The sequence below is a fragment of the Meles meles genome, chromosome 21 (genome assembly GCF_922984935.1).
Source record: "Meles meles chromosome 21, mMelMel3.1 paternal haplotype, whole genome shotgun sequence".
Taxonomy (NCBI): Eukaryota; Metazoa; Chordata; class Mammalia; order Carnivora; family Mustelidae; genus Meles; species Meles meles.
The window spans coordinates 23,442,174-23,584,532 of record NC_060086.1 but is presented as its reverse complement, the minus strand read 5'-3'; the positions used below and the strand labels follow the sequence as shown (position 1 = coordinate 23,584,532).

The window sequence follows — 142,359 nt, the reverse complement described above, 5'->3', positions numbered from 1 at the left end:
GTACAAAGTGGTAGAGTCCAGGTAGCCAGGACCCAAGAGCTCAAACACACAAACCCTCTCCACCAGACCAGGCCCCTGCGAGCTACCAAGGCTGCATAATTAATGTGCTGGCCCAGCAGGGGTCACCCAAGCATGAGATCACTGAGCTGATGGTAAATGGCATCATGGCACCCGCAGGGCCTGGAAGGGGCCAAAAGGTTGACCATCCTCTACACGGAGCATCTCCTGCTTTGTGCTCTTTACACCAGAAGAACTTCCCTATGATAATATTAACCACAATGTTGAGTAACAATAAAAATACCACTTCTCGAGTGTTCCCCATGTGCCATCTTCTCTGTGAAGTTACGTATGTAAACATATTTTTTACATTTAATCCTTAAAACAGTCCATTTTACAGATGAGGAAACTGAGGCATAGAGAGGTTAGGTAACATGCCTAAGGAAGCACAGAAGCACGGGGCAGAGTTAGGGTGATAGTCTAAGGCTATTGGCCTCAAAGCCTGTTCTCGGAAAACCCAGGCTACCCTGCCTGTACACGCTCCCACCTTAGATGCCACCTTCCTCGATGAAGCTGGAATGGCCTGTGTCCTTCGGTATAGGATCCACCAGGAGAGTCCAGCAGGCGTCTCTCAAGGGGCCCCGCTGGATTCATTCATTCCTTGTGCCTCACAAACCCAAGGGCTGAGGACCCTACAGTCAGTGGTGTTCAGAGACTGAAGGTTGCTGGCAAAACTTATGAAAGACGGGCACATACGACAGAAAGAACTCTCAATAAGTATGTCCACTTACAATGATTATTTGAGAGACCAAGAAGACCAGAGTGCCTCTGCTGCCATGAACAGCACATTCGTTCCTTGTCTGGAGCCAAATGACAATCATGTGCCCATGAAACAGACGTTTGTGGAACCTCTGCACAGCGGTGAGCAAGAGCAGGTATAGCAAAAAGGTGGTTGGGTGAGCACGGCATCATCTAAACTATGCCAAGCTTCTCCAGGTTGTAGGGGACAGAAGTCCATTTGCATTTATTCAAGTAGGAAGGAGAGTTTCTTATTTAAAGAAATGGGGGGGCCACCAGAGTGGCTCTGTGGGGTCAGCCCTGTCTTCGGCTCAGGTCATGGTCTCAGAGTCTTGGGATCGAGCCCCGTATCGGGCTCTTCGCTTGGCAAGAAGCCTGCTTCCCCGTCTCTCTCTGCCTGCCTCTCTGCCAATCTGTGATCTCTCTCTCTGTGTCAAATAATAAATGAAATCTTAAAAAAAAAAAGAAAGAAAGAAATATGGGGCTATCTCCTAATATTCCTGAGGAAGAATTAAACTGTGGTCTCGAGAGGGACAGAAGTTAAGAACAAGAAAAACAGAAGCCATGAGATTCTCTTGCTCTCAAATACTATATACATATATACATGCATATAAAAATACATCTACTATACAGTCTGTAAATGCCATTGTTAGATACAGAAATGTCATACATATTTTTATGTATCTATGTCTCCTAATTCCTCTGTCTCCTGCCAGTCTGTCAAATCACCTTTCCTCTATACATGGGCTTCACCCTTTTCTTTTCTAAGGCAGAATTCTTGCTTCACAGAAACTGATTCTGACTGAATTTAACAGAAAAAGAATTTATTGAAAGGCTATTAGGAGGCCAAAGAACAAGACAGAACATGAAAAAAACAACAGGCAGAAAGAGAAGCTAGACAGCCAGACACCACCGATATCCCACTGCCCACCAAGCCCGGTGAGGACGCCGCTGCTGCTGCTCCTGCGAACCCACCGTCTTCGCCAAACAGCTCCCAGGGAACAAAACTGCCCTTGATGGACACACACATAGATACACCCACAAAACTATCATCACTCTTTACACATTTCAAAATAATTTCTCAATCCCTTCCTCTCTCTCTGCCTGCCTCTCTTGTAATTTCTGTCAAATAAATAAAATCTTTAAAAAAAAAAAAAGGGTGCCTGGGTGGCTCAGTGGGTTAGGTCGCTGCCTTCAGCTCGGGTCATGATCTCAGGGTTCTGGGATCGAGTCCCGCGTCGGGCTCTCTGCTCAGCGGAGAGCCTGCTTCCCTTCCTCTCTCTCTCTGCCTGCCTCTCTTGTGATTTCTCTCTGTCAAATAAATAAATAAAATCTTTAAAAAATAATAATAATTTCTGAGTACCATGAAATGTCAAGCCACAGTTCAAATTGATCTGATTTTCTCATAAATACTTTGACTCTCTCTGTTTGTTAAATCCAGAGTGAGAGTAAGAACCATACCTTGGGGCGCCTGGGTGGCTCAGTTGGTTAAGACACTGCCTTCGGCTCAGGTCATGATCCTAGAGTCCCAGGATCGAGTCCCACATTGGGCTCCCAGCTCCATGAGGAGTCTGCTTCTCCCTCTGACCTCCTCCCCTCTCATGCTTTCTCTCTCTCTCTCTCTTTAGGGAAAAAAACAAAACAAAACAAAACAAAACAAAAAAGACCATACCTTGCCATTCATTAACAGGTCTCACAAACCTCTTTTAATTACAGTCCTCACTTTCTCCCTTCTCTTTCTTTAGCCTTGCAATTTATTTTCTAAGACATCAGGTCCTGTAATTGTGCCTGGGTGGCTCAGTTTGGCTAAGCATCTGACTCTTGGTATCAGCTCAGGTCATGATCTCAGGGTTCTGGGATCCAGCCTCTCGTTGGGCTCCCTACTCAGCGGGGAGCCTGCTTCTCCCTCTCCCTCTACTGTTCCCCCTGCTTATGCTCTCTGGCTCGTTCTCTGTTAAATACATAAAATTTGAAAACAAAAGAAAAAATAGTCCATAACTTTTTTAAAATTTTAAAAATTTATTTTATGTTTTTAAGATTTAATTAATTTATTTGACAGACAGAGAGAGATCACAAGTAGGCAGAAAGGCAGGCAGAGAGAAAGGAGGAAGCAGGCTCCCTGCTCGGCTCCATCCCAGGACACTGGGATCATGACCTGAGCCGAAGGCAGAGGCTTTAACCCACTGAGACACCCAGGCACCCCGATCCATAACTTTCTGACAAGAGCTAAGGCTGTAACACATTACACCAAACATGCAGATCACGATATCCCAGAACCCGAAGGACAGAGCCCTGCTAAGTGTCATCCAACGTTAATTTATGGGTTCTCCCAATCTCGCTGAATGTTTTTTCAGATAATGGAAAGCCCAATGCCAAAAATGCTCTCCAAAAATGCATCTAGATGGTAAACATGCTTGGTCCTTGTACCCTGGGGCCTATCCCAGAGAGCTCTGACTCCGTGAGTCTAGAATAGGACTTAAGCATCTGTCTTTTCTTTAAAAAATCCCCACAGGGGCACCTGGGTGGGTCAGTGGGTTAAATAAAGCCTCTGCCTTCGCCTGAGGTCATGATCCCAGGATCCTGGGATGGAGCTCTGCATTGAGCTCTGCATTGGGCTCTCTGCTCAGCAGGGAGCCTGCCTCCCCCTCTCTCTGCCTGCCTCTGCCTGCTTGTGATCTGTGTTAAATGAACAAAATCTTAAAAAAAAAAAAAAAAAAAAAAAAAAAAAGTCCTTCATGCTTTGCTGGTTTGCACTGGGTTGGGTACAACTATTTAGTCTCTGCAATTCCAAACCCAAACTTCGCCTACAATGTTTAGGCTGCAGACACAGGGAGGCATTGGAAACTGAGACAGAGAAGAACAGAGAAATTATAAAAACTATCCCAGAGAAAACCGGCTGCAGCGTGAGGCGGGATCACAGGGTGCGCAGTGGCGGCGGCTGCAAGGGAGGCTGGGGCCCTGCCTGAGGCGCAGGCAGGGAAGGTGCGGCCACAGAGGGGGACGGTAGCTTGCAGGGCCTTGCAGACCCCCACGGGCCTCCTGGGCCTCACCCCCGGGCGCTGCCAGCGACACTGATCCTGGAGAAGAAGAGCGGTCCGGGCTGCAGGTGGACTGCATGGTGTGTGGGGACACGTCCAGCGGCAAGCACGACGGCGTCTTCACCTGCGAGGGCTGCAAGAGCTGCTTCAAGCAGAGCTTCCACAGCAGCCGAAGCGACACCGGCGGGTCCAGCCGGGACTGCCAGATCGCCCAGCATCACCTGTGCCAATACTGCCGCCTGAAAAGTGCTTCCCGGTGGGCATGAGGAAGGACGTGGTGCAGCGCGGCCGCCTCCTCCGGCTGCGCCCCCGGGCTCCGAGCTGGTGGCCGCGGGGAGAGACCAGTTCCTGGGGCAGCCGGTGTTGGTGCTGATCGCGCAGCTGCTGCGAGCCGAGCCCTATCCCGCCGCGTCCAGGCGCGGGGCTGGGCACTGACGTGTGCGAGCAGGCAGCGCTGCTGCCCCTCCGCTGAGCGAGCTCTTCATGCTGATCGTGGCGCAGGCAGCTCTGCCCCTGCACAGGGCTCAGCTCCGGGCCGCCGCCCGCCTGCACGCCGCGCCCTTCACGGACCAGGCGCGCGCCTTCCAGGAGCAGGTGGACAAGCTGGGCCGCCTGCAGGTCGACTCGGCTTCCTCAAGGCCATCCCGCTCTTCATGCCTGACGCCTGTGGCCTCTCCGACCCAGCGCACGCGGAACGCCTGCAGGAGAAGGCGCAGGTGGCCCTCACGGAGCATGTGCGGGCCCAGTCCCCGTCCCAGCCCCAGCACCTCGGGCATCCGCTGCTGCGGCTCCCGGCCCTGTGCGCCCTCCAAGACTCCCTCAAATCCCAGCTGTTCTTCATGTGCCTGGTGGGCAAGACGCCCTCCGAGACGCTGATCCGAGACATGCTGCTGTCAGCAAGTACCTTCAATTGGCCCTACGGCTCTGGCCAGTGACATCGCTTGCTGGACACACCACAGCTGGGTCAGCACACCTCAAGGGACACGGATGCTTCGGCCTCCCACGGGGCTCCCAAACGGAGGACCTTGGCTTCTCTCCGCAGACTCCTATTTTTTTTAAGACTGTGAAACATTTGTCTCCTCTGGGTTTTTTTTTTTTTTAAATAATCACGATACCAAAGAGAGTGTCAGGCTCCAGCCTTGGCCTCCCCAGAACTCCTGGCCAGAATAGAGGGCCAGGGACTGAGGGGCCCATTCCTGGGACAGCCTGGCACTCAGCACCCCAAGCATGAACTTTTGGGGCCGGTGGGGTTGGCTTCCCTCAGGGGATGGCCTGGTGTCTGGACTAGAGGGGCCAGCGTAGTAATGCGCCAGGCAGATTGTCTGGATCCGGAACCCACGTTGGACACTATATGATGAATGAATCAAGGCCAACAGTAGAGATGTTTCCTACCTGGAAAAAAAAAAACAAAACAGAACAAAAAACCTATCCCATAGAGAGTCAAGAAAAGCCAAGCTCTAGTTATACTACTTCTCTGTCCTTATTCTGTGTCTCAGTTACTCTACAGTCAATTGACTTTAAGTAAGCAAGTTTGCACAAACGGAAACCAACAAATACTAAATCAATTTATCAGGAAAGTTTAAGGACACCTAATTGGGACATGGTACTGAAAAGCATTTTATTTCCCTCTCATCATTTCAATGGCACTGCAGATTCTCTGGGCAAATAACTGTCCATTTGAGAAAAATTATTTCTAGTTCAACAGTGTGACACACGTGGTCAGCAGCACCTGAAAGCTGTTCACAAATGTCACCGCGGACTGCCTCCGAGTCTTCAAAACTTATCCATGTGTTTATTTATTTCTGGAACCAACCACCACTGACCCCTACTACCTGTCAGACATGGCGCTAAGTGTTTTATTCATGTTAAATATCACTTCATCTTCATGATCATCTATGAAGTGGGATTATCATCATCCCCATTTCTCCCATCAGGAAAACGAGACGTACAGTGCTTTAGCAACACGGCTCATAAGAGGCAGAGCTAGGATCTGCTTGGGTCTGGACCCCATGTTTTCAGTCACTATGATTAGTTTCCAAGACCCTACAAAAAGTCCAAGTCTTCATCCCAAACCTTGGTTTTCCCCGTCCTACAGTCCCCACGTGGCTCCAGCTTCAAGGACGTTCTCTCAATTCCTTGAACAGTCCACATCCTTCCCGGCTCTAACTGAACACCTTCCCACATCCGCCTTCATTTCTTAGCCTCTTGGTCTCAGCTTAAAGATTACTCAGGAAATTACAAACTCTGATGCACCCTGTACTTCTCAGCACTCAATGCAAAACAGTAATGACGAATTTCACAGTTCATCATTTCCTTCCTGTCTTTTCCAGCCAGGTGGTGAGTCCCTCAGACATCCTAGCAGTCCTATTTATCATGCATTCCAATCACTGATACCCATAACCCAACCCAAAAGGAAGGCCATTCCCCCTACACACAGACACACAGACACACACACACACACACACAGAGACACCGACCCCTGACTGGCCTGATCTCAGCTGCATGGTGGGGATCCTGACAACCCATAGTGGAATGTAACCTAGGCAAGAAGGAGAACGGAACTTCTCCCCCGTCAACAATACACTTACTGGCTTCAAGTCGGTCTTGTAGCAGGACTTGAGCCCCAATAAGGTTGAAACCTCATCTGCCTGGTTCGGCCGCGTTTCCACTCTCGCTGTCTCCAGGCCGCACACATAATTAGCAGCTTCATAAATGAATCCCCGTTCTGGGCTCTTCACAGCTGTGAAACGAGGGGCGCACAAGCTGACGGCTACCTTTTGGCAAACCAGTGTATTCCTGAGACACAGGCCCGCCTCCCAGTGAGGCCCCAGCCCCCGGGGACACAGGGCCCTGACACCATGCCCTACAGGTACCTCCGTGTAGAGAAGCATCTTCCCAAGGGCCGCTCACTCCTTCGTCCTCTGTGTCGACCCTGAGGAGGAAGTACAGGAGGAGAAAAGGGGCGTCGTCATCCAGTGGCCATGGGTCTGGAGGTTCTGAGGTGCTGCGCCCACGGGGCAAGGTTGCGGGATCCTCAGACGCCAGGCAAGAAGCAAGCCTCACAGATGGCTGCAAATTGGGAGTTGCTTCTGCCCAGGCTCAGCTGAGGCGTCTGTGACCCACCCATGTCAGCTGTCCTGACAACCTTCCCGCTCACTGGCACCTGTGCCCACATGCTGATTGGACAATTTCCCCGCTCCCTCGGCCTTCGGAAAGCATCCCTGGATGGCTCTTTGGACCCCGCCCGCACAACCCTGGGCACACACTCTCCCATTCCCACCTGGTATGGCCTCGGTCACACCACCATCCTCCTTCTCCGCTGCTGCTGTTTTCTGAGTTTGGCCTCTCTGAGTTCATCACAAGCTTTAGATGGCTGTAGTTGGTACAAGACCGAGCTATCTGGAATGGAATTGCTTTAGCACGCTTTTCAAAACTCAGATGGGCATATTTGTGGGGACTCTTTCTGGGTTCTTTGCTCTGTTGTGTTCTATGTGTCTGTCCTTCTGCAAATACCACACAGGCTTCCTTATTGTAACTACTACTAAGTTCAGAAACTCCAGAGACTGTGATCCCAAATTAGTATTATTTTCAAAATTGTTTTTGAAACTACTCTAATTCCTTTGTCCTTCCACATACATTTTAGAGTATTTTTGTCTATCTCTACAAAAATGAACAAAGCTGACAGGATTGTGATAGGAATGGCATTAAATCTATCAATCTGGGGAGAATTGACCTCATGACGATGCTTAGTCTTCCAAATCACGAACATGGTGTATCTCTCCATTTATTCATATCTTTGATTTCTCTATCAGTGCTAAATAGTTTCAGCATGTGATGCCTGGACAGACGCTCTTAGATTTATCCTGAAGTAGTTTCTTTGTAGAAGTAATTGTGAATGTGTGTTTGATTGTGGAGCCTACATATTCATCGCTAGCATAGAGCAATACAACTTACCTTTACGCGTTTATCCTGTATACTGTTTCACAGTGAAATTCCATTATTAGTTCTAAGAAGAATTACTTTGTCATACCCTCTTGTGGCATAAGGCCTGAAATTCAGATTCCGCATTAAGGGCTGTCTTGACACCTGGAAGATCAAGGAGGGACTCAAATGGCATCATGCATGTTCTCCTCTCCCTCTTCCCTCACAGGGGAGGTCTCGTAACCAAACACCCTTCTCATCACAGGCACTAGACATCGTGCCTATTGGTTTTTGGGGAGCAGCGTTCAGTTCCCTAGAAGCCCAATCAATTCTTCAAGCAACTGAAGAACTCTTCACACTCTCCCATGGGAACCAGGACTTCCCACACCCTCTTGTTTCAAGTAAGTCTTGCCTCCCAAGGCCCTGCTGGTTCTCTCTGTTCTCAAGTGCAATCTCTGAGCAGTCCTGCACGGTGTGTGGTATCCTCCTCCCCTGAAGTGTGAGTATATGTGACTAGTAAACTGTTGTCAATCACATGTGCCGGGTGTCAGGGGATCCCCACAAGTCTGGAGCAGGAATCTCTCTTCTCTCATCAGAAGGGGATGAAAACAAGTGGTATCACAAACAGGGTGTACTCACATTAAATGAGGACACGGGTCAGCTTGACCTGCTCCTTCGCTAACTAACTGGCTTCAGAGCTGAGAGTCACGATCTGGGAGGGAACTGGCCATCGCTGGCCAGCTTGTGTGTTGGCTCGTGTTCTGTTATCTCACACGGAGGTCGCCATCCATTTCCAACCTAATGTCCCAACCTTGCCAACAAGGTGAGAATGAATGAGAACTGACTGTATCTAGGAGGGAGGTGTCACCTATGTGACCTGCATGTGGCCTGTATTGGTCTCCAAGGCTCCCCCCTGAGGTTGGCAACCGAAGGACATGCTGCCTGGTGTGCTTGAGTTCCAGGGACTGGGTGTTGGGCCAGTGCTTGATGCTGATGAACAGATCCTATGGGGGAAAGCACACCCCAAGCACAGTCCTGGGGGTGACCCTCTGTGTTGTGGGTGGAAAGAAGGGAGGCCCTAACACCAGGGAAATGTAAGAATGGCTCCCTGGCTGTCTCCTGAGTCACTGTGGTTCAGGCATTGGGAGTGGCCTTGCCCGGCTCCCGAGCTGCCACTCCTCTCCCGGTTACCATGTGTCTTCCTGAGCCCTCAGGGTTTTGAGGTGCTCATCCATGGCAGCCCAGGGTCCATGAGCTGATGAAGAACAGAAAAGTGGAGGGGGGCGTTTGGTGTTCCATTTCTCTCCCAGAGCCAAACCCCTCCCCAGCACACTTGCCTTTCTCGTAGTGTTGTTGGTCCCCAGCTCGTCGATAGACTCCTCTTGTGATCCAGGGGCTTGAGGCTCTGACTCTGGCCATGGGCAGAATGATTTTGCTGGCTGTGGACTCCAACACTGGGGAGATGGACTGGCATTCCCACAGGAAGAGGACAGCCACCTGTGGGCTGACCTACCCAGTCTCCTTCCCCATAAACACCCAGAACGTGTGCACCCGTGTGATTAGATGGGGACAGAAACAAAAACTCGTGACTTGACGGGGCTAGAAATGAAAACTTATCCTGAGGGAATCTGTAGAGGGGGAAAAGGCGGCAGGGCAAACAGTCCACACTGAGAGAAGGTAGGGCTGTAGCAGAAGATGGTTTTGCTTCATCAGCAAATAGGCTGTGGGTCCCGTGCACTTCCACTGACCACTCCACTGCCTGAACCTGTTTGGCACAAGATCCTGATCCTCAGGGTTATGGGAGAAACATAAAGGGGAACCCCTTGGCACAGTGAGGGGATCAATGCCCACCTTGACTTACGCCAGGAGACTTGAAATCATACAACCACCGCCACGACAGAAGCTCCAAGTCTGATGATGCTGATTTGAGACTCTCTGGAAGAAAAAACCGAGAAAGAGGAGCAGAGCAAAAAGACACTCCCCCACCCCACATGCATATCCAGGAAGACACAAACCCAAGCAAAGGAGGAGTGGAAGAGAGAAAACTGAATACAGGAGGCAAAACCTGTCCCCCACCCCACCGACTAATTCAACATAGGTTGAAATTTGACCCAATTGTAAATCCAGCATTTACAAGGGCACCTGGGTGGCTCACATGGTTAGTCTTCTGACTTCAGCTCGGGTCTTGATCCCGGGATCCTGGAATAGAGCCCCATGTCAAGCTCCCTGCTGGGCAAGGAGTCAGTCTGCTTCTCCCTCTACCTCTCCCTGCTGCTCCCCCTGGGTCCTGCTCTGTCACACTTGCTTGCTCTCTCTCTCTCTCTCTCAAATGAATACATAAAATCTCTAAAAAATAAAAAGGAAATCCAAAATTTACTAGAACAATTTGATTGGCAACATTAAAAGGAGGCCGATTGCCTTCTGTGCCTCTACAACATAGGTTCTGAATGAACTCTAATGTTGCTAACATGCACCGGTTGGCTAACCTTCACGGACTTATCAAGTTCTGTTTAAAGCAAGTATAATAACCATAGATTCTACCTTCTGTATTTAATGCTTTGACATCTCAGGCCTTGCTGACTTTGGAGGGACTGTCCCTGGCAGGCTGACTTAATTCCTAGAGATAGTCAACAGCTTGCCTACTGGCAAAGCTTTCACATGTAAAGCAACCAATGCAGAGGCTTTACCCCCAACCACCTCTTGTAAGAAACTCTTACTCTGGGCCACTATCCCCTGCCCTGATCACCCCAGGGCCAGGGCCAGACTACTCCAGACAGACACCACTGTGTCCCGGAACCCGCTGAGATGACACAAACTAGGCAGTCTTAAACGTGCTTACCCGGACTCACCTGTCCCTTCCCATGGAAACCACAATAAAGGGTCTTGCCCATATTGTCTGTCCCTTCACTTCCTCTTTCTCCTGACCGACTCTGGTGCTTCCCTGGGAGGCCCTCCACGGCTCCCAGGACCTCTTTTATCGGGATCAGTCTACAAACGCTTCTTGTGTTGTGAGAGTTACTTGTATATCTGCTTGTCTTACCATACCTGATTAAATAAACCCCTGTACCCTTAAAACACTTGAGACATCTGGGGGGTTCAGTGGGTTGAGCTTTGGCTCAGGTCAGGATCTCAGGGTCATAAGATCGGGTCCCATGTCCGTCTATGTGCTCAAGGTGGAGTCTGCTTGGGATTTTCTCTCCCTCTGCCCTTCCTTTCCCACCACCATCCCCTAACCCCGCTCCTTGCTAGCTCTCTCTCTTCTCCCTCTTGCTCTCTCCTTAAAATAAACAAAATCATTACAAAAAAACATGAGGGAGCCCAACAAATTTAAAGATGGTGAATATTTTGCTATTATACATTTGACCAATATGTTCTGTTCAGTGCCTATTTCAACATCATCTCAGTCACACCTGTCCTGACCTTGAAGGAGACACGATTTCCCTCGTTATGCACAGGGCACCCAAACCACTCTGCTATCGCAGGCAAACTGTGGGCAGGATCTTACTGCACCAAGCTTTCTCCAGGAACTTCCTGGATGAGACATCACATTCAGGACACCCTACTGTGAGGATATTTGTTTGGCAAACTTGTTAAGGACCTACAAATGCGGGGCTTCCTGGGTGGCTCTGTTGGTTATGTGTCTGCCTTGGGCTCAGGTCCTGATCTCAGGGTGCTGGCAAGAAGCCCTGCATCAGGCTCCCTGATCGGCGGGAAGTCTGCTTCTCCCTCTCCCTCTGCCCCTACCAGCCCCTCGTACTCTCTCTCTCTGTTTCTCTCTCTCTCTCGTGTTCTATCAAGTCACTAACTAAAATCCTTAAAAAGAAAAAAGGACATAAAAGTCCAACATCTGTCAGTACTTTTGGGGTTCTAGAGGCAACATATTCCTTGTTTATAAATTTTACGGAAGCCCATTTCAGCTTTTACTTCTCAATGAGCCCACGCTGCTGGAGGGGGAGGTCTCCCCTCAACAAAAGGCTCTAGGATCTGTGCTAGTAAAAATTACCTGTTGGGGGTGACTGGGTGGCTCAGTTGATGAAACGTCTGCCTTTGTCTCAGGTCCTGATCTGGGGATCCTGAGATAGAGCCTGGCAGGGGATTCCCTGCTCGGTGGGGAGCCTGCTTCTCCCGCTCTCCCTTTCACCCCCTCTTCCAGCTAGAGCTCTCTCTTAACTACATAAATAAAAGCTTTCGAAAAAAACCACCTGTTCGTGCCCAGGTCAAAAGGCTGTAGCAGCTTCCTATCCTGCTTCCTGGAGTCCCTGGACCACCCATGCCATCTGTCAATTGTCCACGGGCTCCCAAAGCAAGAAACGGCCCTCCTTGGCCTTGGTGAGAGACCATGAAAGCAGCAATTGCTGGCCATGCACTGCGCTCTCCTGGAAACAGAGTCTCTCACACTCTGAGCCTTCCTATCCAGCTGTCTATTATTCTCTGGGTCATGGCACCCCCACCAGCTCCATAGAGTCACCAAGGCCTACTTGCTACAGGCTGAAGCCAACGTCTGCAAATCCTACCTGCAGGCGGAGGTAGCGGCTTCTGTCCACAGTCACTGCCAGACTCCATGGTGCTGGAGGACGTCAGCTCTTCCTTCTATCCCTTGGCCACCCAGGGATTCCCTTGGGATCAACTGCATGAACATCAATGGAAGTTATTACATTTGGGGCTTGATGACCACATCTCCCTCCTGCTCACGTGACGACTTCACGTCCTAGAGAAGCACCCGTCCTAAGCCTTAAGAGTCTCTGGTTGAAAGTGATGTCCATATATCAGAGTCCACTTTGATGGAAAGCCCGAGATGAAGATTCAATAGCAAGTGTTGTCTTGGCATCCGGGAACTTTGGAGGGCCTCAAATGGCCTCACTCCATGTTCCCTTCCCACTCTGCTCCCACAGATCAGATCCCCTGACCAACAAGCCCTCCTTAGCACAGGGAACAGGAACAGTTTCTTCCCAAGTAAGCTCCAGTTCCCTGACAGCCTGTGCAATGATCCAGCAAGCCAATCAGTGCCTCCTGCAGGAAGTAGGGCTCACCTTCGCTTTCCTGGTACTACATAGTCTGCACCCACAGTCTTTGTCCATTACGTTCCAAGATGCAACATCCCCCGTGGCCCTGCATGCTGTGTGTGTCCCTCCTTTCCTATAACCATATGATAGGCCCTGAATTAATTACAGTGGAGCTCAGCTGTGCAGCCTCTGGACATCCCAAAACTGTAGGGTGGGAATCCCTCCCTTTACCAACAGGTGAAGAAGAGAAAGAAATCTTTCTCACTTGTACCTTTGTCAAGGCACAATGATGAGGTTCATGGGCTTGAAGTGATTGGGATAGTAATGTATTGGGGGCTTGCAAGAATTCACCTGGAGCTAAAGGGCGGTCTTTATGTGAATGATGAAGAGGAAGGAAGACCCCAAAGGCAAGGGCTTGGATGGTCTCTAAAGGTCCAACTCCAGGCAGGGGGGGAACCCTCCAGCAATTACAGCAGGGAAGGAACATCACATTGTCATCTCAGTTCACCCTGACAGAAGTGTGCAGAATGGATTCAAGGGAGGCCAAGCGTGGAACAAACAAGATCGGTAGGGAGTCTACTGCACCAGTCTGAGACAGGAGAGGGTGAATCTCAGCACTGACAACAGGAAGGCAGGGAAGGAATTACCGTATTTGGCAGGCTGAAGAGACAGCAGAATGGAAAACTAATGGAATGAGGTGCTTAAAGAGATCTGAATGGATCCTTTCCAAGGTAAAATGGAGCAATTCGCCTTGAAGGGCAAATGAAGATTCGAAGGGGCTTTTGAGGAAATGAGCAAGGGAGCTGACCATGGACGTTCCAGCTAAAAACCACTTAAAGGCTGATCAAGAGGAGCTACTTATATAATTTAGGGTAGAACCATAAGCTGCTGGGTTTTCATTTAAAGAATAAGATGGAATTCATTCTCATTTCAAATGGTCTCTAAGGCAGAGTGATTTGGGGGGGAAAAAAAAAAGCATGTCAGAGAATAGTATACTCCTACACAGGCCAACATACATAAGGCCCGAGAGAAATCAGGTTACGCATAGCGTGCTTTTGCAGACAACAGAAAAGGAAATGATTTTTAAAAACTAGAAAATAAAAAATAAACGAAGAGAAATGAGACTTACCTGGGAAAGGCGAACGTCCCTTTTTTTTTTTTTTTTTTACCTTATATTCATCTTGTGCTTTCGTGCTATTCACCTCGTTTCCCATATAAGGAGTGTGTGCTCGTGTATCTGATAAATTTGGGGAACACTAAAACAAGTTGATGTGTTCTCTACATAAGGTATACATAGACACCTGGCCCTTGTGAAAACCTTAAGCATTACAAACATTGTTGGAAGAATCCTTGGACCACAGCCTCCAGGCCCATCAGTGTCGACTCTGCTACAAAAGTCAGCACTGTTGGGCATCTGGGTGGCTCAGTCTATTAACTGTCTGCCTTTGGCTCGTGTCCTGGTCCCGGGGTCCTAGGATCAGGTCACAGGTCAGGATCCCTGCTCCGTGGGGAGCCTGCTTTTCTCTCTCCCTCTGATGCTCCCCTTGTGTGTGTGCCCTCAATTTCTATCAAAAAATTTAATAAAATCTTAAAAAAAAAAAAAGGAGTCACCAGGGTTTTCACTTTGGCAAATACTTCTACAGTCATTAAGAGACCCCTTTTTTGTTAAGTCATAAAAGAATATGTTTCCTAAGCTGAAAGCAAAACCGTGAACATTGGACATTTTGAAAAAGGACATTAGGGGATAAGGTAGACACACAGAGTGACTTGGGATCTTCAAAGCGTGGGCTCGTCTCTGGCTTGACAATCGTCTATTTCGTTGAGAGGTCTTCGGCCGCCTTTCCAACCTTCTTGGCCGGTGACAGGATATGTGGTGTGTACGTGGGTAAAGCATCAGGGACAGCACTCAGAAGAAGGTGCTCCGATCCACCCATTTCCGGTCCCGGTGGGTTAATAAAGGACACAGCTGTGGTGCAGGGCTTGACATCTTTCTTTGGGGGTGTGGATCCCAAGGTAGCGTTCAGTCGTGGTGGGCCTTGTTTCTTAGGCAGTTTTCCCCCTCCTCCTGAATCTGGGGGCTTCACTTCATGACCAGATGGTTTTGGTGGTGGAAAAGCTGAATGAGATTCCGCTTCTAGAAACTGCACAAACAGTTCTGAAAAGGAATGTTTGGCCACAGCTTGGTGATTTGGTTTCGCAGGTGTGTTGGGGGCGCTTTGGGATCCAGGCCCCCCAGTCACCCCGCTGGGCACACCCGCGGGCTCCTGGCTGCGCAGCTGCCGCAGCTGGTCTTCTCGGATCCCCAGCGTGCTTGCCATCAACCTCAACGCTTCCTGCCGTTCCGCATCAGCTGCCTGGAACGATCCCACGAAGAGTCTCCTTAGGAGGGTTTTGTCCACCATTCCTTCGGACTGACTTACTAAGGTCATCAGTTTCTTCTGTGTGTCCTCCAGTATTTCCTGCTGGACCTCATTCTGTTTCTTGAACTCTTGGAGTTGGTCTTCCTTCACCTCCAAGTCGGCATTTGTTTGATGCAATCGTCCCTGTAACGACTTCAGTTTTCCTTCGAGGGCGTCTGCCTTTTCCATCCATTCGGCCAGTTCCAGCTTCAGGTTCGCTAGTCTTCGCTCATAGCGCCTTCCCTCTTCCTGGGAGGCAGCAAGCCGCAGCTCAGCTTCCTCCTTCTGCTGGGTGACCACGTGCAATTGCTCCTGCAGAGACTCTGCCTGCAGACTGGCTCTGTGGCTGGCCTCTTCCATGGCAGCGGAAGACAAAAGGAGTTTTCCCTGCAAGACCGTCACTTCCTCTCTTAGCTGAGCCACTTGGTCTTCTGAGGCCAAGGCTTCCCGGAGACGAGAATCTTCAGCTTCTGCAGCGAGGTGCCGCGCTCTCTCCAGCTCCTGGCTTAGGAGCAATTCTCGCTCACGTAACTGGTGAACCTCCTTCTGGAGGGCACAGGTTTCCGTTTCTTTCTGTGTCAGGGCCAACACCACCTCATCTCTCTCCCGTTGACACACAGCTGCCTTTTCCTGCATCCTCTGGAGGTCTGCTTCTTTGGCAGCAAGTCGGTGGGTCATTTTCTGATAGTCCCTTTTCAGATCGCTATTCTCCCTCATCTTCTCATTTAGGATGGCCAAGACCCGTTGGCTTTTCAAAGCACACTCTTGCAATTGCCACTGAAGTTGTTTCACGTGCCTGTTCTGGCTGTGAGACACCGCAGAGAAGCTCCTGGAAAGACTCTGAATCTTCACATCCTTTTGCCGGATGATCCGAGTGAGTTTCCCGATCTCCTCTTTGGAGAGCCGATCCACCTGCTCGGTCAGTCGGATGTTCTGTTCAGTGAGAAGCTTCATCTCCAGTTCCTGTTCTTTGATTCCTTGGACTAGTCTTTGAATTTCGGCTTTAGATGGATCACGCTCTTCACTTCCGTTTTCTCTGGGGAGAGGCTGGCTCGCTCGCACTTCCTCATCCTCACAGGGTTCTCTTGGAATTTGTGGGCTTTTGTCGGGCAACTGGGCTTTCAGCTCTTCCAGCGTGACTTGCAGAATCCGAATCGTCTCGTCTTTCGCTGCAAGGAGCTGAGCGTGTTCAGTGTTCATCTCCTCCTGCCGGTGTTGGAGACGGTTCACTTTCTCCTTCTGCTCCTGTAAGGACTGAAGCAGTGCTCTCTTCCCCTGCTGCTGGTTGTGAATGATCTTCTGTTGTTCTTTTATTTCCTCCTTGAGATCATCTTTTAACTCGTTGAGCTGGAAGACCTCACACTCTAGTTGTACAATCTCCTCTAGGATTTTAGGGTCAACCAGAGGGACAGCGCGACTCTGCTGTGTTAGGCGCTCCAGGTCTTCGTCCACATGAGGACGTTGGTCTGTCATGGATGGGAGACGCATGTCTTTGTCCTCCACGGATGGGGGTAAAATATCATGGCTTCTTAAGGTTTCGGTCGACCCACCGAATTCCTTCTGAAGCTCTGGCCTTTCTGTAAGTTCTTTGATGTACTCGTCTTGTTCTCTGATGCATTCTGTCAATTGCTTCTGCTCCTCCAAAGCAAAGGACAGCAGTTCCTTCGTTTCCTGATGGTCGGCGTCCATCTCCTCGATCCTCTTCCGGAGGTGTAGTATCTCCAGGTCTTTCTCTCGACCGAGTTGAATGAAATGTGAATTATCTACTGGGGACCAGTCTTTGAGACTTCGCTCAGACTTCTCTTGTAACAGCTTCTTTTCGGCCCGACACAATTTTGCCACCAACCGTCCTTTCTCGATTTTTAAAGCCCTCACGGCAATGTTGTTCTTCAGAGAATCTTCGTTGTTGCGCAGAACGGATTCCTCCAGCTGATGTCTTGCATCTTGGAGCTCGAGAACCAACTTTTGCTTTTCTGCTCGGAGATCGGAAGCAAGGTTGTTCAAACTGTCGTTCAGCCGCTGCGTTTGTGTAAGTTGTTCCTTCAACCTTCTCAGCTCCATTTCCCGTTCCTGAAGAAGGTCCTCGTTCACGTTCCCGGCAGCGTCTCGGTTCTGCAGGTCTTCCAGCTGTCGTTGATAGTCCATCAGTTGTTGGCGGTGCCGGTCAGTGAGGTCTACTAGCTTCTGCTGGTGGACGTTTTGCAACACCGCCACTTCCAGCTGATGTTCGTCCATCTCCCGCATCAGCCGTTGCTCTAGGTCTCTGATGTGGCTCTTCAGTTTCCACACCGTTTCTGGGTCGATGGTATTGGGTCCCTGGGTGGAACACAGGCACAACTTCTTCCAATGAGTGACTTCAGCCTCCAGTGTTTCGATCTCACGGAGGAGACTATTGATCTGTGTCTGGGCTGAGATGACATCAGCCAAATCCATGGAGTCCGCAGGGAAAGTCCCTTTCCCCAGCACATGTCTGTTAATATCAGAGATGTCCCTGGTCAAAGAGGTCTGGCTGCTGTCCAAGGCCCCTAGGGAATGGCCTAGGCCAGAGCCCAGGCCACCAGCCCAGGAGAACATCTGACGGTCCTACAACTGCCCTGGTCCGCCGTGAGAAAGCGTCCAGTCCAGTCGGACTACCCCGCCAAGTGTCACAGAACCCCTGCCTGCGCGAGGCTAAGAATCAAAAGCCAACTGGCGTTTCCAGGCAGCGCCTGCGTGCCCCTCCCTTACCCCCACCTCGAGCCGCGCTCCCGCGCTCCCGCGCTCCCGCGCTCCCGCGCTCCCGCGCTCCCGCGCTCCCGCGCTCCCGCGCTCCCGCGCTCCCGCGCTCCCGCGCTCCCGCGCTCCCGCGCTCCTGCATGCCACTGCTGCTCGGGTAGTTCCAAACAGCCAAGGCCCACTGGCCACTGGTCTGGGTCCCAGCTACTCATTCCTGCAACTTCCCACGCTAGTTCTGGGCCCTTGCCCTCCTTCCCCTGCTTTGCTGCCTCCTGCAGGGGCCCCTACCATTCTCCTGCCTGAATGCCCCCAGGTGCCTGCGGCCAGAAAATGCACCTGGCCCTGGACTTCCCCCTAAGTGGGATCACAGTACACAAAGTCCGGTGGCATGAGCTTTCCGGGCAACAGTATCTTTTTCACTGAGGTGAAAAATACAGTCAGAGGCATCCATCTAGCTAGGGGAGAGGATGGCTGGTGCATTTCACAGATGTCTACACCAGCGCAGAGAACGGACGTCACGGAGACTTTGGATATTTCCAGCCTCCAGAGACTCCAGAGTATCCTGCCCCTCCTTGCCCCGTCAGCCCTGCAGGGACAGTTCGGCCAGTGCCTTGGTTTGGCGGTTCACTGTCCTCAGCCTGCGGCCGTGGCTGTCATCTCCGGAGGCTGTACGCCTAGACCAGGCAGGCGGTTGCACAGGACGGTGGAGGTGCCTGGTCTGCAGGTCCTCCGATCTGCAGTGTGGCCCAGGTGTGGGGCAGGAGAGGCCCGAGTCCACCCGGCGGGGTCCCGGCCTGACGCTAGTCTGCCGGGTATGGTTAGGAATCGCTTCCGCAGCTTCCGCAGCTGCCCCGCCGAGAGCCCTGCTATCGGCCACCGTCATCATGGTGAAGCTGCAGCTGGCCAACCAGACCCTGGCAGGGGAATGCGCCCATTCCCGTTGCTGTGATTGTGTGGGGTGCGGTCCGGGGTCGGAACAGGAGGGCTGGCTGCTCTCTTGGTGGTGTGCTCCCGTCCCCTGCCACCACCACGCACCAGGCACAGGGGGTCCTGGTCCCGAGCTGTGCCACGCCACAGACTGGAGCCCAGCTCCGGGGCCCCTCCAGAATCCCAGAGGAGCCGCTTGGTGGGTCGGCCCTGGGAGACACCACCCCGCATCACCCAGGGGACTCTACCTGAGCCTTCCCTCCCCTCCCCCAGGGTTTGTCCTGGGCGAAAACTCCAGTCAGGGATGTGCCTGAGGCCTGCTGGACGCTGTGCTCTGGGGGCAGTGTTCTCCCCCATTCGCAGACCTCTGCAGACCCTAAGCCTCCAAGTGCCTGATGGCAGGAAAGAATTAAGGGACCAGCAGAGTCCACAGGATCTGCCTCCGGAGTTCCTGGTGTCCATGGAGGGACTGTAGAGGTGCTGCTGCCTCCGAGCCCAGGCCTCTGGGAGGACAGACTGTGGAATCGCTTTGGGCCGACTTTTAGTTTGTTTTTTTCTTTCTCTTTGTTTTCTTTTTTTTTTAAAAGAGCCTCTTAAAAAGCCTTTCTCCCTTTGGATTTGGAAGCAGATCCTTCTCCAGCTTTCTCTGGTTTCTGTTTTTTTTTTTTTTTTTTAATTTTTTAAATGATTTTATTTATTTGAGAGATCACAAGTAGGCAGAGGCAGGCAGAGGGCGGGGTGGGGGGGGGAAGCAGGCTCCCTGCTGAGCAGAAGGCCCAATGTGGGGCTGGATCCCAGGACCCTGGGGTCATGACTTGAGCTGAAGGCAGAGGCTTAACCCACTGAAGGACCCAGGCACCCTTCTCTGGTTTCTCTTTAATGCCTGACAGTGAGGTCAGAAAGCATCCCTGCAGAGCCTGGCCCAGGAGAAGAGCAAATGAGGAGTCTGCTCTCTCCTTGGGGTCAGTGATCTTTCTCTGGACTCATGGGAGAAATCAGCACTTTCACATTCTCTTCTTCCTCTTCTTCTTTTCTTCTTTTACTTAAAGCTGCTGGAGCCAAAGGAAGTAAAATCTATTTAATGATTTAATGGTGGAATTAAATATCTTAGAACTACAATGTCCCTTGGGGCACCTGGGTGGCTCAGTCGGTTAAGCAACTGCCTTTGGCTCAGGTCAGGATCTCAGAGTCCTGGGTTTAAGCCCCGCATCGGGCTCCCTGCTTGGCTGAGAGCCTGCTTTTCCCTCTCCCTCTGGTCCTCCCACTCAAGCTCTCCCACTCCAATGAATAAATAAATAAATAAATAAATAAATAAATAAAATCTTTAAAAATTAAAATAAAATGCCCCATGATTGTATATAGGAAACACAATTGTTTTACATCAAAACATCAGATCTTAATGTTCCTCTTTGACATACGCTTTTTCGTGGCCATGTAGATACTACTTAGGACTCAGTTAAACCCCAAAATGTGAGATCATGATGAAATAATATTTTGCAGTCAGAATATGGGGCAGATAAATGTCCAAGCAAAATGAAACAAAATAAAATAAAGCCATATGTCTTACCATGTTCCCTTCATCTCTACCCTGTGTGGGTAACAGACTCTATGCTCAGAAATTGCCTTCATAGACCGTCTGCAGGAGAGGAAGGCACGAGCAAACATTGCTCCAAAAATGGACTTATTCAGCTCCAAGGCGGGGAGCATGGGTAAAGGAGATGGGAAATAAAAGAGCGGGAAAGGAATATAAAATCTGTGTTCTAAAAGTCTTGTTTCTTAAAGTAGAACCATCCTAAGAACAAAATTTGAGTAGCATTTAGAAACGTACTGCAATGTGATACAGGAGTTCTAGGTCTATTGATTCTCCTAATAAATAATTTGAGCTTGTAGTTTATAGGTTATCTTGCATTTTACGTTTCTAGAAAATCATTTCTATTGTATGTTGTAGAATATCGTCCACAATAAACTTCAAAGTTTTTGAAACAAAAACTTGAAAGATGCTCACCACACCCTATTTGGGAAGCACTCTCCTAGTGGGCCGCAGTGTGGAGATACCAGACCAAGCAGAGAGAGAAGGAAGGCAGGCGGCTGACACGCTGCCCGGGGGCACCCAGCTCGCGGGGGCTCCAAGCTGGGTCCCTGCCTCTGGTTAGGAAAGCTGCCTCAGGAGCCCGGGGCGGAGGCTTCAGGCCTCTTAGGCAGGCCTGGCTTCATCTTCCTAAAACCTGGAGTCACCCTCAGCTCAAAGTAAGGTGCATGTCCTTACTGTCAGGGACCACCACGTTAAACTTTCTTTGCATTTCTTACAGAATCTACCCACAGGCACCATCTTTAGGGCCAGGATTCCCTGCATGCCCGAGCACTTGGGGTCATTTGGCTAAGTGCTCAATCTGATTGGGAATGAGTCACCCTCCCCTCTCAAATCCTTTCACTGCCTTGATAGAAAGGGCTTGCAGAGCCTAATAGTGTTACTATCACTTCAGTAAGGCCAAAAAGGTGATTTCTTACTTGGACAGTTCACAGGAAAAGATATTGGAAATAGCTCTTAAACCTATAAAAATGATCCTTAACCTATGCCCCGAAATAAGAGGAATAAAATTTTAAAAATTTACAATAAGATACCATTTTTCACATAGCAGATGAACCACAATGTAAAGGCTCCTGTGTTGGTGAGGATGTTGGGAAGTGAGCACTTTCATACGCCACTGGAGAGAGTGAGCACTCTCTTTTGAAGTAGGAATCCCTAAAAGCTCAGGCCTCTGGGCTGATGAGGGGATGTTGGGAGGGAGGGGGTCACTTGCCTCTGTTAATTCTGAGGGCCTTCCTCTCCTTAGACAGTCTTACAAAATGCTGGATGGAAGGGTCAAGCCAGTAGCCAAGACTTACTGCAGACTTGGAAGGAAGGAAAGGAGGCAGACGAGGCAAGGTCAGTAGGTTCTGGCCCAGTTCTCAGGAACCAGGTCAAGGAGGACAATCGGCTACCTCCAACTGTCAACAGAGGCACGTTTCATGCTCCATGACAAATGTCAGGAGACTCAGCCATCCATCTTGGTGCTCACATACACGGCCCCTCATCACCACCCCCCATCCCCTGGTGGCCATTTCTTTTCTCTCTCTGCTCATGTGCCTAACTCCCTTCCCAGGACCCTACAGAGCACAGCACCTCACCTCATACCTTACCTAGAAGACCTGCCACCATGTATTCCCTCAGCAAACTCACTGGCAAGAGCCCGTCAGACAACTCTGCTCGACCACAAGTTCTGTGTCCATAGGAAAGGAGATCCAGGATTATTTCCTAAAACTCACGAATGACTACCTAAGCCTTTCCCCCAGCTCTGTATTAGGTACCAGTCCTTCCACATCCCTCAGGCAGGTCATAGTGGGAAAACCAGGAACCAATCAACACAACAGCTACAACCTAGAAAATGGTGCACTCACCTGAACTCTGGTCTACACAACCTGGAAAATGCTATGGTAGCCTAAACTCTAACCGGTCTATATTACAAGGAACCAAAGGTTTAGTGTTCTAAACCAGGAGCTCGAGCCCAGCTTACCGGTGGAGGACTTCTGCCAACTCTAAGGAACCAGCCTTAGGAAAACAAGAAGTAGTGGAAGGAGCCTGGATCCCTAAGGCCATGTGAAGCCATTTTGGCCCTTGCCCTTCAATGGATATCTTGGGAATTAATAAACATCTTTACCATTTAAACCAAATGGAGGTATGTGGCCAGGTCTTGGTTTCGGCTCAGGTCACGATCTCAGGGTTCTGGCCTCCAGCCTGGCATCCCCGGACTTCACCTTCAGCGGGGAGTCTACTTCAGGATTCTCTCTCCCTCCGCCCTTCCCCCCACTACTCTGTCTCGCTCAAATAAATCTTTTAAGAAATGTAATAAATTAATCAAATGGAGTTGGTCTTCTGTTACTTACACCATGAAACATCCTAAGTGCTGTTCTGAGCACACTACCTCATTTCCATTTGCCTGATCAGTGAACTCAAAGAGGTAGGGAGCACGCAACTGTGTGTGTCTATGTGTCTGGGCGTGTGTGTGTTTTCACCCAGCTAGGTTCTAAGTTCTCAGATATCCATCTCAGATAGACATCATATGTTCTCTTCATATCCACTGACAAGGCTTACTGCTGCCCTGACTACAGTCTACGCTAATCCTGTACATGTCCCCATCAGTCTCCCACAGACGGCCATGTGCCCACCTCAGCAGGCACCCCTAAGGAAGCAAATACCTTTGGCCACTCAAGGCAGCAACTCAGCACAGAAACACACTAAGTATGCACTAAAGGACACAATTACTTACAAGCCCAGACTGTTAAGGAAACCTGACCAGAGGGGTTTTACAAGGGTGTCTAAAATAGTGCTTTTCAGACAATGAATTATGACCCACCCATGTCATAAAATCAATGTACTAGTCTGCAAATCCCTGGCTTAGAAAATGGCAGACGACAAGAGTTAAACAGAAAATATCGGCATGCATTACATACTGTAAGAGTTAAAGACTGTTTTGTGAAGCTGTTGTTGAAGTGTGTGTTTGGGTATAAACACACCATGAAGTTTGGCGTGAAACTGCCATGAAGAGTCTGTTCTCCAAACAAACAAAACTAAATAGACTCCTCAACACAGAATGGTGACTGCCAGAGGGAAGGGGGGGGAGCGAATCTGGTGATGGGGATTAAGAGGTACATACTTCCACTTATATAAATAACTCACAAAAAGGAAAAATTCCTTAGGAATATCATCAGTAATATCATAATAATGTACTGTGACAGACAGTGAATACATGTATTGTGGTGCGTGCTGAATAATGTACAGACTTGTCGAATCAGTAATGTTGCAGACTTCAAAGTGACATAACATTGTATAGATCAAACAATAATTCAATAATTTAAAGAGAGAAAATTCTGTTCTCACTGCTGGGGATTTGATGGGCACTACCTTCAAAGGCATCGTCTAGTGCCCTCTAGTGGTAAGAGCCATATCTGCAGTTGAGAAGAACCACAGACCAGTGAGAATAGTAAGCAATGTAGATGTTAGGAAGGAAGGGGCCTTCCAAATGACCTGGTCAACCCTGACACCCAGGGCAAGAACCCTTCAAACAGCACCAAGCCACCGCCTGAGCATGCCCTACAAAGAGAGCACTGCTCCACCGCTGAGCAGCTCTACCTGCTGAAAAGCTGACCAAGCTGCCTTCCTCTAGGAGCTCCTCCCTGGACTTCCTACTGCCCTATCCTGGATGACATGGAGCAGCTTCTGTATTTGCCCTCCGCTAACACTATTGATCCAGGCAAATACTTCCTGAGTGTCTGCAAAGTACCAGGCATTGGGGATACAGTGGGGAACCCGGGAAGAGACAGAGACAAAGGAAGAGCTTATGCCAGATGAAGGACAACAGCATGGGGGACGAAGGACCTGCGTCAGACGAGGTCAAAGGGAAGGCCTCTCTGAAAAGGGGAGGACTGCGTGGAGTCCTACAGGATTGGAGAAAGTTGTGCAGAAGGCACTCGGGATGGGATGAGCAGCTGATAGAAATGCTCTGGGCAGGAAGTGCCTTGGAATGTTCCAGTAGCAGAAGGTAGGCAGGGGGGCTGGAGAACAGAGAAACAAGAGAAACCTCAGAATTCTGGGGTCTGTAAGTGTACATGTGTGCATGTGTGTTTTAACTTCTCTCTGTTTTAAAATGGTTCCACACTATCCACATGCCATATTTCATTCAAAGACACCATCAAATATAAGACTGAAAAAAGAAGAAACACTTTCAGTTGGTCAGTGTTTTTCCTATTGCTTAGAATTTTAATTTGATTTTAATTTTGTGCTGATGAAAACGCCCTTTGGACATATTTGAACAGAATGAAAGGGAAAGGATGAGTGACAGAAGTTGGTTAAGTCTTTTATATTTAGGCTTATGATCCTTCCCAAATTGACATGTGTATGTAAAGAATGAGGTAGGGGTCAAGGTCTGTTTTGTTTCCACTTCAATATCCAATTCACCCAGAATTATTCACACAAAGACTCCCCTGGGTCACCTGGGCTTGTTCACTCTGTTGGGCATGGTCTTCGGCTCAGGTCTGATCCCTGGGGTCCTGACATCCGGCCCCACATCGGGCATCCTGCTCAGTCGTGAGTCTGCTTCTCCCTCTCTCCTTCCTCCCTGCTTATGATCTCTCACTCTCTCTCTGATAAATAAAATAAGTAAATAAATCTTTAAAACAATAAAATTCAATGACTTCCTTTTCCCCATTGAACTGACTTGACACTATGGGCAAAAATCAATCGACAGTACCTGTTGTGATTGGTCTATTTTTGGACTCTCTCTTCGGTTTCATTGATCTATCTTTACGGCAAAGACTTTGATTACCGTGGTTTTACTATAAGTCTTAAAATTGAGCAGGAATAATCAGTGTGGGTTCTTCAACTGTGTTCTTTTGAAGATTTGTCTGGTTATTCTAGGACATTCGCATTTCCATATACATTTTGGGATCGACTTGTTCATTTTCTTTTAAAAAGAGGAAAAAGATGGCTAGGAGTTTGACTGGGATTACATTATTTGCATGAATCAATCATGGGATACAGAAATCTCAATGATGTCATATCTTCTGATGTGTAAACAAAGCCTATCTCCCATTGATTTCATTCTTCTTGAATTCCTCTCAATAATGTTTTGTTCTCTGTGTATAGGTGTTTCATGCCTATCCTGAGACTTATTCCCAGCCAGTGTTTTTTTTTTTTTGTCGCTTTTTTTTCCCCCCAGTAAGCTCCATGAACAGCATGGAGCCCAGCATGCAGCCCAGCGTGGAGCCCAAAGCAGGGCCTGAACTCACAACCCTGAGTTCAAGACCTGAGCTGAGATCAAGTCAGATGATTCCTCCACTGAGTCACCCTGTCACCTGAACCAGTTTATATCTCAGATGCTACTATAAAATATATTTTTTATTTTCCTATCCATGTATGTTTATCATGCATCAGTCTGAGAATTCCTATCCAGAATACACAATAAACTCCAACAAATCAAAACCAAAAACAACATTAACGACAACAATGGGCAAAAGACGTGAACAGATGGTCCCCAAAAGATGTAGGAATGCCCACTACACACACGAAATGGTGCCTAACTCAGATCATTCCTCACCAGGGAAATGCAATGTGAAACCATAATGAGCTGCTATTTCACCCTCACTGACAACACGGAATGTTAACGAGGATGCTGAGCAACTGGAGTGTCACTATATTGCTGGGGACAAGTGTAAACTGATCAACCACTTTGGAAACTAGGCTAGCACTTTGATATATCCCCACCCTGAGACTAAGCAATCCCACTAACAATTTCAAGAGAAATTGAAGACTTCTGTAAGAATATTTATTGTAGCCTATTCACAATGACCAAACACTCGGATACAACGAAATGTCTAATCATCAGATGAACAGATGAACCAATCGTGGTACATGCACACTACATACAAAGGAGGAAACTACTTTACACTGACGAAGACTCTTTCCTTGACCAAACTCTAGTCAGACCGTTCTGAGCCCTCTTCTCAAACCTGGCTTATCATATACAAACTCAAACAGACATTAACATAGTTTCTAACAGCTCCAGGTCCCACCCTGCGACACCAGTCCCCCTTAGTGCCTGCCTGAGCAAACTCAAGGCATCTATTGTTTGTTCAATCAACACTGAAAAGTCAGGCCCTTGTCTCCCAGTGAGCAAATACAGGTGGTTTCATATGGATCAATACCTATTCTACTTTTTGTTATCTGTTCCTCCTCTGACTTTACTCATCCCTGGCCTTCCTTCTTCATTCTCTCTTTAAAATGCCCTCTGGACAAACCGAGGTGGAGTTTCATTCATGTGGGACTCTTCCTGGTTGCAAGTTATTACCGATTAAAATCCCTCCTCTCCACTTTAACCAGCATCAGGCTTTCTTTATCTTTGATAAGTGCACACAGCATGAATAAATCTCAAAGAGCGCTGAGTGAAAGAAGACAAAGGAATTACATAGGGCAAGATTCCATTCACACCTTGTTCAAGACTTTTCTGATCCTGAAATCAGAAAATGACCAGAGGCGCTAAGGAGACTAACTGCAAAGAGATACGAGGGTAACTTCTGGAGCTTCAGATACACTTTATGTCTTGTGTTTGGGGCTGGGACACAGATACACAGTTGACCCTTCAACAACACAGTGGTGAGGGGTACCCATTCCCGTGCAGTCAAAAATCTGCATGTACACTTCATCTCCCCCAAAATTTCACTACTTGCCTACTGTTGACCAGAAGCACTGCTGGTAATAGAAACAGTTGATTAAAGGCATTTTGTAGGGTCTATGTATTATACGTTTTATCCTTTCACTAAGTATGCTAAAGAAAATGTTCAGAAAATCATGAAAATATATTTGCATTACTGTGCTATATATTTTTTCTTTTTACTGTGCTATATTTATAAAAAGATCCGCATATAAGTGGACTCATGGAATTCAAACCCATGTTGTTCAAGAGCCAACGGTGTACATTTCTTAATGCTCATCCAACTGACCACTGAAGACTGAGCATTTGGTTTTATACATTATCTCCTCTCCCCTGCTCTCCCACCTCCAGTCTCTTTCTTCCCCTCCCCTTCTGTCTCTTAGGAATACCTGGGGAAATCCTTGTTTTCTTTTTCTTTCTTTCTTTTTTTTTTAAGAAGGCTCTGTGCCCAGCATGGAACACCACATGGGGCTTGAACTCACAACCCTGAGACTGAGACCTAAGCTGAGATAAAGACTCACACACTCAACCCCAGTAAGCTGCCCAGGCATGGCTACCTGGGGAAATTCTAAAGGAAAAAAAACACCACAAAAATAAAAAGCAATGAGAGACGTGGCTGAACCTCCAAGTTCCCCTTTCAACATCCACCTGCCTGTACTTCCGTAGTAAAAGGACCCCAATTTTGTTCAAGGTCTCAATCTGCCCTGTGAGAAATTCTCCCCTCCCACATGTTCCTGCAGCTAGGCGTAGGGTCACATGCCTGGTTTTGGCCAGTAACACGTATCTTGAAGTCTACACAGTACGGCCTCTTGAAAAACTATTGTTCTCACAGACTTAGACATGTGCCTTTTGTCACTGTCTCTTTCTTCTATTCTTCCTGGAGTCCAGCTGCTCAAATGAACTAAGAAAGTGAGGTTATTCCCTGGCACAAACCTATTCTTATGCTGAAAAGCAAGCTTTGGGATCTCTCAATCAATTCACAACTAAGTTACATCGCAAGTCAAAACATGTAGGCATCCAAATGAAAAAAGCAAGTCCAACTGGAAGTGAGGAAGGACAGACACATGGCTGTGTTAAAGCATATGTAAGAGTTTGGTATCTAAGTGATGTTTCAAATCCATGGGGGATATAGACCAGCACTAGATAGTGTAGGGACAAAAACGGCAACTTGATCTCATACAAAATAATAAGCATAGGGATGCCTGGATGGCTCAGTGGGTTAAGCCGCTGCCTTTGGCTCGGGTCCTGATCCCAGGGTCCTGGGATGGAGTCCCTCGTGGGCTCCTTGCTCGGCGGGGAGCCTGCTTCTCTCTCTGCCTGCTTGTGTGCTCTCTCTCCTTCTCTCTGACAAAGAAAGAAATAACACATTTTTTAAAAAATTAAAAAATAATAATCAGGATAGATAAAATGGTCTAAGCAATAGAAGCCAAAACCATAAAAGTGCTCAAAGAAAATGTAATACTGGCTGAAAAAGGTCCTTTAAAGCATCATCTAAAAGCCACAAGCCATGAAGTCAGACTGCCAAATTTGGCACCATAAAGATTCAGAATGAAATGTATCATGAAATGTTTGGTAAGCGAAACTCAAAGATGAGCAAGAGTTTGGGACAAAATACCGCACCAGGAACAGAGACAAAGGAGCACCATCCTACATATACAAAGTTCTTAAAAGTCAGCATAAAGGGGCACCTGGTAACTCGGCCCTTGGCTCGGGTCATGATCCAAGGGTCCTGGGATACAGCCTTGTTTCAGGCTCCCTGCTCTGGCAGGAACTTGTTTCTCCCTCTCCCTCTGCCTGTCACTCTGCCTACTAGTCCTTTCTCTCTCTCTCTCTCTCTGTCACTCCCCTTGCTTGTGTCCCATGCGCTCTCTGTCAAATAAATAAATATCTTAACAAAAAAGAACCTCAAAAATTAAAAAAACAAGTCAATTATAAAAACATACATAACCAAAGAGACAACCCAGTGGGGAAATGCTAAGGAGACAGGGTTCAGTGTTGGGGCGCCTGGGTGGCTGAAGGGTTAAAGCCTCTGCCTTCAGCTCAGGTCATGATCTCAGGATCCTGGCATCAAGCTCCACATTGGGCTCTCTGCTCAACAGGGAGCCTGCTTCCCACTCTTTCTCAGCCTGCCTCTCTGTCTACTTGTGGTCTCTGTCTGTCAAATAAATAAATAAATAAATAAACAAACAAATAAATACAAAAACTATTGTGACCAACTAAAAATACTTAGTCCTACTACTGATTATAAAAATACGGGGCGCCTGGGTGACTCAGGCGTTAAGCCTCTGCCTTCGGCTCAGGTCATGATCCCAGGGTCCTGGGATCGAGCCCCTAGTCGGGCTCATGGGCTGGGAACTCCAAGCTCAGCATAGAGATGAGAGCCTCGAGGGAGCATCTAAAGGACAGAGAAATCCAAGGAGGTCCTCGGGAAGAGCACACAGATGGCAGAGCAGAAATAACAAATGGAACACACTGGAAAGAAGAGATCGGGGTTGAAAGGAGCCGCACTGCTCACGTGCCAGGTGGTGCAGCACCAGGGTGAAATCCAGGGCACCACGCTGGGAGCGGTGGCAAAAGAGATCACGCAAAACTCGGCATTTGAGAAAATGAGTTTGAGAAAATGAGTGCCCTGTGTGGAAGCTGGGTCCTCCAAGCGCACAGTGAGGCCACCCAGGCCGATGGCAAGAATCGAGATACAGAAGAAGGCTGTGGCCTGGAACCTAAGTCTTCAACAAATTAGGTGAATAACCATGGGGAAGGGAGAAAACAGTAATGAGAAGGAGGCCAGCGTGCTCTACCTGGGGACCAAGGATCATAAAGAAATGGCACAGGGGCAAAGAGGGAGGACACCCATCTTGAACCCCCCGATCCTGAATAATGCGGGGTATGAGAACACAGACAGCACCTCAGGGGGTTTCAGGAACCCCCTTGGATGTCCCCCCAAGAAGGGCCAGGGTCAAACAAAGAGAGGGAGGAAATGGCTAATGGACTACTAATTTCCCAGGATACAGGGAAGGGTTGGGGGTGGGGGCGCCCCAGGAAAAAAAAGGGGAACTGCTTTAAGGGAACAGCAGGATGGGAAGATAACGAGAGAGGGATCGGGAGTCAGGAGAGTTGGTGATCACGGTAAGTGCTCGAAAGATTCCTATGGAATCAAATAGAATTATTAGGATATAATAACATATAAGCCCGACAGGTCCAACAGGAGAGTTCTAACTGCAGGATGGTAGGAGTGAGAGCACCAGTCCACGATGAAGGTCATGACACTGATGACGGTGACATGGTGCTGACACTCACGGCCAGTCTTGAACACCTGCTGTGTGCCCAGCTCGGGGGGGGGAACACTCCATATCTGGTCCTCCCCATGGTCTTCTCAGGCAAAAATCGTTGCATGGCTATCCCCACGAGGACTCTGCACTGAAGGCGGGAACATCACAACAGAGGCATCCTAGGACTCTTGGGAGGCTAACTGGCTTTCTTAACCTGGCGGTAACCTGGGGAGGTAGGAACCAGCCTGATGCACGGTAGGACATAGTAAGTGCAACCAAGTAATATTCAGATGAGGGAAATCAAGGGGTTCATGGGGAGCCTTTTTCGTTGAGCGTCCGACTCTTCATTTCGGTTCAGGTCATGACCTGAGGGTCGTGACATCCATCGTCACATCGGTCTCACAGCCACTGTGGATTCCTGCTTGAGATTCTTTCCCCTCCCCTCCCCTCCTCCTCTCCCCACAAGCCCTGCCCACCCCTGCCACAGGGTCCAGCACGCCTTCTCTAAAATAAATGAATAAATAATATCTACAAAGAAAAAAAAGAATGGAGGGAAACGAAAGTAGTAATAATAATTTGTGGAAGGCTTCACCCTGTGCTAGATCCTGTGCTCACTGCCTTGGATCTATTTCTCATTGAATCCTTCCATCCCAAAGGCCGGTACCATTCTTATCCCCATTCCAAAGACAGGACTGGGGCAGAAAGGGATTGGACCATGATTCATGCAAGGAATCCCTATGTTACCAATAACATGACTTTCCGACAAGGTTTAAGGATTTAACACACCACGGTGAAGATGCAGATCACAAAATCACGGAACTTGAAGGACAGAGCCCTGAAAATGGTTTCAAACATGAACTTGTGGATGCTCCCAACCTTCTTGCATGTAGGTCCAATGAAGGAAAGCCCCGTGCCAAAAAAGCTGTCATGAAACGCATCCACATGGCAAACAACCTGGTCTTTACAGCCCGGGACCTATCCCAGAAGATTCTGACTCAGTCAGTCTAGAGGAGGATCTAAGAATCCTCCTCATTTTTTCTTTAAAAAGCCCACAGCTCTGCTGATGTGCCCGTTGGCCTGAGTACGACTGCCTTAGAGTCTCTGCAATTCCAAACCCAATCTTGCCCTACAATGTGTAGCTGTCTGCAGACACAGGGGGGCACTGGAAACTGAGGCAGAGAGGAACAGAGAAATTATAAAAACCTTCCCACAGAGAGTCACGAATAGGCAAGCTCTGCTTACACTACTTCTCTCTCCTTTTGCTGTATCTGAGTTACTCCACAGTTGATTTCCTTTTTTTTAAAGTAAGCAAGTTTGCACAAAGTGTTACCAACAGATACTAAATAAATCCATATTAACAACTTTTCAGGAAACATAATTGTAATATGCTACTGAAAAGTATTTTCTTTCTCTCTGAATGTTAAATACGATTTCGTCTTTACAATCAGCTATGAAGCAGGATGATTATCATCTGCATTTTTCCCACCAGGAAACTGGGATAAAGAGTGCTTCGGTAACACAGCTCTTAAGTGGCGAAGCTAAGATCAGCTTGGCACTGGTTTAAATCACTCTGCTAAGTCTCCAAGTACCTACAAAAGCGCAAGTCTTCACCCCAAACCTTGGTTTTCCCCACAATACAGTCCCCACATGGCTCCAGCCTCAAGGACATTCAATTCTTTGAACAGTTCACACTCCTGCCCTGTTCTAATGGAACACCCTCCCACATCTACCATTTGTCTTAGACTGCCGGTCTCAGCTGAATCATGATTTGCAAATTACCAACTCAAACACACCCTGTATTTCTCAGCACTCAAGGAAAAACTGTAATTATGTGTTTCACGGGTAATTATTTGTTTCTGTCTTGTCCAAGGGGGTGAGTACCTCAGACACCCGTCAGACCTATTGATCGTGTGTCCCCAATCACCACCCACTACCCACCCAAAAGGAAGGGCCCACCACAAAGGGCCCCACTACAATCCTGAGAATGTAGACTCCAGGGGCCTCCACCCAAGAGCTCTGGAAAGTACTGGCTCTGTGCACGAATACTACGCGGTCCTGGGCCCGCATCCCTCTGAACCACCCCCTTCCCGCCTTCATTGGCCTGACCTCAGGTTCACAATGGGGATCCAGACAAGCCCCAGGGGAATGTAATCTACTCAAGAGGGAGAACCCGAACATTTCCCCCGTCAACACGACACTTACTCCCTTCACGCCGGTCTTCCAGCAAGGTCTCAGGCCCAAGAAGACTGACACCCCGTCTGCCTGGTTCGGGCCGCGTCCCCAATCCCGCTAGCCCCAGGTGCGGCGCACAGCAGGGGTGAGATAATTAGCCGCTCCTTATACGAAGCCCCGCTCCGGGCTCTTCAGGGCTGCGAAAGCAGGGGCGCACGAGGTGACGGCTACCTTTTGGCGAACGAGCGTGTTCCTGAGATACGGGCCCGCCTGCCACCGAGGCCCCAGCCCCCAGAGGACGCCGGCCCCTGAGCCCTCACCCCGCAGGTACCTCTGAGCAAAGAAGCATCTTCACAAGCGCCGCGCACTCCCTCGTCGTCTGTATCGAGGAGAAAGGCAGGAAGCGAAAGAGAGCGTCCTCAGGCCACTGTCCTTGGACGCGGGGGTTCCGGGATGCTGTGCCCCGCGGAGAGACGCAAGCGGGTCCACAAATACCGAGGGGAACCGCCAGCCTCGGAGACGCAGGGCAGAAGGGTTGGCTCCGCCGACTCAGGGACGCCGCTGCCGTCAGCTTCGCTAAGAACCTTCCCGCTCATTGGCGCGTCTGCCCAGTCGCTGACTGGACAATTTCCCCTCCCGCCTGAGCGAGCGTCCGTGTTGTGTGGCTGGGAACGAAAGAATTATCCAAAGACTCGAAAGCCCGACTGAAGAGGCCCAAAAAAAAACCCGGGCCAGTAGCGTCTGGATTGACGCGCCAATGAGCAGGAAGGTTTCTCGGGGAGTCTGACGTCAGTGACGTCATTGAGCCGCGCCGGCTGAGAGCGGGGGAAGCCAGCCCGTTTCTCCCGTCTTTTCGGCGTTTGGCCGGTTCCCTCCGCGTCAGTGGACCTCCGCTTCCATGTCCCCGGTGGACACAGCGTCCCGGAACCTCCACGCCCATGGCCACTAGCTTGAGGACGTCCGCTTTCACCTCATCTTCTTCGGCCTCGACAGACACAGACGACGAGGGAGTGCGCGGCACTTGTGAAGATGCTTCTATGTGCAAGAGGTACCTGCGGGGCGCGGGGTCAGGGGCCGGTGTCCCCGCGGGTTGGGGCCTTGGTGGGAGGCGGGCCTGTGCCTCAGGAACACGCTCGTTCGCCAAAAGGTTGCCGTCACCTCGTGCGCCCCTCGTTTCCACCTGTGAAGAGCCCGGAGCGGGGCTTCATTTCTGGAGCGGCTAATTATCTCACCTGTGCTGTGAGCCGCGCCTGGGTATAGTGGGACTGGGGGTGCGGCCGGAACCAGGCAGACGGGGTGTCGGCCTTCTTGGGGCTAAGGTCTTGGTGGAAGACCGGCGTGAAGGGATTAAGTGTCGTGTTGACGGGGGAGAAGTTTGGGTTCTCTCTCTTGAGTAGATTACATCCCACTGGGGGTTGTCAGGATCCCCATTGTGCAGCTTAGATCAGGCCAATCAAGGCCAGGGGGTCGGAGGGATGCGGGCCGAGGACCGGGTAATACTGGTGCACAGAGCCCGTACTTTCCAGAGCTCTTGGGTGGAAGTCCCGGGAGTCTACACTCTCAGGGGTGAAGTGGGGGCAGCGTTGTGAGCACAGATGTGTGCCACATATTGGCAAGCACGAGGCTGGAGGGTAGCTCGCTCAGCAGAAATTGTTGAGAGTGTACTTTGTGGTGGGCCCTTTTGGGTGGGTGGTGAGTATTCAGTGATTGGGAACACATGGTAATTAGGACTGAGGTGTCTGAGGAACTCACCACCTGTTTGGACAAGACAGGAAGCAAGTAATTACCTGTGAAATACGTTGTTACCTTTTTGCTTTGAGTGTTGAGAAGAACAACCCTGCGTTAGAGTTTGTAATTCAGGGAATGATGTTTAACCTGAGAACAGAGGGCTAAGAACAAAACACAGATGGGCGGGGCGGGGGGGGGGCTGGTTTCAGTTAGAGCAGGGAAGGAGTGTGCACTGTTAAAGGAATTGAGGGAATGTAGGGTGGGGAAAACCAAGGTTTGGTGTTAAGACTTGCAGGTTTTGTAGGTCCTTGGAGACTAAGGATAGTGATTTAAAACAGGGAATCCAGAGCCAAGCTGATCCTAGCACTGCCACTCAGGAGCTGTGTTACTAAAGCAGTTTTCATCTCAGTTTCCCGATGGGAGAAATGGGGATGATGATAATCCCACTTCCTAGATGATTGTAAAGATGAAATGACATTGAACATTAATAAAACACTTGGAGCCATGTCTGTCGTATAGTAGGTGTTAGTGGTGTTTGATTCAATAAATAAATAAATACATACATCAGGACTGAAGACTTTAGGCTATCTGTGGTGTATTTTTGAACTGAAGTGGCTTCGACCCAACTTCTTCTCCACTTTGTAGGTGCTGTTGACCACATGTGTTGCGCTGTTGAATCAGAAATCATTTTTTTCTTATTGACTATTATTTGCTAAGGGAATCTGATGTGCCATTGAAATGATCAGAGAGAAAGAAAATACTTTTCAGTAGCATATTACAATTATGTTTCCTGAAAAGTTGTTAATATGGATTTATTTAGTATCTGTTGGTAACACTTTGTGCAAACTTGCTTACTTTAAAAAAAAGGAAATCAACTGTGGAGTAACTCAGATACAGCAAAAGGAGAGAGAAGTAGTGTAAGCAGAGCTTGCCTATTCGTGACTCTCTGTGGGAAGGTTTTTATAATTTCTCTGTTCCTCTCTGCCTCAGTTTCCAGTGCCCCCCTGTGTCTGCAGACAGCTACACATTGTAGGGCAAGATTGGGTTTGGAATTGCAGAGACTCTAAGGCAGTCGTACCCAGGCCAACGGGCACATCAGCAGAGCCTGTGGGGCTTTTTAAAGAAAAAAGAGGAGGATTCTTAGATCCTCCTCTAGACTGACTGAGTCAGAATCTTCTGGGATAGGTCCCGGGCTGTAAAGACCAGGTTGTTTGCCACATGAATGCGTTTCATGACAGCTTTTTTGGCACGGGGCTTTCCTTCATTGGACCTACATGCAAGAAGGTTGGGAGCATCCACAAGTTCATGTTTGAAACCATTTTCAAGGCTCTGTCCTTCAAGTTCCGTGATTTTGTGATCTGCATCTTCACCGTGGTGTGTTAAATCCTTAAACCTTGTCGGAAAGTCATGTTATTGGTAACATAGGGATTCCTTGCATGAATCATGGACAGATCCCTTTTTTTTTTTTAAGATTTTATTTATATATTTGACCGACAGAGATCACAAGTAGGCAGAGAGGCAGGCAGAGAGAGAGGAGGAAGCAGGCTCCCCGCTGAGCAGAGAGCCCAGTGCGGGACTCGATTCCAGGACCCTGGGACCATGACCTGAGCCGAAGGCAGGGGCTTTAACCCACTGAGCCACCCAGGCGCCCTGACAGATCCCTTTCTCCTCCAGTCCTCTCTTTGGAATGGGGATAAGAATGGTAACCGGCCTTTGGGATGGAAGGATTCAATGAGAAATAGATCCAAGGCAGTGACCACAGGATCTAGCACAGAGTGAAGCCTTCCACAAGTTATTATTACAACTTTTGATTTCCCTCCATTTTTTTCTGATTGTATCCTTTCTTTAAGAGATTGACGTCATGCATGTGACGGGGGAGGGTCAGAGGGAGAGGGAGGGGGAAGGACTCTCAGGGAAAATCCACACTGAGTGTGGAGCCCAACATGGAGCTTGATTTCGTGATCCTCAGATCATGACCTGAGCCAAAATGAACAGTCAGATGCTCAAGCAACTGGGCCATCTGGGTGCCCCTTGACTTCCCTCCATCTGAATATCATTGGGATGAAGTTACTGACTCTGTCCTCGCTTTGGATCACACTGGTTCCTGCCTAAGTAGAATATGGTGAAATATCCCTAAAATAATGTTAAGAAAGCCAGTTAGCCTCCCAGGAGACCTTGGGTGCTGCAGGTTTGGTGTATTTCCTCCTTCAGGACAGAGCCCTCCTGGGACGAACAGCGTTGTGAGCTATCTGAGGTGGCCGCTGGGAAGATTAATGTGAGGGGCTCCCCCCAGTGCCTGGCACACAGCAGGTGTTCAAGACTGATAGTGTCAGCACCATGTCACCTTCATCATGAACTCTCATGATGCTCTCATTCCTCCCATCCTACAGGTAGAACACTTGTCATTGGACATATTGGGCTTATATGTTATTATATTCTAATAATTCCATTCCATTTTCCTCATCTCCCCTCTCCTTATCTTCCCCATCCTGCTATTCCCCTAAGGCTATTCCCTCTTTTTTTTTACCCTGTGACCCCCCACCCCCAACCCCTCCCTGTGTCCTGGGAAATTAGAAGTCCGTAATCACCAGCCACCTCTGTTTCCTCAACCTCTCCATAGCCATTTCATCCTACTCTTTGCTTCGATCCTTCTGAGGGGGACATCCACTCTTGATAGGGTGTCCTCTGTGTTCACATACCCTGCATTATTCAGGATCAGGGGTTTGAGATTGGTGTCCTCCTTCTTCTTTGCCCCCATGCCATTTCTTTGAGATCTGTGGTCCCTAGGGAGAGCACTCTGGCCTCTTCATCATTACTGTTTTCTCCGAACCCCTCGTAGTTATTAAACTAATTCATGGAAGACTTGGGTGCTGGGCCCACAGTCTTCCAATCCTGCTACAGGCCTAGGTGGCCTCCATGTGTACATGGAGGACCCAGCTTCCACACAGGGCACTCATTTTCTCAAACTCATTTTCTCAAACACCTACTTTGGTGTGATCACTTCTGCCACCACTCCCAGCGTGGTGCCCTGGATTTCCACCCTGGTGCTGCACCACATCGCATGTGAGCAGTGCGGCTCCTTTCAACCCCGATCTCTTCTTTCCAGCGTGTTCCTTCTGTCATTTCTGCTCTGCTGTCAAAGTGTGCTCTTCCCGAGGACCTCCTTGGATTTTTCTGTCCTTTATTCTCCCTGGAGGCTCTCATCTCTCAGCTGAGCTTGAAGTTCCCAGCCCATGATTCAGCGGTTGTCCTGGCAATGCTTCTACTGCCCTTGCCTTTTGTCCGAGTAAACCCCAAACCCTGGGCGAACTAAAGCATCCATGGTCACCTTGAATCCTGATGGTGGGAATCACACAGCAGGGCAGCTCGCAACGACTGTGAGGTCTTGCCAACCAGCCTCACCTGTGTCCTCATGGAGCTCCCCCATTCTGTGGTTCTCTGGGCAGCTCCCTTTTCCACTCTCCGGAATCCTTCCAGCAGACTTGTCCCACTCTCCTCAGCCCTGTGATTGATGCCTCCCTCCTCTTTCATTCTCTATGTACCATGGGCATTGGGATGGGTAGTGCTTCACAGAGAAGATGGGAACCTTCAGATTGGAACTCCATGAACATCCGTCCAAGAAAGGGAACCATCCTATCCTCCGTGACAGTAGTCAGCGTCCTCCCTAGAGGCCACTGGGAGCACACCTGTCCTTAAACACAATGGGTTCGTTACTCATCGTGGGGGAGAACCCACATATTGGGAAGTGTCGGGCTGATCAGTGAGAAAGGGGTGTTCGAAAGAACACACAGGATTTGGGCTTTGGGCGGATGTTTTTGGGAGTGTTCAAGGAAGCAGGGATGTGCTCTGGACTGAGTGCTGACAGGAGGTGAGATAGTTCTGGGATTAGGTAGCTCTGTCAGTCTTTTCTAGAAGGAGTGTGAGTAGTGTGATGAACAGTGTCATTCTGAAGGAAGGCACTCTCTAGTATGAGCCGGGAAGGAGGATGATTGGTATTTTGTGGTGGGCACGACAACCTGGTTTTGTGTGTTTGGACAAGAGAGGAAGTGGGCCTATTTGGTCTCCCTTCTTCACCACGGCCAGGTCACCTCGTGCTGCTGTTCTGCGAGGTCGTTTGTGTCAAACAGTAGAACCACATGGCCTCTCTGCACGTACCGGGCCCGCTCCTCCCAGCCGTGCAGCCTTGCTCATGGTGCCAGGCCGCCTCCTCGATGTCAGCCCTGCTCTTCCTTCTTGCCCAGTGGAGGAGGGAAGTCTTCAAAAGACAAACAGGTGTTTGCCAGACAGGGGAAACGAGCCTGGACACTGAAGCCCGGGTCTGTGTCAGCGGCACCTGACCTTGTGTCGGGGAGCGGGTAGCAAGAGAGTGTTCTGGAGAGGCTGTCAGAGAGTGAAATGCGGGAGGACCGAGAGGTTTCAAGTCGGGGAGTTGACGTGCTCTGGGTTTTCAACCATCCCCAGGAGCCGTGTGGGAGCTGCACTGGTGACAAAGGGCAAGTCTGTTCCCTTTTCCTTCCCTGTGGCCACACCCCCGGCTCAGGTCCCTTCTCCTGCCTGCTCTGTTGCAACATGTCTACCTCATCCTATCTGCTTCTTGTCCAGCTCCCTCTCCCAACCGCATGCTCCTGCTCTGGCCAGGATGATCTTTTTGGAATCCCACATCTTCTCTTGTTACTGTGTTACTGGAAACCTTTTGATTCCCCATCAGCTCCAAGGTGGAATCTGCACTGCGTGGTATGACTCTCTTTGCTTTTCGTGATCCTCCCACGGTACCCTGGGTCTCCTGCTTCGGACTGATGATCTGCATTTGGATGTCTCAGAGTTATCCCAAATCCAATTTTTCCAAAACTATACTCGAGATCCCTTTCACCACCACCCCCTCCGAACTCGGTGAATGGGACCACTGTGTCCTTCTCCCACGTGCAAAAGGGCAGAGTTATCTTGGAACTCTGCTTTTACTTCCTTTCCCTCTTCTGCGATCATTCACACAGACCTGTGGTTTTATCTGCTAAATATTTCTGGGATCTACCTCCTTTTCTCCACCTCTCCTACCCTCTCAGCCCGATTTATGGTCATTTGGGGTCTGAGCCATGGTGCTAGTGTGATCGGTTAGCTTCCTGGTGCTCCTACTTCTCCCAAGGACATCTCCCCCGGAATCCAGAGATTGGTGGAAGCCCCATTCATTCATACCCTGCCTAGGGTCATGGCTTCTTGTTGCCATTGGAGCTGGCCGCAAACGTTCCTTCTGTGTCTGCACAGCTGCTCCGTCCTCCCTCTTCAGTCTTGCCTCCTCCTAGGTTCTCCCCAACCCTCATGAGCTCTCATCTCCCCTCAGATGAATGCAGTGACTCCACATTCTCTGTTGAATGTGTGTGTCAGGGGTGCTGGATGCTGTAGGAGGGTTGGAAGGGGCTGTCATCTGAGCTGGGATGGCCAGGGAAGGCTCCCTGAGGACAAAGGTGGGGAGAGCCTTGCAAGAGGTGAGGGAGTGAGCCCTGTGCATGTCTGTGGGCACAGTGTCCCTGGCAGAGGGAAGGGGGAGTAGGAAGGCCTCCGTGGAGAGAGCTGGGCTGACTTGTTCCAGGAATGACAAGGCCAGAATGAGGGAGAAGGAGATGTTAGGGACCTGGGGTGGGCGCAACTGTCACGGGGGATTTTGAAGCAAAGAATGAGGTGACCTGGCTTGGGTTTTATTGGGATCACTTCAGCTTCTCTGCTGAGAACAGTGGCGGGGGGGGGTGGAAGCAGGAAGATCACTTAGGAGGCTCCTGGAATATTCCAAGAGAAGAGATGCTGTCGGATTGGATTGGGGTGGAAGTGCTGCTAATCGACCCGAGTCTGGGTACATTTTGAAGGAGGAGCTGATGGGATGTGCTGACAGATTGGATGTGGGTGAGGCCCATGAGTCAAGAAGGTGCCCTGCCTTCTGGCTGTTCCAGCTCATGTCAGATGCGGCTCCCTCCAGAGGCCCCTGACACCTGCAGACACGGTCCAGCCCACTATCTCTTCTCTGTGCATGTGGCAGTCAGTCCCGCTGCAACGCAGACATCTTGTTTAATGATTGTCTACCCCGTGGGAATAATGGTGCCCAGAGGGACTATGTGTGTCTCAGTGCCTCGTGCCCTGTAGACCCCAGTAAGTACTTCTCAGCCAGCAGAGTGAGAGGAACTGAATGTAGATGCTCAGGTTCTATTTCCTGATGAGGTCTCCAAATTGTCATGTTCTGTTTCACTGGTTTTTAGTGGTCTGTGTGTTTTTGAAAGCAGGCCAGGGGCTGTAAGACTGAAATTCTGTTGTGAGAATTCCAGAAGTTAATCTGATGTCAACCATATTGAAAAATGTCACTGTTGATGTGCAAGTGGGTCACAGGATCACATCTTGGCAGAGGCAGCATTTTCCGGAGGCCTAGGCCTTCCTTCCCAGCACAGTGTTGACATCTACACAGCTCAGCCCAGAGAGCAGGGTTGAGATTTGACGTGACACATTCTGAAGGTGGGGGCGGCTGCTTTCCCTCCCCAGAGAAGACAGGTCACTCTAGAATGAGGATATTCTGGTGAGGGTCAATTAGCTGCCAAACTTGCCCATCAAGAAAATTGAATAAATCATGGCTTTTCTGGATTTTTGGCACCTTCCCCCCATTTTTTACAAAAGGTAAGTAATTAAATTTTGGAAAAAAAATCATGATAAACAATGGTCTCACATCTAGAATACTAATTAATTTCCTCCTACAATTAATTTTTTAAGAAGATTTTATTAAAAAAAAAAATTTATTTTTGAAGAATCTCTGTCCCAAAACCCCCAGGTCAGGAATCACCTGCTCTTCCAACTAGCCAGCAAGGTGCCCCTTCAGGATTAACTTTTTCAATGAGAAAAGTGAATACATTTCCCCCACCCAGTAACCTAATTTAAATAAAGGGGGCGTATAATTTCTTGCCTCCTTTTTTTTTTTTTTTAAATGGCTGAGTGGTATTCCACAGTGTGGTTGTACTTATGTGATGATATTTGTGTTCATCATTTGGGTGGCTATTTGGGCTGTAATGAACATTTTTTGCATGTGTGTTTGAATTTCCCAGTGAGATGGATTTCAGGGAGGAAGCTTCTATGAAGTGGTCCTCAAAAGGTTACATCAGTTTCCGTTCTCACCCGGTAAATAAGATGTTCTCACAGAATCATGTTAGTCTCTTAAATTGTGAGCTGGCAGGTAGAAAAAGATTTCTTTGTATTTTGAGAGAGAGGGAGAGTGGGGAAGGGGCAGAAGTAGAGGGAGAAAGAGAATCTGTCCCTGCTGAGTACAGAGCCTGTGTGGGGCCAGATCCCACAACCTTGAGACCATGACCTGAGTCAAAATCAAGAGTCAAATGCTCACCCTGTTGAGCCAGCCAGGTGTCCCTTAGTTTATATTTTTATAATCAGTAGTAAGACTGAGTATTTTTAGTTGGTCTCTGTCACTGATCGTTTTCTATATGAATCCTCTCTCAGCATTTTCCAACTGGGTTGTCTTTTTGGTTATTTATATTTTTATTATTGACTTTTTTTTTTTTTTTTAGTTTTTGGGGTTTTTTTTCCCCGAAGATTTTATTTATTTATTCGACAGAGAGAGAGAGCACATGGACACAAGCAAGGGGAGTGGCTGAGAGAGAGAGAGAGAGAGAGAGAGAGAGGACAAGTAGGCAGAGTGACAGGCAGAGGTAGAGGGAGAAGCAGACTTCCCCAGAGCAGGGAGTCCTAAGTAAGACTGGATCCCAGGACCCTGGGATCATGACCTGAGCCAAAGGCTGAGCCACCCAGGTACCCCTTTTATTGATTTGTAAGAACTTTGTATATGTAGGATGGTGGTCCTTTGCCTTTGTACTTGGTGCAATATTTTGTTCCAAACTGTTTCTTGTCTTTGAGTTTCGCTTGTACCAAACATTTCATGATACATTTTTTTTATTAACATATAATGTACTATTAGCCTCAGGGGTACAGCTCTGTGAATCGCTAGGTTTACACACTTCACAGCAGTCACCATAGCACATACCCTCCTCAATGTCCATAACCCAACCAACCTCTCCCTAACCCCCTCCCCCTGGCAACCCTCAGTTTGTTTTGTGAGATTGAGAGTTTCTTCTGGGTTGGCTCCCTCCCGATCCCATCTTGTTTCATTTATTCTTTTCCTACCACCCAAACCCCCATGTTACTTCTCGACTTCCTCGTATCTGGGAGATCATATGATGTCTTTCTCCAATTGACTTATTTCGCTAAGCGTAATACCCTCTAGTTCCATCCATGTCGTCATAAATGCTAAGATTTCATTTTTTGATGGCTGCATAGTACTCCATTGTATATATGTACCACATCTTCCTTATCCATTCATCTGTTGATGGACATCTAGGTTCTTTCCATAGTTTGGCTATTGTGGACATTGCTGCTATAAACATTCCGGTGCACGTGCCCCTTCGGATCACTATCATGATACATTTCATTCCAAATGCTTATATTGCCAAATCTGAAAGTTTAACTTCATGGTTTGTGGCTTTTAGATGATGCTTTAAAAGACCTTTTTCAACCAGTACTACATTTTCTTTCGGCACTTTTATGGTTTTGGCTTCTATTGCTTAGACCCTTTTATCTATTCTTATTATTTTGTATGATATAAAGTAGCTGTTTTTGTCCCTACACCATCTAGTGATGGTCTATATCCCCCATGGATTTGAAACATCACTTAGATACCAAATTCTTACATATATTTTAACACAGCCATGTGTATATCCTTCTTCACTTCCAGTTGGACTTGCTTTTTTTCATTTTGATGCCTCAACCTTTTGACTTGTGATGTAACTTAGCTGTGAATTGATTGAGAGGTCCCATAGCTTGCTTCTCAGAGTAAGAATAGGTTTGTGCCAGGGAAGTGTTTTCTTAGTTCATTTGAGCCGCTGTACTCCACGAAGGAAGAAAGGAAAGGGACCCTGACAAAAGGCCCTTGTCTAAGTCTGTTAGAGCAGTAGCTTTTCAGGAAACCCTATCGTGTAAACTTCCACATACGTGTCATTGGCCAGAACTAAGCATGTGGCCCTACGGCTAGCTGCCGGAACATGTGGGAGGGGAGAATTTCTCACAGGACAGATTGGTACCTCGTAAAAATTGGGGTTCTCTTACTAAGGAAGTACAGGTAGGTGGGTATTGAAAGGGGAACTTGGAGGTTCAGCCACATCTCTCATCTTTTTTTTTTCCTCCTTTAGAATCTCCCCAGGTAGGGGTGCCTGGGTGACGTAGTCAGGTTGAACGTGTGAGTCTTGATCTCAGCTTAGGTCAGAATCTCAGGGTTGTGAGTTCAAATCCCATGTTGGTTTCCATGTGGGCACGTAGCCTTCTTAAGAGAAAAATAAGAATTTTCCTGGTATTCCTAAGAGACAGAGGGGAGGGGAAGGAAGAAAGAGACTGGAGGTGGGAGAGCAGGGGAGAGGAGATAATGTATAAAAGAAAATGCTCAGTCTTCATTGTTCAGTTTGATGAGCTTTAAGAAATGTACACAGTTGGCTCTTGAACAACATGGGTTTGAATTGCATGAGTCCACTTATATGTGTGTGAGTATTGACCTCAGCTCAGGCTTTCCAGTATATATAGTACAGTAATGTAAATGTATTTTCTTCATGATTTTCTGAGTATTTTCTTTAGCGTACTTTAGTGAGGGAATACAATGTAAATTACGTATACCATACAAAATACCTTTAATCAACTGTTTCTATTACCAGTAGTGCTTCTGGTCAACAGTAGGCAAGTAGTAGTGAAATTTTGGGGGAGATGGAATTTACATGCAGATTTTGACTGCACAGGAATGAGTACTCCTAAGCACTGTGTTGTTGAAGGGTCCTCTGTGTATCTGTGTCTCAGCCCCAAACACAAGACATAAAGTGTATCTGAAGCTCCAGAAGTTACCCTCGTAGCTCTTTGTAGTTAGTCTCCTTAGCGCCGCTGGTCATGTTCTGATTTCAGGATCTATGGTAGGTTAGATTTGCTGGGTCTTGAACAACGTGTGAATGGAATCTTGCCGTATGTAATTCCTTTGTCTTCTTTCACTCAGCAGGTTCTTTGAGATTTATACATGTTGTGTGTACTTGTCAAAGATAAAGAAAGCCTGATCCTGGTTAAAGTGGAGAGGAGGGATTTTAATCAGTAATAACTGTAGCAATCAGGAAAAGAGTCCCGCATGAATGAAACTCCACCTCGATTTGTAAGAAGGCATTTTAAGGACAGAATGAAGAAGTAAGGTCAGGGACAAATAACGTCAGAGAAGTAACACATTCCAATAAGTAGAATAGGTTTTGGTCCATATGAAACCGCTTGTATTTGCTCACTGGGAGACAAGGGCCTGACTTTTCAGTGTTGATTGAACAAACATTAGATGCCTTGAATTTCCTCAGGCAGGCACTAAGGGGGACTGGTGTTGTTGCAGGGTTGGGACCTGGAGCTCTTAGAAACAATGTTAATGTCTGTTTGAGTTTGTATATGATAAGCCAGGTTTGAGAAGAGGGCTCAGAGCGGTCTGACTAGAGTTTGGTCAAGGAAAGAGTCTTCGTCAGTGTAAAGTAGTTTCCTCCTTCGTATGTAGTGTGCATATACCACGATTGGTTCATCTGTTCATCTGATGATGAGACATTTCGTTGTATCCGATTTTTTGGTCATTGTGAATAGGCTACAGTAAATATTCTTATAGAAGTCTTAAATTTCTCTTGAAATTGTTAGTGGGGTGGGGCGCCTGGGTGACTCAGTGGGTTAAGCCTCTGCCTTTGGCTCAGGTCATGATCTCAGGGTCCTGGGGTCGAGCCCCGCATGGCTCTGTCCTCAGCAGGGAGTCTGCTCCCCACCCCCCGCCTGCCTCTCTCCCTGCTTGTGATCTCTGTCTGTCTCTCTAAATAAATAATAAAAATCTTTAAAAAATGAAATTGTTGGGGCGCCTGGGTGGCTCAGGCGTTAAGCCTCTGCCTTCAGCTCAGGTCATGATCTCAGGGACCTGGGATCAAGCCCCGCATCAGGCTCTCTGCTCAGCAGGGAGCCTGCTTCCCCCCTTTCTCTCTGCCTGCCTCTCTGCCTACTTGTGATCTCTCTCTGTCAAATAAAAAAAACAAAAAACAAAAAACAAAAAAAAAATGAAATTGTTAGTGGGATTGCTTAGTCACAGGGTGGGGATATATTGAAGTACTAGCCTAGTTTCCAAAGTGGTTGATCAGTTTACACTTCCCACCAGCAATATAGTAACACTCCAGTTGCTCAGCATCCTCGTTAACATTGTGTGTTGTCTGTGAAGATGACATAGTGTGGTCATGAATGATCTTAGGCGCCTTTTCATGTGTTTATTGGGCATTCACCCATCTCTTGTGAACTGTTCATGTCTTTTGGGCATTTTTGTTGTTAATGTTTTTGGTTTTGACTTACTGGAGTTTGTTATATATTCTGGATAGGAATTCTTTGTCAGGTAGTTGCATTGTAAATATATATGGATAGGAAAACGAAAATTTAAAATATTTTACAGTAGCATCTAAGACATAAACTGGTTGGGGTGACTGGGTGACCCATTTGTTGAAGCATCTGAGTTTTGATTTCATCTCGGGTGTGGAACTCAAGGTCATAAGTTCAAGCCATTTTCTGGGCTCCATGCTGGGTGTGGAGGCTACATACAAAACAAAAAAACAAGAAATAAGGAAACTAGCTAGGAATGAATCTCGTGGAAGACAAGAAACACCTCTATACAGAAAAGTATAAAACATCATTGAGAGGAATTCATGAAGACTGAAATAATTGGGAGATATGCTTTGTTCATGCATCAGAAGATTTGATGTTGTCGAGATTTCTGTTTTTCATGGCTTGATTCATGTAAACAATGCAATCCCCGTCAAAATCCTGGCCTTTTTTTTTCTTTCTTAGAAGAAATGAAGAAGTTGATTCTGAAATGTGTATGGAAAGGCAAAGGGCCTGGAATAGCCAAAAAAATTCTTCAAAAAAGAACATAGTTGAAGAACTTACACTGCTTATTCTTGCGGAATTTTAAGACTGATGGTAAAGTCACAGTAATCAAAGTCTTTGGCATAAAGTTAGATCAGTGAAACAGAATAGAGTCCAAAAATAGAGCAAGCACAGCAAGTACTGTCAATTGATGTTTGCCCAGAGTGTTAAGTCAAGTGGGGGAAAGGGAAGTCTTTTTAATGAATAATTCTGCATGAACTGGATATTCAGGCAGAAACAATACGGACCTTGACCGCTACCTGATTCTGAGCACTGAGCACACACCTTAATTTGGGATGGATTATAAACCTAACTATGAAAACTAAAACCAGGGGCAGCTGGGTGACCCAGTCTCTTAAGAGTCCAACTCTCGATTTTGGGCTCAGGTCGTGAGATCAGGGTCATGAGATCAAGGCCCGTGTCATGCTCTGTGTTGAGCTCCATGCTCAGCAGGGTGTCTGCTTGAGATTCTTTCCCTGTACCCTTCCCCCTGTGTGCTCTCCCCCCACCTCTCAAATAAATATTTAAAAAGAAAAAAAGCTAGAACCAGAAGGCAGTTGTATGAAACCATGGGAGAATATCTTGACAACCTTGAGGTAAGTAAATCTTTCGTATACAGAACACCAGAAGCACTAATTACAACAGAAAAATAGATACACTAAGAAAATTAACAGACAAGACAGACTGGGAGAATATATTCAGAATACATGTTCTTAAATGTTTAATTTTTTCTGAAGTATGTTAGCATTATTCATCCCATTATTCTATCCTATGCTATTTTTTTTAAAAGATTTTATTTATTTATTTGACAGAGAGAGATCACAAGTAGATAGAGAGGCATGCAGAGAGAGAGGGAGGGAAGCAGGCTCCCTGCTGAGCAGAGAGCTCGATGCCGGACTCGATCCCAGGACCCCGAGACCATGACCTGAGCCGAAGACAGCGGCTTAACCTACTGAGCCACCCAGGCGCCCCTGCTAACTATTTTTTTATTGTTTGTTTAAGTCAGATATGCGACACTGTATCTCGGGAAGTCTCTGATTGGCTTCTCCTTATTCACTCTTGTCGTAAATGTTGATTCCTTTTCAGTTAAGGTCTTGCCGAGACTATTCAGGGACTCCTTGCAACAGAGAAAGTCAATCTTAGATCCTATTAATCCTTGTGAAGTACTTGGCTGTTAGATGAAGCTGGAAGACAATACCAGTAGCTTCCTTTGAGAGGAGATGATAGCTCATGGGTCTTAGTTCATTGAGGCCCACTGTTGCTTTTTGGTTTTCAAAATATTTTATTTATTTATTTATTTAAGAGAGTGAGAGCGAGGGGAGGGGAGGGCAGAGGGAGAGGAGGAAGCAGACTCTGCGCTGAGCGTGGAGCCTGAATGCAGGGCTCTGTCTCACGACCCTGAGATCATGACCTGAGCCAAATCAAGAGTCAGACACCTAAATGCCTGAGCCACCCAGGCGCCCCTGTTTTTCATGGGGTTTGTTTTGTTTTTCTTATGTGATTTAAACACTTAAGGCCTTGCGGATCTGCTGAGGAAAGCAGCAGAGCTCATGGGAAGGGAAACAGACTCAAAGTCTGTGCAGGTGCAAAGTCTACTGCCCTTAAGACTTTGCTTCCTGCCTCCCATTTATAACCAAGAGTAAAACCAATGGGAAATAGACACCAAAAAATGAGACTAATCCGTGCAAAAGAACAAAGATAAAATTTAAAATGAGAGGTAGAGCAATATCTTAAAGGCCAGTATGCAGCTTGCAGTTAATATTCCAAACTCAGTAACTGATGCTAAGACTATTGGATTGATGTTTGTACTGGCAGGTGTAAATATTGTAGGTACATGTGTACGTTCATACATTGATTACAAATACACATGTACACACATGCATACACACAGACATCATTTCAGCAACTGAAGTGTTGGGGGAGGGATCACAGTCCAAGTGGGTAAATTCGTTTCAAAGGCAATAGAATTAAGTTTCATCCAAGGTTGCACAGCTTGAGGAAATGACCTTGACCTCTGTAAAAAGCGGTGCCTTCCATATGGGGGCTTCTGAGGGTGGTACGTGTTCCCGTTTGTCCAGCATGTGGAATAATGCCTGCGTTGTAGCCAGCACATATGAGTGCTACTTAGAAGTGAAATGAAGGAGCCCCCACCTCGACCCTCACTGGCTGGGAGAGCGAGGAGGGCCCTTTCTCCTTCCCTCAGATGAAGAAATACCGGTGGAGGACAGGTCACAGGTTTCCTGGCAAGTTCCCACTGTTGCAGGTGACACTCCTGCCAATAGGGGAATGTCAGGCAGTGCTGCTTGAGTGGACAGGTGGCTGGAGCGGATCAGTGCTTCCCACGGGAGGAATGTGAGATGACTTTAGGTGGCACCCAGATAGATGTTTTACGTTTTAGAAGGTATTTATTACAGGGTGTGTTAGAAGAAAGTATTACGTAGAGAGTGAGTTGACTTAAAGGAATGTTAAATGGAGCAGGTGGTTTGTGAACGTCATGAACATTATAAAAGCAATAGTTGATTCAGTGAAGACTGAGAAAGGTCTTTCTAAATCTGAGATTTTGGGGGGCGCCTGGGTGGCTCAGTGGGTTAAAGCCTCTGCCTTCTGCTTAGGTCATGATCCCGGGGTCCTGGGATCAAGCCCCACATTGGGCTCTCTGCTCCGCAGGGAGCCTGCTTCCTCCTCTCTGTCTGCCTGCCTCTCTGCCTACTTGTGATTTCTCTCTGTCAAATAAATAAAATATTTAAAAAAAATCTGTGATTTTTGGTTCTTTGGGATTTATTTATTTATTTATTTATTTAAACTTCTTGAGAGACAGAGAGAGAACCTGTGAGAGGTCGTAGGGAGGGGAGGGGAAAGAGAAGGCATGGAGCAGGCTCCATGCCCAGTGTGGAGCCAGACATGGGACTCAGTGTCAAGACTCTGAGATCACAACCTGAGCCACAACCAAGAGTTGATGGGCCAACAGTCTGTGCCACCCAGGCACCCGTAATTCATTCTTTCTGTATCCTGCAGTCACTGGCACATCGTGTTAGAGTTGTCATTATCCTTGCATGTGGATGTGGTCAGTCTTCCTTGTGGTGTGGCTGGACCCCTGCACCTGCAGCCCCTGGCTGGTTCAGTCCACATACATTTATGGGCCATTTGAAGAAGGAGCACAAATCCTGATTGCTATTCGAGAACCATTCATTGGTACCTTCTGATGAGATCAAGAAAGACCGAGTAACACAGCCTACGTCTGGTGGCTCCGGAGTGTAGGAAGAAATCTCAAAGGCGATGATAGCCATCTCTTGAGAAACACAGCCTTGCCAGTGCCCTTGGCAGCATGAAGGTCAATGTTGTGTGTAAAGGGAAGGCTTAACCAACGCTTATCAACCATCTTGAAAGGGAGGACTTAAACCAACTGAAAGGGAGGATTTAACCAACTCTTACTAATCGTCTGAAGCCTTTCATTCTTTTCAAATAAGTCTCAAACAGCTTTTTCATAAGCAGAAAACTAAAATTCTAAACAATAAGAAAAACATTAACAAACTGGTAGTGTTTCTTTTTTAAGTCTTAACAACTGATGGTGTCTTAGAATGAAATGTAGCATATGAGTAGTGTAGAAAAGTTTTTAAACAAATTAAAACACACACACACACACACACACACACACACACACACACACACGAGATATCTCTGAGGTTTCTCCTATTTCTCTGCTGTTCTTCAGCCTCCCTGCCTACCTTCTGCTACTGGAACATTCCAAGGTGCTTCCTGCCCAGAGCATTTCAATGTGCTACTCGTCCCGTCCAGAGAGCCTTTTGCATAGCTTTCTTCAATTCTGTGGGACTCCATGCAGCCCTCCCTTTTCAGAAAGGCATTACCTTTAACCTTGTCTGATGCAGGACTTTCATCCCCCATGCTGTTGTCCTTCATCTGGCATAAGCTCTTACTTCTCTTGTCTCTGTCTCTTTCCCCACTGTATTCCCAATGCCTGGTACTTTGCAGACACTCAAGTAGTACTGTTTGTCTGGATCAATAGTGTTAGCTGAGGGCGAATACAGAAGCTGCTCCATGTCATCCAGAAGAGGGCAGTAGGAAGTCCAGGGAGGAGCTCCTAGAGGAAGGCAGCTTGGTCAGCTTTTCAGCAGGTAGAGCTGCTCAGCAGTGGAGCGAGTGCTTTCTTTGTAGGGCGTGCTCAGGCGGTGGCTTGGTGTTGTTGAAGGGTTCTTGCCCTGCATGTCAGGGTTGACCAGGTCATTTGGAAGGCCCCTTCCAGCCATACTATTCTCACTGGTCTATGGGTCTTTCTCAACTGCGGATATGACTCTTGGCACTACAGGGCACTAGATGATGCTTTTGAGGATAGTGCTCTCAAACCACCAACAGTGAGAACACAATTTTTTCTCTTTTAATTATTGAAGTGTGGTTGATCTGCACAACATTGTGTCAGTTTCAGGTGTGCAGCAGAGTGATTTGACATGTCTATACGTTACTCAGCGCTCACTACAATTACATATAGTCACCATCTATCACAGTACAGTGTTATTACAATATTACTGACGATATTCCTAACATACTTTTCATCTTTGTGAGTTTTTTATATACCCGGAAATATGTACCTCTTATTCCCCATCACCAGTTTTGCTCCCGCCACTTTCCCTCTAGCAAGTTCCAGTTTGCTTTCTGTGTCAAAGAGTCTATTTTGTTTTGTTTAGTTGGAGAACAGATTTTTCTTGGCACTTATGCCACGAACACATATTCCAACGACAGCTTCACAAAACAATCTTTAACTCTTAATACATACTGATACTTTCTGTTTAACTCTTGTCGTGTGCATTTTCAAAGCCGGGGATTCGCAGACTATTACATTGATTTTATGACATGGGTGGGTCACAATCCATTGTTTGAAAAGCACCGTTTCAGACAACGGAGTTTGTTCACCCTTGTAAAACTCTGTGGGTTAATTTGCCTTGACAGTCTGGGCTTGTAGGTAATTGTGTCCCTTCGTGCATATGTGGTATGTTTCTGTGTTGAGTTGCTGCCTTGTGCAGCCGAAGATACGTGCTTCCTATGGGTATTTGCTGCAGTGGGCACATGGCCGTCTGTGGGAGACTGGTGGGGACATGTACAGGATTAGCACAGACCATAGTCAGGGCAGGAGTAACCCTTGTCAGTGTATATGATGAGACCATATGATGTCTATCTGCTTCTGGGAACTCAGAACCTAGTTGGGTGAAAACACACACACACACACACACACACACACACTCACACACCCTATCACTTTCATCTTACTCATCAAGTGAATGGAAACGAGGTAATGTGCTCAGGATAGCATTTAGGATGTTTGAGGCTGTAAGTAACAGAAGGCCAACTGCATTTGATCTATTTATTACATTTAAGAAAAGATTTATTTATTTGATAGAGTATTGGGCAGACGGAGAGAGAATCCTGAAGCAGATTTTCCACTGAGGATGGAGTCTGATGCTGGGCTCGATGCCAGGACCCCGAGACATGACTTGAGCCAAAACCCAGAGTTGGCTGCTCAACTGGCTGAGCCACACAGGAGCCCCTCCATTTAGTTTCAGTGATAAAGACATTTATTAATTCCAGATATCCATTGAGGGCAAGGGCCAAAATGGCTTCACATGGCCTTAGGGATCCAGGCTCCTTCCACTACTTCTTGTTTTCCTAAGGTTGGTTCCTTACAGTTGGTAGAAGTCCTCCACCGGTAAGCTGGGCTCTAGCTCCTGGTTTAGAACACTAAACCTTGGGCACCTGGGTGGCTCAGTGGGTTAAGCCGCTGCCTTCTGCTTGGGTCATGATCTCAGGGTCCTGGGATCGAGTCCCGTGTCGGGCTCTCTGCTCAGCAGGGAGCCTGCTTCCCTTCCTCTCTGCCTACTTGTGATCTCCATCCGTCAAATAAATAAAATCTTAAAAAAAAAAACAACAGGGCGCCTGGGTGGCTCAGTGGGTTAAGCCGCTGCCTTTGGCTCAGGTCATGATCTCAGGGTCCTGGGATCGAGTCCCGCATCGGGCTCTCTGCTCAGCAGCGAGCCTGCTTCCCTCTCTCTCTCTCTGCCTGCCTCTCTGTCTACTTGTGATCTCTCTCTGTCAAATAAATAAATAAAATCTTTAAAAAACAACAACAACAAAAAAAACACTAAGCCTTTGGTTCCTTGTAATATAGACTGGTTAGAGTTTAGGCTACCATAGCATTTTCCAGGTTGTGTAGACCAGAGTTCAGGCTACTGCACCATTTTCTAGGTTGTAGCTGTTGTGTTTATTGGTTCCTGGTTTTCCCACTATGACCTGCCTGAGGGATCTGGAAGGACTGGTACCTAATACAGAGCCGGGGGAAAGGCTTAAGTAGTCATTTGTGAGTTTTAGGAAACAATCTTGGATCTCCTTTACTATGGACACAGAACTTGTGGTCGAGCAGAGTTGTCTGACTGGCTCTTGCCAGTGAGTTTGCTGAGGGAATACATGGTGGCAGGTCTTCTAGGTGAGGTTCTGTGCTATATAGGGTCCTGGGAAAGGAGTTAGGTACATGAGCAAAGAGAGAGAAGAAATGGCCGCCAGGGAGGGGTGGGGTGATAAGGGGCCGTGTATTTGAGCACCAAGACAGATGGCTGAGTCTGCTGAGATTTGTAATGGAGCATGAAACGTGCCTGTGTTGGTCTTTGGAGGTAGCTGATTGTCCTTGACCTGGTTCCTGAGAATTGGGCTAGAACCTACTGACGTCGACTCACTTGCCTCCTTTCCTCCCTTCTAGGTTTGCAGTAAGCCTTGGCTACTGGCATGATCCATATATTCAGCATTTTGTAAGACTGTCTAAGGAGAGGAAGGCCCCCGAAATTAACAGAGGCAAGTGACCCCCTCCCTCCCAACGTCCCCTCATCAGCCCAGAGGCCTGAGGTTTTAGGGATTCATTCTTCAAAATCGAGGGTTCCAGTGTTCACTCTCTCCTGGGGCATGTGAAAGTGCTCATTAACCAACATCCCCACCAACACAGTGTATTAGGAACCTTTTCATTGATTCGTGAAAATCTGATTCATGAAAAATGGTATCTTAAGTAGTTTTATTTTATATTCCTCTTATTTTAGGAGTGAAGTTGAAAATCATTTTATATGTTTCAGGCCATTTAGCTTGTCTCTGTGTGTCTCTCTTTCTAAGGATATTTTGCTCGAGTCCATGGCGTCAATCAGCTGATAAAGGCATTTCTGCGGAAGACAGAATGTCATTGTCAAATTATAAATCTTGGGGCTGGGATGGATACCACCTTCTGGAGACTAAAGGTAAATGAACATTCGCCCTCTTCTTTCCCGAATTGTTTCATTTGTGAAGGTGCCCGCCTGGGTTAAAATGTTAAAAATATATTCAGAGGGAATGCAGCGACTGCCTGACTCACGCCCCTGTCCCCAGCTGCTTGTGCCTGCTGCCGCCTTTAGACACGTACTTGATGTCACCGGGGCTCTGGTGAAGGATGGGTGCCTGGCTTCTCATCCTTTCCTGTTACAAACAGAGCTTCTGTTAAAAACCCTTGTAGACGTGTCCTCTGCATGTGTGGAAGACCCTGCCAGTGGGATCGTGAGCCCCAGAGCCCGTGTGTCTACCATATTGATGATCACGAAGATTTTATCGTCATCGTGAGTGTCTACCGTACAGTTTAGAGATGTGCAAGGCTGGGTGATAGTGATATGACACAAAGGCCTTTCATAGCGATTCCCTGATGTGATCCCTCACCTGCTCTGTTAACGAGCAAGCACAGGTATAACTCCTCTCACAGGAAACGAGACGGGTCCGGTTAGTGGCAGATGCAGGAGCGAGTAGACTGCAGGTCCTGCAAGCCCCGGTTGCTTCCCTGTTCTCTGTCCAGAGCCTTGTGCTTGCTCAGGGGGGTGTCTTTGGGGTCTGCCAGTCGGTGGTGCATCTCTACCTCAGTGACGTGGTGTGGTGGAAGGAGCTGGAGCAGAATGCAGGGGCAGAACGTGTGCACGTGAGGAGAAGCCACTGGAGAAATGCCTCCTTGCGGCCCCACACCCTTTCGAATTGGTTCCGAGGTTTGGTTTCTCCCCGTGTCGATAATGGGTTAATAATGAATAAATCTGACGTTTTTCTTTCCTGTCAAGATACTTGAGATTTAGGCACCCCTTCCAAGGAAATGGCTATCTGTCAGGAGTAAGGAAAACAAATAGCACAGGGTAGGAAAGATACTGTGGAGGTGTTTTGTTTGATAATCGTATTGCTCTAAAGGGTTTTTTTTTTTTCTTTTTAATCTAAGTTTCTTTAAAAAAATAATGCTTGTTTGCGCTTTGGAGCCTAGGCGGAAAGGGCCCGATTTTGGCTACCCACCTGTCTTTGTAAATACAGTTTCATTGCAACACGGCCACTCCCATTTACTTAAGTCTTCTCTATGGCTGCTTTACCAGCATGATGGCGGAGTTGAGTCGTTTGAGGAGAGGCCGTCTGGCCTGCCAAGGCTAAAATACTTCCTGGTCATTGGCAGCAAGTTTGTTAATCCCTGAATGGAGAGATCTGTGCTTCTAGACAGTGTGGAGCAAATTTTGTCTGCCAGTCATGGTCTCATGCACCTTCCACCCGGGATGGTCCCCCGGCTGCACCAGCAGAGGCTTAGCAGTGGGTCACAGGCTTTCTGCTTCCACCACAGTGGGAGCTCGTTCTGTATGATCTCAGACCCAAGACTCTGGGGACAGTTGAAGGCTCCCGCCTTCCAGCAGCGAGCAGCAGTAGGGCCCAGGAAAGCCGGTACCACCACAGATAAAGAGTCATGGGATAGTGAACCCCTTTAAGGAACCTTGGCTTCTCTGTGTCTCCCAACTTCTATTTCCACACAACCCAAGGATCTAGGACCCAGGGGATGGGTGTCACCTTGGGCAACCTGTGCTGCGGTCGGCCCTGCGGGATCCCCTTTGAATCCGAGGGCTGTCCTTCCTCATGGCTCTCCCTGGAGCTGTCTGGGACCCAGGCCCTGTCCTGGGTGTCCTCCACACCTCCTGTGACTTGCCAGCACCTGACAAATAGGTGTCAGAAGCACTTAGGGATCCCAGAACCCAAACTGGAAGTGTCATGTGCCGCAGCCATTTTGTTCCTTTCCCAAAGCCCAGAAAGTAGATGTCTGTTCCTTAGAGGCTCCAGGTGTGCCTCTGGATAGCTTCCCTCCACAGTGACCCCTTACTCAGAATTCTCCTGAGGGTCAAGTATCTGATGCCTGGGGACCTGATACGTGACTCGATCCCATGACCCTGAGATCATGACCTGAACCGAAATCAAGAGTTGGCCACTCGCTCGACTGAGCCACCCAGACACCCCGAGGCAAAGCTCCTTATCATAAAGTAAGAAGTCCAACACAAGGCATAGGAGTGTATGCTGTCCTTCATTTGCTTTCAATCATTCTCATTTGTCTTGGAATTTTATTTTATTTTATTTTTTAAAGATTTTATTTATTTGACATAGAGATCACAATTAGGTAGAGAGGCAGGCAGAGAGAGAGTGGGAAGCACACTCCCCGCTGAGCAGAGAGTCCCACACGGGGCTCGATCCCAGGACCCTGAGACCACGATCTGAGCAGAAGGCAGAGAGGCTTAATCCACTGAGCCACCCAGGCACCCTTGTCTTGGAATTTTAGACTCTCCTTAACCTTTCCTATTGTGAGAGTAACATTCTGGAAGGGTGTTTTTGGGTATCCTAGCAGAAATTATGTCCTCATCTTCCCTAAACATTTCCTCCCGGTAGCCTCAGCCAGCTCGTCCATCGCCCCATTCTGCACAAAACCAGGCATGCGTGGCAGCTGTGAGTGTGAACGGTTGGGATGGCTGAGCCTGTATCTTCTGATATCCCAGGAAGCGGTCTTTTTTTCTGTCCTCCTCTCTCCCTCTCTCTCTCCCTTCCTCTCCCACGAACCAGACCCACTCAGATTTTCCACAAGGGTGAGCAATAGCTGGACCTACAGTTCTGACACTCACCCTTCGGTGTCCCCTCCTATTAGGAAACGCTTGCTCGTGATTTCTGCCCCCATCATGCGGGGTTGGTGACCCCGCAGTCTCTGCTTCCCGTCGCCGGTGACTGTCCGCATACACAGTGTTCTTGTCTGTGCAGTGGTTCACGTCAGAAACGTGGGTGTCATCCCAGCCTGCAATAGCGACACCGTGACCAGATTCTGGATACCGGCACCTGTCTTTTCTTTGTCTTTTCCCCTTGAACAAACTGGTTCTGTGTTTCTGGAATAGAAGTACGGGTGGACACGGGTGTTCAAAGAATACATGGGAGGGGGCAATGCCAAGCAAGTCAGCAGGCACGGAGCACCTTGTTTCTTGCTAGGCCGTAGGGTCGTGAGGAGCTGCTGCAGGCGACAGACAGGGTGTGGTTGGAAGAGGCCAGAAAGGGGTGTCTGTGCAGCTGGGGGTTGAGGAGAGAAGGCATTCAATAATAGTCATCGGGGGCGCCTGGGTGGCTCAGTGGGTTAAAGCCTCTGCCTTCGGCTCAGGTCATGATCCCAGGGTCCTGGGATCGAGCCCCACATCAGGCTCTCTGCTCAGTGGAGAGCCTGCTTCCTCCTCTCTCTCTGTCTGCCTCTCTACCTATTAAAAAAAAAAAAAAAAAAAAAAAGAATAGTCATCAGGGCTGTGACTGGACATGGCAGACATGGAGAGAAAGTGCTAAGATGGCCGGGGCGTGACCAGGCTGGGACACAGATGGGGGAGCGGGGCCGTGAGTGTGTGTGTCTGTGTCTGTGTGGGTGTGTGTCTTTGCATGTGTTTCCCAGTGTCTTTGTCTCTGTGTGTCTCTGTGTGGGGTCTGTGTGTCTCTGCATGTCCCTGTGTGTGGGTCTGTGTAGATGTGTTTCTTTGACTCAGTGTATGTGTTTGTGTGTTTCCGTTTGTCTGTGTGTGTGGCTTTCACACTTGCTTTACTGCAGCCCACAGTAGACATCATAAAGTCTCACCCATGCCGCTTACTCTGGCAGGTTCTGCTGTGAGTGTCGCCGGAGTATTTCTTTCTACAGGAGTCCTCACAGCCCCGTGAGGTGCTGTCCCTTCTCTACTGTGTGGATGTGGAAAGCTTGGCCCAGGGAGTTGAGTGACTTCCCAGCACCTCGTAGCAGACAAGTGGCTGAGCTGGGATCTGAACCCCATTCCCCGGCTCCAGAGTGCCTACCCTTTCCCCCCACCACACTCTCCTCTCACGGGAAAAAGTAAATGTAGCACAAAACAGTGCTTGCCCTCACCGTGGCGGGTGCTTTGTGATGTTTGCTGTTGTATCCTGTTTGATCCCCCACATGCTGGCCCCACCCCCACATCGGTTTCCTGACCCTCCCTGATCTGTCTCAGTCTGCTTTTTGGCAAAGTCTGTTAGGTCCTACATCCCCAGGGCCTCTCAGTGCCTCCCTGTCTCCATCCCAGTGGCTGTTCCCCCAGTTCCGGATCCCCATGACTTCCTCCCTGGACCTTCTTCCTGGATGGCTGTGAGCACCTCCTAACTTTCATCCTCCGTCCGTTCTCCACACGGAGACCAAAGCCACCTGAAACTTGCATTTTTCACCATATCGTTCCTGATTTGGGCCCTGAAATACTCTGTTGCTGTTTGGGGCTTAGTACTCGGTGCATGAAGATGGTTAGTAAATGTCTGAGGGGGTATAGAATTAGGAAACTTACTGTGTATTTTTCCTCAGGATGAAGATCTTCTCCCAAGAAAATATTTTGAGGTTGACTTTCCGGTCATAGTCACAAGAAAGCTACACAGCATCAAGTAAGTTTGGCTTGGACCAGACAACAGAGCCAGGTAGATTCAGAGGCAACGGTTAGAAGGGGCCGGTCTGCATGCTGGGGACCTCATTTTAGGGGCTCTTCTCTTGGACCTCCTGCCCACTTTCTTGCTGGCCCCGGCATCCTCATTCCAACCTGTGGAGCAGTCTTCCAAATGCAGTCACCCTCTGTCATGACAGTTCTGTCCGTGAGCGTCATTTGTCTGAACCTTGAAAAGAAATGACCTACAGTAGTTTGATCATCTGAATTGTTCTGTGTGTTGTGTCTTCTTTGTTATCCCCAGGTGCCTGGCCCAGAGGGATGCGTAGTAAATATTGTTCGAGTGAGTGACGAGGAGACTAAATGTAGGCATTTACTGCATGTGAGATATTCTGGGTACCACCCTGAGGTCAGGTTTTAAGAAGTTTGCAGAGCTGTCGAGGATGAGTCTGTGACTCTCTTCTGGGAACTTTTTTTTTTTTTTTTAATATTTTATTTATTTGACAGAGCAGAAGCGGGAGAGCGGAAGAGGGAGAATCAGGCTCCCTGCTGAGCAGGAGCCCAATGCAGGACTCATTCCCAGGACTCCGGGATCATGACCTGAGTCGAAGTCAGTCGCTTAACCAACTGAGTCACCCATTTGTCTGTGCCCGGAGCTTTTGTGGAACCATGCGAAATGGATCAGGGGTCACTGAATGGGACCATTCAGTGCTCAGAGCAGACTCGTGAATCCCAGTGGGGAAACCGAGGCTCAAAGCAGTGATGTGAATTTCCCTCAGGGCACCCGTGGAGGAGGTGGTGGAGCTGAGATTTAAACCCTGGCCTGAAGCCCAAGGTCAGGGCTTCCTGGTGGTTTTAACTTGTGCTCCCTTCCTTCTTTCTAAGTGATTTAAATAAAATGCCAAGTCTTATATTTTAAAAAAATTTTTAATGAACCTAAAAGTTTCAGCTTGTCCTTTGATGATGTCTAGTTCTCATCATGCGGAAATATTTCCAGTATGAGACTGTTTTAGCTTATCCTATGAAACAACGTTTTCACTCTTTCCAAATGCAAGATTCTGTTACAGTAAATGTGCTTTTTAGTTGCCGCCTGGCATCTGAGACTGTGTATCTGCAGAGGAGGATCCGGCTTGGTAGAACCCCGTGTGAAATAAGAGTACATGGGCTCTCTCTTAAGCCCAGAGGTGGCTTCTAGGCTGGAAAAGACATTGGCCTTTGTGTGTGGTTGTTGTGATAGAGGATTCAGGTCTCCCAGGTCTGATTTTTGGCATATCCTGGAGGAGAGGACTCGTCACATAAGTGTTACTGACTTCAGGTTTGTATAGGAGTCCGTTTTCCAGATAACTGTGAGCAGTAAGCACTGGGTTATACATTTTGTTGGAGAAGAGGCAGGAAACTAGAGACAACTTGGAAAACACTGGAACATCAGGCAAATTCTGAGTGATTTCTGAATGTTGAGTATTTCCTGATGAGATTGAGAGTGGACATCTGATTCTGAGTGTCCTGCTTAGTGACCTCCCCTGAGCCCCGATCTGCCGAACTGTGACTGCATGTGCCCAGGGCCAGATGCCACAGAGCAGAATGCCCTGTGCAGTCAGTGGCCCTTGCTTTGAACAGCAGCAGGATGTGTTTGCCGTTTCTGGAGAGGGTGTTTGCAGTTTTGCTGAATTTAAGCTCCTTGCCTCATTTCTGTCTTTCCCATCTTTCCACAGAGTCAAGCCTTTCTTATCACAACCCATCATAGAATTGCATTCAGAGGACCCACTTCAAATCGGCAAGTACCCTTCATACGTGTTACAGAATGGGCTATAGAACTCTCTTTGCTTTCTTTCCCCTTTTCCTTTTAAAAGGGTGTGTGTGTGTGTGTGTGTGTGTGTGTGTGTGTGTGTGTGTGTCTGAGTCTGAGCCTGCGTGTGTGCACCCATGATGTCACAGGTGTATACTTCTGTGATACATTTACACAGTGACGGAATTTAAAACATGTGCATAGGTCCCTGTTCTTCAGTCTTTACAGAATGTTTCTCAGTGATTTGCAAAAGATGCCAAAATAGATTTTTTCCAAAGATCTCCAGTTCCAGCTTTCCTGGGGAGCATCCATTCTGGCAGCCTCAGACCCTCAGTCCACCCCCACCGCTCCCCGCTGTCTGTACCTGACCTGTGCTGTCCATGATGTCTCCTCCTTGTTCCCTCTGCTCGGGTTTTCGCTCTCACGTTTGAATTATGAGTGTTGCCAGCAACACTCTGCTCACCTCTAAGCCTTTTGAACCCAGGGAAACCTCTTCCAGAATGTTCCCTCATTTTCAATCTCTGTCTAAGGGAGTAGTTCAAGGGACTTCTTAATAATTGCTGTCAGGAGCCATGCCCAGAGAGGATGGCTTTTGTGGTTGGTGGACACAGATGACACAGGAACCGTCAGACAACCAGACAGGCCTCTATGCAACCACAGTGCCATACTCCTGCTCCTACTGAAGAAACTCCCCCAGAAAAGAACATCTCCCCCATCCCTTGTTTCCCTCCTACGAATTGTAAGTAGATCCTCTGCAGGCTTTGCCGTTTCCTGGCCTAGCTGTTTTCTCCACACTGTAGCTGTCACAGTTCTCTTCATATTGGGTGAATACTTGGGTCAGGAGGATTACTGATAACAAAAAAGTTACCACCTTGCATTAGCTTTGATCCATCAGTGCAGGAATGTATGAAGTAGAAAGTAAACACGCTCCATCATCTCTCCCCCCACCAAGAGAAGCAGCGTTCAGGGTGTTTCCTCCTGTGGATGAAGAGCACACCTAGAGATGGAAAATATCACACATGAGAAAACACACAGAAAGATAATCCAGTGCCTGGCACGTAGAGCGTTCCATAAATTGTTGTTGAGAGACCATATATACACATTGAATGAATACATAGGGTGTAGTTCAGTATATATCTGTTGAATGAGTGAATCTGTATTTCTCAAAATGAGTAAATTCAGGTGTCCTTTTAATAAAGTGAATCATTTATACGTCCTGCTTTGTAGCTAGCTCGCTCTTTCTGCAACCTAGTGACCCGTGACTATCTTCGGGTCGTCATATATAGGTCTGCCTCATTTCTGATGGCTTTCTAGTTCTCCTCAGCGTGGAAATTCCATTTTCCTTAATGTACTCAGTACCGATCGTCCTTTAGACAGCTGCGTGTTTTATGGTGTTCTCTTAAGCGGTACTGTAGAAAGCACAGGTGCACGTGGGTATGTACAGGAATTGCTGGCTCAAGGCATTGTCCCTGGTGAATTCTAAAAGCTACTGCCAAATCGTTCTTCGAGACCCTCTTTACTGATTTGTATTTTCATGAGAGTAGATGAGGGTTCCCTTTCCGTACACCCTAACACTGGCTGTTATCATTTAAAAAATTCTGCCAAACTGCCAAGCCTATTAATTTAAAACTTTTTAAAGAACTTTGTGCTGATGAGATGGAGTATCCTTCCTTCCTTGTACTGGCCTGCTGGATTTCTTTGTAAGTGTCCATTGGAAATGTTGCAGTTTCATTTTCTTTTCAATTTCTGGGAATCCTTTAGAACATAAGGATATATTCTTTTTTTTTTTTTTTAAGATTTTATTTACTTATTTGACAGAGATCACAATTAGGCAGATAGGCAGGCAAAGAGAGGGTTGGGGCGGGGGGAAGCAGGTTCCCTGCTGAAGCAGAGAGCTGGGTGCAGGGCTCGATTCCAGGACCCTGGGATCATGACCTGAGCCGAAGGCAGAGGCTGTAACCCACTGAGTCACCCAGGTGCCCCAAAGATATATTCTTTGATCAAAGTCCCTCATCAGCCTTTTTTGAGCAGATTTTTTTCTTAGTCTTCTGCTTGCTTTTGAACTGTGTGTTTGTGTCTCATGTAGACACATTTTCTCCTCCTTTGCTTTGTAGTTTTTGATATTGCCACCATACGGAGAAAGGAGAATTCGAGTAAAAATAAGGGACATATAAATATGAGTGAAGACCTGAGAAAAATCATAGGTGATCATAAAGCTGGCACAAATGTCATCGAAATACTACCCTGCATCCTCTGACCCATGAGGCTGTGACTGTAAGATCCTCCACTATTTCTTTATGATTAGGAAAGGCAAAGTGTTGGTAAACTGGCATGTGCTTGACTGTTCGATGCATCCTGATTTCGGGAATGTTAAAGCAGAAAAATATATGCATCTTGGAATTGACACTTTTGTTAAGCTGAATTATGCATGGGGTGGAAAATTCCAAGTATATAAATAGGCACACAGTGAAAAATCAGAAGGAGTAAATCAGGTTCTCTTACTCTGCTCCTTAAATCCTCCTGCTGGTTGGGATCCACACGGTTAAGCAGGTCTCTGTCTGCCTCCTGACTTGACTCTTGACTGCAGTCATTCTGAGCTGGCCACATTGTCGTGCCGCAGCCTGACCATGCCACGCTTACCGTCACCTTCGGATCTTCCACTTCCTTCTACCATGGCCTGGAACTCTTTTCCCCTAATTTTGCTTGCCAGTCTCCTTTTGATCACCTCTGTCTTAGCTTAGCTGCTGCCTCCCCTGAGAAGCTCTCCATGACCAGCAGGTGAAAGACTGAACCCTGTCCCTCCTACTCTTTTTGTTTTTCATCACCTTTTATTTGCTTCATAGCACTTAACACTCTGATATTCTCTTAATTCTTCCCTTCTTTAATGATTCATTGTCTCTCTCCCTTCTCTGGGGCAGGTAAGCCTCATGAGAGGTAGTGACCTGTCTGTCTCCTGTTCATCACTGTGTCCCCAGCACGTGGAACAGTGCCTGGCATGCAGAGATTGTTGATTGAATAAATACACACCTGAATGGCCAAACAAACGAATGTGTTGGTATTTTTGTAGTACATCTCAACTCTTTTTTTTTTTTTTCGAATGAGGGAATCACTCACTCCATGCACGCCTTTTAGCAACATGTACATTATTTGCAAGAAGGTGCACAAGTGTTTGGGAATCATTTGATCTCATAATAGGGCAGATGTGCCTTCAGAGTCTATATATTCCTTTTCTCACTTGGGGATTGTGGCACCTGGAGCTCTGACTTTGGGTTTCCCTGCTTCCCTGATACCTAGCAGGCTCCTAGGAGGTATGTCTTTTAGCTCGTGGTGTGTAGCTCAGTGTATTTGAGTCAGCTAAATGGGGTTATCTGCATCATGAGGGTGTTCAGACGCACTATGGTTTAGCCTCTTTCCCTTTTTCTACTGTGACCGCTCAGAGCCGAGAGAACCTGAGCTGTTGGCAACAATATAGGATGGCTGTTGGATATTCCCGTTCCTTCCATGGTTTGTAACCTTGAGGAAGCTGAGCAAGCAGTGCTTCGGGTATACCACCAAGCAGTTTGCTTTTTTTTTTTTATTACAATCCATTTTTAAAACTTTTAATTGATGATGTTTTTAGGCATACATAAAAATAAACTTGTGAATCTCTATGTATGCAACACCTAACTTAACTATGACCAACTTCCTGTACCAGTGGTTCTAAAAGAGTAGTCCTAGACTAGAGGCATCAACACTGCCTGATGTTAGAGATAGAGGTTCCTTTTTTTTTTTTTTTCCAAGATGTTGTTTATTTATTTGTCAGAGATCACAAGTAGGCAGAGAGAGAGGAGGAAACAGGCTCCCCGCCAAGCAGGGAGCCCAATGTGGGGCTTGATCTCAAGACCCCGGGTTTACGACCTGAGCCGAAGGCAGAGGCTTTCACCCACTGAGCCACCCAGGCGCCCTGAGATACAGGTTTCTAACTTTTGAAAGAATTTGAAAAAATTTCTACTTTTGAACGAACTGCTGAATCAGAAACTCAGGGGGTAGAGCCCGTCAGTCTGTTTTAACAAGCCCTCCAGGTGATACTGATGGCTGCCAAAGCTTGAGAACCACTATATAGACCATTTCATCCGATCTCTGCTGGAGTGTTGTAAAGCAAATGTTATCATTTTATTTTACTTCGGTATCGAAACACTATTCCTTTAATCGCAACATCTCACAGATTGGCACAACGTATAGAAGCAGCCAGCCAATTGGTACCATTGTTTGCGTAGGCTTTTCCTTTGACTTCCTAATTCCACTCATAGAAACCTACTTGGCAGTTGCTTCATAATGTCTATATAAAGATGTTCACTGCAGTGCCTCAGATAGAAAAAACTTGGAAATACCATATGTCTGATAGTGAGAGATTGGTTGAGTAAGTTGTTTTATCCACTCTGGAATGCTAGGAAATCATTGCAGAGAATGATGTCATTGATATTACCTTTAAATAAGGAAAGCAGTTTTCAAAAGAAGAATTGGCCCTGTTTGTTTTTTTTCTGTGTGAGGTATGTATGTATGTTTGTGTGAGAATGTGTTTATGTTGTATATGTGAGTTTAGGCACATAGGAAAAAGGACCAGGATGTTCTACACAAAAATACTAATAGTTATCTCTGGAAGATGTGGTTTTAGTTCGTTTCTACCTTCTTCATTCCTGATTTTTCCCCCCACAACGGAGCATGTATTTTTATAATGGAGAAAAACAATAAATTTACTTTAAGTTTGAAAAAATCATATCCATTGAAATTATAATTTCTTGATGAATTTTTATTGAAATGATCATCTCTTCTTGGATTTGCAGATGGAAACCTGTTGGATTCAAAGAGATATGCTGTTATTGGAGCAGATCTCCGAGATTTACCTGAACTGGAAGAGAAGCTAAAGAAATGTAACATGAATCCACAGTGAGATTTTTTTTTAACCTCTTAATGCGTTTGTGACTTCTTGCTAATAGGAGATAAGGCCAGTTGAAATTGCAGCATGATACTTCTGTCCATTTTTTATTCTGAGATATTATCTCATTGCTCCTGAGAGTGGTTTTCTGTAGTATTTTTAGAAGCAAAGTTCTCAATCAAGCCCGTTTTCCCATCAGAATAATGTGCATTGCTTTTGTAACATACTGATGCCTAACATAAAGTTTGAGAGAGGATAATTTTGTGCATAGAAACGTGTAATTACAATATACAAAGGATTAGAATGTGGAATATATAAAGAAAAGCTACTATTGAAAAAAGTAAGTCCCATAGGAAAACAGGCAAAAGACAGATGACAAGGCACCTCAAAGAAGGAAGTGAATATATGAAAAGTTATTGAACCTCGGTAGTAATCAGATGGAACTCTATTTTACTCCAGCCACGTCAGCAAAAATATAAAAGTCTGACATTATCAGGTGCTGGCAAGGTTGTATGAGAACAAAAATGGTCCTGCACAACCGATGCAAGTGAATTTCGGACAGTCATTATGAGCAACAGTCTGGAAGTATCTACTAAATTTGCAGGCTTATGTGCCATGTGATATAGTAGTTCATTCCACTTTTGGTTGTGTGCACCTCGGAAAGGTCTGCCTGTGCAAGGAGGACGTTCATCATGGGTGCTGTTTTCAGTAACAGAAAAATGGAACCATTCTCACTATCCATCACCGGAAGAGTGAGTGAGCAGTATGTAAAAGGCATGACCTAGATCAGCATGGAGAGAGCTCAAAAACATAATGTTGCATTAAACTAAGAAAGTCAAGTTGCAGAATAATATGTACAGTGTGATGATACCAAATGTGTATCAAACCCTCAAAATACAGTACTTCCATGATTACATCTGTGTATCACAGAAGTATTTTAAAAATGGACCGGAAGGGTTCACATCAAATTCTTGGGAGCAGGTACATTTTGGAAACAGTGGAGGAGAGTGAGATACGTGGTTTTAGCACACTGATACTGGTCAAAATGAGACTGGAATTTAACAGTAGTGGAGGGTAAAGACGTGTCTAGAAATCTTACTGTTAGTGAGGATGACACTTTCAACAATATTGGAAGTAAGTAACTCAAGAGAGAGGTTTGAGGGGAAGGTAGGAGAAACACTTACTTAAAAAACAAATTGAAGGCAAAGAATCAGTGGCCAGTGGGGAAGGTAGGAGAAAGAGTTAATTAAAAAATAAATTGAAGGCAAAGAATCAGTGGCCAGTGATCAGAGAGTAGCTGTTCGGGAAATCACTGGTAGAGAAGAGGCTGTAGAGTGGACAGAGGACCAGAGCCTTGGAGGGAAGGGAGAGCTGTCCTTCTTCCGAGAAGAGAGGAAGGCGGGTGAGGACAGGTGCAAATACAGGTGAGTTTGGGCTGATGCAGGGGAGGGAGTGTAGGGAGTTGAAGCTTGACCTTCCGGGTCCATCTTTTGTTAAAGTGGTGATGGCTGTCACCTCTGGGCTTTGAAGTTCTTGTTTACGTGTTTAGCCTAGAATCAAAAACCAGGTTGTCATTGTCGAGATGTGTATATCCACAGTTGCAGATGTTGGGGATGGCGCTCACACACCTGGTGCTTATCGTCTGTTTGTCTGTCTCACTGAGTGTTCAGAGAGCAGGGCCAATGCACTGTACATAATATGCCTCTTTTTTCCTTTGTGGAACCCTTTAGATGGTTTCCAGATGGTAGCGAGCAGAGCGTTCTTTCAGCGAAAGGGAAGTCTCAGTGTTCAAGGACACCACTGGTTTTCTTGGGGGCATATTAATGAGTGATCAGTAGGTTGCTTCCAGCTGACGGTGCTCAACCTGGAGCCCTCTCAGAATGAAGTAAGCCCGAGTGTCGGAATCTCATCCTGGGCTCCAAGTGACCTCTCCTGCTTACAAGTATTTAGTAGGGGCAGTTTTTTTCTTAAACAAACAACCCCCCCCCCAAAAAAAAAGCCTCGTTGAGCCTTAATTTCATTTGTCAACTGGGGTAAAAACTACTCCACAAGATGGTCCTGAAGATTAAGTTAAGTCTGGTGTGAAAGTGGTTGAACAGAATTGACAAATAGACTACAGTCTCCTGTAGATTACTGCAGTCACCATGGTAACCAGCTGCTACCTACTGCCACTGTAGTGACCCACCATGGAGCAAATCTGCTAAAAGATCAGGAAATAATCAGTGACAAATCAGGCTAGCTCTTGGAAGGGAAGTTTGCCTCACCTTTGGACATCTACAAAATGGATGAAGAGCAGTTGCTGGGACAAGTGTTAGAATTACGTATATAATTCTCCAGGGCTTTGTTTGTGCTCCGTATTTTCCTTTACGACTGTCTTTGCTTTGCTTTCACTTGTATTTTGAAAAGTATTAATCCGATTTTTAATATTGCTAGTGGCTATGTCTTAAAACTACACTGAAAAATGTTAAACTTTTCATTTTCAAATAATTCAAATCTTCAAAATGTTGCAAAAATCGTACAGAGAGTTCCCACATAGCCTTCTTTACCTGGCTTCCCCATGTGGTAGTGTCTTAAGGACACTTTTGCATTAAAAAGGTTATTGGAGCTGTAGTTCTCTAATATCAACCTGTTAATTGGGGTCTTAGAACTTTCTCCCCACTCATTCGCTTTTTCTAATCATTTCTGTTGATATAATCTGGGGTTTTAAAACTTAGGTTATTGCTAATTCTAAAAAATTATTTTTAATATTTTTCTTTCTGATTTTCAACTTTGTTTGCAACTCAGACTTCGTTGACTTTCCTCAGGATTTAGCCCTCAGTTTCTTTATACTGTGATCCAGTTGGGTACAGAGAGCACTTGGATATATATTCTCGAATAACTTGAATTATATACCATTTCATGGTCAAAAAAAAAAAAAAAAGGAAAGAAGAAAACCGAAGAACAGTAATGATGGATAGTTTGTTCTGTGATTAGGTCAGAGATGGCACTTTTTTGGTGGGGAGCCTTTCTAGTGATAAAGAGTCTACACCCTGAGCCCAGGTGTACAGCTTCCATTCTGACAGTAACATATACTATGTGCTTTTCAACTGCTTTCTTGGGTATTTGAGTTCAGACAACTTATTGTTTTGAGAACCGCCACCAGTATAAATAGACAAATATAACCCACCTGCGACATGCCTGGGTGGCTCAGTTGGTTCAGCATCTGACTCTTTTTTTTTTTTTTTTAAGATTTTATTTATTGATTTGACAGAGAGTGAGAGAGAGACAGTGAGAGAGGGAACACAAGCAGGGGGAGTGGGAGAGGGAGAAGCAGGCTTCCCACGGAGCAGGGAGCCTGATGTGGGACTGGATCCCGGAGACCTGGGATCATGACCTGAGCTGAAGGCAGATGCCCAGCGATTGAGCCACCCAGGCGCCCCGAGCATCTGACTCTTGATTATGGCTCAAGTCATGATCTCAGGGTCATAGGATCAAGCCCCATGGTGGGCTCTGTACTCAGCAGGAGCCTACTTGAGATGCTGTCTCTCCTTCTCCTTCTGTCCCTCCCCCATCACCTGTAAACATGCTTTCTCTCTAAAATAAATAAATCTTAAAAAAAATATTTTTAGGGGCACCTGGGTGGCTCAGTGGGTTAAAGCCTCTGCCTTCAGCTCAGGTCATGATCAAAGGGTCCTGTGATCAAGCCCCACATGTGGGGGTAGCGGTCTCTGCTCAGCGGAGAGCCTGCTGCCCTCTCCCCCACCGCCGCTGCTGCCTGCCTCTCTGCCTACTTGTGATCTCTCTCTGTTGAGTAAATATATAAAATCTTAAAAAAAAACTTTTTTTTCTTTAAAGTAACCCACTTGCTTTGTGAGAAAAATAGCAACCAGCCATGAGGAATAGCCATATTTACGGACAGAGAAAGAAAGAGGATACAGTAAAGGAATGAGAGAAGGAGCAAAAAAGGATCCAGGGATAAACCAGCGGAGCTCACATAGTTTGAGGCTGTATTCCCTTTTAAGAATTAAGGGTTTAGAGATTTTTCTAGGAGTTTATTGCTTTTCTTATTTCATAATTTGTTCATTACTTCGGGTCTGTTGAATCAGAGTGCATACTAACCAATGTAATTTCCTGAAGATTGTTCATGTTCTTGTCAATTCTTGATGGTAAAGACATATAAGAGTTGGATTTGGTTAAACGAGTATCACTATTTCTGCGTTTGTCAGTCAGTTTTTAATGTGTAACAGAGTCTCTCCAACTCAGTGCTTTAGAAAGCTTCCACTTTAGAACAGCTCACAATCTAGACACACAAGTTGCTCAAGATTCTGTGAGTGGAGAGATTGGGCTGGGTGTAGCTGGTTGGTACTTCTGCTGGGGCCAGGTGTAGCTGATATCCCCTCAGGTTCACTATGTGTGGACAGCAGGAGGATAGGATGCCTCATTTTATTGCACAGGGCCTCCCCTCCAGTTGCAAGCTAGCTTGGGTTCATTCCCATGGTGGTTTAGGTTTCCAGGCCAGAGAGCGAGGGCCCCTGTGCAAGTGATCTTCAAGCTTCTGCTTGCCTTACATTTGCTACTGTTCCCTTGGCTAAAGCGAGTTCTATAACTAACCCCTCCCCCCATACCAGGGGAAGGAAGAGTCTCTGCATCTGGAATGGGAGAGTCTGCTGTGTCACCTTGTCACCACGTGCAAGTGTGGCAGGGGAGAATTTTATTTTTATTTAAATTAAGTTAATTAACATATAATGTGTTACTAGTTTCAGAGATGGAGGTCAGTGATTCATCAGTCTTCTATAACACCCAGTGCTTATTACGTCCACGCCTTCCTTGAGGTCCATTCCCCAGTTACCCCCTCACCCCACCTCCATCCCCTCCAGCAACCCTCAGTTTGTTTCCTATGATTAAGAGTCTCTTTCGGGGGGCGCCTGGGTGGCTCAGTGGGTTAAGCCGCTGCCTTCGGCTCAGGTCATGATCTCGGGGTCCTGGGATCGAGTCCCGCATCGGGCTCTCTGCTCAGCAGGGAGCCTGCTTCCCTCTCTCTCTCTGCCTGCCTCTCTGCCTACTTGTGATCTGTGTCTGTCAAATAAATAAATAAAATCTTTAAAAAAAAAAAAAAAGTCTCTTTCGGTTTGTCTCCCTCTCTGGTTTCATCTTAATGTTTTCCTCTCTTCCTCTATGATCCTCATGATCCTTTCTTCCTCTCTTCCTGTATGATCCTTTGTTTCTTAAATTCCACATATGAGTGAGATCATATGGTAATTGTCTTTCTCTGATTGGTATAGTTCGCTTAGCATAGTACCCACTAATTCCAGGGCACCTGGATGGCATAGTCTGTTCAGCATCTGCCTTCAGCCCTGCCTTGGGATCCCTGCTCAAGGGGGAGTCTGCTTCTCCCTCTGCCTCTCTGTCCCCCTGTTTCTGTTTTTTTCTCCCTCTCAAATAAATAAACTATTTTTTTAAATGCCCTCTAGTTCCAACCACATTATTGCAAATAGCAAGATTTCATTTTTTTGATGGCTGAGTAATAGGTGTGTGTGTCTCTGTGTGTGTCTGTGTATACATGACATCTTCTTTATCCATTCATCTGTCGGTGCACATCTGAGCTCTTTCCATAGTTCGGCTATTGTGGACATTGCTGCTATAAACATTGGGGTGCAGGTGCCCAGTTGATCACTACATTTGTATCTCTGGGGTAAATCTCTAGTAGTGCAATTCCTGGGTTGTAGGGTAGCTCTACTTTGAACTTTCTGAGGAACCTCCATACTGTTTTCCAGAGTGCCTGCACCAGCCTACATTCCCACTGACAGGGTCGGAGGGTTCTCCTTTCTTTACATCCTGGCCAACATCTGTTGTTTCCTGAGTGGTTAATTTTAGCCTTTCTGACCAGCGTGAGATGGTATCTCTTTGTGGTTTTGCTTTGTATTTCCCTGATGCCGAGTGATATGGAGCATTTTTTCATGTGTCTGTTGGCCATTTGAATGTCTTTGCAGAAATGTCTGTTCATGTCTTCTGCCTATTTCTTGCTCGGATCATTCTTTGGGTGTTGAGTTTGGTAAGTTCTCTATAGATTTTGGATACTGTCCCTTTATCTGACATGTCTTTTGCAAATATCTTCTCCCATTCTGCCAGTTGTCTTTTGGTTTTGTTGACTATTCCCTTTGCTGTGCAAAATCTTTTTATCTTGGTGAAGTCCCAATAGTTCATTTTTTTGCCTTTCGTTCCCTTGGCTTTGGAGATGTGTCTAACAAGAAGTTGCTGCCGCTGAGGTCACAGAACTTGCTGCCTGTGTTCTCTACAATTTTGATGGATTCCTGTCTCATGTGTAGGTCTTTCATCCATTTGGAGTCTATATTTGTGTATGGTGTAAGGTAGTATAGTTTCATTCTTCTGCAGGTAGCTGTCCAATATTCCCAATACCATTTGTTGAAGAGACTGTCTTTTTTCCATTGGATATTCTTTCCTGCTTTGTCAAAGGTTAGTTGACCATAGAGTTGAGGGATCCATTTGTCTGGTTTTGTGCCGGTACATACTCTCTTAATGATTACAGCTTTGGAACAGAATTTAAGATTGGGATTGTGATGCCACCGGCTTTGGTGTTCTTCTTGAGCACTCCTTTGGCTGTTTGGGATCTTTTCTGGTTCCATACAAGTTTTAGGATTATTTGTTCAATCTGTGAAAAAAAGTTGGTGGTATTTCGATAGGGATTGCATTGACTATGTAGATTGCTCTAGGTAGCATAGACATTTTAACAATATTTATTCTTCCAATCCATGAGCATGGAACATTTTTCCATTTCTTTGTGTCTTCCTCAGTTTCTTTCATAAGTGTTCTGTAGTTTTTGGAGTACAGATCCTTTACTTCTTTGGTTAGGTTTATTCCTAGGTATCTTATCGTTTTGGTGCAATTGCAAGTGGGATCGACTCCTTAATTTTTCTCTTTTTTGTCTCCTTGTTAGTGTATAGAAATGCCACTGATTTCTGTGCATTGATTTCATATCCTGCTACTTTGCTGAATTGCTGTATGAGTTCTAGCAATTCTGGGGTGGAGTCTTTTGGGTTTTCCACATAGAGTATCGTGTCCTCTCCAAAGAGTGAGAGTTTGACTTCTTTGCTGATTTGGAAACCTTTTATTTCTTTCTTTCTTACTTTTTTAAAGATGTTATTTTTTTTGACAGAGAAATCACAAGTAGGCAGAGCATCAGACAGAGGGAGAGGGAGAAGCAGGTTCCCTGCTGAGCAGAGAGCGTCATCAGGACTCGATCCGAGGACCCTGAGTTGAAGGCAGACACTTAACCAACTGAGCCATGCTGGCACCCCTGCCTTTTATTTCTTTCCGTTGTCTGATTGCTGAGGCTCGGACTTCTAGTACTATGTTGAACAGCAGTGGTGATAGTGGACATCCCTGTTGTGTTCCTGACCTTAGGGGAAAAGGGAAAGGCTCTCTTTTTCCCCATTGAGAATGATACTCACTGTGGGCTTTTCATATATGGCTTTTCTGATACTGAGGTACATTCCCTCTCTCGCTACGCTGTGAAATTTTGATCAAGAAAGGATGCTGTAGTATGTCATATGCTTTTTCTGCCTCTGTTGAGAGGATCATATGGTTCTTGTCCTTTCCTTCATTTATGTAGCTATCATTGTTGATTGATTTGCGGATATTGAACCACCCTTGCATCCCAGGAATTAAATAACACCGGTCGTGGTGAATAATGCTTTTCATGTACTGTTGGATCCTATTAGGTAGTATTTTGGTGAGAATTTTTGCATCCATGTTCATCAGGGTTATTGGTCTGTAATTCTCCTTTTTGGTGAGGTCTTTGTCCGGTTTGGGGATCAAGGTAATGCTGGCTTCATAGAAAGAGTTTGGAAGTTTTCCTTCCATTTCTGGTTTTCGAAACAGCTTCAGAAGATTAGGGATTAATTCTTCTTTAGCTGTTTGGTAGAATTCCCCTGGGAAGACATCTGGCCCTGGACTTTGGTTTATTGGGAGATTTTTGATTACTGCTTCAATTTCTTTGCTGATTATGGGCCTGTTTAGGTTTTCTATTTCTTCATGTTTCAGTTTTGGTAGTGTATATATCTCAGGAATGCATCTGTTTCTTCCGGATTGCCTAATTTGTTGGCATATAGTTGCTCATAATATGTTGTTACAGTTGTTTGTATTTCTTTGGTGTGTTTGTGATGTCTCCTCTTTCATTCATGATTTTATTTGGGTCCTTTCTCTTTTTGTTTTGATAAATCTGGCCAGGGGATTATTGATCTTATCTTTCAAAGAACGAACTCCTAGTTTCATTGATCTGTTCTACTGTCCTTTTGGTTTTATTTTATTGATTTTTGCTCTAATCTTTAGTATAGGCTTTATTTGCTGTTCTTTCTCCAGTTTCTTTAGGTGTAAGGTTTGGTTGTGTATTTGAGATCTGTCTTGTTTCTTGAGAAAGGCTTGTATTACTATATACTTCCCTCTCTTTGTTGCATCCCCAATATTTTGAACAGTTATGCTTTCATTTTCGTTGGTTTCCATGAATTTTAAAATTCTTCTTTAGCCTCCATGTATTTGAGTTCTTTCCAACTTTCCTCTTGTGATTGAGTTCCAGTTTCAAATCATTGTGGTCTGAAAATATTCAGGGAATGATCCCAATCTTTTGGTACCAGTTGGGACCTATTTGTGTCCCAGTAGGTGATCTATTCTGGAGAATGTTCCATGTTCACTCGAGAAGAATGTGTATTCTGTTGCTTTAGGGTGGAATGTTCTGACTATATCTGTGACGTCCATCTGGTCCAGTGTGTCATCCAGATCCCTTTTTTCCTTGTTGATCTTCTGCTTAGACAATCTGTCCTTTGCAGTAAGGGGGTGTTAAAGTCCCAGACCATTCTTGTATTATCACCAGTGTGTTTCTTTAATTTTGTTATTAACTGGTTTATATAATTGGCTGATCTCAAGTTAGGAGCATAAATATTTACGATTGTTAGATCTTCTTGTTGGATAGACCCTTTATGATATAGTGTCCTTCATCATCTATTATTATAGTCTTTGGTTTCAAATCTATTGGTCTGATCTAGGGATTGCTATCTCAGCTTTCTTTTGATGTCCGTTAGCATGATAAATGGTTTTCCACCCCCTCACTTTGAATGTGAAGATGTCTTTGAGTCCAAGATGAGTCTCTTGCAGAAAGCATATCAGTGGTCTTGCTTTTTTGTCCAATCTGATATCAGTGAGCCCTCAGAGGAAAGCAGTCAATCACTCCTGTCTCGCTGGCCTCCACCCACACTCCATCCTCATGCAGCCTGGGACCGAGCATTTCTATCTCAGGCACATGATCCCTTTCAAGTCCGCAAACTGTGCCGACTCCTGCAGTGTGCACCCGTGCCACGCCTCCCAGGGGAGGAAGGGGGATCTTGTGGTGGTTCTGCTGCTTACTGGGCCCCTAGTCCGGGAGCAGTCAGCTGACCGTGCCTCGGTTCGCAGCTTATAGAAACCCCAAGCTGAGAACCCCCTCGTGGGCTCTCTGACTGCAGCCGGCTTCCCTGCTCCAATGCCCGGGATCTCTGCCACACTTAGGCACCCCCGGTCTTTCTGGGGCCCTGGGATCCTGAGACTACACTCTCCCACCCAGGATTCTGCCCTGCTTCACCACCTGAGCACCGTTCAGGCAGGGACATCCCTCACCAGGACAGACGTCTGAAAGTTCCGATTTTGTGCTCTGCTGCTCTGTCACTTTCTGGTGCCGGTTTATGGAGGCTCCCCCAACCCCGCGGTTTATCCTCGGGTATATGGCCTCGGATTCACTTCTCTGCACCTCCTACCTTGCAGAACGTGGTCCCTTTTCTATTTGTAGAGTTGCAGCTATTCTTCGATCTCCGGTTGCGTTTGCGGGTGTTCAGAGTGATGTGACAGTTGTCTGACTGAATTCCTGGGACCAGACTAAAGCAAGGTCTCCTACTCCTCCACCATTTTGGTCTGTCTGGGGTCGGGGAGGGGGGAATTTGTAGCTGTGTCCACACAACACCACGTGCCTTTAACACTGTTTCACAAGCGACACAAATCCTTGCTCATTGCTCCCCTTGTTACAGTCTGAAACTTTGGGTCACGATGGTGTTCTACATCTATGACGACATTGATTGTTGATGTGCTTGCTCAGTGCGTCTTGTTTTCCTGGGGTGTGAAAAACAGGCTTTTACTGCCCCACCGGTACTGCCACATGTGTGCCATTAGAGAGTCCCACTTTTGTTAATGTATACGTGACAACTTTATTCATTCATTTCTTAATTTATTTCTTAATTTATTTATTTATTTATTTATTTTAGGGGGGAGAGAGAGAGAGCATACGTGCAGGGGGAGGAGCATAGGGAGTCGGAGGGCGAGGATTTCCAGCAGACTCCCCACTGAGTGGGCTTGATCTCACTACCCCGAGATCATTACCTGAGCCGGTGCTTACCCAACTGAGCTGCCTAGTCATCCCTAGAGAGTCCGTTTGATGAATACAGGTGGATGTGCCTTTTTTCTCCTCTTAAGATTGCCAACACTCCTGATCACCGAATGCGTGCTGGTTTATATGACTCCGGAGCAGTCGGCCAACCTTCTCAAGTGGGCAGCCAGCAGTTTCGACACTGCCATGTTCATAAACTACGAACAGGTAAATGGGAGCATGAGACATTTGCATTCTGCCTCTCTTTCCGTGCTGGCTTAGCACTCTCTGAGCAACCTCAGTATGTTTTCCCACTTACTCTTTTCCTTCTGCCTCTGGCCACTCACATACCTCCTTTTTCATTGATTCTGGCAATCCCCAGCATCCCTGATTTCTTGATTTCCAGTGAACTTATGGCCAGAGTCTTTGAAACTTCTATCTTGGCCTTAACAGAAGTTTTTTGAGTTCTTTTATCGTTGTATTTCCTGTAGAGTCAGACCTTGGTGAAGGGGATTTTGGCTGTCCTATGCGTGGAGGGGTAGCAAACTCCGATTCCTTCAGAGGCAGGAGTGATGCAAATGGATCACTTTGGCCAGTGTAAGGTAGGCAGGAGTGGTGAGGACTATGGTGAATCAGAGTGTCCATGTCCCATATGTTGGGATGGTCCCCCGCTCAGTGCCAGTTGGTTGTTACTGTGTGGGTGTGTGAGTTAGAGTTGAGAACTCCCAGTTTTTCAGGATGTTGGTCCAAAACCAGTCTTGGTTTAATTTGAAAAGAAAATTTCTTGATTTCTGAGATCACTGAGTTGGACCACTGGCTGCCTGTTTTTCTCTTCTGACCTAGTGGAAAGGATTATGCTTTCGAGGTTTAAAATTACTCAGCTTGGGTCTGAATCCTGGCTCTCACTCTTATGGCTCGCTCAGTGACCTTCAGCAGAATTGCATGGTGGTTGGGAGTCCATGCTCTGGAGGTAGACTCCTTAACTGTGTGACCTGGACAAGTTTCATAACCTCTCTGTGCCTGTCTCCTTATCTGAAAAATGGGAATAATAACAGTCCTGACTTCATAGGGTTGTAGTGAGGAGTAAGTGAGTTAATTTGTACAGGGGCATTTATGGCGCTGTCTGGCTGTCAGGCAGGCCTGAGCTGTTCTTTGGATCTCTTGGAGACTCAGGTCCTTGTTGTTGTTTCAAAGATTTTATGTATTTATTTATTTGTCAGAGAGAGAGAGAGAGAGAGATCAAGAGTACAAGCAGGCATTGTGGCCGGCAGAGGCAGAGAGAGAAGTAGGCTCCCTGCTGAGCAAGGAGCCCAATGTGGGACTCGATCCCAGGACTCTGGGATCATGACCTGAGCTGAAGGCAGCAGCTTAACCGACTTGGCCTCCCAGGCATCCCCAGGTTCTTGTTTTTAAAGGGATAACTTCTCTGGATTATTAAGGGAACTCATGAGATGATGTGTAGCAGCGGGCATATGACAAGCACTGAATACACAGTAGCTATTTTTTTTTCTAAAGATTTTATTTATTTATTTGACAGACAGATCACAAGTAGGCAGAGAGGCAGGCAGAGAGAGAGAGGAGGAAGCAGACTCCCCCCTCAGCAGATGGCCGATGTGGGGCTCGATCCCAGGACCCTGGGATCATGACCTGAGGCGAAGGCAGAGACTTTAACCCACTGAGCCACCCAGGCGCCCCACGCTTGGTAGCTATTTTTATTGCTTCTTTTATTTTGATTTTATTTATTTTTTTTTTAGTCTCATTTAATTTTTAAATTTTATTACAGACAAGAGCAGTAAAGGCCTTGCCCGCTACAACATACCTACGGACAGATCTAAGGCTAGACCTGGTTGACTTTTTTGCCACCTGTGCCAGGTTCTTATATAGGCAGGTTCTTATATAGGTATTTCTTGGTTGAGTTTTCTTCCTTCCCTCTTTTTAATTGGGGGCACTCCTCAGACTCAGTCTTCAGTCCTGGCACATGGGTATAACGGTAGCCAGCCTCATTTGTCTTTTCTGTAGGTCCTGGGAATCTGTCTTTGCTCGCAGAATAGTATGCCTGGGGAAAATGAATTCTGCTTTCTGTTGACACACATTGTGAGTGTTCACCTGGGTTTGTCCACCTTGTTTCATTCATGTTTTCTCTCTCTTTTTTTTTTTTTTTAAAGATTTTATTTATTTATTTAACAGACAGAGATCACAAGTAGGCAGAGAAGCAGGCAGGGAAGAGGAGGAAGCAGGCTCCCCGCTGAGCAGAGAGCCCGATGCGGGGCTCGATCCCAAGACCCTGGGATCATGACCTGAGCCAAAGGCAGAGGCTTTAACCCACTGAGCCACCCAGGCGCCCCTCACTTGTGTTTTCTGTTATTCAACAGGGTATGAATGTGAGTTTTGACCACAGACCCTGTCACTTTGGGCAGGCCTGGGGAGGTGCCAGGTTTCACTCCATTGTCCAAGCCATCCCTAAACTGACGCGGTTCACACCTCCCATCCTCATTTTGTGAATAATAAACATTTAACTTAATTTTCTAACAAATACAAAATCATCGGCATACTCACGTGTATTAAATATTCCCATGCCTTCCATGGCTTTCTGATCAGTAGTTTAAAATGACAAAAACTGCACAAATGATGAGCATGTTAATATTGATACAAGGAGGATAGCAACTTTGTAGAATTTGCTGACTAGATAGCAGGCACATCCCACAAGGTTTGCATGTGTTAACTTACTTGATTATCACAATAGCCCCCAGGTTTTGTGGGTCAGGGGGCCGAAGCATAGAGAATTAGACAGCTTGCCCGCAGCCACCCAGCCTCACAGCTGGAAAGTGTCAGGCCAGGATTCCAACCCAGGGAGTGAAAGGACGAAGCGTGTGCTCACAGACCCCCTTCGATCCTGAAAAATTCGTGGACAGTGTGACCATTAGTGCCCCATAACCCTCACACATCCGCCAAAAGAGAGTAATACTGGTTCTTGTCTGACAACGTTGTCACGGAACTCTGGGAATCATTCTGTATATTACAGCGATGAAGTTTAGATACTTGATTTGTGACAGGGTAGTAGCACATACCTTATGGTAATGTACACTGTATTCTGTTTTGTGGCATTTGTGTGTATATACACATTAATAGTCTTTTAAACTGGTTTCAAATGGTTCTTAAGAAGTAGCACTACATGCAAAATTTTTTTAAAAAAATCAAATAGTACAAAAGGATGGACAGGGAAAGGCAAGCCTCTCTCCTACCCTGGACTTTTGCCCTCTAACGTGGGAAGCGACATGGCCAGATTCCAGAACTATGTTGTGCATATATAAATGTAGACAAAGGTGTTTTTTTTTTTCTTAAAGGTGGATAGGAACACATTCTACACATTCGTCTGTACCTTACCTTTCAAGAGTTTGTTACCTAAGAAATCATTCCATGTCTGTGTCTATATCTACACGTACTCCTCTTTTTTCCCTGTTTTCATGGTAATGCAATATTCCATTAAATGGCCAGGCTGGATTTTCTTTGACCCCAGGTGAGGGGCATTTAAATCCTTCCCGTTACACGAAATGCTGCCGTAAACATTCTTGCGCCCTTGCGAGCACACATGAGTAAACCAGCAGAACAGCCTGCTGGCAGTGGCGTGGCCGCCTCCCAGGCCGAGCGCCGCCCATCCAGTTGCCCTTCTAGAGGCTGTCGCAGCGTACCCCTTGTCACCTCTGCATGCCATGCCTGCACCCAACTCTGTGACCTGTCCTGGGTATCAACAAATGTCGGCCTTGACTGGTTAGAAATAGGTGCTGATGTCTTACTTTGCATATTTGAGAAGCAGCGAAACCCTTCTGGCTGTGTCTACCTCTTTCCCTTCCCAGGTGAACATGGATGACCGGTTCGGACAGATCATGATCGAGAACCTACGGAGGCGACAGTGTGACCTGGCAGGAGTGCAGACCTGCAAGTCGTTAGAGTCACAGGTCAGAGAGTGGGGACTCTTGCCCTGAGCCACCCAGGGAAGGGCATCTTCCCTTCACACATCTGAGAAGCTGGGGCTACACGCGGGCCACTAGTTCATCATGCTGGGGAAGGCCAAGCCCTCAATGTGGAAAATATATGTGGACATTTTCTATCCCCCAGCATTTAAAACTGTCATCATACAGATTTTCAAACAGCATGAAAGTATGGGGAATGGTAAAAGGAACAGCCTTTTTCCCATCAGCCTGCTTCAGTAATTCATATTTTGTCCAAATTGTTTTATTTATCCCCAGTTTGTGTTGGTGTTGTCATTGGAATATTTTAAGGCAAATCCCAGGTAGTATATCATTCCACCCATAAACATTTCAGTATGAATTTCGTGCCAGTAAGGACTTTCTTACCGGTAGGATCATACCTTTGCAACCCCTCACAAATCAACCAGAACTCCTTTGTAGCACCCACTGCCCAATGTGTGTTCAGATCTCCCGGAATTGTTACAAAAAAAAAAAAAATTCTATAGTTGGTGTGTTTGAAACAGTATCCAAACATGGTCCAGACTTTGTACTTGGCATTTCCCTTAAGTTTCTCAGAATCTAATAAACCTTTTTGTTAAAGATTTATTTGAGAGAGAGAGAGAGACAGAGACAGCACGAGCAGGAAGGGTGGGTGGGGGGAGAGAGAATCTCAAGCAGACTCCACACTGAGCATGGGACCTGACTCGGGGCTCAGTCCCAGACCCCTGAGATCATGGCCTGAGCTGAAACCAAGGGTCAGACACTGAACTGACTCTGCCACCCAGGCACCCCGCCGGAATCTAAATATCTTTTTTTTTTTCTGCCTCCATAAAATAGGTTAGATTTTACAGGTCTTCGTCACATTATCACTCAAATGCTTTCAAAAGTGTTGCTCTTAAAGAAGTTTCTGTACTTCTCTTTAAATATACTTAGGCGACTTCTCTCCCATTTTAACAGTGCATGTTTGGTGTAGAAAATTGAAAAGTAAAAAGAAGGAAGGTAGAGGCCAGGATAGGCTTTCAAAAGAAGAGTCATCTAAGAGAAATTTTCATGTGCTTGAACAATGTCTTGGATTTGTATGCCAGTGCCTTGTACCTTCTCCGTTTCTCTCCACCACACATTCTAGAAAGAACGGCTCCTGTCGAATGGGTGGGAAACAGCGTCAGCAGTCGACATGATGGAACTGTACAGCAGATTGCCTCAAGCTGAAGTGAGCAGGTGCGGGATTGGCAGTAGTTAGCCTTACGGCAAACAATTATGAATTAAAGGCATAACTCTCTTTAATGTAAAAAAAAAAAAAAACGGCAACAACAAATCCTCAAACCCTAACTAGACTTACTTTGAAACAAGTTAATCTGCTATTACAGACTAAACATTGATAGCACCTTGAGAGTAACTCATTAGCCACTTGCTGAGATAGGGTCTATGACAACACAGATTATTTTAGTTAAAATAAGCAAGCGCACCTGTATCATTCCCAGAGCGCCCTCTGGAAGTGGAAATTTTGCACAATATCTGTGTTTTGAAGGAGGAGCAGAATGATGTTGTCCAAGGGCTTCCAAAGGGTCTGCTCGCAGATTTTTTTTTTTTTTAATTTATTTATTTGACAGAGAGGGAGATCGTAAGTAGGCAGAGAGGCAGGAAAGGGGAAGGGGAAGCAGGCTCCTCACTAAGCAGAGAGCCCCATGTGGGGCTCAGTCCCAGGACCCTGAGATCATGACCTGAGCCAAAGGCAGAGGCTTACCCCACTGAGCCACCCAGGCGCCCCTTGCTCACAGATTTTTAAGCGGACTTAAATTGTTCAAAATTTTAATTATAAAATTGTTTGAAAACACTTTTTAAGCTACGTATGACATGCATGAAATGGAAAGCTGCATTCTGCAGCTGCCCCTCCAGAAATTGCTGCTGTTAATAAGTTGGGGTGTGTTTTTCTGTGTGTGAAAAAGGTGAATATTTATTGATATATAGGTTCCTGGTTTTTGAATCAGTAGATTCATATTACATGCATTGGTCTATAAATCACCCTCCTCTTTTAGAAACTTAACAATTGATTTTATTTCTCTTCACATACCAATATATACCCACATATAGAAGGTTTCCAGGTCCTGTTCAATGATGCTTAGTATTTATATTGGTATGTGGATGTAGTAATTAGTGATAATAATTTTATAGTAGTTAAAAAGTCGCATCTAGAGCTGGGCGTTTAGTTGTGCCTTATTGTTTATTTTGTTGTGCTTTAATTTCCCTGTTATAAACAACACTGTATTTATCTCTGGGCACTGTTAGTGCCAGCTTTAATTAAGTTCTTGTTTTATTGTTACTTTATGCTCCGTGGTTTGTGTTTCTTCTTGCCTGTGGGAACCTACAGGTGTAGGTCTCTTACAGGATAATTAGAATTTTAAACCTTGCTTCTCCACAGAAGTTGATATTAATTTTTTAGAAGGATCACTACTTTTTCCAAGTATTTACATCAAGACCTTGAAGGTTTGTGAAAGAGATGTCTCCATGTGATCAGGTCTCTGTTTTCTGAAATCTTTCAGAATTTTCCTTGCTCGCAAGCTGGTTTTCAAGGTGACTATTTTGAATAGCCCTGGTCAGGCATCTAAAATGGAAATGCTCTGGCAGCTCGTCTGGATGCCCCCGGAGGAGTCTAACTGGCAGTAGCCATCACAGGAGCAAATTTTTTCTAGGCCATCATTTGTCTCGTGTTTCCATGGCCTTGTATAGCTAGCACTGTGTATCCCTGACAGAGGTGGGATGGGCTTTGGTCTGTCTGCCCAAGGCCACAGAGCCCTCCCAGGTCTGGGAATACCTGGTAGTTTGTGTCTACATTTGCCAAGGGCTTCTGCTGGATACTATGTATAAAAAAGAAGTCTGAGGCAAGCCTGTTTCTTTAACAAATACAGAGTGCCAGCTATGCACCATGTACTTTCCTAAGCACAAGGCATGCAACAGAGATCAAAACAGACCAAAAGATACGCCTGCCTTCGAGTTCAGGGTCTAGGGAACAGCTTCACAATCTAGTGTCCTAAGAACTGAACTTGGTGCTAAACATCCTGGAGCCTTCATTATGGTGTTGGTGTTTTGTAGAACTTGGTGTTAGGCAAATCTGCCTTGCGTGAATTCTGATAAGAGGAGGGAGGAAGCAAGCCAAGTACGTTAGGCCTAGTCAGTCTCAGTTCAGATGTGAACCTTAGGCCTGCCTACTAAGACAGGAACAAAACCACAAACCCAGAAACACATGTAGCAAATGCACATACATAAGCACTTCTCGCCACCCCCAGCCTGGACTAACGGCAGTACCTGAAGGTTAGCAGTCACTGTTGTGAATGGTGGGCGTACGGATCCTTTGAAATTTTCTTCTTAATGCTTTTTGGAAATGCCTGGAATTTCCCACAGTGTGCCGATATTTTAACAGAAACAAATGTATTAATCTATTTTACATGTTTTACATATTTGTGTGTGCATATGTTTTAAAGCTTACATTTTTTAATGCTTTTTTGAAAAAAAATCATACCAGCACATTATAAAAGAAAATGTACAGAATAAAGTAAGGTAGAGTAAAAACAAAAACCAGCCCTCCAATCCTGTTTCCCTTCCCTCCCGGTCTACTCCATTGTCTCAAGAGATAAGCACCATTACCAGCTTCTACTGTATTTTTACAGTGGAGAGTTACATGTATACAAGCATGTGTACCCCCCACCGTCTCTTTCATAGATAATAGTGTGCCCTGCACATTATTTACTACACAACTTCCGTTTTGAACTCCATGATGAGCAGTAGAGGCTGTTCTGTGTCAATACATGTAGACTTTCCCATTCTTTTGGATAGCTACATATCCTATTGTGTGAATATGCTTTAATTTATTTAACCCAGCTCTTCTGGTTTAAGGTTTTATGCTATGATGCTGCAGTGAATATTCTGGAATATACATCTTTGTACTCATAGGGTAAAAAAATTTTTTTTTAGATTTTATTTATTTATTAGAGAGAAAGAGCAAGAGAGAGACCATAAGCAGGGGAGGGGCAAAAGAAGAGGAAGAAGCAGACTCCCCGCTGAGCAGGGAGCCAGAGCCCATGCGGGGCTTGATCTCAGGACCCCAAGATCATGACCTGAGCTGCAGGCAGACACTTAACCAACAGAGCCACCCAAGCACCCCTCATAGGGCAAAATCTTAAAGGCAGAATTGCTGAGTGGGGCACCTGGGTGGTTCAGTTGTTAAGTGTCTGCCTGAAGGTCAGATCATGATCCCAGGGTCCTGAGATTGAGCCCCTAATCAGGCTCCCTGCTCAGCAGGAAGCCTGCTTCTCCCTCTCCTACTCCCTTTGTTTGTGTTCCCTCTCTTGCTGTGTCTCTCTCTGTCAAATAAATAAACAAAATATTTTTTAAAAAGGCAGAATACCCAACTTTTATAGCAACATGGATGGGACTGGAAGAGATTATGCTGAGAGAAATAAGTCAAGCAGAGAGAGTCAGTATCATATAGTCTCACTTATTTGTGGAGCATAACAAATAACATGGAGGACATGGGGAGATGGAGAGGAGAGGGAGTTGAGGGAAACTGGAAGGGGAGATGAACCATGAGAGACTATGGACTCCGAAAAACAACCAGAGGGTTTTGAAGGGGCGGGGGGGGGGGGGTGGCGGGTGGTGGTAGGAGGTTGAGAAACCAGGTGGTGGGTAATAAGGAGGGCACATACTGCATGGAGCACTGGGTGTGATGCCAAAACAATGAACACTGTTATGCTGTAAATAAACAAATTTAAAAAAAGGCAGAATTGCTGGGGGCACTGGGTGGCTCAGTGGGTTAAAGCCTCTGCCTTCCGCTCAGGTCATGATCCCAGGGTCCTGGGATTGAGCCCCACATTAGGCTCTCTGCTCAGCAGGGAGCCTGCTCCCCCCCCCCCCCTTTGCCTGCCTCTCTGCCTCCTTGTGATCTCTATCTGATAAATAAATTTTTAAAAATCTGTAAAAAAAATTTAAAAAGGGATAATTGCTTGGTAAGAGGATGTGCATTTTCAGCATCAATAGAGGAGATCAAGTTGCTGGGCAGAGAGGTTATACCATTTTGTAATCTGACTGGTAAACACAAGACAGCGAGTATCTTTCCCCCATGTCCTTGCTAAAGTACATAGCAGCCTTCTTTTGATCTTTGTCAATCTGACAGTTGAAAAAGTATCTCATATTTTAATGAGATTGGGAGCAGAAAGAGTTTTTCTTTTCTGGTGAATATGTCTTTTACCTGTCTTTTAAACCTGAGTTTTATAAGTTTTTCTCATGAAGTTTAACAACTCTTTACAGAGAAAGGAAATCTACCCTTTGTCATTTGTGTTGTAATGTTTTTTTCTAGTTTGTCATTTGTCTTTTGACTTTATTTATGGTATTTTTTTTATAATAAAGATCGCATCATAGGTACTATATTCCACCATGCTTCTTTCCTCTTAGTATAATATGAACACCTTTCCATATCCATAAACTTTGGCTCGTCATCTTCATTTTTAATTGTAGAACTTGATGTTGTCCTACTTTTGTTCTCCCCACAGAATAGAGTCACTTGAGTTTCTGGATGAAATGGAGCTTCTCGAACAGCTCATGCAACATTACTGCCTTTGTTGGGCAACCAAAGGAGGACATGAACTCGGTACATGATTTTACTTCTGTTGATTTGTCCTAGAAATGGGGACCTTTTGACTCCAAAGCGCCATAAGACATATCTGGAAAGAACTGGCGTATCAGACGCATGTGTCCCTGAGCAGTAGGTGGAAAATGAGCTGTCATATCCTTTATTTTTATAGCACAGAAACCAGGTGAATTGTTCAGACAAATCATGTGTACCAACACTAACAAACCCATAGCCCTTTAGAGGTGTCCTCTGGCATTTCCTCTGTTGGAAGGGAGAACACCTTCAGAGTTTAGAGCAATAATATTAATAAAAGTAACCAACGTTTGTCTTTTGAATCACTTTATAACCAGGTTTACTAGGGGTCAGGCACGCAAATTGTCCTGCATGTCTCTAGCAAACCCATGTAACTGCGGGTCGGATTTCTCCCCTTACCTCCTGTGATGAAGGTGAAGTCCCCTCACCTGGCAGAGGGAGGCTGTGGCGTGAGCGTGGATCCTTGTTCAGTGTTACCCATTTCCTCAGTCTTGACCCAGTTCCTCTTTTCCAACTGCCCCACGTGGGTCTTGCTTCCTCCAGGGTCCTCTCTCGGGCATTTCCCCGGCCCCCGTGGAGACCATTTGAGATCCCAGTGTAGCCTCAACTGGAGTAGCCCCCCTTCGGGTGTCCCGTGGGCAGTGTCCTGCAGACTCGCCCAAAGACATAGAGCCTTAGGCAGGGAGCCCAGACAAAACACAGAACATGACACAGCAGGGGTGGCCTCCTTGCGAACATTCCATGCTGACATGAGGCTGTTAATTATCTCCCTGGGGCTTAGCATTCCAGTAGTTTGTAAATTTACCCAGCAGTTCAGCCCACAAAATCCTTTTAAATTTGTCTTTTTATTCAAAAGAATTTATTAGTGGGGTTTTATACTGTTGTCTGCCCCCTCCAGTTTTTAAAACATCATTCTTTTTTTTCTTTTTTAAAGATTTTATTTGACAGAGAGAGACACAGCGAGAGAGGGAACACAAGCAGGAGGAGTGGGAGAGGGTGAAGCAGGCTTCCTGCCAAGGAGGGAGCCCGATGCAGGGCTCGATCCCGGGACTCTGGGATCATGACCTGAGCTGAAGGCAGACACTTAATCACTGAGCCACCCAGGTGCCCCAAAATGTCATTCTTAATAGAGACTTTGGAAACGTCTAAAAAGTCCAGTGGAGGGGAAAAATCAGCTGCATGTCACTCAGAGATGACCTCTGGTAACTTTTTCCTTCCACTCTTTTTCTAGCAATTTTTTGTTTTTAGCAGAAAATTTCTGTGCTTTTGTATTTGGAGTCCTGATCTTTTCCATTTGGTATCATAACAGCCTTTTCCCCTCGCTGTGAGAAACTCTCATGAGAATAATTTTCATGGCTTTATAAAGCTTCTGTCATGGCACTATGCCCAAATCGACTCAACTTTGCCACACTTCTGGAAATGTAGTTTATTTATAATACTATGAAGCTGATTCTAGTTTTTATAAATTAACAACACCCAGAACATTTTTATGTCGGGGGCTGCTTTGTGACAGCTATACATGTGAGGTGAAGATCGTCCTGTCTCTGCATTTGCTCAGAGTTCATTGCGGAGTGGGTAGACTTCCAGCCTTAACCGCAAAGCCCATAAACCGTGACAGTGCTTTCTGAATCCCTTCAAAATCCCTGTCAACACAGCCTCACCCAACTTCTTGCTTCCTTGTGGATGATCTCCTCTTACCACTTGGGAGAGCAGAGCTGTGGTGAGGAGGTATCCAGCAGGGCCTCGTCCTCCCACCTTTGCCTGTTTGCACTGCTCTCTGGTGTGCGTCTCTTAACAGCGTCTGTGTTTCCTTCCCTCAGGTTTGAAGGAAATCACTTACTGATCTGTTGGAGGCCCGTGCTGAGCTGGCAGCTGAAGTCACTGACCTTCCCAGAGTTGCTGGGCTGTATTTCCTGGGTGGTGGCCGGACCTGGCTCGTCAGCCTCATCCCACACCCGGAGAAGCCTCAGCTGCTAGGGCTGTCGCACCACCTTCTGTGCCGGTTGACTTATGGTTGAAATAAATCTCATTTGTTGCCAATCGCCCACGCATTGGTCCTCTGCCGCTCCTCAATGCCCTGGGTGGGCTCTGGTTTACCTCCACATCAGCTGATACCAAAGATCCCAAATCTTCCTCCAGCCTTGGCTTGCTCCCTATGAGTCAGCCTGAGCTCAAGCCCTAGTGTCCACGTGAGGGTTTACCTTGACCCGGGCCTCCACCCAAGGCCAGAGCTCTCCTCGGCTCCTGTCTCTGCCCTGGCCGGGACCTGCCTGCTTAAGTCCTTCTTGGTTTATTGCAGCTGGCTGAATGATGACCCCTAAAATATCTGCTTCTGTCCCTCAAACCTTTGAATGTGTTACCTCATATGGCAAAGGGGGTCTGCAGGTGTGATTAAGCTAAGGACCTTGAGATGGGGAGATTATCCCGGGGTATCCGGTAGGCCCAGTGCAATCACAGGGTCCTTACACGGAGAGGCGGGGGGAGGAGGAGAAGGAGGTGTGCGGATGGACTTAGAGAGGAACAGTGCATGTTGGAAATGGCAAAGGGGCCAAACCAGCCATGTAGGTGGCCACCAGATGCTGGGAAGAGCTAGAGAACAGACTCTGGGGGCCTCCAGAGGGAACCAGCATTACCAACAACTTGAGCCCACTGAAATGGATTCCAAGTTTCTGGCCTCTTGAATCATAAGAGAATGTTAGTGTTTTAAGCCGAAAGGTTTGTGCTGATCTGTTACAGGAGTCACAGGATACTAATGGAGTTGGACAGATGTATGGGGCACAGGACACTTATCCTGCAATTCTGAAACATAAGGCCCGTCCACCCCTGATGAACCTTCTGGTTATTGGGTAGGGCTGTGTACCTGATCCTGCCTGTGTGGGATGGCAGTGAGGACGCCCCCTGGCCCTCTCCCCTCCCAAAGAGAGGACAGCCCCTTCCCCATCAAGCGGAATCCTCGGTCAGTGTTCTAAAGAGTGGGACATCATGCCTGTTGGTGGGATTGACTGATACTGCATGAAGTAACAATGAATTGCCCTGGGAAAAAGTTACTTCCTTTTCAGGGATCTTTCAAGTATTAACAAGTTCAAGGAGAAGCTCTCAGGCTGGTACTGGTAGGCCTTTTACACTTCTGTAACATTCATTAATCCAATGGTTTTGAAACAGAGGGATCAAGCCATTAGTGGATGGTGAATCCATTTAGTGGATCAAATCCACTATTTTAGAAAAATATAGAATAGAAAATATTTCAGCACATAACTAGTAGGAAAGCTGAGTATTTTTAGTACTTCATTTTTATGTATATAGATATATACCATGTTAGATTGTTCCTGATGTTTTGGTTTTGATCAGAGGTTAAGGTTGGAGTGTTCGAACTTCACTAACTGAGGCAGCGGCAGAATCTGGCTAGAATTGAAAACACCTCGCTTTGCTTCCATTATATTTCTTTTTTCCCTAGTATTTCTTTTTATGGATTACCTTCTGTTCAAGGCAAATGATGCACCATTCCTGTTGACAGTTGTGTTATGAGATGTCCCTTAACGTACCTGCCAATTTCATTTTATGGGGAGTCCATTTAAAGACAGTTGCTAGGGAAATACTAGGAGATGCGGTCCAGGGATGTTGCAGATATCGCAGAGGAGATACATTGGAAATGCTGACGTTGAGAAGCACGACATGGGGGAGTGGTGGCTCCAGCATCTCGTGGTTTCTCACGGGAGTGCAGAGGGCTGCCAGGGACAGAGGGTCCCCCTTCCCTGGGAGTCGGCCTTCATGTCCTGTCCCTGCCACCCTTCTCTGGATCTCCGACGGAGACAGCTTTCAGAAACATGTTTCAGCTTTTTGGGTCGGAACTTGAACCTCACTTTCGGCAGGAGTTCTTGCCGCTCACCACCTCTTCTCCCACGCTGTCACCTAAAACCTCTGTAATTTCTACACACGCAGCTTAACTCAGAAAGGACATCAGTGACATCAAAACCATCATACTCAGTGACCGCTTCTCAGTGCTTCACTGTCTCAACTTCTTGGCAACTTCTGATATGGGTGACCAGCTCTCTCCTTGAGGGGTGATTTCGCTGCCCCTCCCTTGACCTCCTTGACACCCCTCCATTGACCCATCCGTACTTTTTCCTCCTCTTTGTGCCCAGTGCTTCCTCTTCCTGGAAGCCCAGGATTTGGTGTTTATGGGTCACCATAGGCTTCTTCCTCCCTCTACCTCCCTCCTCCCACATTTTAGTTATCCATTCATCTATCAAAGACATTTGGGTCTTTCTAATTCTTGAGTACCATGAATAATGCTGCTGTGAACATTGGCATACAAACCCTGTTTGAGTTCCCTGCTCTCAATTCTCTTTCGTATATATCCCCAGAGTGGAATTTTGAGTTTATATGGCAATTCTGTTTTTAATTTTTTGAGGAACCTCCATACTGTTTTCCATTCTCATCAGTTAAGGGAAAGGTTGCACTTTCTCCACAACCTCACAATACCTGTTATTTTCTCCGTCGGTTTGTTTTGCAAATCAGCATTCTAATGGGTGTGAAGAAGAATCTCAAGGTAATTTTGTTTTGTGGTTCCCTAATGGTTGGTGACCTTGGGCATCTTTTCAAATACTTGTTGGCCATTTGTATAGTTTTAGGTCTTCACTTGAGTTCTTTCACACATTTTGGAGAAGACACAGTTAAACATGACTTGCCATCCCGCGTGGCAAACATGCAGGACAGCCACGGAGTCGCGTAACTGAAGTAGCCTAGCCATTGCAGCTGGTCAAGGAAGCTTTCCTGAGGAAGTATCCACAAAGAGGTGAGGGAACAGCGCCTTGGCTAGGTGATCAGCAGCATGTGAGGGAGCGTGCCAGCATGCCAGCCGGGATCACTAATAGATTATGTATTTGTGTTTCTAATTGCTTTACTGTATTAACTCATCTTGTCCTTATAACATGTCTATGCCACATTCCATTTTCATCCTCATTTTAGGTGAAGAAATAAGGGCACATGGAGATTTGGCAAATTGTCCAAAGTCATATAGCCTCATTTATCAGGCTATAATAAATGTAGATTTATTATTATTAACAAATGTAGATTTGAAGCCAGGCAGATTGGCTCTAGAACTTGTCCTTTTATTTTTTTTCCTGTTTGTTTTGCTCTGTTGATTTTTTTTTTAAGATTATTTTTATTTATTTGACACAGAGAGAGAGATCACAAGTAGGCAGGCAGAGATAGGAGGAAGCAGGCTCCCCGCTGAGCAGAGAGCCCGATGCGGGGCTCGATCCCAGGACCCTGAGACCATGACCTGAGCCGAAGGCAGACATTTAATCAACTGACCCATCCAGACGCTGCTAGAACTTGTGCTTTTGACTGCTGCACTGTATGTATCCCTTCTACCCTTGCCCCTAACAGTGCAGGCCCTAACATCGCTTAAGGGTGTGGTTGTCCTGCTGTCTCATTTACTCATCTATTCCTGATCAATTTCCCCATTTATGAGATTGGCTCATTTCTAACTTTGGGGCTGTTCTAGTTGTCAGTGATGAAGAGTGACTCTTTTTCTCTAAAATTACAGGTTTTATTCAGCTTCTGAATATTTAGTAGCAGAAATGGCTGCTAACCATGAACAATAAACAAACAGAAAACAAAACCCAAACCCACCAAAACGCCAGTGGGTTTTGAATGATATTGAAGAATATCATTAAAGACCGCGATTTGCTCTCTGTGCTCTGTCTTCATCAAGATACTGACTTTTAATCTTTTGTATGTTACCTTATAATCATAAAGTAGCTGCTAGACTGCCAGGCATCACAGCTGCATTCTTGGTAGTAAAAAAGATGGGTCTTTTCTTCAGTAGTCTCTGTTTACCCAGAATAAAATTATTCTCAAATGTTCTTCAATATACTTTCCCCTTCTATCTTATAGTAGGAACTGAGTAGGATTGCCAAATAAGATACAGGGTGCCTAGTTAAATTTGAATTTCAGGTAAACACCACAGAATTCCTTTTTTTTTTTTTTTTTTAAAGAGTTTATTTATTTATTTGAAAGACAGAGATCACAAGTAGGCCAAGAGGCAGGCAGAAAGTAAGAGGGAAGCAGGCTCCCCGCTAAGCAGAGCGCCTGACACGGGGCTCAATCCCAGGACCCTGAGATCATTACCTGAGCCGAAGGCAGAGGCTTTAACCCACTGAGCCACCCAGATGCCCTTACACCACAGAATTTTTTTTTACATTACATGGGACATACTTAACAGAAAAGGTTATATGTTGCTTATTTGAAATTCAGATTTACCTGGGTGTCCCTTATTTTTATTTGCTAAATCTGGCACCCTGGAACTGGTCTGCTTGCAAGAGGGGCTAGCAAACAGAATATCTGGATTTCTGGCTTTTGTAATCCAGGATGGGCAAGAGAGAAGGAGATTGGAAGGCTTTTAGGTCATTTGCTGTACTGCACAGAGAGTATGTTTACGTAATGTCAGAAAATGTACGAAGTTCAAAGCAGAATCAAACTATAATTTTAGAGTTGTTTTACTTTCTTTTGGAAGGGGGGAAGGTGTAGATGGTTATGAATAAAATGCCTGCCATGAGCCAAGTATTTTTTTTTTCTTTTTTGTGTCCCTCCTTGTTCCATAAAAGGGATTGAGAGGGTTGACAGAACTACATCAACACAAAAGGCAAAAATAAATACTTCAGGGAGTGAAACATGAGCTCAACAAATTACAAAAGACCCTGAGTTGTGCATATTTTATTGTTCACACAAAGAGGGCTGTGAATCTGACTCCCCTGAGTCCTCACAGGGATGGAAACACGCTTCAGTTTCCATAAAATCACAGCCAGCCTCCATGCCCAAGAGAGGCACAACTCCTCCTCCATGGAGACCCGAGAAGCTTCTCCAGATCATCCTCTGTGAAATCGCTGAGAATGCTTGGGGGCCTGGGTGTGCAGCTGCTGCCCCAGAACCCTTTGACATGAGCCTGTGCCACTGAACTTCGGTTCAGTGGGGCCAAAATGGTGCAGTCCAATTCTATATCTCTGGGATGTTAGATCAATTCAAGAGTAGAAGTTCGACAATCTGGGGACAGTGAGAGACGCCTGCAGAACTGATGTGCCCAAGAATTGTTCCTGAAAACTGGACATTTTATTTTATTTTTTTAAAGATTTTACTTATTTATTTGACAGAGAGAGAGATCACAGTAGGCAGGCAGAGAGAGGGCAGAAGCAGGCTCTCTGCTGAGCAGAGAGCCCAATGTGGGGCTCGATCCCAGGAGCCTGAGATCATGACCTGAGCCGAAGGCAGCGGCTTAACCCACTGAGCCACCCAGGTGCCCCGAAAGTTGGACATTTTAGACAAGATTCCCCGCCAGTGAGTTTGAGGTCAGAACCTCAGCGAACACCTGGAGGTCAAATTGACCAAGTGGTCCAGATCCAAATGCTTTTCAGAGCCAGCCAGGTGGAGGGGTTAAGGGCTTCATAAGAAAGTGTAAGAGCCTGTACAAGGTGCAGAGCTTCATTCCAAGGTAGTTGCCTCAAATATAAAACGGACCATTTCACAATCACACCCCACCCCTGAAAACCCCCAAGGACCCTTCTTCCCCTTGGTATGAAATCCAGCTCCTTCCCCGGCCCACAAGACCCAAGATCCTGTGTGGTCTGGCCCCTCCTCCCCTTTCCCACCTCATCCCATGCCACCTTCCTCCTGCCCACAACACTCCTAGCCTTGCCTTCTTTCTTTCCCTTAACCTGCCCACACTCTGCCTCTGCTGTTCCCTTTCCCGACTCAGCCTTCCCCCTTAAAAGCTTAGTGGGAACATCACCTCCCTGGAAAACCCCTCCCCCATTGCCCTGTGTAAATGTTCCGTTACTGGAACTCAGCATCTTCTTTGTCTTCGTGGCCCTTCCCCAAGCTTGTCATCATTCTTCTGCATTCCACAAGTATTTATCAAGCACCTTCTATGTATCAGGCACTGAGAGTGAAGCCGATGAACATATAAATAAGCCAATAAAATTACTGTGCTAATTGAGCGCTCTGATGACTCAGTAGTCCTGGTGTGAAGGATGACGCAATCCTACCTTACCAAGGTGTTTGATTTATAGCTACTCTGGATAAACATGCTTGGGATTCAGATGAGGGGAACTCAGGCATTGTCCTGAGTGATGGCCACCCCAGTAGGTTATGAATATGGTGACGGTAGGTTCTTACTTAACGTTTGTTAGCTTAAAGAGCCACATGAGGAGTGGTGGGGGAGGGGGAGGGGGAGACGCCCCCAGGAGCAACAGCTCCTGCGGTAATGCTAATGCAGTACTGCTTATGTGAGGTATCTCTCCGGGCCAGACCCCCAAATGGCTGTTGAACCCCTAGAGAGAAAAGCAGGCAACAAGATCCAAAACCTGGCTAAGCTCAGTGCAGGAGAAATCGCCTTGCTCTGCAAAGAGAGAACTTGTTATAAACTCAGCCTTTGAGTAATACAATGACCTGGGAGAGCTCTGGGAACACGGGTAAGGCTCATTGTTTGGTTTTACCCACCTGTTGTTTCCCAATTTGTGGATGAGTTTGAGTGCTGGAGGTCTGAACCCTAAAGGGTGGATCATGGATTCCAGAGGGCACAGGGGAGAGAATTTAGAGATAGCAAGGAGATGGGACACACTGAGGGACTGAGAGGTGGGACTGGTCCTTGAGGACTGAGAATCGGAATGGGACTTTTGGAACATCCGGCCGAAATCATGCTAGAAGGAACGTTGGAAGAAACCAAGTAAAGGACAAAGTCACAAAGGGCAGCAGCCCTTGCTTTGGCGTTGCTGGTGTGAAGTAGCCAATCACAGAGGAGGGTCGTCAAGTCTTCCTGAGTCTCTCTCTACAACCTGAATCGGGAGTAGCCAGGCGACACGCTTTGGCCCATGGGGCCATAAGAAACAAGATACGAGCAGCAACTTGAAAGGTTCTCGCACACTGGGGTTCTTCTCTTGCTGCAGGGGAACCCTGTGGTGACCAAGAAGGCGTGAATACGCCAGCTTGCCTGTGGGATGGGAAGACCACATGAAGCAGACATGAGCTGTCCCAGATGAGGCCCTCCCTAGACTCAGGCCCCAGCCAAACCACCAGCTGCTCACAGATGTTTAGGAGAGTCAGGTGAGAGCCACCAAGCCAGCCCTGACCAGAACTGCCCTGCCAACTTGGAGAATCGTGAGCTAAATGAATGGTTATTGTTTCAAGTCCGTATGATTGGGGACAGTTTGTTACCCCTCAGTAGCTAACCAAGACGTGTGTGGGGAGGGGGCAGGGTTGCAGGGAAGAAGGCAAGTCTTAGTCAATCGATTCTTTCATTAATGTTGACTCTGTGCACTCACAGAGCACCATCCCACTGTGCCACAGGGAACTTTCGATACCTTGTTGCAAGGCCAGAAGGTGCTGTGGGAGGTGTTGGGGATGGAAGTGAGTGGGATCTGGAGTAGAGGTGGTGAAGGAGAGGGCGGGAAGAGACTTTCTGGTCAGAAGAGAGTCTGGATGGTTGAGGAGAGAACATGGCCACTTGGCAGGAGCAACATGCTTCAAAGTGGCAACATTTCCTCTGGAGTCGTGGAACACTCTTGGTGGGGGCCCACGGATACAATGCAAGGCGTCCATTTCCAAGGAGCCAGAGAACATAAATAGAAGTAGTGTATCCGTGGTATTAAACCTAATAGAGGGGTAATTAGGGAGAAAACCAGTCTTGAAAAATCTCCATAGAGGGGGGACAATAAAGAAAGGTTGAGAAACTGTTTGAGGGACTCCGTTTTCAGATCCTTACCTCATGTGACTGGTTCCCTTTCTCCATTGTTCTCCTAGCTCACAAAAGAGTGTCCCTCTCACCCCAAGTCCTGCCTGGCATCTGCCCTGGGAAGTCAAACTTGGGGGGGAAGGAACACTTAGAAAAACGGGTGTGGGCATTGAAAAAGTGAACAATGACAAGGATCTTGAGGCAAGTCCTTTTGTAGGTATGAAGAAGATTCTTTGCTTCCAACAAAATGGAAGGGGGTATGATAGCATTGTCAGCTCAATTAAAACTTATTTATTTATTTATTGAGAGAAAGATTTTCCACTGTAAATTACTCTTTCTTACCACCTTTCCATACTGTCCTCTTTGGAAGGAAGTCACCATGCTCAGTCATGACTCACCTCCTTGAGAATTAAGGTTTCTACAGAAATCACCTGGAATAATTCTGCATGAGAGATTTCTTTCTTCTCCCTCACTTATTTGTTTGTTTACTCATTTATTTACCTCAGTATGGATTCATGGATATTTAGTCCTTACTTTGCTTTATACAACAATAGGACTTTATTTTACTGTTGTCATGGGTAGGTTTTTACAACTGTCAAGCTGTTTTCCAGTGGGACGACGTGCTGCCCATTCTGACCAGGGACTGTATGAGTGATCCAGTGTCTCCACGCTCCCGTCAGCATTCGGACTTGTCACATGTTTTTCTTAAAGTTTAGCCATCCTGGTAGCTATGCGGGGAGATCTTGCCATGGTTTGGATTTGCATTTCCTTCATGTCTAACACCGTTCAGCATCTTTTCTTGGGCTTATTTGCCATATGGGTATCCTCTTGTGTGAATTATTTCTCCCGTGTCCTTGCCCATCGTCTGACTGGATTTTGGTTTGTGGGTTTGGGGGTGGGGGGGCTTGGTTTTGATTTATTTATTTTTTTTTTTTTTACTATTGAGTTTTGAGAGTTTTTTTATATGGTGTAGACCCTGGTCCTTTGTCAGATTTGTGGTTTGAAAATATTTTCTCTCAGTCTAAAGCTGGTCATGTCATCTCTTAACAGTTTTTTTTTTTTTTTAGATTTTATTTATCTACTCAACAGAGAGAGAAATCACAAGTAGGCAGAGAGGCAGGCAGAGAGAGGGGGAAGCAGGCTCCCTGCTGAGCAGAGAGCCCGATGCGGGGCTTGATCCCAGGACCCTGAGATCATGACCTGAGCCGAAGGCTGAGACTCAACCCACTGAGCCACCCAGGTGCCCTTTAACAGAACTTTTTAAGAGAGAAAAAAAAAAAGTTTTTTTAGATGAAGTCCAATTTATTAATTTTTACTTTTATGGGTCATACTGTTGGTGTCAAATCTAAGAAGTCTTTGTCTTGCCTCGCCCTCAGTCCTAAAGATATCCTCCTATTTTTTTTTCCTAGAAGTTTTATAGTTTTAGAATTTACGTATGAGTCTGTGATCCATTTTGAATTCACTGTTTATGAGATGTGAGACTTTGGCTGAGGTCTTTTTAAAATTCTTATTTATTTATTTTGCCTGTGGATGTCCAGTTACTTCACCATAATTTGTTGGAAAGGCTTTTTTTTTCTTTGGACTGCTTGTGCAACCCTGTCAAATTGTCAGTCGTTTTCTGTATGTGGTACATGTTTTGTGTCCTGCTCAGAAAGGTCATCCCCATCTCAATAGTAAAAATGAATTAATCCACATTCTCTTTTATTTTTTTATATCAAAATTTTTGCTCTTTCTGAAAGTTATATTTTCGTAGGAAAGAAATAATGATCTAGATTTCTTTCACTTCCCAAAAGTTTACCTCACTCTTCTTGTTTAGTCTCCACTCTCCTTGTACTCCCACCAGTTTGAAACTTCACTTTTATCATAAACTAAATTCCTAAAAATATTTGTGGCTATTCCTAGGCTCTTCCTTCCGTGCCAGTGGCTTGTCTGTTTCTTCTCTACTTCTAAACTGTTGAGTGTTTTTCTTATTGTTATTTGGCACCTGGTAGAGCCAGTTCTGTCTACTTCTATTTCTCTGCTGGATATTCTCATGTGAATTTTCCTTAGGAAATTCATTAGCAAGTTCAGTTACGCTGAACTGTTCAGACTACACTTCCCAGCCTCCCTTGCCTCTAAGATGTGGGCATGCGACGAGTTCTTGCCAATGGGATGTGGGCATTTGACGAGTTCTCGCCAATGGGATGTGGGCATGTGACGAGTTCTCGCCAATGGGATATGAGGGAAATGATACGGGTCTTGTTGACTTTAACAAGGCTAAGAAGTGGGTCTCCTTTCTACCTTTCCTGTTCTCCTTTTCTGACCACCTTGGAAGCTAAAAATTTATAATCGTGGGGACGCAGGATGGAAGCCACTGGTCTGTGACTCATTGCAGACATGGCCCCCTGCTGAACACTCAGGGGTGATAACAACAGCAACAATACCCACCACATAATTTAACGTGTTTAGCCACCGAAATGAAAGGGTTTTGTGTCACAGCAGCTAGTGTTACAAGTACATATTTAATATCGCCTGACCAAGTTCTCCCAAACTCCTGTTGTCTTACTTAGGGTGGCATTAAATTAATAACTCAAAGAGAACTCATATCATTACAATATGGAACACAATGTCCTTCTATATCATTAGGCCCTCTTTTATGGCCATGGGTAGAATTTTAAAACATCTTTTATACCATCCAAAATTTCTACAGCACTACATAGAGATCTATGTACAGAAGCTGGCAACTTTTTTTTAAGGGCCAGATGGTTAATATTTTTGACTTTGTGGGTCAAGAGAATATTACAGAGGTCCTTAGTAACCATTTAAAATGTAAAAACTTCTTAGCTTTTAGTCAATAAAATAACAGGCAACCAGCCAGGACTGGCCTATAGGCTATAGGTTGCCAGCTTCAAGTACATATCATCATTTAAAATAGCTACTTACTTAAGTAGTCTTCTGTTAATGTACATTTGTATGGCTTCCATATTGATTTGCTGTGATAGATACTGTGGCAGTCAACAATAAGTGTAAATCCTTTCATACTTATCTATTTACTCCCAAAGGGTAAATTCCTAGAAATAGAATTGCTAGGTTGGAGCATATGATATTTTACTTGGTGATTTGTATTGTCAAAATATTCTCATTTATATTTACGTTCTCATCAATTATGTACTAGAGAGGCTGTTTTACCATGTACTTATCAACACTGGGTGTTATCAAACTTCTAATTTGTCAGTCCAATAAGTTGAAAAAAATGATGTATCACTGATGTTCTTATACTTACTATGACTGTCTTTTCATATATTATTGTGAATTTGTTATTTATAAATTCCCTGTTTGTGCTTTTTGCCCATTTTTCTCTGTGATTTTTTTTTATAAAGATTTTTATTTATTTATTTGACAGAGAGAGAGATCACAAGTAGGCAGAGAGGCAGGCAGAGAGAGAGGAGGAAGCAGGCTCCCTGCAGAGCAGAGAGCCCGATGCGGGACTCGATCCCAGAACCCTGAGATCATGATCTGAGCTGAAGGCAGCGGCTTAATCCACTGAGCCACCCAGGCGCCCCTCTCTGTGATTTTTTTCACACTGATTCGTAAGAACTCTTTACATAGTAGGGAGAGGAACACTTGATAATTATGTGCAATGTTTTCCCCGGTTTTTCATTTTTCTTATTCCTGGTCATCGTTTTTCCTTTCTGTTTTAGAAGTCCCATATCTGACCTGGTTAGGTTGATAGACCCTTTTACTATATACTAAAATGTGTCTAGTTTGTGTGCCATGCCTCTCCCCTTTTATGATTGTGAAAGCATTTGCCTGTGCTTTATTTTAGTGCTTTTTTTTATGATCTTTCTTTTACATTTTAACCTTGGGTTTATATAGAATTTGTTTTCAGATACAAAATGAAGCAGAGATTCAAAATTTATTTATTTTTTTTTGAATAAGGCTAGCCAGTTCTCCTAACACTATCTAAACATCTTTAATCCATGATTTTGAACCCCAGTATAAATTTCCATATGTAAGTTCAACCTAAAAGGACTCATTAAAATAAAAACAAAACAAAAAACCACCTCTGAGCACAGTCCTTCCCCTCTGTGGGCCTCAGCTCTCTCTTCTGTAAAATGGGCTAATAATTAGAGCACCTGCCTCACACTGTTGTTGGTGGGACTCGAGGAAGAAGGCAGGAATCCGCTGTGCCTGGGATTAACCATTGCTATCCAAGGGCCCTCACACCTGTGGTCTTAACTTAAACTCCCTCCCCATCTCACGCTGACACCTCTGATTTCTGGTTTTTTATTGAGCAAGTCAGTGCCTGACTGCAGAGTAGACTTAGCTGAGTCCTTGACCTTGGCTTTGTTCCTGTGCACCCCTACCCCAGTGCTCCAGGGGTCCTGTGCCCATTACAGTCCAGCACCACTTGACTTTCATTCTCTCCCCAGCTCAGAAAGTCCTGGCCCAGCCGTGGGCACGACCCTGTAGCTCCAACCAGAGGTCACCATGTCCTTTGAGCCCTCTCCATCGGGCTGCTGGCTGGGGTCCCACTTGGTCCCTCCACCTTTCCCTTTCCCTTGAGGATACTTAACTTACACTGAGGTATTTGCATTCCCAGAGAGGATGATTGGGAATGGAAATGTTTGCTATTATTGTCAGAATTTCTGGCATTGTGACAGAGGGCACAAGGTGTCTGACAGTCCAGGAGCCGGTCATCATGGTGGCAGTCATAAACACCAGGGTCATTCTTCTGAAGGTGACTTTTGCTCTCACGTTTTGCCTTATGTAACAGTTATGTATGTGTCTGACACATCTCCCTGATTTGACTGTAGAGTTCATGAGAGATTACCTCTTAATCACCTTTACTCTGGGTGGAAAGGTGGTCACACCGTGACTAAGGAGTTGCCCTGCCCCCTCACCCCCAGCAATCGTCTGTGGTCTTGAAACACAAAGGAAAGCTTTGCTTGCTCAGATTTCAGGATTCTGAAATGAAAGCTGTGGAGGAAAAGAGAGTGTGTTCAGCGGATTCTTTTTTTCTTTCTTTTTTTGCAAGGGAAAAACCCCAGCTCAAACGGGGCTAAGGAAGGAAAAAGACCTAAAAAAGCCAGGGAAAGTCCAGCTATGGCTGGTTTCAGGGGTTAGGGGGGTAGAAGGGGGCATAGTAAAGATATCATCAGCCTTGTTCTCCCGGTTCACTCTCCTTTCCTCTGTGTGCTTCCCATTCTCTTTGGGCTCATCCCTCCCAGTGGCCAAGAAGGCTGTTGGTGGCTTCTGTTGTCTTACCACCACCCCACCCCAGCCCAGCAACTCTGAAGAAAGAGCAAGTCTCATCCTCAAAAATATCCAGAAAAAAAATCCCCAGAATTTCATGTTCATGGTCACATGGACCATAAGCTCATCCCTGAGCCAGTCAAGATGGCCTGGGGGTTGGAGTGTCTGCTTGGCTGGACCCAGGTCAATGTCTAGGGGTGGGGAGGACAGGCTGGAAAGCCAGGTTGGGAAGCCGAATGATTGGGGAGGATGCCAGCTCTACCCAGATTGTGTAAACCGAGAGCCAGTAGAAGACCTGTGGTTCCCCCAGGAAAATCAAGAGACTGTCACCCAAAGAAAGAGGAATTAGCTCTTAGGCAGACACTAGTGCTAGATATCCATTACAGGGACAGAGCAGGTGAGACAGAGAGAGACGGAGATAACAAGGAAGGCGACAACTGACACAGAGGAAAAAGGCAACTTCTATAATTTTAAGGAAAAAGTTCCTTTTTTCTTTCTTTCTTTTTTTTTTTTTTTTTTTTGGTTAGCAATCAAGAAAGCATTATTACATCCCTATCTATAGTAGCGTTGTTCACAATAACCCTAAGGTGGAAACAATTCCTCCGTGGATGAATCAGGATAAACAAAATGTGGCCTATCCGTACAATGGGATATGAAACAGTCTTTAAAAGGAAGGAGCTTCTGACACCTGCTGCAGCGTGGATGCCCCTCGAGGTCATCGTGCTAAGTGAGATAAGTCAGACATAAAAAGGCAGATATTGTATGACTGCACTTCTATGAGGTACCTGGGGTAGTCACACTCATAGAGACAGAAGGGAGAATGCCGGTTGTCAGGGGCAGGGAGGATGGAGAGTTACTGTTTAATGGGTAAAGAGCTGGTCTGAGAAGTTGAAGAAATCCCGTAGATGGCCAGTCATGATGGCTGCACGGTAATGCGAATGCACTAAATACCACTGAAATGTACACTTGCAGATGGTTAAAATGGTAAATTTTCAATGCTTAAGACAAGCCTCAGACTAGGAGAAAATATTGCCACACATAAAATTGAAAAAGAACTTATATCCAGAGGATTCCCCAAACTCAAGAAAATGAAGAACCAAAATTTTAAAATATGGGCTTTCAAGATTCGAACAGGCATTTCAGCAAAGGAGACATGCTGGTGGCAGTAGGCTCATGAAAAAAGAAAATGTTCAACAAAATGAGTCATAATTGGTTCAAAATAGAATGTCTAAATTCCAAGAGACTGGTCATACCCACTGTTGGTGAGAATAAGGAGGGACCAGAAGGCTCAGACTCTGCAGGTGGGAATATACATCCATTCTGGAAAACAGTGTGGCCGTTTCTTAAAAGTTAAATTCACACCCACCATTCCGCTCTTAGTAGTCCGTCAAGAGAAATGAAAGCACACGTCACCAAAAGACTTGTGACAGAAATGTTCGTCGCAGCTTTATTGGCAGCATCTCAAAGCTGGGACCAAGTCCATCCGCAGGTAAGTGGGTGAGAGGTTGTAGTATAATCATACAGAGGACTTTGTACATGCTGGATATGTGAAAAATCTAACATAGATACGGCCAGGGAAAGAAGCCAGATAAAAAAGAGCACATACTGGTTGATTTCACTTATGGAAAATTCTGGAAAACTCAGACTCATTTTTTTTTTCTCAGACTCATTTACAGAGGCAGAAAATGGATTCGTGATTGCCTACAGACAAGAACAGGGTCACGAGGGATCTTTTGGGGATGATACATATGTTTTTATGATGATGGTCTCATGGGTGGATACATACGTCAAAACAACGTTTTACTTTAAATGGGTGTAATTTAATTTATGTAATACATTTAAATGTGTATAATTTATTGTCTATAAGTTACTATACTTTAGTAAAGCTGTATAAGAAATAGTTTTTAAAAATCCAAAAGATACTTCTGATTTCTGTTTTGAGATAGCTTACCTCTTTTTAAAGAAGATTTCATTTCTTTATTTGAGATAGAGTGGTCGAGAGAGAGCACAAACCAGAAAGAGAGAGGGAGAAGCAAGCTCCCCACTGAGCAGGGAGTCTGATGTGGGGCTTGATCCCAGGACCCTAAAATGAGGACCCTGAGCTGAAGGCGGATGCTTAACCAACAGAGCCACCCAGGCACCCTGAGATAATTTACCTCTTGTAGAGATGAAAAGTGTAGGCTTTCCAGTTAGCAAACGGATTCTGAGCGCGGTTACTTACAACCTTCAGTGAGTTGCCAGGTCTTTGAACTTCGGTTTCCTCATCCGCCAAATGAGGACAGTCCCCACCTCACAAGATTGCCGTGAAGAGTGAGGAGTTAGCAGGGTCATGTTTGCGAAGTGCTCTCTATAACATCTGGGATAGGGCTTGTTGACCCCTAACCTTTGTTGTTATTGAGAACAATTTCAATGACTGGAATAATAAAGGGGTCGTGAAGCCTTCTGATCTTTTTTTTTTTGAAAAGCAATTTCTGTTGGAGAGGATGTGGAGAAAGGGGAACACTCTTACACTGTTGGTGGGAGTGCAAGTTGGTGCAGCCACTCTGGAGAACAGTGTGGAGATTCCTCAAGAAATTAAAAATAGAACTTCTCTCTGACCCTGCAATTGCACTACGGGGTATTTACCCCAAAGATACAGATGTAGTGAAAAGAAGGGCCATCTGTACCCCAGTGTTTATAGCAGCAATGGCCACAGTCGCCAAACATGAAAAGAACCAAGATGCCCTTCAACGGACGAATGGATAAGGAAGATGTGGTCCATATACACTGTGGAGTATTATGCCTCCATCAGAAAGGATGAATACCCAACTTTTGTAGCAACATGGACGGGACTGGAGGAGATTATGCCGAGTGAAATAAGTCAAACAGAGAGAGTCAAGTATCATGTGGTTTCACTTATTTGTGGAGCATAACAAATAACATGGAGGACAAGGGGAGATGGAGAGGAGAAGGGAGTTGAGGGAAATTGGAAGGGGAGATGAACCATGAGAGACTATGGACTCTGAAAAACAACCTGAGGGTTTTGAAGGGGTAGGGGGTGGGAGGTTGGGGGAACAGGTGGTGGGTAATAGAGAGGGCACGTGTTGCATGGAGCACTGGGTGTGGTGCAAAAACAATGAGTACTGTTACGCTGAAAAGAAATAAAAAAAAAAAGAAAAGCGATTTCTAAATGGGCATATTCTTATATTTTATAGGCATAAAATGTGACAGCCCACGACCCAGAGATTGAATTCCATGCTGTCTTCTACCGACCACAGACTGACCTGCAGATTTCCTCCTGGTTTTGTCCAGAAGGTAACTTCCTAAACACAAACTGGTTTTGTTTTTGACTTTTTGTGGAAGTGGCATATGCACAGAGAAAAGCACACATCCTGTAACTGTTCAGTGAATTTCCCAAGGTGAGCTCACCCCTTTGGCAGCATCGGGGTCAAGAGACAGAAGGTGGCAGCACCCTGGAAGTCTCCATGTGCCCCGTCCTTTGCTTATTTTTGAACTTCACATTGTACGACGTGTGCTCTTTTTGGGTCTGGTTTCTTCCACTTTGTGACACTCATCTAATTGTTAGCCGGCCCATGTGATTTACATTTTTCATAAGACTTCCTTACTCCCTTTACAAACAATTATCATCTCTTTGTTCAGACTTGAAGGATGAGTTAAGATTTTTGCCAGATTTAGGGAGCAGTTGTGGGTAAAGGAAACAGACCGTCCAAAGGCTTGAGGGTGTGTAGAATTATGGAATGTTCCGGACCCTGAAAGGTGACATGTGTTCTGGAGCAGGTATTTCCTACTTAGCTCAGCTGTTTTCACGACTGTGATCCTTCAGGGAATCCCCAGAGTTTTCTACAATAAACAAAGATGAAATCAATATTCCTGTACATATACCCCTATGTACTTTTCTTTTATAGGACCGGCTTACAAATATGGAGCTTGCTGGGTCTGTGAATTTAAATATTTGATAAATATTACAAGATTGTGTTACAAAATATTGTAGCCATTCACATTTCCACCAGCAATGCAAGAGCTGGCCGATTTCCCTGGCTGTCAGCTTTGGATGTTAATCAGTTTTTTTAAATTCCTATTCTTTTGCTTTCAGTTGAATTGTTTTTTTTCCTGGCTATTAGAGAGATTGAGTGTCTTTTCATGTTGGCTGATCATTTGGCTTTCCTTTCTTATAGAGATATTTAATTTGGAGAATAGGTAAAAGGGTAACGTAGGAGCAAAAACAGACAAGATCGTGCATGTGGGTTAAGCTCGAGGTCCTAGTTCACAGAAGGTCCTTAGTAAATGGTGGCCATTGCTCTACCATTTTAATTATTGTTGGGCATAAACAGATGGTGACAAATGAATGCTTACTGATGAGACTTCGTAGGGTGCTTAGTTCGATGTCCTCCTGCTGTAAAAGGCTCTAAATAACCAACATGTCCGATGTCTGGTTACCAGTGACTCAAAAGACATCAATGTCTGGGGGCACCTGGGTGGCTCAGTCAGTTAAGACTCAACTCTTGGTTTTCACTCAGGTCATGATCTCAGGGTCGTGGGAGGCAGTCCCGAGTCAGGCTCCCTGCTTCCTGGGGAGTCTGCTTCTCCCTCTCTGTCCCCCTGTTTGCTCCCCCTCTCTCAAATAAATAAATAAAATCTTTTAAAAAGACAGCAATATTTGAACTTGACGCTGTCAGGGAGAAAACAGGGTGCTGGTGGCTACTATAAGAATAGAACAGGCTCAGGTTTAAACGAACCCACTGCTCAGCAGAGAGAAAGGGCACAGACTAGACTCCTTTCCAACAAGTATGTTGCCCTGAGCTCCAAGTAACTCTACGCTGAAAACGGCAGCACGTTGATTTCGATAGAAAAAAAGCCACTGCTTCGAAGAGGCTGAGAGGTTCTGCTCTAAGTTGCATTGACTGCCCGTCTCAGGATCAGCCTGAATCGTCAAGCATCTGTCTTACAAATAGCAGCTGGTTTCAAGAAGAAATTATTAAGTTGAAAGCCTAGTTTGGTCAGGATTTTGGGAGGGAGTGTATCAGTTGGAAACGTTCTCTGCTACCAGTGATAGGAACCTTAACTCCCAGTTCTCAAAATAGGACATACACTGTTTATTTCAGAGGCTCCCAGAATTTCTTGGTTTATGTCATTCCTGGGCTGAAGGGAAGACCTAGTAGTCCTATTTATTAAATGAACAGGTCCCAAAAACGTAGTATAAGTATTCATGTCCAAACAACTTAGTAGTCTTTTGAAAAAAATAATACACATATATTGAAGGCAAAAACATTTTACTTATATTTTTATTTCATTCTCAAATGGCTGTAAATGACTCAGTTGAATTGAGAAATAACTTCCATTCTTATATACTGCAGGTGGGATGTGTGTACCTTTAGGCACTGCACAACGCCCTTGAAATCAGATTGGACACTACCACCTATCTTTCCTCTTCCACATTGATTTTTATGTGGTACTTACTTTTTACTATGGCAAAAACCCATAAAACCAGCTTTGCAAAGACATGATGTTATTGGAAGGAATGTAGGGCCATTCAATATTACAACTTTGAACAACTTTGAACTAGTCATTCACGTGCTGTCTGACAGATATTGACCATCATTATATTTCCTGTGAAATGTTGTACACCCCGTAGTCCCTCTGTGAATTCAGTGCAGCTCTCTGGGGTGCCCTGGTACACAATCTGGGAAGTACAGGTTTATTTAACAAGAAAGTCAGAAATAGTTGATCTTGGGGTTAGTCTGGGGACTTGGTGATATCATCAAAGAGCCGCCCTTCTGGCAAGTTGTACCTCATGGTCTCAAGATAGCTGCCATGGCGCCAGCATCACATTCTTATACCACAGAGCAGCTATCAAAGTGAGAAAGGAAAGAAGAACAGTGCAACGGGATAAAATAGATCTGCCTTTATACTCCATCTGGACCTGGTGGTGGATGGCAGACACGTGACTCAGTTGCAGAAACTTCTTGAACTAAGCAGGGATCGAAACAGGGATCAAATTGAGAGACCTTGGTCATGTCAACCAGACCTCGGTTGGAAGACTCATTGGGCTTCCAATGAGTCTTCCTCATTGGAAGACTGAAAAGTTGGATGCCTGATCTGAGATTTGAGTGTGGAGTAGAAGCTGGCCCATGGGGCAAAACAGGACTCCAAATAGGGGGAACAGCATGCACAGGGAGGGGTGCGGGCGCCTGGCTTGTCGGACACATTGTTTAGGGCTCATGTGGTAGGAGATGAGGCAGGGGTAGGACTTGATGTAGGAAATATGTTAGGGTTCGAAGCCGATGGCCAAGAAAGAATTCTTGAGATGTCTTTGGTGCAAAAAGGTGGTTTTATTAAAGCACAATGACAGGCGGGTGCCTGGGTGGCTCAGTGGGTTAAAGCCTCTGCCTTCGGCTCAGGTCATGGTCCCAGGGTCCTGGGATCGAGCCCCACATCTGGATCTCTGCTCCTCGGAGAGCCTGCTTCCTCCTCTCTCTGTCTGCCTCCCTGCCTACCTGTGATCTGTCTCTCTCTCTCTGTCAAATAAATAAATAAAATCTTTTAAAAAAAAACAAAAACGTTTAAAAAAATTTTTTTTAAAAGCAAACACAAGGACAGGACCTGTGGGCAGAAAGAGCAGCACTGGGGTCCTGAGGAATGACCCATTATATACTTTCAAGTTGACAGGGGGTTAGGGATAGTGCAAGTCTCCCAGGTATTCTGAAAACAAGGTTTCCAGGATCCTGAGGGGGCTAGCTATGGTTTGGAAAAGGTCATTTATTACTGTTTAACAAAAACTCCATCATGAGACCCTTCAGATGTGTATCAGAGGGTCATATGCTTGGGAGATGATTGCCAGCAAGTATCTTGGGCGGTAGAGATAAAGGAAGTTTCCAAAGGAATTTTTGTATGTTAAAATAGACTCAGGTCCGTGGGGGTTGGACTAAGATTGCCTTTTGCCCTCAGCAATCAACATCAAGCAGACAGACAACATCAGGCAGACAGCTGAGTCCCTAGAGGAATGTCACTCTGCCTGTTTTGAGGACTTGTCAGTGGGCTATAAGTAGTCAGGAAATTTAATAATTTCTCTTCTGCCTTTGTTTCCCACATCAGGACTCACAGCCTCTGTGGCTGGCTCTGGGAGTTTAGTTTTGTCCTGGAAGCCACAGGAAGGGCTGAAAGGTTTCAATGCAGGGAAGGACGTGATTCGGTGGACAGTCTGGGGAGCAACAGTAACTGTCATGGGGCAAAAATTTCCAGTGCTCACGGAACACCTTTCTTTTGCCTCCTGGGCACACGGTTAGACTACATTTCGCAGACTCCTTTGCCTCCAAGTCACCATGTCATAAAGGGCCTGCTATGAACTATTCTGTCAACAGGGAATCAATATGCTTTATGTGAAGCCATCAAAACGCTGGGCTCTTTGTTGCATGGGCGAGCCTAGTCTGGCGAACAGGTGCTCCGACAAACCGTAATCATAGGGATTATTGATGGGGCACCTGCTCTGAATTGGGTGCTGTGCTTGGGGCATGGTCTCATTTAATCTACACAACTACCTTGTGAGGTTGGAGAGCACCATTAGGCCACTTTTCCGGAAGAAAATGCTGAGGCTGAAGGAGAAGCCAGCAGGCGAAGGCCGAGAGGGCTGACCCCCCACCTGGACCCACGTGCCCAACTGTGCCCTTCTGGCTCCCAGTACAAGAAGAACAGATTAAAATGGGGTGAAGCTAGGGGCCCAGATGAGGGTTTATAGCAGGTCCGGCTGGGAGTTCCCGCCTCCTGTGATGACTGTAAATGTTAAGCGATGGAGTGCATTGAGGTGTCCCATGTTGGGCCTAGACCCTGGCAGCTGTGTCATGACCGTTTGATTTTTTTTTTTTTTCAAGAGACTAAGCAAGAACTGATGGAGGCCTGGGTGAAACCAGGAGAGGAATGTTCTCGAAGCAGCTCTTGGCGGGACTGGGGCAAAGCGTGAAGAAGATGGGGGAAGCCAAAGGTTGGACTGTTGTCTCGTGTTGCCATTTGCAGGGACACAGGAGGAAGGGTCTAAGAGACATCTCGTACAGTGTGCTTTGGGTACAGGGAGGGAGGGTAATCAACCTAAACTTTCCGAGATGTGCAGATATTCAAAAGAGGGGCTGCATTCTGTAGCCTCCAGCTGAAAAGAGCTTTCAGCAAACTGTCATGCCCTTGATGAGTCTTTTCTGTCCTGAAACAGATACTTTTTATCTATACAACTCTGGGCAATTTCTTCAACTTCTCCATGTCTTGATTTTATCATCTGAAGATAGGGATGAGAAATCACAGGGTTGTTGTGAATAGATGTGGGGGGCTTCGCACAGTGTGCAGTCAATGGACAGTAGACATTTTCATTAAATTCTTTTATCGCTGACCTGTTTCTCCGTGCATCTCTCTCTGTACAGAAAAGCACTGAGATAATAGTTATGAGCACTGAAAGAATCTTTGCCTGTCTTCGTCATAGCTACTTTTCCAGTTAGCTCTTAGAACTAGTTCACGATAGGAATTTAAATATTTATTGAGTGATGAATAAAGAAACCCATCTCTCTCCTTTTCTTCCAGTGTCCCTCCCCCCATTCCTCTCTCTGTCCCTCCCTCCCTCTCTTCCTTCTCTCTCTCCTTGCTTCCTTCCCTCTTTCTTTTCATCTGTCGTCCATCTATCCATCCACCTATCCACCCATCATCCATCCACCCATCCATCTGTGCACCCATTCATCTTAGAAAGGCAGTAGACTGCAGTGGCTTAACCCTCAAGGTTTTTTCCACCCCCAATTGTGGTAAAATACACGCAACATAAAATTTACCATTTCAATCACTTTTAAATATATAGTTCAGTGGCATTAACTATATTCATATTGTGCAATCATCCATCTCTAGAAATTTTTCATCTTCCCAAACTGCAAGTCTGTACCCATTAAACAGCTCCCCAATTCCTAACCCCTGGCAACCACCACCTACTTTCTATCTCTACGAATCTGACTGCTCCAGGGACCTCGTATGAGTGGAATCATGCAGTATTTGTCCTTTGTGACTTAACCCACCAGTTTTGCAATCACAAAACCGACGTGACTCTGGGAAACATAACTTTCCTGAATTTCCACTTCCCCGTGTATAACAAGCTATAATAATAGTACCCACCTCACAGGGTTGCTGTGAGGTTTAAATGAGATACTACATAGGTAGAAAGCATGTAGAAATTGCTCAATAGCCAGAAATATATAAACATAAATCTATATATTTTTCTAAGGTTTTATTTATTTATTTGCAGACAGAGATCACAAGAAGGCAGAGAGGCAGGCAGAGAGAGAGAGAGAGAGAGAGGGAAGCAGGCTCCCTGCTGAGCAGAGAGCCTAATGCGGGGCTTAATCCCAGGACAGTGGGATCATGACCTAAGTCTAAGGCAGAGGCTTTAACCCACTGAGCCACCCAGGCGCCCCCATAAATCTATATTCTTAATTAGTAGGTGCTGTTATTGTGTTGCTCATGTGTCTGGCACGGTCGTAAGCTCTTTTTTATGTTAACTCATTCAAACCACATAACAGTCCCACGCTGCTCATACTGCTACACCATCCGCAGCAGAATTGACGGCAGAATTGGGACTGCAATCCAGGCACCTGTTTCCAAAGCCCGCAGGCTATCCCGTGGCACACGGTGTCGCCTCAGCTCCCTCTGACCGTCAGGGGATGTCATCCATCCACACACTCAGTCCTGGATCAGGCTTTGAGGGTGAGTGAGTGTAGGGGTTGAGATACGAGGAGATGTCTGAGGGAATCCATGGGAAAAAATCACTGAAGATGATCTCGTCAGTGTTCCCCACTGCACAGTCCCAAACCACTGGGGTCCTCCTCCTGCCCACATGCTGGAGGGGCCTGATGGTGACCACAGGGGGCTGGGGGCACTGGGCCCTCCATCGCCTGCTGGGGACGGCCTGGAACGCTCTCCAGGTGATGTGCCTTTTCCCCTCATTGGCAGAAACCTCAGCAATCCTTGACCATCCCTGGCCCTGCCCAGTTAAGATAAAAAAAAAAAAAAAATCCTCTTCTGGGCCCCAGGGCCACCTCCCACAGTGCTTTATTGCTTTCTTGGCACCCTCGGGGAGCCTCTGCAGCCCTTTAAAAGAGACAGAGTCCGAAGCAAGATCGGCAGCCCGGTCCCGGAGATAAGCGTGTCCAGAAGAGCAGGTGCAGGTTTCCCAGGCAGCTCAGGCACGAGCAGGTTCCAGGCCACTTTGGCCCTGATGTCTGCAGAGGTGAGCCACGGGTGGCTGCTGCCCCTGCCACCTGGCCGTGCAAGAGGGTGCTGAGACTCCATTCGAGGCTGGGGCGCTGGGGGCTTCCTTTCGGGCTCTCCTCCCACCTGTGCCCACTCTCCCTTTTTCCTCCCGCAGGCAGCTGTGTCTATGTGTGACCCTGAATTTGGCAGTGGCAAGGCGAAGGAGCTAAGCATGGGAGGCAGGGGTCGTGGGTCCTGGTACGAGCGGTTCCTGCAGCCCTGTCTGGTGGAATTGCTGGGCTCTGCCCTCTTCATCTTCATCGGCTGCCTGTCGGTCATCGAGAACGGGACAGACACAGGGCTGCTGCAGCCGGCTCTGGCGCACGGGCTGGCCCTGGGCCTCCTCATCGCCACACTGGGGAATATCAGGTGAGACCAGCTCCAAGCCATCAGTCTGGGCTAACCCGGGCAGCCCAGGGGTGGGGAGCAAGGCCATCGGCAGGGACCCTGGGCATGTACCCGGGGTTCTAAGAGCACTGTAGATAGGAGTATGCAGTGGGGAGTCAGACTGCCCGAATTCGAATCCTATCCCTGCAGCCTACGAACTCTGTGGCTTTGGGTAAGTCCCCCTCCAAACCCCAAATAAGGGAAGACGAGAGGTTTTTTTTTTTTTTTTTTTTTTTTTACATTATTTTTTCTCAAGCCCACACGTAGTCAGTGCAGCCAAGGGCCAGTCACAGAACTCAGTGAATCCTCACAACAACCCCTTGGGGGGAGTTTCTATTACTATTCCCATTTTACTGGTGTAACTACGAAAGGCAATGTGACTTGTCCAAGGTTCTGTGGTCAGAAGGTGGCAGAGGTGGGAGGCAAGGCCCAGCAGGGCGGCATGGGAATTACATGACAGAAAGAGCTTAGCCCACACCAAGTGCTTGGTCACTGCGTGGTCGACATTGGGAAAGGGTTTTCCTCCGGCCTGGGGACAATCAGAGTTTAGCCACTTGGGAGTTTCTTTTAAGGGGAGGCCAGGATACCTCTCTGTGTCCACTGATCTGGAGTTGGGGGTCTCATTCTGACTGGTGGCTGCATCTCCCAAGGGCTGGCGCTCGAGTGAGTCTGGAAGGAGTAGAGGGATGGTCACCCACCATGCTCTTCCTCTGAGCACCATGGAGCCTGGCTGTAGGGCAGGAAGGGGGCTGCCTGCTCCTCCCCTGCCCTCACCCACATTCCTTGCCCCACCACCTGGCACCTCAGGGAAAATGGGTGGGATCTGGTGCCTGTTTTCCACTCAGGCGAGGTCCTGGACCCACTCCCGCACTGCAAGGCCAGCCTGGGGTGCCAGCTGGGACACATTCTCTTGGGGGAGCTGACCCAGATCTTGGTCTCAAGGCTTCCTTCTGCTTTTGCGGGTGACAGTGGTGGACACTTCAATCCTGCGGTGTCCCTGGCGGCCACGCTGATCGGAGGCCTCAACGTGGTGATGCTCCTTCCCTACTGGATCTCCCAGCTATGTGGGGGGCTGATCGGGGCCGCCTTGGCCAAGGTGGGTGATTCGCATGGGGGCTGGGCTGGTGGAATGTGGTGGGGGGTGGGGAGTGGGAGGTGCCCAGCTCTTTTCCCATGGGATTTTCCTCCAGGGGATTGGGTGGGTCCTTTTCTCCCAGGAAGGGGGACTTTGGTTCTCTCCAAACACACCTTGTTCTATTCACCTCTGGACACAGCCCTTCCCTGGACAGACCAGGAAGAAGAATTTGGGGCATGAAGTTTTTCTTCCTGAGATCATTTCTGGCTTTGGAATGGCTTTGGATAATGTTTCTAGTGTATTTTCATTCATTCATTCATTCACTCATTCATTCATTCTTCAGTTCAATTATTCTACAAACTGAGGGTTACTCTCCTTCAGAAACTCCTGGACTAACTTCTCTGGCTGTTCTCCAAGTGGCCTAGCCTGTGATGGGAGATAGTATTCAGTTTATGTCTGGAACCTTCTCTCCCACTAGGACATCTGGCTTCTCCCTGCCACAGAAGTTTTACAGCTCCAAACATAACTCCATGGATGGACTCCTTCCCTCTGTCCTTCGCTTCTTTCCTCCCTCCTTCCCTTTTCTTTCTTTCTTCCCTGTTGCTGCTAAGTCTCCATCCAACCAGGAGCCCTTCTAAATGTAGCCCTTGTGGGCATGTGTTTTAGGGGGCATGGGGTGGGGGGAGAAGGGGTTCCTGTCAGCCCGGCAGGGGTTTGGTCTGTAGCTCTAAGCACTGGCCCATTGCAGTCTCAGTTTGCTATCTCCCTGCCCGGTCTCTCCATGTCTCCCTCTGAGACACCCCCCTCCCCCCCCCCCGCCCCCGTGTGCAGAATGGGGCCTGGACCTTCCCTCTGTGATCCTCCAGGGAGACCCATCTCCCAGGCCTCCCTCAGGCTGGGCCACTTGCAAACGTGCCCCACACAATAGTGAGCAGCGCGGGGCAGTGAGCACACTCTTCCTGTGAATCGGTTTGCACATCTTGTCTCGTTAAATCTCCCGGTGATGTCCCAGAAGCGGCAGTCAGTTCTTAGAGGGCACCCACTGCCTGCTGCTGGCGCTGGGAGCTCTGATTATCAGTGCCCCCACTTTATGGGGGAGGAAACGAGGCACCGGGTAGTGTGTCGTTGGCCCAAGTTCAGCCACAGTGGTGAGCAGTGGAGTCCAGATTTAGGTCCAGGGTCCAAAAGCTTGCTTTGCCATCTTCCTTCTCCAAGGGCCAGGATGACCCCTGAGGCTCATTTCCTGTGAGGCTCATGGGGCTTTGGCATCAGGGCTCCCTCATCCCTCCCAAGGGGCCTGACGGGGGCACCGGCAGTGAGTTCATCTGGCTGGAGATGTTTGCAAAGTTTGCTGAGAGGCATTTTTGTATTCTTTTTCTCAAAGAGGGTCGTCTAGTTACTTAAGCTTCCCATAATGCCTGCAGCTACTGCTGGGTGATCCCACTTTACAGATGAGCGAAAGGAAGCTCAGAGAAGTCCAGTGGCCCTCACTGAGCCACACAGTAAAAACTGGAGCGGATTGGACAGACCCGCTCCCTGCTCTAAGGGTTGGGGGCATGCGCTTCGAGCCCCTCCCCTCAGCTCCCAGCCTGCTCCCTGCCCACACTGAGTCAGCTCCTGCTCTCCGCAGGCGGTGAGTCCTGAAGAGAGGTTCTGGAACGCATCTGGGGCTGCCTTTGTGACAGTCCAGGAGTCGGGGCAGGTGATGGGGGCAGTGGTGGCGGAGCTCATCCTGACGACACTGTTGGCCCTGGCTGTCTGCATGGGCGCCATCAACGAGAGGACACAGGGCCCTCTGGCTCCATTCTCCATCGGCTTTGCCGTCACTGTGGACATCCTGGCAGGGTGAGTTATGGGCCAACCTTTGGCCCTGGAGGAGGTCAGGTCTGCAGCGCTTACCTGAGGGTCACAGAGGGTCACAGACTCGGTTGCTAACAGGGGCCACGGAGGTGATGCAGACAAGAGGAAGTGGACAGGCATTTGCAGACAACAGGGAGTGGTGAGGCCTGCGGTATTGAAGGAGGCACCACTGTTCACTTCTAGTCGTTGCTGGGAGGTTTCTGTGGGCTTGTTTGTTCAGCCAATGGGCAGCCAGGCTTTTGCCTCAGACTCACACAGAGCTTCCACACCTTTCAACTCATTTAGGCTGAGCCCCTCAGGGGGACCCAGGAAGGAGTTGAGGAAACAAGCTTGGGTCAGGGATTATTTCTCCCATTTTACATATGAGGAGCTCAGAGAGGACACGTGGACAGCGGCAAATTAAGGGACTGATGTGGGACAAGAGCCCAAATCTCCGGGTAAAGGGGACAAGGGAGCCCCTTCCTAATGTCCACCTCCTTCCTTCCTCTTGGACACAGAACAGTCTAGCCTTTCCTGGCTCTGCCGCACACCCATCTGCCATCCTTTGGTTGGGAGGCGGAGTCTGGGGAACGGGGTGGGTTTGGGGGTGGGGGGAGAAGGGCGCATGGGATGTGTAAAGCTACAGCGGTGCTTTGCTGCCTCCTAGTGGCCATGGGTTCATTCTAAGCCAACTGACTCGCCCTTTCGACTTCGGCGGCTGGGCGCGGATTGAATGGGGCAAGGATACAGACACCAGAACTGGAGAGGAGTTCCTGGAGAACAACCCCGCTCCTCGTAGGAGACTCTGGGCCCCAAGCTTGTAGCATAACAAGGGTCTCAACTGGGTTAGCCAGATGAAACACTTGTACACGGAGTACACACGAGTCACAGGTCGTAAAGGCATGACCTCATTCACTCCTGGTGACAGCTTATGAGGTGGGTCCTTTTACCTCAACGGAAACACAGAGGGGTTCAGTAAAGGCCACACAGCTAGAAATAGCTGGGCTGGGTTTGGAATCCTGGTCAGCTTGATCCCAAAGTTCACATGGCTGACGGCTGCTTTTTCAACATTGCAAGGACCTAGATCCATCTTCTCTACCTGTCATCTCTGAACACTCTCAGCTGGCCATCGTTCTAGAAGGGTGTGTGAGGAGTGACAGACAAGCTTTTCACTTCCTGGTGCTAATAGTCTCTTCACCTGTGCCTTCTTTGGGATTCCCCCAGGCCCCCCAACATGCTGGCTTCAAGAGGGTTCCTGGGTGCTCTGGGACGTAGGCCTAGTTGGGGAAATGAACTTGATGTAAGTTGGGGCCTGGCTGGGATTCTGGTGACCGAGTGGCTGGGTGTTTGCAGGGGGGCCGTGTCTGGAGCCTGCATGAATCCTGCCCGTGCCTTTGGACCTGCCGTGGTGGCCAATCACTGGGACTTCCACTGGATCTACTGGCTGGGCCCGCTCCTGGCCAGTCTGCTGGTAGGAGTGCTCATCAGGTAGGAGTGTGACCCTGGGTCACTAGCCCCTCTGATGGGCTCCTGGTGGTGATTCCCAGAGTGTCCAGGGCTAGAATCTCACTTGGGGTTAAAGAAGGGAAGAGGGAGGCTTCTTCAGAGGCAAAGCTTTTGGCTCTGGGACTTTTGGTTGTAAGAGACAGAAATCCCTCTCCACACAGTTTGTCACAAGTGGGAATTGACCGGCTCACAGAACTGAGAAGTTCACAGGTAGTTCTGGCTTTAGGTGGGTGCTCAAGCCATGTCTTTAGGCCTTGGTCTTTCCCATGGGCTCTCCTCTCCTCTGAGCAGGGCTCATGCTCTGAGAGGCTCTCCAGGAGAAGCTGAGATGCTCACCAGGAACTCTGGGCTTATATCCCAGCAGCTTAATGACAACAGTGGAACTAGAACGAAGCCTCTAGCAAAAGCCCAGGGTCTGGTCTCCACTGGTTGGCACTGGCCCAGCTTGGGTCATGTCCACCTCTGAATCCATCACTGGAGCCATGGGGGGGAGGGTCAGGCACACTTATTGTCTGCGTCTGGAGTCAGGACGAGATCAGCCTTCCCTGCACAAGCCTGTGCACCAAGAGAGGGGGAGGAGTGGTTCCTCACAGGGCTGTCGTACAACTCCAGGGAGCCCCATCCACAGAGAAAACCATGTACATGGTGCCTCCAAGAGCATGCCTGCTAGGAGGTGCCATTCACATGACCTACAGTGTAAACAGTGCTCCATGGCATCATGTGGTGGGTGATGAGTTTGGTATTAGCAGAAGGATCATATCTGCTTGACTGCTTCTCCCTGAACTCTCCTCTTGTGACCCTCCCAAGTCTGTAGGGTCCTGTTGTTTCTGCTTCAGGTCATGTGGGGACTAAGGTCTGGATCTGATACAAGCTGGACCTTCCTCCCACAGTTGGGAGAGCGCAGTCGCTGGGCTGGTGTAAGGTGTCTGCCATCCCTGCCCATCTGCCGTCCTGGCTAAGCCTGGTAATTGTCTGTCTGTTGCTTTTGGAGTGGCAGAGATGACAATCCTCAGGGAAAGAGCTGGAACACAGGAAGGAGTTTCTCCCTTTCCCCAAGGGGATTTGACTATTGAGGCTGGAAAGGAAAGCATCTCTCTGGAGAATTCTGGGCCTGGAGACCTTTGGCGAAGGGCTGGGTCTCTCCCCTCAGAGGCCTGGAGACCTCACTGGGCCATTTTTCTGTAGGCTCTTCATTGGAGATGGGAAGACCCGCCTAATACTAAAGGGACGGTGACTCCAAGCTGGTGATGTTCCTGCGGCCCAGGTGGCCTCTGGGTTACAGACAGGCCGCCTCCTGCATTTCCTGCTGGGGCAAAGGCCCAGAGGAGCTGCCTACCTCCTTCCCCCTACGTGTGCCTGGCCTCCCAGATGACACACCGCTGCCAAGTTCTGAGGATGCTCTAGGTTCTCTGAATACCTCCGTGCTCATCAGAGATCTCAGCCTGGGGAGTGCGTTGCCAGCCCTGCCCAGCACCGCAAATCAGAGGGGTTTGAGGGGTTTTCTTGATCAGGAAGTTCCCAGGAGCAGAAGAGCAGTTGGAAGACGTGGCTGTTTATGTATGAGTTCCTTTCTCCCTCCCCCTTTCTTTCTCCTTTTCCTCGTGCCTCACTCCTCTGTTACAGAAGGGCCTGCTGTGCTCTGTTTCCTTGCTCCCTGAGCTGCCAGTCTAGCTTTGCAATAAATAGTCCAGTATTTCCTTTGGTGTGGACTTGCTTTTTCATTTCAGAAATGAGCACTGCTGGAGAGAAAGCAGAAGTCCGGGTTGGGCCTTAGCCATCTAGAGTCTAGTTATCAGGAGTCTGGCTTAGAGTCCACTGCCAAGGTAGGTACTTAGGATGCAGGCCACCCCAGAGCCCATCTCTTACTCAGCCAGATCCCTCTCGGAGCTGTGCCAGGAACTCAGAGTCAGTCTCTGATAACAGACTGTAGGGTCCTGCTGAAGTGCCCAATGCAGAGTCCAGGGTCTGGGTTAGTGCCCAGTACTACCTAGGACATGGACCAGTCAACTCAGGGCACTGCTGGAGGTGAGGTGGGAATGGGGGCAGGCCAGAGCGGCAAGTTTCTCCTGAAGAAATCAATAATGTAGCATAACCTAGGTCTGGAGAGACAGTGGTCTTTGGATGAGATATGAATATCATGACTAATAACAGGAAATAAAGAGGAAAATGCTCACTAGAGAAAATCACCAGCATGCTTTGAGGCTGCCTGGTGAGAAAGCAGACATGCTACATGCCCAAACAGCAGTTTTTGGAGAAAAAGAAATAACAAATAATAACAGCAATAAACCTAAAAAAGAAAAGAAGAAAAAGACAAAGGGAGGAAATAATATGAAAACAAAAACCAGAAAAACAAATTAGAACACTTACAAAGAGTGAAAAATATTAAAAGTTACTGTTTCATTTGGCTAAATAAGTAATGAAATAAGGCTCTGGTAAATCTAGTAAATAACAAAACGGTTATATACACACACATGCATGTACACACATTTACACACCTGTATGCACACGTGCATGTAGGCATACACACACGCGGACACGTGTGCACACACATGTACAGCTAACATGTATTATTTGTTATGTACTTGGCACTATGCACACTGCTTTATGTGCATTATCTCATTTACCCCCACAACGACCCTCTGAGACAGCACAGTGGGTTGAATAGTGTCCCCCCAACATCCACGTCTACCTGGAACCTCAGAATGTGACTGTATGCGGAAATGAGGCCTTGGCAATGTAATTAAGGTAAGAAGCAATCAAGATAAGATCCTGCTGGGTTAGGGTGGGCCCAAAATCCAAGGGGAGTCCTTAGAAGAAACAGAGAAGGACACAGAGAGACACTGAGAAGACATGTGGAAGAAGGATGGCGCAGAGACTGGAGTCATGGTGCCATATGCCAGGATCAGGAGTCCCCAGGAACTAGGGGCAAGGAAGGGTTTTCCCCTACAGCCTTGGAAGGAGCTTGGTCATGCTGATGCCCTGATTTCTGACTTGTGGCCTCAGAACCATGGGAGATTAAATTTTGGTTGTTTTAAGTCACCCAGTTTGGGCCAATTTGTACAGCAGCCCCAGGAAAGTAACACAGACAGGTACTTTGACCCTTCTCACCTTCCAGAGGAACAGATGGAGGACCAAGAGACAATGTTTCACATTTCCCAGCTGCATTCTTTTTAGTTCTTAAAAACAAAAACATTCATTCTCCTCCCTTAAAGTCTAATTGATGTCACTGGTTTATAGGAATTGAAAATCTGTAGTCCTTAAACATTTGTTTTTCCCTTAGAGATTTTAAAGTCTCTCATCCAATTCCCAGATGTGAGTCAGTTCACAGACCTAAATGTCTGGGAGTGAACGGAGGCCAGGTCATCTGGGACGATGCTGACAGAACACCGCACCTGAGTGTCCCGGCCATGATCTTCACTTCCTCCCCAAAAGCTGTGGCGATTTACCCACGGAAAGCCTAGAACATTTCCAGTGACTCTTCAACACGGACTCTGATCAGTTGTGATTCTTGAGGATGCTGCGTTCTGTTGTGGCTGGGGCATGGAGCAGAGGCTTGTAAAGCCCAGGCAAGAGAGGCACATGTGATCTTCCCCAGCTTCAGGTGAATGGCTCTCCAAATCCATCTGGTGGTTCTTCTTCAGTGCCTGCCAGTTTAGCTGGAAATACACCTTCACCAAGCGGCTGACGCTCCGCTTGACTCTCTGGCCTATGGAGTTGACATTGTTAGGGGAACAAGGAAATGGAAGCCACTGGGACTCTTTGAACAAAAACAGTAAACCCAAAGCCATGCTTTCTTTGGGGAAATTTCGAGACTGGTTTAAAAGCACCAGGAAAGGCTGTGGGTGGGGACCTCCCCCAGAACCCACGAGCTCCATGTATTCGGGTGAACTCCACCCTAGAATCAGGGCTCCTGCTGGGGGCAGTGGCGGAGGCATCTCTCTGAGGGCTGCCGCATGCGGACAGTGGGGACTTACAAAGGGTCCTGGGAGATGTGGGGAGAGCAGGGAGCTGGGATCACACAGAGACTCTCTCTACAAAGCTACTGGGATCTGCTTTTGTGACCTCTGGGGTAAGTTCTCTTTTCCTTTAATGGAAAACCTCCTTCAAATTATGACAAAAGTCACGGGAGTCATTTATTCTTGACATTTATTTCACAGACAAGTTTTCAAGTGGACATCTAAGTGAACGTGAGTACGAAACAATGAAGAGACATACATTTATACCTGGAATGTACTCAGAGGCCAAAGCTAACAGCTGCACAAGCTGCTCACACATGACTTGCATTTGGGGCTTCCCCATCTCCTTCCTAGCGGAGTCTCGTCGCCACTGGGCACCAGATCTTGCATATGGGTTTTTTTTCACTCCAGCTCCTTGCCATCGGCTACCAAGGAGCTCCAGGGGCTGCCTGTGGGTGAACATGAGTGATGTGTCCTTTCTCCTCACTGTGCAGGCTCCTAGGCTGCTCATGGCCTCCCTCCTCCTAAAGTATGAAGTGAGTTCAGTGTGGCCTGGATGCCACCTGCCATGGCAGACCAGGCTGGCTACCTGGTCTTATAACCTGCAGCCTCACTAAACATTAGAGCCAGAGTGGTCTTGGCAATCAAGTTCAACATCTCTCCAGATAAGGAACACTAGCCCAGAGAGGCTGAGGTTTGTCAAACAACGATCAGTAAGTGATAGCGACGAGACTGAAATGTGTCCTTTTCGGCTTCTGGTCTAACGCTCACTCCCCTAGGGCAGGCTGCCCAGAGCGGTTTAAACGTATGTGTGAAGTTTCCTTCTTTAAAGAAGATTTATGGACAAGTAAGGTTGTATGTGTAATAAAATCACTGGTAGGAACTGGAGGTATTTGCGGGGGTAACAAAGCAAGTGTAGGCGGGGAATACAAGCCAGTTTCCAAATGCCTTGGGTCAGATGTCTGAGAATAAAATGTCCAGTTGTTCATACTGCTTTTAAAAAATAGGATGTGGGGTAATTTTCAAAGAAATCAGATGGGATTAAACAAATAGAGATTTTAGGTAGTTGGTTGAGGTGGCTTGTATGTTTTCTTGAGCTTTCCAGCAGCCAGAACAAAGAGAAAAAAGCAGTAAGTTATAAAAATCACAGTGTTTGAAATCCTTTTTTTTTTTTTTTTCCTGTTTAGGGTCAGAGCTTTCCCTGGTACCGAGACCCAGAAAAAAACCCTTTTCCTATGGATCTTCATAAAGGCAATGCCATGTGATATAAAAGATACATTATTCATTTTGACTTTCATGCTCCAGTTGAGAAAAGACAAGACGCACGTCGTCTTGGTCTAAGCTGGTGGGCAGGACCTTCTATTCCTTCAGCACAGAGAAAGTTCGTGAAGGCAACTTAACCCACGTCTAAGAACACCGGCAGGGGAACTTGGGTTCTACCTCTGTGCAGCCCCAGACAAATGAAGCTCACACAGACTCGGTCTGTCCCACTTGAGATGGAATGGGTCCTGCACTGTTCCTGCCATTAGGGACGTCGGGGACGCAGAGGTATACAATTCAAGGCAATTCAGAAAAATGCTTTTGCAGGTGCTAGTGGTCTTCTCACAGTGGAGTCACCGACATTTTGCAAGTGACACGAAGGTAACTGGCATTAATTACCCTTGCTGCAATGCCTCCTCTGTTGTACTGCCAGGTCCTTGAGCATGGGCACCACATCTCTATGTTCGCATCCCCTTAACTGTGCCTGGAACACAGCCTTACACGGAACAGTACTTAATACTTAGGAATAAATCATCTACTTTCCCGAATCATGCTTCCATATAATTATCAATCCTGTGTATGTGTTACTACGTGGTGATTTCTATTCATGGGCGTCTTCTCTAGGGCTGGATTTTCAGAACATCTACACGATACAAGCACACGCCCATGGGCACCACACGCATCTCACTGTGCTAGGCACACTAACGACATAACACTGCACTTAACCACTAGAAGTCTATGATTCAGACCACACGCAGGAAATCAACCTACTGAGGTGTGAACAGTCGTAACGTCTTCAACACATATAAATCACAAACGTGTATCAGTGTGTACCTGAGTCACTGCCTTCCCGCAGGCCACACCCTATTCTGGCACCATGAACTGGATTCTTTATACACTGCCTACCCTCCTCGGAACTTTGCGGAACAGGCTTTGAAAGATTCAAAGGTACTCAAAGGAAAAATATGATCTCCAGAGGGTTTCAAATAAGAGAACATCTGACAAAGGAGGAGGGAGATCAGATCAGAAGAATCTTCGCACAGCCCTGACTCTGGCTGTCCTTCCACCGAACTCAGGACTTCCCCTCCCCAAAGCAAAGCCGCCCCAGGTTACCTATGTAGTAATGGTATAAATGTCACTGGCCTCGTCCTGGAGCAATCAGCCTTGGAAGACCAGATTTCGTGGTTTTATCTCTAACTTCCAGAAATGAATTAATTACCTCCCTGCTTTTCCCCTCCCCATTTTGACTCTTCCTTCAATACCTGCTGGGTTAGTGCTAGGGGATTATCAAAGAGATTTTTTAGACAAATAGGTAAATAAGAAAAACAACAAGTATTCTAGATTGGAAGTTTCTATAAATCCACTTTCACTCAGTAAGCTAAGTAAGCTATAGAGTTATATAAATTACTCTGGGCTCTACATTCAGGTTGATGATCCTATGAACGGGGACCAACTACAAGGCTCCGAAAAGGATGATGTATTTAACAAACAGCCCCGGAGGTGGTGGTCTGAATGAGGGGCTATCTGATCTAGAGCAGGCCTAAGGAGTCTGACTGGTCTTAGAAACAGTGAAGGTGTCTGGTTTCTACCACACTTCTTCCCTACTTCCTTAATGTTTGAGAAAACTATTATTATGGAACATTATACTAAGTGTGGGGTAGGGAGGCATAAAATAATGCCAACATGCCAGTCATGTTCTAGGGAAGAACCAGAAGAGTGGTAGGGTAGAACGTGTCTGAGTTGATTCTACTTTAATGAGACACACCACGGGCATGCATCCTATTTAATCTGGAGAGGGCCTGGTAGTTCAGGAGAGTCAGATGAGAGCACCCAAAACACCTAAGAGGTAAGTGTAGGACTTACGAGAAATGGTAAGAATTGAATTATTTAGGGGCTGGAGAAGCAGTAGCCAAGGAGGTTTTGGTCCAGAGAAGGTCAGCACGATGGGTAATCACTTGCTTCTCATCTCTATGGAGGGCCAGACAAACCACATTTGGTTTCAGTGGCAATATAGGGACTCCACCCTAGCTGTGGGAATCAACTTGACACAAAAGTGTATCGTGCAACAGACTTCTCAAGGAAGTTGTAAAATCTCATTATCCCTTGTATCTTTAAAGCCAAGATGCATGTGGTGTCATCCTGATCAACCCTGAAAGTTCTACCCCCACAAGAAATGTGGGATTGAGCTGCATCCAGGTTCCCACGTGGTGGACAACAGGAAACTTTCAGCATGTTGGGTCTGCTCGTAAACAACTTTCAGCTACGTGGAAGGACCTTGAATGTTGCTGGACTTGGCAGTCCTATGGCAGAGGCCTTGACGTACCAAAGGGACGGTCACTCTGAACCCAGACAGGATGTCTTCACCACCTTGCTAAGGGAGAAGTTGAGAGGAACAGACTGGTCAAGTTAGAGGCGGAGGTGAGAATACGAGGCGGGCTCCTAGTTTATTTGTATTCTCAAGCTTGTCTTGGGAATTATACTTCATAGCTAAGAAAAGACTGCTTCCATGGATGAGGCTGGGGTAAAATGGCTAATGGGGCACGTAGGAGAAGAGGTCAACGTCAAAAAGTTTTCCTGAATTCATCAGTCTTTCCCTTAGGCAGGTTCTCTGGGGAATATGTGGATGGTGGGTGCGGCAGAAGCTTTTCTCTGGAATGAACTTCCCGATGTTTGGTGAGGACAGAACTCTTACTGAAACGTTTGTCACACTGAGCACAGCCATAGGGCTTCTCTCCAGTGTGTGTCCTCCGATGCTCTCGAAATCTTGTACAGTTATTGAAACTTTTCTCGCAATCCACACATTTATAGGGGTTCTCACCCGTGTGGACCCTGCGGTGGGCACTGAAATGGGAGCTGTTGGTAAAGCTCTTCCCACACTCCCCACACTGATAGGGCTTCTCTCCAGTGTGGGTTCTCTGATGTATGATAAGACTCGAGCTCTGACTAAAGCATTTGCCACATTCCCCACACCTGTAGGGTTTCTCCCCAGTATGGATTCTCTGGTGGGCACCGAAGTTGGAGGAGTCATTAAAGCTTTTCCCACAGTCAAGACATTTAAAAGGTTTTTCTCCAGTGTGGATTCTTTGATGTCTGATTAGGCTCCTGCTTCTACCAAAGCACTTCCCACAGACGCTGCATTTATAAGGATTTTCCTTCTGGTGGGACATCCGGCACATAAGACGAGCATTCCTTCCAAAGCTTTCTACATATTTGAGCAGCCGGTAGGGTCTCTTCCCCATGAAAGGCCTCAGATGCCCTATAGCTTTCCCTAAATCTCTTGATTGAGATGTCAGCTTTCCCTGTCTGATGCCTTGGAGGGTTTCCCATTGTCTTCCTGAGATACATTCCCTTTTACGGTATTTACCTGGATCAGCGTTCTGGGAAACGACCCTTTTAGACTTTTCTATTAATGCCCTATGCTGCTCCATGTCCTTATATATTACCTGTGTTGTATCCTCCTTGATACTTCCTCCAATTTCAAAATCTGGAAAAAAAAAATAGACGATAAAAATTCCAGACCAGTCCTTTATTAACATAAACAACATAGCCAACAAGGCTTTGTGTGTTAGGATGCCTGTGTACTTCTCTGGCCTCTCGGGTCCTGTTATCATCCTCTGATTCATTGTCCCTTCTTTTTTTTTTTTTTTTTTTTTTAAAGATTTTATTTATTTATTTGACAGAGAGAGATCACAAGTAGGCAGAGAGGCAGGCAGAGAGAGAGGGAAGCAGGCTCGCTGCTGAGCAGAGAGCCCGATGCGGGACTCGATCCCAGGACCCTGAGATCATGACCTGAGCCGAAGGCAGTGGCCTAACCCACTGAGCCACCCAGGCGCCCTCATTGTCCCTTCTTTTCATTCAGTGCCATGAACAGCCAGTAACACCTCGTACATAGTAGGCCTTCAGAAATGTTTTCTGAATGGAAGTAAAATCCAAGCTGTTATTCCCCATCCAGACCCTGAGTAACAGGGGGCCAATTCAGCTCTCTCCCCGAAGTTCTACTCCCACTCACCCTGCTTTCAAAATTTCACATCTGCGCTACAATACACTGTGGATTCTAGTGATCAGGTTCCAAATCCTCAATGGACTTCTAAGTTCATCAATATCTGATCATATCCTACCCAAGGCTATTTCTTCCTTCTCCTCACATGTTCCTGGGCCTGTTTTATCCAGCTGTCTCACACACAGACCTGGATTCAACTTAACTCTCACCATTCCCCACACTGGAATTACCCTCCCCTCACTCTCATCTATGTCCCATGCTCACTGCAAGGTGCATACTGGATGCCAGCTTTTCCAGGTCTTTTAGATTGACAGGCTTTGGAACCACACAGCTCTGGTTCTGATTCCACCCTGGTCACTTATTAGCCGTGGTTTTGCATGAACTTTTTATTATGCAAAATTCAAACATACAGAAAAGCTGAGACTATAGTACGTAAAACGAATTTCCATGAACCACTCACCCCACTTTAGTGATGATCTCTTTGTGGTCAGACTAGTCTCACCTCTATTCCCACCCACTTTCTGCTCCTTCTACCTAGATTATTTTGAATCAAGTTCTCAACGTTGTATTATTTCATCCAGGTCTGTTTGATCCCCAAACCCTGTTCTTAAGCATTTTGCCTTGTTTCTACTTGCCAGTTTTAAGATTTCTATCCTTGCATACACTGAATTGAAATTGTTGATATCCCTCTGCCCTCCCAACCCAAGTGGAGCAGCTGTGGTGTGGGTTGGGGAGAGGAGGGCAGCCATCAATCAGTCCATTAAGTTAAGTGAAAGTCCCAACAATGCCATCTTTCATTTAGCACTTCTTTTGAAGCGTTCTCTTTGGGTCCAACATTGTCCTGGGATTTGAAGGAAGTCACAGCCTCGTGGCTGGCTCAGATAGAGTCTGACAATTTAGTGACAGGTCTGCAGCTTGATTTACAAAATGAGACTCACAAGGGATGGTACCGAAAGACTTTGTTTCCAGGAGTCAAAACCTGGGTTATACAGGACTTAACGATTTCAGCCTTCAAACCATGATTTCTCATATGAACAATAGCAGAAAGCACATGTAGGCCCCTTCTCTAGCGTTTGTTTTGAGTGGGCAGACAGTGCAGAAGGAAACTGTAACAGGTAAGGACAGAAAGGTAAGATGAGCTCAGACCGAGGATGGCTGTGGAACCTTAATACAAGACTGATGGGAAACCTGGTTTGGAGAATTTTACAAAAGTCTAGACAAGAGAAAGAGAAAGGCTAAACCTCTCTCACCACAGGTAGTGGCTGTGGTGACTAATGAGGGGACAGATGGAAGCTCTACAACAGCTGAGAAAAAAGTATTCTCTGCTTGGATGTAAATAATGAGAGAGAAAGCATCAAAAACATCTCTAAAGTTTTAAATCTGGATGTGGGAGGACACAGGGAAGAGCCAAGGTGCAGGAAGGAAGACCGTGATTTTAGTTGTGAAATTTTAAGTCTGGGCTGCTGTGGGGACAGATGCCCATGAGGGCACCAGCAGTCTGTTGGAAACGTGCAGTCAAGTCTCTCTCTCATTTTGCCTCTGACTGTCTTTTTCAGATGATACAAAGCATTGATCCATACAGACAAAAACGGAGGCTGAAATCCCAAGGACTGAATCACTAGAACGTCAGCTCCTTCCTTGAATAGAAGCACCATGAGAAAGACACTTTGTTTTATTCACTGCTGGATCCCCCATTCCTCACACAGCACAGGCTCCTCAAACACCTGTTTAAGGAATAAATACTCATGGGCGATATGCAGAGAGTTACTGATTCTTCAGTGAATCACCCTTCCCCCTCGATGGTCCTTACCATTTGGGCTTTGCAGTAGACCTGGAGGCCCCTGGAACTCCGACTCTTGCACAATGTCCTCTTCACTCATTCTCTCACTGCCAGAATCTTCTACCATCGCCTCTTGTGAGGTCTCCTCAGGTTCCCAGCCTGTAGGTTCCTGGGGTTCAATTTCAGTATCCTCTCCTTCTTGCCCTGAGGGTGATGGAATTTCTTCTGGAGTGCTGGCGGAAGGGGCAGGGGCCCGAGCGTTAATCAGGGCATCCATCTCCTTGTAGAACGCACAGGACTCCAGCACGTGACCGTTTTTCACCTTGCGGTAGCTCTTCTGGAGGCTTTTGAACTTGGTCCGGCACTGTTCCGGCGTCCGGAGGAAGCCACACTCCCGCAGTTGTTCTGCCACGGCCCCATACAGCTTGCTCTTCCGATGACAGGCTTGGAGAGCTTCATAAAACCGAGTCTCACGGAGGATATCAAGAAAAGTTTTGGTTTCCTCGTACCCCCAGTGCACACCTGCCATGGAAAGAAAAAGTGCAAAGACATAAGACATAAGCAGCCTCGAAACATAAGGGGTAAAAGAAAATAGATCCCCTTCACGGTGGCAACAGGAACCATGACCTGCCGGGGGAGAAAATGCGCAAAAAATGAGAGGGTCTATATAAAAAAATCTATAATTCACTGAAAGATATAAATTAACTAGAAAAAAATGGAGAGACACTATGTTTCTGGATAGGAAGACTCAAATTGTACAGGTTCAGTTCTCAAATGAATCTAGAAAGTCAACATCCCAATAGGATTTTTAAACTGAAGTTGTTAAACTGATCTCGAAGTTTATTTGGTAGAGTAAGAACGTAGTCCCACAGATCTGCCACCGCTATGGCGATTAGCCAAGGATACACAAGTCTTCTCTAAATGATTTAGACTAACAGACTAGGACACTTTTTTAACGAGTCTTCCTTGACGAGCAGAACTATATCTAGAGTCATTTTTGATGTCACTGAGTCCTCTACTGTAAGAGATGAAATGACTTGCAAGACAAGCAGATGTTCTGCATCTATGGCAGAATCAAACTTTTCAGGACATGTCTGAGCAGTTTGTTAAACTATGCTTTGTGTCTGTTTTGTAAGTAGGAAGAAGTCACTTCTATCCTCAGTCTTACCCCGTGCTCTCCTCCAGGCCTAGCTTGGGACCACCCTCCTGTCTATGGATTTCCAGATTGGGGAGCATCTGTCCATGCACGATGTATCTTCCCCGTGTTTTCCTGAGCTATCTCTTTTGAATAGATATAATCATGAGTGGACCCCCAGCTCTCCTAGCCTGATTTATTTTTCCACTCTAAGAACTTAACATCTTTTAAAAAAGATTATTATTATTATTAGATATAATAACTTATAATATTATAAATTATATTATTATATATTTATATACAACTACATATAAAATTATATTATATGCAATATATATCTTATATATTATCTTATATATAATATATATCTTATATATTACATGTAATATATAAACCTAATTATATTTATATATTATAATTAATTATAAATTATATATCATACTAATATAAAATTCATAACAATAAATTTATTATTTATTATTATTATTAGAGAAATAGAGAGAGCATGAGTGGGAGTCAGAGGGAGTGGGAAAAGCAGACTCCCTGCTGAGCAGGAGCTCAATGTGGGGCTCGATCCCAGGACCCTGGGATCATGACCTGAGCAGAAGACGGACACTTAATTGACTGAGCCACCCAGAAGCCCCTCGAACTTATGATCTTTTCCTAAGGTAGACTGGAGAAACTTTCCTAATAATAGGGACACCTGGCTATGTCTCATTGCATTTCACCAGAAGAAAGTTTCTCTTTCTCATTTTGCCTCTGCCTATCCTTTTTTTTTCATGCATATCACAAAGAACTGAGATGTTTGTGTTTAACATCTACAGAATGCCTTCCTCAATTTTTATCTATTACTTCATTTAACACTAATGATCCTGGAATCCTGTCACGTTTTACTGATGAGAAAACTGAACTTCAGAGTACTTACAGGATGGGGCTACTGTCACCCAGCTGTTAACTGCTGGGTTAGTTCTGCATGTCCCCAATTTCGACATAAGCTTTTGTTTATATCGTATGTGGTATATCTTTTTCCATCTTTTAATTTCAAGGTCTCTGTGACTTATACTTCACACATATCTCTTGTAAGCAATATTTCATTTTTTAAAAATGATTGATGGTCTTTTAAGTTTGTAACTAACGACATATTTGGATATATGTCTACCATCTTACTGTGTTTTCCATTAGACTCATCTACTTTGTGTTCCTTTTTCTCTCCTTTCTTGTCTTCTTCTACAATTACAATTTTTTACTTTCTTCAGTTATATAGTCTTTTACTGGTCATCCTAGATAGTATAACAATGTATCTTTGCCTTATTATAATTCAACACAACTGGCTGGTTTCTACCAATCCTCAGATGAGGGCTCTCCAGAGTCCTTTGACTTTATTTATCTTCCTTCCACAGGCTCCAAATACTCAAATCCATGCTGTCCTCTAGCCTGAGAAAGAACTGTCACAGCCACTGCTCAGACTGCACCAGGGGCAGCAGCAAACACCTGAGAGTACATTCAGTGATTAGTGGCAAGATGCTTATGGCAGCACTCCCCAAATTTGACTGCCTCTGGTCTATTTACTCTATTTACTACAAGCCCATATCATCCATTTTCATACCCGAAGGAAAGAACACAATTCTTACCACTCAGGTTCTGAAACAAGACAGGGGCACCACGAATCTCAGACTTCCGGATAAATTCAACGCCCATTTCATCACCATCAGATTCCTCTGCGGCATCTTCCTCCTCCACCAAACTGATCCGTTCTTTAGCACTGATATCAACTCTCTTTAGTCTGGGGAGAGAGAGAATCTCCTTTGGCTTATCAGCAGATGAAGCATGGGCTGCAGGGTTCAACAGAGCGTCCATGTCCTCAAAGAAGGCACAGGGTTCCAGCACATGGCCATTTCTCACCTTCCGATAGCTCTTCTGGAGGCTTTTGAACTTGGTGCGGCACTGTTCTGGCGTTCGGAGGAAGCCACACTCACGGAGCCACTCAGCAACAGCCCCGTACACCTGGCTGTTTCGGGGACAAGCCTGCAGCGTCTCATAAAACCGAGACTCCTTGAGAATGGCCAGGAAAGTCTTTGTTTCCTCATAGCTCCAATGCACGCCTGCTATCTTCTCATCTTCTAATCCCCAGTGCTGCTGTTCGCCCCACATTCTCCCCGCACTGTGCGCAGGGATCTGAGCCGTGTGAACTGGCTTCTCCTTGATGTGGTTGCTCCGGAGAGTAATATTCCTTTTGTTAGAAGAGTGCAGACCCAGGGTCCATGGCTCCTTTCTTTGCTCCAGCCGGGCAATCTTGTTAGACACAGACACAGTACTTCCTACAAGAGAAACAAATTTCATGCTAAACCAGAGGTCAGAGTGTCCTCATCTGTGGCTCTAGCAGGCCCTTCTGGACACTTGTGCACGCCTATCCTCGAAATGTCTTGTCCCCTCTCTTCTAGAGCCTTCCTCAAACATGACAGAGCACAGCATGGTCATTCTTACTACCTACGGTATAGTTATAGTTATCCTTACACCTCTCTTCTTTGGCACAATTATCTACTAACTTACATTATCAGGTTACTTCTCACACATATACCATTTCTTTCTCTGACTAGTTCTTAAGGGAAGACCTTTAAGGGTAAGAAACATACATTCTATTACCTTTGATTCCCTCTCAGTGTCTAACATTGTGCAGGGTTCAGCAACTGCTGTAACCAGTATTTGTTACTCATGGAACCAAGTGTGCTTACACTGGTCCCCACATATTCCCACCCCTACCCCAACATATGTGTGTGCACACACATACACACATACTGGGGCTAGGAGAGATACATCAAGAATTTGGAGATACATGTGGCAAGGTTAATAGGAAAGAGATGGAAGGAGAAGGATCGTCAAGAGAAGACGCATCACATCAAATCCTTTCTGAAAGAACCCTGGGGATGGAGATTTGCTCTTTATTTTTACATGAGAGAGGTAAGTGTAGGATTAATGAAAGTTTGAATATCTATAAAAACCAGGCAGACAGTGAGAAGGTGGGCCCATGGTGTCTGACATTTGATTTTTCATCTGGATATCCAGATTTACAAACTAAGAGCAAATTAAAATGTTGTGCAAGGCCAAAATATGTGTATAGGCTAGACTGAGCCCATAAGCCATTAGTTTACAACCTATGATAAAGGATTGGGGCAGGTGTCTCTGGGCCTGGGTCTTTCTACATGTCATCACAGTTGACCCTTGAACAAAGGCAGGGTAGGGAACCAAGCCTGTGTAGTCAAAAGTCCATGTATAACTTCTCACTCCCCCAAAACTTAACTACTAATAGGCTACTATTGACAGGAAGCCTTACTGACAACATAGTCCATTAACATGTATTTTGTGTATTATATATAATTACATACTATATTCCCCTAATAAAGCAAGTTAGAGAAAAGAAAATGTTATTTAAAAAGTCATAAGGGAGAGAAAATATATTCACAGTTCTATGTGTATTTACTGAAAAAAAAAATCCATCTAGAAGTGGACCTACACAGTTCAGACCGTCTCGTTCAAGACTGTACATGTGCAGGTGCTGGGCTAAACCTGAATTCTCCGAGGATGATCCCCATCCCACTAGAGGGATCCCACACTTGACTCAGGACTCTCACACAGCACGCTGGTAGGTCCGGGTGCCGTGTAAGCTGAGGTCACGCTAGGAATTGCCTGTGTGTGCAACCCAGGCAGACGGCTGGGATGCCTGCCGCTCTGGGATGGCCGCCTGCTACCACTGTGTCATCAGTGCCACCCCACGCTGGTCATGGCTTTTAGTTACCTTAACTGCTTTCTAATTATAAAGGATCATTGGTGTATCTTTATTTGCTGAGTTGGCACAGCCCATTTTATAATCTCCATACTTTAGTATCTACTCATAGTGTTGTCCAACAGAACTATCTGGGATGGCAGCAATGTTCTGTAATTGTGCTGTTCAATACAGCTGTCAAATAGCCTGGCGGTGGCTACAGCCACCAAGGAACTGAATTTTTAACTTGATTTAATTTTAATTAATTGTATAAAATTACATTGCCCTGTGTGGCTAGTGGCTACCCTATTAGCACATGTCTATATCCTCTCTGGTGTGGGTTAGGACACATTTTAGGCCTGTAATTTTATTAATAAGCAGTCTTCAACTTTCAGCTTATGTATGAATGAACTGTACTTATATCCACTAATGCAGTGACAAATCCTTCAGAAGTTTGCCTGGAAAGTGATACATCAATTGTTATGTGTGCCTGTGATTTTGTGCTATTTAAATTATTCACAACACACTACCAAGGTTATTGTATTGAAATTATCTTTTTCCTTCCATCTGTAAGATTTCTATCCATTCAACAATTATCTGCTGGCCCTCCACCCATGCATCTAGCTGTATGCAAAGTGTTGGGTTACTGCAGTTAGGTAAGGGCATATCATCAAAGACCTTGTGACTTTACGGAGCTTTTAGTCTAATGGGTGTGTGTAAGCTTAAATTTAAGTCGTATGAACGTGACAGTTGTATATAACCCCTCGCCAATGTTTTCATCCCTAAGTTAGGAGAATACATATGTATTTTAAACTGGAAGAAAGGAAGGAATGAGGAAGAGAACATAGACAAGTGATTACTAGGTCTGGTGAGCTGGCCACAGAAATGACTAGACAATCCATGGATGTCCTTTAGGTGTTGACAGTTACAACTATTGTATCATCAGTAGAAATAAAGATATCAAAAATCCCCAAATCTTTTATGTGAAAAGGGAAAGAATCCTTACCCAGGGAGACCATGTTCCCAACACTCTCTTTCCTAATATCCCGGTACAGGTCTCTGTGAGCGGGAATCTGATGTACGCTCTTTTTGTAGGAAAAACCTCTCGCCATGTGGACATCTTTCACTGGTCCCTGTAACAACACTAACAGCAATGACTACCAAGATAACCACACGGGTCTTCAAAGGATGAATGATCATGGAGGAAACAAAGAAGGGCCCCAAAGAAGAATTAAAATCAGGAAACCAAGTGTGTATGATGTGCCAAATGAAGCAGAAGATATTATAAAGAATCAGATCCAGCAAGGAGTCTCATTAATCAGAAGTCTGGGTCCAGTCTTCTCTGTAAAAGGAGTCAAGGGGGAATAGGCTCTTGGAGGGAGTATAAAAGTTTGAAGACAGTGAAGGCACAGGAAATCGTTGGGACTGAATACCCTAGGAAGGCAGGGAGAAGATTTGTAATGTACCTGAGACACAACAGGTAGTCGTGTGGTTGTTACTTCCTGATCCATGTTGTTCCATTCATTAGCAGGAGCAAGAACCCAGGGAGAAGGCCGAGCTGTAAGAAGAGAAAGAAACAATCAGGGTTCTGGGCTCTGGACCTTTAATTCATGCAGCCTCTCCTTTTAAGAAATGAAGATGCATAGAAAAGCCCCACCAAGTATAAATTGATCATTTCATCAGTGAGTTCAGAACAATGCCTGAACCATGGTACCCTGAAGCAGAGCTCACAAGTACGAATGCTTTTAGGGAGTTAGCAGACAAAGTGCATTATGAAGGGGGCCAGGTAAGGAATGGGGAAACTGGAGAGCACATACACCACTGAAAGGGTATACAGGCAATGCCCATTTCCACTTAATGCTTCATTGGGAAGCACTGGGCCTGCTATGGTTAGAGCTTCTCATATTTTCAGGAGAAGCCAGAAATCTGGACTTTTGTATAAAATCTCAAAAATTTTAAACCCTGAGAACTCCAAATGAACAAATGAATAAAACCCCAAACAAAAACCCACTGTAGGTAAAACACAACAAGTCTGACCTGACATGTGAGTTATCAGTTTGCAATCCCTAGTATGAGTTGATCAACACTTTAATATGCTAAAGAAGTTAACACACATAAATACATAGTCCTGGACACACAAGCAAATACATAGTACACTCCCTCAAAAGGTAGGAGGAAGATATATACTCATACATATAGCACAGTCTGCGGTCTAACTTCTACTCTGGAACTCGCAATCTAGGGAAAATTTCCAGAATGAATATTACTGTGATCAAGAACTCAAGAGCTTGCTCCACTACTTTCTAAAGAAGCAGACTGAATCACTTCCCTGGAAATGTATTACAGATATCCCCTGCTTTTCGAAAGTTCCTGTTATGCCACTTTGTTTTTATAAAAGGCATACATTAGTAACTATGTTTGCTAATGAAAAGAAATCCAAAAAAGGATTTTCACGTTTGCAAAAAAAAAAAAAAAAAAAAAGGTAAAAAGCGCAAATACTCTTCAGTATCTGCTTCTTAGTGAGCTGTTACGGAGGCAGGGGGAGTGGCATGGCTACAGTGGCCCTGTCCCGCTAAGCACCTCAACAGAACACACTTTTCCACATTGTGAATTCCTTGTCACCCTGGGATGGAGAAATCCAGAAACACCATACATTTATTGGACTAAGCTTTATCAGTTAAAGTAACTGAGAGCATGTAATCCAGGGGAACTCTGAAATCCAGAAAACATCTGGATTTAATCTTTGCAATGATTTCTATCACAATATGAATATCAGGAAAGATAAGGAGGTTGAGTACACAGCAGTAAATCCTGCCATTTGGTGAGGGGTGTGTAAAATCTGTCTGAGATTTGAAGTTTAAAAATAATTGTGCCATTATGGGAGAAAGGGAACTAACATTTATTGACCACTATATGTACTGGTCCCTTTACACTGCTTCTTTTAACCTACATTAACACCCTTATTATTTTCCTTTTACAAATGACAGAAGAGGAAGTTTGAGAAGTAACCTGACCAACGCCACACAGGAAATGGATGGCAGAGCTAGGTTTTGTGTCCTGGTTGTCTGCCTAATCGCTTAACCTCTGTGCGTTAACGCTCCTTTCCACATTACTTGCCCAAGGACAGATAGGCAGAGATACAGAGACAAGAAGATATGAACCCAAGCCTTCCGCTGTAGGTTCAGTGATCTTCCCATCCCTCTCTCTCAGCCTGACATGAGACTGGGGTCATAGAGATCACAGTACCCCAGGTGTTCAATTTCCTCCTACATGACTTATTAATGTCCAGGGCAGCTAGGAAGCCTGTGCTCCCTCCTCTATGAAATCTTATTGTTTACTGCTCTCATATGCTACTTCTGTGATGTCTCACTTGGGAGTCAATTTTTTAAAGTAAATATTTTGGGGTACCTGGGTGGCTCAGTCGGTTAAGCGCCTACCTTTGGCTCAGGTCATGATCTCAAGGTCCTGGGAATGGAGCCCCGCATTGGGCTCCTCACTCAGCAGGGAGTCTGCTTCTCCCTCTCACTCTCTCGAGTAAATAAATAAAATCTTTAAAAAAATACATTGTTTCCCTTTCCAAGTAGTTTTTAAAATTGTTTATAGTCAGCCAAAAACACAGACACATATACACAGCAGGACTGAAAAACACAAGCTGGTTATGGAATGGAGATTCTTAAATTTCACAGCAAGACCCTGAGGCCAGTCTGGAAAAACTAAGTTTTCCCAGAGTCCATCTTTAAGATGCTTCTTTCTTATGCTGTACATATTCCCAACTCTTGAAGTGAATGAACCCTTCCTTCCCAAATATTCAATTTATTTTCAAATACATATTAAGGGGATCCTACTCTAAACAAGTCATGGTGTTAGGGTTATAATATACATCTGCCATGGTCTCTGCACTGGGAATGCTCCAAGTTCTTCTTACCATTCTTGGGTAAGGGCCGATGCTCTCTCTTTCGGTTCAGCTGCTCTTCGTGTCCTGGGTGGAGGCTTCTAGCTTCCTCCAGAGACACCACTCTGGGTTGGGTCTCCACCTGCTCTGGCTGAAAGTCTGTTATCTCCCATGCTGCTCCCAGTGGGACCTGCTTCTCCGAGTGCACAGGACTGCTAACCTGGGAAATAAAGCCAATGCCATAATGGAAAGAGGGAGGAAAACAGGGCCAGAGAGGGCCAAACTTCCCCCAGAAAGATATCAAAGAAGGATAGAAGATGTGAGAAGAAATGAAAATTTCACTCCATTCCCAATGGAGTGTCCAAGGGCATTAGGTGAACAGTACTGTCCAGAAGTCTAGGGATAAGGCAACAGGAGAGTGCTCTTTATTAGCATACAGAGGGGGGAAAAAATCTATCAAGAGTAAAATACACAGCCTCCTTATTATTAGAATAGATACTAAGTCCTTGCATCTATTAGGTTCACAGAGCAGCAAAATAAATTCACTAGTGAACTGAAAATATAAAATTAATTTCCACATGTAGTGTATATTCCTGATCAACACAGCAGCCTGCTGATAGGTCTTTATACGAATGCAAATCCTGAGCAAGGTGAAACTGCAAATCTTGCAGGATTTCATGAGGTTAATGAAAGGGCTGTTGAAAACAACTAAAAGACCGTGAAATACCACTGACAAACGAAGATCTGCTGGTTAAACTAGAGAAGAGTGACAAGGATGATGGCATCAAGGGCACCTCAGAAGACACGCATTGGAATATTAAAGGACTAGAGAGGACCCCGGGATGACTGATGAAGTTTGTGCTTGCTTTCTTTGCAACAACGGCCCTCTTTAAAATCAGGCTGCAAAAGTCCAACCCTGCAAAGCATAATGTATTGTTCTCTCACATAATTTTTGGGAAACATTACACCAAAGACGTGAACAAACACTTAGATGCATAATGTTTAACTTCATTTGCAAAAGACTATTTCAAGCAAGGTTTTTTTTTTCCCCCTTCCGATTTAATATGAAATTCCGATCCTCTTTTGATTCACTTTAAAGGTCTCTCATTAGTACCATTTATCCCTCCATAAGCCCTTATCTGCAAGGCATCCCTGCCCCCCTACCCCCCTGCACTTACCCATCTCCTTCTAAATACAACTGCTTGGAAAATCCTCTCTCACCTGCTGTCTTAGTCTTCCAGTCTCTTTCTCCAAATGTATTACCAGGGCCACCGCCTCCTCTCCGCTTTCCGGACACTGCTTCTGTGCCCACGCCTGAATCTTCTTCGGTAAAATGGTGAGAAACTGTTCAATCACCAGTAGCTCAAGGATCTGCTCCTTGGAACGCATTTCGGGCTTCAGCCACCGGCAGCAAAGTTCCCAGAGTTTACTGAAAGCTTCATGGGGTCCAGTCACATCCTCGTAACAGAATTGCCTGAAGCATTTGCGAAAGGTCTCAGCCTCAGAGCCCTCGGATCCTTCCAGAGTGGGTTCCGCTGCCCACTCGGAGTCCTTTTCCACCTTCATTATTAAGCATCCCTCAACCTCCAAGGGAGCATCGATCTGAGGGTCCAGGGATGCAGCCATGCTCCAACCAGGTGGTCAACCTCACATCTAGCTCCAAGTAGACTCATAAACCTCCGAGAGTTCTCTGCTTAACGATTTTGAAAGTGGAACGGTAAGGAAGTGAAAAAAAGGCAGTCAGCCGCAACAGGGTACTCCGGGTTCGTTAATCAAATCCATCCTAGACGCTTGAAAAGGAGAATGTGTACCCTAAGGTCACAAACCCGGCGTCTTCTCCAAACAAGATGTGGTTTTCCACGGTGCATCTCTTTTAGTGCAATGTCCGAAAGAGCAAAGCCAGGGAACCGGGAGAAAATCAGGGGGACAGAAGGCGGGGTGGGCGAGGGCGGACAGCAGGACGGGAGGGGGTTGGGCTCCGGGGAGGCGAGGCCCCGGGTGGGTGGGGCCGGATGTGCAGGCCCCGCCCGGCCGGGGGTTCGGGGTTCGAGGAGCGAAGCTCGGCCCGCGCGGCGCGCCCAGGCCGCTGCGGGTGGCCTGTGGGGCCGGCCGTGTCTGAGGGCAGCGCCGGGCTCTTTCGGGCCCAAGGCGGTCCTGACAGTCCTCAGGAACCCTCCGCACGCCAAGGAAAGGCCGCAAGGCGGTTCTGCCCCTGAGGGGAAAGAAACCGGGGGACCCAACGAGACCTCAAAGAGGACGGTCGTCGACCCCGCGCGCGGCCTGGTCCGCTCCGCCCGCGGACTGCGCGGGGGGCGCTGGGAGCCGTGGCCACGCATGCGCCGCCCGCGACCGCGCGCCGCGGGGTCCGGAGAGGCTTCCTCGTGGGCGAGGGGCTGAGGGAGAGGGCTGCGTGGTGGACTCTCGCGAGAGCGCGCAGCGCAGCGCCTCGCCGCTGAGGGACTTTTAAGAATGAGGAGGGGCGCGGAGAAGCTTCGCGGGGCGGAGGGACACAGTCGGAGGCCGAGCAGACATTTTGCGGGAGAAGATGGAACAGTGTGGAAAAGGAGAGTGGGAGGCTTCCCTCAGCCGTGAAGTCTGGGAGGCGGGGAGACGTCTCTGAGGTGAAGGACACTGTTGGGGAGGCGGCGCAAAGGCCTTTCTGCAGCGGAAAAGGGAAAGGGAGAGGGGACTCCTTTGCTTGGCGGAGGGGTCTGTCGCAGAGGGCTCACACATGCTTGAAGCATCCTCTGAGGGCGGCGACTGTCGCGGACTGCTGCCCTCGCTAAGGGGCTCGGTCCCTGGTGTCCCCCTGCAGGAGCACCTTAGCGACCCAGTCCCGTCCCCTAGGGGCGGCGCGGGGCCACCCCAACCGTCCCCCAGGGGAGAGCACCTGAGGCGGCGTGGGGGTTCCCTGTTGGTTCCCCGTGGGGATCGTCTGGGGCGGTGCCACCCAGGCCCCCAAGGGCGGCGCGAGGACGCTCCATCTGTCCCCCGCTGCGAGAGGATCTGGGTGGCCCCGTTCCGTCCCCCAGGGGCGGCGCGGGGGCGCCCCGTCTGTCCCCCAATGTGGGAGCACCTGGGGCAGCCCCATCCAGATCCCCAGAGGCAGTGCAAGGGCGCCCCATCTGTTCCCCACCCTCCTCCGCGGGAGCACTTGTGTTGGCTCCATCCCGTACTCCTGGGCGGGCGTGGGGACACCCCGTGGTCTGGTGGTCCTACTGCCGTAGCTCTGGGGGAGTTGATGTAGCAGAACGTGAACATAGAGGGTCTTGGCCCAGAGTCCCCGCTCCTCCCTCCCCACCGGCCGGCCACTGTGGTTGCTAAGAGGAGCTGTCTTCGCCTCCCAACTTCTGTGAAACTCAGAGCGATGCCTGCCCGCCCACCCATCCATCCCTTTATTGATGAGGTGCCAGGCAGTGTTTTAGGCACTTAGCATACATCAGTGGGCAAAACAAAAATCCCCGTTCTAGGAGTAGGTGGCCTATTAGAAGAGAAAGCTTAGTGACTTTCCTTTCTTGGCAGAAGCTTTAGTTAAAACTCCGTCTACAAATCCCAGCAGCCCAGAAGCTAGGAGTAGCGTTTATGTGACTGGCATTAGGTGAGGGAAGGTCAGAGAGAATCTGTGGGACACCTAGTATACGCCAGGGGTTGTCTTTGCACAGTAAACTTTTCTCTCTTTCTCTTTTGTACTTTTTGAGCATCTGTTTTGTGCCAGGCATGATGAAGGGGGTGAGCAAAAACAGGATCTCTGCCACTGTTGCACTTCCAAGTCTGTTGGGAATGCCCGCATTAATCAAATAAACTAAGGTACAATTGTAACTACAACAGGTACTACCCAGAAGAGGAACTTGGTGGAAGGATTTATGTATATTAGAGGTATATTAGAGGATTTGACATAGTCAGGAGGTCTGGGTAAGTTTCTTTAAGAAGTATTGCTAAGGATGAGATCCCAAGGAGGAGTAAGGGCTGGTTAGGCAATGTCTAGTCCTCATAAAGCCCTTTAAGGCAGATATATGCCTCCACCTTATAGTTGAGAACACTGAGATCTCAGTGTGGTGATGCAACCACCCAAGGTAACTTCAGGTTACCTTGTGGCAACTCAGGATTCAGATTCAGGTAAGAAAATGGTCCTTTATGTACTCATTGGGCCATTTGGTGGTTTTAGGAGAGGCAAGCATCACAAGCAGCTCAGGGACATCAGAGAGCATGGGTCACAAACTCAGAAGCCTGTAGAGCTCAGGCAGGTAACATTTATGAGTGAAGTAGGCACAATATAAGACAGTGGGGAATGGTGGGGACTGCAGCAAGCTGGAGGCCACATTTTCTGCCTAAGTGGAACAGCCAGGTGGGATCCACACTCTTAGCAAATACATTTACTTGTTTTCCCCCACCAGGATGTTAGCTCAACAAAGCAGGATTTTTTTTTTTTTTTTAAGCCGTATGTGTCAGTTGCTTAGAGCAGTGCTTCATAGAGTAGGCACTTGACCTCATTTGCTGCCCATAGCCTCTGAGTAGTTCTTGCCATGTGTGCACACTTTCATAAATTTTGAAGCACTTTTACATTCCTTTTCTCATTTTATCACCCACCCTCTCTTTTGGCTCCTTAATGCCCCCCCCCCCAATATTTAGGTATGTCTTCCTTTTGTACCTCTCCATGCTGTTCATATTTTAGCTCCTCTCCATCCTAATGCACTTGGCATTGTATATTGGTCCCCTCTACTTATTTAGCCCATTTTATATTTAAACAGTGTTTTTTGTTTTGTTTTTGTTCTGACTTAGAACTTTAGTGCATTGACCTTCAGCCCACCATCACAACCACCTCCCACACTCAGCCTCAGGTCCTGCAATTCTAGGCCACCCAGCTGCTTCTTGTCAGGGGTGGTGCATGAAAAGTTTCATTTCTTAGAAACTGCTTTCCTGAAACATCTCGCTCCTCAAGACAGTGATCTTCTGTAGACATCTGAACTTTCTGTTCCATAACGTGGACTTCCAAAAGACAAAATCTGATCTGCGGATGATTAACTGGGAAAGTTAAAGCCTAACCTCCTCACTTTCCTCTTGGAGCAGAGGATACTGGACCTTGTTCATTATCTTGCAGATGTAGGATCGTAAGATCTTTAGGAGTAGTTTGTTGTCTTTTTTGTTTGGTTTGGTTTGGTGGCCTCTCAATAACACACACCAGTATTTCTTTTTTTTTTAAGTAGGATCCATGCTTAGTGTGGAGCCCAGTATGAGGCTTAAATTTACCACCATGAGATAAAGAAGATCTGAGCTGAGATCAAGAGTCTGAGGCTTAACCGACTAAGCTACCCAGGTGCCCCATCAAATATAAAAACGTAGGATTAACTCTCATATTCTCATCTTCCAGTTTTAACAATTAGCAACTCATGGCCAATTTTGTCCTCCCTATGTCTCTACCCACCCACCCCCAATCCTGGATAATTTGAAGCAAATCCCAGACATCACATTATTCATTTGTAACTATCAGAATGTATCGCTAAAAGATAGGGATTCTTGGTTTAAACATAACTTTAATACCATCAAATGTTTCCTGTTAACATCAAGAATTCCTTAATACCACCTTTAAAAAACAGTTATTTTTTTGAAAGGTGGTTTACAAAGAAAAAGGGGTCATAGATGCTGGATGGGTAAAAAGAACAGATGTCCTCCACGTTTTCTAATTAGGTGTTTACGTTTACTTTGGAGTGAAAATGTTGGTGACTTGAGAAGATCAGATTGTTGAAAAAATGGTGAATCAATATAGGTCAATAAATCTGAAGTATGAAGCAGATCATACTACTTGAGGACATCTTGGAAGAGTGGTTATTTTCATAAGACTTTGTCCCCTGAGTTGACCCACATCCAGGACCACTGTCTTCAAATGATCCCTAGAGGAATGTTCACACCAGTCTTTTCTTAACAGTATATCTGACATCACAGCTGTCCTTGTATAAGCCATTTTAGAGTCACCTTTTACAGACCATTCCTCTGTCCAAGGTGCTGATCAAGAAGCCCTTTGGCTGGCAGCCATAGGGGTTATACCTTGCTTTAAATCCCATTGGCCAGGGCACCTGGGTGGCTCAGTGGGTTAAAGCCTCTGCCTTCAGCTTAGGTCGAGATCCCAGGGTCCAGGGATCGAGCCCTGCATTGAGCCCCGCATTGGGCTCTCTGCTAGGCAGGGAGCCTGCTTCCCTTCCTCTCTCTGCCTCTCTCTGCCTACTTGTGATCTCTGTCTGTCAAATAAATAAAATCTTTAAAAAAAAAAAAATCCCATTGGCCAAGAGTAAGGTTACCACAAAAGTAAACATTAACTATACATTAAATAGATCTAAGAAGTGCTATCTATGCTTACACTAAGTTTCTTTAAAAAATCCGACCTAGAGAATTTCCTAGTAATACCAGTTACCTCTCATTTCTTTCTTTAGTGCCCTGAATTTTTTATCCATTTCTTTAAAAACTGAAAAGTGGACATGAAAAGGCTGAGTCTGTATATTGGTGTGCCTATTTTAGATACAATATTATCAAATATGATTTATTAACCAAGCCATAATTAGTTGAAATAGTTTTCATTTTCACAAATTAAAATCACCTCTCCCACTGGTTTGTTAATGATGGTCAAAAAACTGACAGAATAACAACTGTTAAAATGTTCCAGTTCCTTTCACTCCACTGAGCAAAACAATAATGAAAAAATTTCAACTGTATATGCATATATAGTAGTCAACAATTTTTTTTTTCTGTATATCTATGAGGCACCATGCTATGTACTAGTGGGAGAAGTATAAGACATAACACTTTTACTCAAAGTATTAAGAGTAAAATGGGGAAAATCAGTCACAAATGGTCATGTATTAGATCTAGTATCCTTCAACTCTTATTACAGTCTTTGGTTTAAAATCTAGTTTATCTGGGACACCTGGCTAGCTCAGTCTGTTAAGTTTCTGCCTTTGACTCAGGTCATGACTCAGCGTCCTGGGATTGAGCCCCACATCAGGCTCCCTGCTCAGCAGGAAGTCTGCTTATCCCTCTGCCCCTCCCCCTATAGTGTTTTCTCTCTTTCTCTCTCTCTCAAATAAATAAATAAAATCTCTAAAAAAATAGAATAAAAAGAAAATCTAGTTTGATACAAGGATGGCTACTCCAGCTTTCTTTTAATGTTCATTAACATGATAAATGGTTCCCCACCCTTTCACTTTCACTCTGGAGTTGTCTTTGGGTCTAAAATGAGTCTTATAAACAGCATATTGATGGGTCTTGTTTTTTTATCCATTCTGATACCCTGTGTCTTTTGATGGGAGCATTTAGTCCATTTACATTCAGAGTAATTACAGAAAGATATGAAATGAGTGCCATTGTATTACCTGTAAAGTCACTCTTCCTGTAGATTTTTTCTGTCCCTTTCTGGTCTTTGTTACTTTTGGTCTCTCTCTCTCTGTTCAAAGGGCCCTCTTTAATATTTCTTGCAGGGCTAGTTTAGTGTTCACAAATTCCTTTAATTTTTGTTTATCATAGAGAAAGACAACCTTCTTGGATAAAGCATTCTTGGCTGCATATTTTTCCCATGTAAAATATATCATGCCAGTCCTTTCTGGCCTGCCACATCTCTGTGGACATGTCTGCTGCCAGCCTTATGTGTCTGTAGGTTAAGGACCAGTTGTCCCAAGCTGCTTTCAGCATTTTATCTTTCTAATTTATAAGCTTCACTATGTTGAGGTGTTGGGTTGTCATATATTAGAGTCAATGTGGTAGAGGTATGTATGAAGTCCTCTGACATGACAGAGTAATAGCCTCTTTGGCTACCAGGAAAAGCTTCTTGAAGCATGTTTAGCAGGAGGGGCAAGAAAGGCATTCCAAAGAGAGGTAACATAAGCTTGGGTGGTG

General features: G+C 46.3%; 3 protein-coding genes, 2 long non-coding RNA genes and 1 pseudogene across 6 annotated transcripts; 3 read left to right on the top strand and 3 right to left on the bottom strand.

The window, feature by feature from the left end:
• The first annotated feature begins 833 nt into the window (after positions 1 to 833).
• On the top strand, positions 834 to 5,207 carry LOC123933597 (annotated as a pseudogene).
• Positions 5,208 to 8,168: 2,961 nt separating this feature from the next.
• On the bottom strand, positions 8,169 to 9,011 carry LOC123933391. The gene is made up of 3 exons (XR_006816589.1): positions 8,946 to 9,011; positions 8,394 to 8,565; positions 8,169 to 8,246 (listed from the first exon to the last, which is right to left on the bottom strand). It is a non-coding gene; the product is annotated as an uncharacterized LOC123933391 (long non-coding RNA).
• A 15,709-nt stretch (positions 9,012 to 24,720) lies between these two features.
• LOC123933393 lies at positions 24,721 to 32,956 on the bottom strand. Its single transcript, XR_006816592.1, has 3 exons — positions 32,817 to 32,956; positions 32,516 to 32,682; positions 24,721 to 24,978 (listed from the first exon to the last, which is right to left on the bottom strand). It is a non-coding gene; the product is annotated as an uncharacterized LOC123933393 (long non-coding RNA).
• Positions 32,957 to 33,298: 342 nt separating this feature from the next.
• On the top strand, positions 33,299 to 86,696 carry LCMT1 (leucine carboxyl methyltransferase 1). Its single transcript, XM_045992467.1, has 11 exons — positions 33,299 to 33,533; positions 52,956 to 53,047; positions 53,357 to 53,478; positions 57,873 to 57,949; positions 59,658 to 59,719; positions 64,555 to 64,657; positions 75,138 to 75,258; positions 78,885 to 78,986; positions 80,125 to 80,216; positions 84,542 to 84,639; positions 86,475 to 86,696. Exons 1-11 carry the CDS (start codon positions 33,424 to 33,426, stop codon positions 86,495 to 86,497), a joined length of 1,002 nt encoding a protein of 333 aa, XP_045848423.1. The 5' UTR covers positions 33,299 to 33,423; the 3' UTR covers positions 86,498 to 86,696.
• A 22,516-nt stretch (positions 86,697 to 109,212) lies between these two features.
• Positions 109,213 to 116,352, top strand: AQP8 (aquaporin 8). 2 transcript variants are annotated; one of them, XM_045993995.1, is made up of 6 exons: positions 109,213 to 109,342; positions 110,004 to 110,257; positions 111,245 to 111,371; positions 112,981 to 113,195; positions 114,543 to 114,677; positions 115,881 to 116,352. In XM_045993995.1, the coding sequence occupies exons 2-6, from the start codon at positions 110,016 to 110,018 to the stop codon at positions 115,927 to 115,929; spliced, it is 768 nt and encodes a 255-aa protein (XP_045849951.1). In that variant the 5' UTR covers positions 109,213 to 109,342; positions 110,004 to 110,015; the 3' UTR covers positions 115,930 to 116,352. The 2 variants fall into 2 exon arrangements, with proteins under 2 accessions (XP_045849951.1, XP_045849950.1); XM_045993994.1 differs by lacking the exon at positions 109,213 to 109,342 and adding an exon at positions 109,756 to 109,865.
• A 2,507-nt stretch (positions 116,353 to 118,859) lies between these two features.
• Positions 118,860 to 136,728, bottom strand: ZKSCAN2 (zinc finger with KRAB and SCAN domains 2). The gene is made up of 7 exons (XM_045994340.1): positions 135,700 to 136,728; positions 134,512 to 134,698; positions 132,053 to 132,144; positions 131,593 to 131,719; positions 128,458 to 129,144; positions 125,722 to 126,213; positions 118,860 to 123,395 (listed from the first exon to the last, which is right to left on the bottom strand). The coding sequence occupies exons 1-7, from the start codon at positions 136,102 to 136,104 to the stop codon at positions 122,473 to 122,475; spliced, it is 2,913 nt and encodes a 970-aa protein (XP_045850296.1). The 5' UTR covers positions 136,105 to 136,728; the 3' UTR covers positions 118,860 to 122,472.
• Positions 136,729 to 142,359: the final 5,631 nt, after the last annotated feature.

Excerpts from the sequence above, each read along its gene's own strand:
- LCMT1 (XM_045992467.1), top strand. The coding sequence starts at position 33,424 with ATGGCCACTAGCTTGAGGACGTCCGCTTTCACCTCATCTTCTTCGGCC. Across the intron at positions 53,048-53,356 it reads GGCCCCCGAAATTAACAGAG|GATATTTTGCTCGAGTCCAT; the intron begins GCAAGTGACCCC and ends TCTCTTTCTAAG. Across the intron at positions 64,658-75,137 it reads AAATGTAACATGAATCCACA|ATTGCCAACACTCCTGATCA; the intron begins GTGAGATTTTTT and ends TCTCCTCTTAAG.
- AQP8 (XM_045993994.1), top strand. Across the intron at positions 111,372-112,980 it reads TCGGGGCCGCCTTGGCCAAG|GCGGTGAGTCCTGAAGAGAG; the intron begins GTGGGTGATTCG and ends TGCTCTCCGCAG. Across the intron at positions 114,678-115,880 it reads CTGGTAGGAGTGCTCATCAG|GCTCTTCATTGGAGATGGGA; the intron begins GTAGGAGTGTGA and ends ATTTTTCTGTAG.
- ZKSCAN2 (XM_045994340.1), bottom strand. The coding sequence starts at position 136,104 with ATGGCTGCATCCCTGGACCCTCAGATCGATGCTCCCTTGGAGGTTGAG. Across the intron at positions 129,145-131,592 it reads TGGGAACATGGTCTCCCTGG|GAAGTACTGTGTCTGTGTCT; the intron begins GTAAGGATTCTT and ends TTTCTCTTGTAG. Across the intron at positions 123,396-125,721 it reads TCTACTGCAAAGCCCAAATG|ATTTTGAAATTGGAGGAAGT; the intron begins GTAAGGACCATC and ends TTTTTTTTCCAG.